Here is a 114,110-nt window from a genome sequence, read left to right as displayed (position 1 = left end):
ATCTCATAAAGGCGGCCGATCGGCTTGCATTAGTGTAAGTGTATGAGTGGGGCTATGTATTTACACGTTTACCAGCTTGTTTTGGTTGGCTTTTTTTGGCTGTTATGTAAGGTGACACGGAGTCCTTCTTACTTTACTCGTCCGTGGTCGTAAAAAGGAGATGGTAGCAATGAAGATAATGAGGTCCGAAAGCAAAACATTACGGACATATGGTCAAAATGATAAATCACACCCGCATTAAGTTGATACCTGGTTTTCTACAACCTCAGACAGCCCTTTTGTGGAATCAATCACCATCTGGAGTTCTCCCGAACCGATACGATTTAGCCTCCTTTAAACTTAGAGCATACTGGGAGTATTTAAAGGCCAGCAACAAATCTATTGACCCGTGGTGTTGCGGATGTCTCAGTTGCCTTGCCGCATGCCATCACGTTGTATATTACCCATTTGCCCATTGTTATATAAAAATATATCATATTAGCATCTTCAGAATACAATTTTACTTATTTTTAAATAAAATATTTAATTTTTTTAAATAATTGATACTTTAATACTGTAATAATGCCCCATGTTCCGAATGGTGGAAATGGAATTCTTATATAAAAAAGGGTATATCAGGAATTGAATACAGCACCTAGAACCGCGAGACATGTTCAATAAGCAAACCCAGGACCTGGAGCTTATAAGATATACACTGGTCATTATTTAACCGATAACTAAAATGAAATGTGGCAAGTGTGAACACTAAAGTATATAATATGTAGTAATACCTTGCTTGATACTATTTTCTTTGATCATATGGGCTCCACGTGAAGCCAAATACAAGGTCATGTTGAAACGAATACAAATATGGAAAATTTTGCGTGGTATGGTGAGTCATCCAGCCTTACTGGAGCGAATAGGTCTGTGGGTACCGGATGGACGCGCTACAAGGCGAAGGCGACAGCAGCTGCTCGTAATTCCGCGAGCGAGAGCCAATCTTATGCGAGATACGCCTTTTACAGTCGCTTTACGAAATTTAAATGAACTTTCGCATAGGATTGACTTGTTTGTTTGCTCACTGAACGAGTTTAAAATTAGAGTAGTTGTTGTATGTTCTAGTAATAGTAATTAGTATAGTAATAATCTAGTATAGTAGGTATAGATTGTTAGTAGTAGCTCTAAGGTTTATGTTTATATTAATTTAAATACTTAAATTTAAGTCAAGCCTCGATCGCAATAGGTCACTCTCTAAGGATAAGTGCTTTATTGGTTAAATAAATAAATCTTTCTTTCTGTTTTCAGATACTTGTCGGAATAGTAACATACCTGATCGCGGTTTTTCAATTGAACTTCAATAAATCTGATGATATTTCGTCAGTCACCCAGGCTTCTACATAAACCTGAATGATTCTACTAAAACCATAATAACAATTTAAAAAAAATAACTTAAGTTTAAGGCTATCGCAACTCAAGAAGATTATACTTATTTGTTTTGTGGTGTTTGTATCACGTTTGACAAATTGTTGCTCAATCGAAAAGTCTTAGTTAAATTATGTCCTTACATAATTATTTGACATTTTGAATGAGAGGAATATAAAGACGATTTTTCTTTGTAAATATATTAAACTTTTGACTACTTGTTTAATTGTTATCTAGTCACTTTTGCCATCTCATAGGTTAATTTTTGTTATGAAAATAAGGGACAAGACGAGCAGGACGTTCAGCTGATGGTAATTGTCCATTACAGTGCAGTGCCGCTCAGGATTCTTGAAAAACCCTTTCTTTGAAAATCCCAAAAATTCTGAGCGGCACTATAACTGCGCTCGTCGCATTGACTCATAAGATCTTAAGTCTCATTTGCCCAGTAATTTCACTAGCTACGGCGCTCTTCACACCGAAACACAGTAATGTTTTCACATTACTGCTTACGGCAGACATAGGCGTCGTTGTGGAACCCATGATCTAGCCGGCTTCCTGTGCAAAGGAGCCTCAAAATAAAATTAAACTGGTAAAATTTTAATCAACTCTCTGAATCCAGTTGTGCTGCCAGTACATTAAAACGCCAGATTCAACGAATTAATAGGTATTAACGGCCGATTTCGATAACCTATCTATTCTTAGTTTAACTTACTAGAGGTAGACAAATCTATCCTTTTACGCTTAGCTAGAGATACGTCATTGAAAACGGCCGTAAGAGGTAAGTGTTGACAGTTGTTTGAGTAACGTGAGTTTTTAAATAAAATAAAGAAAATTATATTATACAAGTAATTTAAAGTGAATTTTTACATTGATTGTTTAACAGATATTAACACGACATGACGAAGGACAAAAGTCCTTCCTGGGAAACATTTTAGACGTGCTGATGTCATGATGATGACAGGAGTCGGGAGTGTAATCATCATCATCAGCCGGAAGACGTCCACTGCTGGACATATTGAGGGAGGCGCAAAGATTTCCGAGACGATCGGTCCTCCGCTGCCCTCATCCAATGAATTCGAGCGATCTTGGACCAGATTGTCGGTCTTTCTTGTGGGGGGCCTACCAACACCGCGTCTTCCGGTACGTGGTCGCCATTCGACGACTTTACTGCCCCAATGGCCACCTACCCGTCGAACTATGTGCCCTGCCCACTGCCACTTCAGTTTCGCAATCATTTGGACTATGTCGGTAACTTTGGTTCTCCTATGGATCTCCTCATTTCTGATTCGATAATGTAATAATGGGAATGTAATAATCACAATTAACTCTCTGCTGACTTTGTTCTGAAGAGCTGTTTCATCTAATTCCAGTTGAATCCCACCTTTGCACCACACAACAGCTTAATTCTCATTATGCATCCTTTGAGTTTTTTTTAATTACTGTTTGGAATGGCTATTCGCAGCGAGTACCATCTCACAAACAATGAACTCTAACGACGAGTGAGTGTTCGTATAAATTCAAATTCAAATATTTTTATTCAAAATAGGATGTGACATCACTTATTGAAAGTCAAAAAACTACCATCCATTCCAAAATGAATGCCTCAGCCCTGAGAAGATTGGGCGCAACAAACTCAACGGGCTTTTTTTTTCATCGAATAAATATGTCTACAAAGTAATATTGTACATTTAAACTTATTATTTAATAGCCTGAGGGCGATCACTCCATTCCCAATCTGTGGTATCATTCAGAAAGCCATTTATGTTATAGTAACCTTTACCACACAAACATTTTTTAATAATTCTTTTGAATAACGTAATACTTTTGTTTTGAACATTTTCTGGGATCTTGTTGTAAAAGCATATACATCGCCCCACAAAAGGCTTACTAACTCGACTTAGCCGAGTAGTAGGCATTATCAGTTTATGTCTGTTCCTGGTGTTAACATCATAATGATTGTTCCTGGCAAATTCACTTATGTGCCTATGAACATACATTACATTATCAAGAATATATTGAGAAGCAAAGGTCAAGATGTTAATTTCTTTGAATTTTGCTCTCAATGATTCTCTAGGACCTAGGTTATAAATAGCGCGAATAGCCCTCTTCTGCAGCACAAATATTGTATTAATATCGGCAGCGTCGCCCCATAGCAATATACCATAGGACATGATACTATGGAAATAACTAAAGTATACTAGTCGCGCCTCAGTCGTGCGTCAGTTAATTGTCTAATCTTTTTAACCGCGTATGCTGCAGAACTAAGTCTGTTCGCCAATCCTTCAATATGGGGGCCCCATTGTAATTTGGAATCTAGAGTTATGCCAAGAAATATAGCAGATTCCACCGGTTCTATCACCTCTCCGTTTGACAAAACATTTGCATTTACATTTTTGACATTTAGTAATGTAAATTTAATTTGCATTTACATTTTTGACATTTGGTACGGTAAATTTAATGTAGGTATTAAGTTTTCTTGCTATTTAACAATAGGTTATTAGCGCTAAACCAGTACACGATGTTAGATAAAATATCGTTCACTTCGTCATACATAGCTTGGTTTCTTTTCACTTTGAAAATTAATGAAGTGTCGTCCGCAAACAATACTACCTTATGTTTTTCTCTATAAGATTAGGAAGATCATTTATAGAGATAAGGAAGAGGAACGGTCCAAGAATAGACCCTTGTGGTACCCCCATACTGAGAGAGGAGAGTCCCAGGAGATCTCCTGCCATTCACGTCGACCCTCTGAATTCTACTGTTTAGATATGAAGTCAGAAGATCGAGCGCAGCTCCTTTTATGCCATAGTGGTATAGCTTCCTGACCAGCGTTGAATGTTGAACACAATCAAAAGCATTAGATAAATCACAGAAGATGCCAAGTGCATTCTGCGATTCCTCCCAGGCATCAAAAATATTCTTGATCAGCTCAACACCTGCATCCGTTGTTGAACGTCCCCTAGTAAAGCCAAATTGTATATATTGTATAGATTTACTTATCACAAATTTTTGAAGTTGTAAAATAGATCCTGTATATGGAACCGCAACATGAGTTGAACAAGATATACCAGTTCGTTCCGTCACTCGGACGGTTGGCTCAATAGGTAAGAGCGCTCGGACGGAATCCGAGAGACGGGGATTCTAGTCCTCTCATTCTCCTTATGAAGTTATTTCGGTTCATGTTTAAAACTAGAAAAATGTAAATGTTGAGTCTATTCACTTTATGAATAAAGTTGTGATATTTTCTTCGATAACGAGTCAGTGGTGTTATAGGTAGAATCTTTGTCACTCTTGAAGAACCCGGTCCATCACGTAACAATGTGTTTTCGGTTATTTAATTCGAAGGTACGTTTAATTGACGGTTTATTTTTTTTTATTTATTTTACTAACAATATTAACAATATGCACATATGTAAAAATATCAGCAAGGAGACTTAAAACTAAAAGACACACACCAAAAATATCAATAACTGGGATACATTAGTTTTGGTCGTGGATCGCTGGTGCCTGTGGTAGGTAATAAAATACCTGTATTACTGGTCACCAGGATACCACTTACACAGTGACTAAAAAGCTTGAAATTCCAAAGGATAGAGGTAATAGTGTGTGTGTGTGTGTGTGTATGTGTATGTGTGTGTGTGATAGAGTGAGAGAGAGAGGGTGTATGTGCAAACATGCGTACGATAGGGTGTTCTCGGTTTATAGGTGTGCTAACTATCCAAGACCTCAAGAAGTCTCTCTGTGTGACAGTAGTCTTGCAAAAGGAGCCATTCGTGTGCAGTTGACCGACATTTGTACATGTTTAGACCATACAAACATAATACCTTGTGTAGCTTATTATAAAGGTACGGTTCCAGAAACAGAAAGAATCTGCGGCTAAATGATGTCCTTACCTTCGTAGATACTGATTTAGAGACATACAGATAATTTCAAGTAGTGTAACAAAAATAATAGTAATTTCTACAATTTAGCTCCTTACGCAGGGAGTCAATGCCATTATGACGAAAGCAGGTTGACGTGGAATTAAATAAATTGAGTTGCTGATTATTTGTAACCAAATATTAATTACCTTTATCTTTTACATTTACCAATAGGAGTCTCCTTTACCAGGATGCCGGCTAGACTATGGGTTCCACAACTGCGCCTATTTTTGCCGTGAAGCAGTAATGTGTAAGCATTATTGTCTTTCAGTTTGAAGGGGGCCGTATCTAGTGAAATTACTTGGCAAATGAAACTTAACATCTTATGTCTCAAGGTGACGAGCGCAATTGTAGTGCCGCTCAGAATTTTTGGGGTTTTCTAGAATCTTGAGCGGCACTGCATTGTAATGAATAGGGCGTATCAAATACCATCAGCTGAATGTCCTGCTCGTCTCGTCCCATATTTTCATTAAAAAAAAACAAGCGTTGCCGCAAGGTGTGCGCTCATTCCGCAGCTGTGGTGTGTATGGAAGAAGGTTCCTTGAAAACCGCAATGTGGAGTGGACATCTATCCACTATGCAGTGTGGTTTTAAAGTCGAAAAAAAATGTCGCGTGTCGTGCGAAGGTGGCATTCGGTGGCAGGAATCGGGTAAGCTTCGGAACACTCCCCGTGATAAATGCGATAGAAGACACATAGTGAAGCGACATCTCTACGCAACGCCAAGCGATCTAACCGTTCACAGAGCACAGGGCCACGAAAATTCGATCAGATTGACTTGATTAACAAAATTAGAAAAATTTCTCCAACTTTTGTTTGTGTTCCACAAGGAAATAATTCAATTTGCTCTTCCAAAACTAACAGAGGTATCAAAAACTTGATATCAAAGCTTACCAACAATGATTTTTACCTGGATCCAGTGGAAAAAGAGATTAATCTTTTCCTATTCGCGAAGATTTGCTGAACTTTTGACTGAAATGCTAGATAAGGGTGTTAAATTTAGAGAATCGCTTGAACATTAGTTTTATGCTAAGCTTAAGTAAGATATATGGATGTCAGGCTGTTGATTGCTTACTCTCTCAAGAGGCGCGACATGCACGGGCGCCTCCGCACTTCCGCCTAAGGCTAGGGTTACTATGGATGCGAGTTCTGACGAAAATTTTTTTCTGACGAGTAGGTCCGAAATCCTCGTCAGAACAAGGCGTTTACACTGTGCGCGTTTTCTGTTATTCTGATAATCAGTTCGTTTCTGCCGTCCAGCGAAGATGGACGAATTTGATGAATATGATTTGACATCGATAAAGAAGATCTTACTTCCGTTGATACTCCCGAGGTGGACATTGAGTCCCTGCACAATGTGCCAGTTTCACGGAGATATAATCACTACGGAAGAAGCGCGAATGAGACTAGAGAAACCTTGAAAAATTATTTTGTTAGTCCAGCAGGTGAAATTCCGTTTAAATACAACCTACTGTAATAATCTATAGCTCTACAAGTCATGTTATTGATAGATAAAATGTAAACATTAATTCTAATTGCTCATGTACCTAATTAATGTAAGCCCCACATCAAAATAAAAAATTGTACTTACTGCTAGTATTGAGTTCTGTAGCAACTTTCTCCCACTTTTGCCGAGAAATATCGCTGTTGTGATAATTTTTGTCTCTCATATCCCACAAACACCTGTTCTCGTACACGAGACTGATCAATTTATCGTTATCCATGGTAGAAACCAAATCACTCGAAATTCGCCGACGCAGGTCGTGCGAAAAAATCAAACTCGTTTGAACGCTCGAGTGGTTCTGACGACGTCGTGCATGTTCTGACGCGTTCGTCGTTGCCAGTGTAAACACTGTCATTGGATACCAGGTGCTTGTTTCTTCTGACGAATCCGTCAGAACTCGTCAGAACAAATTTTCGTCAAAACTCGCAACCCTAGCCTAAAGCCTACCGCCTTCCGTCAAACCTTGAAACGAGAGGCCGCGCTTGGTGGGAACAGCTACATTGTTTATCAAATATCTCGTTTTTTGAAGGAAAGCTCATTCTAGATTAAATTACCTTGAAATTGGTATACTTAAAGTAGTATTCACAGTGAAAATGATGAACTGTCATCTACGTTAGTAGGAGAAAAGTAAAATTATGAGTGAATTAGTAATACTATACCGAGTAGGAGATAGAGCTATCAAGGTAAGAGCAGAGGCTGCACAGTTCGCAGAACCAGAACAATTTCTCAAGTATTTTAGGCCTATTATGACGCTGCCAACAGCAAAATTCGCTTGAGGATTCAGGATTTTGGCCCAGCCTCATCTACTTGCTCCCAGCGCTATTCAGAAGAAAGCGGCAAGAAGCTTAACTATTTCGGCTAGCAATCGCGATAGACGATGACATTGATTTTATAAAAATACGGGACGAGACGAGCAGGACGTTCAGATGATGGTAATGGATAGGCCCTGCCCATTACAATGCAGTGCCTCTCCAGATTCTTGAAAAGCCCAAATAGCCTGAGCGGTAGTGGCGCTCAGAATATTTGGGCTTTTCAAGCGAATTTTTGCGCTTTGGCGATTGCGCTCGTCACATTGAGACATAAGATGTTAAGTCTCATTTGCACAGTAATTTCAATAGCTACGACGAAACAGACAGAAACACAGTCATGTTTACACATTACTGCTTCACTGCAGAAATGTGCTCCATTGTGGTAACCATAATCTAGCCGGCATCCAGTGCATCTTGTTTGCCCACAGGCTTCCCAAAGAGTGTAGAATAAAAAAGACAGGACATCGTTAAAAAAAATTGTTGGTTTTTAATTATAGGTGTAACCGCATTAATCATGTATAAAATCTTAAGCCCTGAAATAATCGTCAAAGTCATATTGCCCAGAAATCTTCTCGTATTAAGTACATGTTCAGACTGCGACCAAATCGGTCACCTAAGTTTCAGGTGTGAAAAACATGCGATAAATAACTGAATTATATAATTAATTTGCAAATCCTTAAAATGTTTATAAATGTTGCATTAAATAAACCAATAGGTACACTACAATTCTGCTTAAGAATATTCAAAAACCTATCATTTAAATTATGAATTACTTTTCTCCCCCTTATTACATGTCGCCAACGTAAAGGACGCAGTGCGGTTTTATGTTTCGGTTTCCATTCAGGAATCATTCTTGTACTCGAAATAAAAATTCACCGCATTCAACAACAGGCTCATAAGTAATGACATAATCAAATTGTAATAAAAACAAATTTCCAGTTTTGTAAATTTATATTAGTAACTTGATATAAAAATGAGATTTACCACACAAAATCATTATAAAACTTAAATAATATCAACATTTAGCCTTATACTTATATTCAAGCAGAATGGCTTAATAATTTTATTTAAACATGAGATATTCAACACACTTTATCACTAAAAAACTTAAATAGTATAATTAAGTTAACCACATACTTGCACGTTGCTTGATAACCAATTGTATTTTCGTATTCAATTTATCAGAATAGAATTATTAACAACAGAATGTAAACACGGAATATATCAAAATATGTTTAAGATATTCCGAATAATATTATTTTGTGTACAAGTTCAATAATTTCAAAAAATATCATATCTGTATTATATTCAAATCTGTTATATGTACGACGGCTAAAGAAAGCTAACGAACGGTACAGAAATAATGTATGTGTAGGTAGGTTCAGTGAGGGCGAGTTAATAAGAGATATTTTATATACAGCGTGGCATTACAACAACGAAATTAAATGTACACAGGGCTAAAGCTACTAAAACTTAACCTTAAAAAAAATATAATTCACATAAATCAATTTTCCATAACATCATATCGGAACACCCTGTAAGTAATCTAGTAGCCGCGAGCTAGCGTAGGCACTGAAACCTACTTCATCCACGCCGCGCCGTAGCTGTCAGATGTCGTAGGTAGGTCGCTCACGTAAGGGTGATTAAAATATTGTTTTTTAAATGTATAATATATTTGTTTGCAATTTTCAAAATTACAATTATTTACTTTAACTTTGAGAAATAATAATAATATTGACACACTTTTACACAAATTATCTTGCCCCAAGCTAGGCATAGCCTGTACTATGGGTCTACAAGAAAACGATATATTTAATACACTTAAACATATATAAAAAGATAGAAACATCCATGACTCGGAAACAAACATCCATATTAGTCATATAAATGATTGCACCTACCAGGATTCGAACCCGGGACCTCTAGCTTAGTAGTCAGGGTTAATAACCATTCGGCTATATGGGTCGTCAATTTTTTTTTTTAATTACGGTAAAGTTACTCTAGGCGTGTGTTCATTTAGTTCGTATTGTAGCGTTATGTTGTATAGACGAGCCCTTATATCCTAAGCCATTACACAGTAGATTACAGGTTTAGAGTCATTTCGTCTAAAAGTGATGATAGATCTGGATTACCACCGAAATTCTTAATCTGAAAAAAAAAAATCAGGTACATTTTGATAGAATTAAGCTCTGTTCAAACTGAGGCGAATAACGCGCGGGACGGAAGTCGCTCGCACCGGTTGTGTCAGCTAACTTGTATGTACGTGTTCAAATTGACGCGAGTAGTCGCTCAAGTTGAAGCGAAACAAGAGCGGGACGCCCGGCGGGATTGTTTGATCTCACAATGCATGGTGTTTCTCCACTGAAGAACCAAAAATGACACGCGGGAAGTCGCGTCAGTTTGAGAGGCTAAGCGAGCGAGCGAATTGCTCTAAAACGCTTCCCGCGTCCCGCGCGTTATTCGCCTCAGTTTGAACAGAGCTTTAAAGAAGGCTTTATTCGAAATGTGTTTTTACTAGAGACTAACACTATTCTAGAGTATAAATAAACAAACAATCGGAGATACAACAAGATAGAAATCGCTCTGTGCTTCCCCGGGTCATAAAAATAATAGGGAAGTCCCAGGCCCAAGCCAAGGGTGTTGTAAGAGGCTACTAAGATTTATTATTGTGTTTCGGTCTGAAGAACTTAAGGTCATAAGCGCAATTATTATTGTAGTGAAAGAACTTTCTTCAAATAAATGTACGACACAGAACAGAAAGAAAAATAATTGTCAAAGATAAATCAAATCAAAATAACTTTATTCGTGTTGATCAAGTAAATGACATTTATAAATGTCAAAAGGATCTTTTATATTTACCGCCACTTCGGAAAGGGTTGATCTTTAATGGGAAGAAGTGGCAAGAAAATCATTGCCAATCTTTTAAATCAACATTTACAACTTCATCTTTTTACAAATCATTTCAGACAATATATTATGTAAAGTGATCCAACAAAAATACTCAACGTCAAATACTCAATGCGTGTTAAAGTAGTTAGCCAAAACAATTACTAAGTGTAAATAAACAAAAGTTATTGAGTACAGTAGATGCATCAATCCACTTACACCGTAAATAAAGAAAAATTTTGCGAGCAATTTAAAGATTTTAAAAAATATAATAAATTTAATTTTAAAAGCTTGAAGCCGAGTTTTTACACGCTTTATATTAGCTTCACTTGTATGTTTGTATGTTTGTAACTTCGACTTCTTTGGGCGCGATTTTGACCCACTTTAAACGGCTAGATTTCGTTCAAACTTTGTAGATTTATCGAGGACCGATAAGATTACACTATTTTGATAAAATTATTCAATTTTTCAGTTGCAAAATATGATTTTTGTTAATTTATATAATTTTTAAATAAATAAATCACTAATAAGCGCCATCTAGTAATTTATTGTAAACTACAAAGGAAACGCGCGACATGTCAAGACAGTTCAAAATTAAAGTATCTAATTCGTTTAGAAGCGAATAAATGGCGGTGAATTTATATTTTCATTATAAATTATTAATGCGTGATTTAACTGAGCTAATTATTATAAGAGCTAGTTCGGGGATCTCGGGCTAGCTGAATTAAGTGATCATTCAATATAACTAAAATATTTTATTCGCAAATATTAAAATCCCTTCATTCAATCTAAAAAAATTAACTAAAAAATGAAAAATAAATAATAGTTTAAAAAAAAACTAAAGAACACGCTTTATATAAAATTCAACTAAAAAATAGAAAATAAATTTAAATTGAAAATAGTGTAAAAAAATATTATATATTTCATTATAAAAAAAGCGTGGGATGTAGAAGACTTATTATTTTAATAATATCTTAAAAAGCACCCCACGCTTTTTTTATAATGAAATATATAATATTTTTTACACTATTTTCAATTTAAATTTATTTTCTATTTTTTAGTTGAATTTTATATAAAGCGTGTTCTTTCGTTTTTTTAAACCATTATTTATTTTTTTAGTAACAGAATCATCCTGTAACTACAAGTAGCGCACGTTCACGAGCATGACGCATGGGCCAGCCATCGCCACCCTCAACCATTTAGAAAAGGGAACAACCGGTCGCAAGTTGACACCACAAGCATTAAGGCCCGCTTTCCACAAAAGCGGAGAGAAAAGGATACCTCTTGTCAGAGGTGATAAGCTGCGAAGCTGTCCGGTTATTTCGACAAATGCGGAGAGAAGATGTGAGCTGTGAGATATCGAAATGAGTCAAGTGATGTCTACGAAAATAAAAGTCAAATAAGGCTTTCGGGTATGCGAAACGCGGGGAGAAGGCAGCGGGCCAAAAAAGTGCCTATACCAACTCCGCTTGATCGCTGGACGCAGCAAAAAATTCTATAAAACAATGAAACATCTCCTCTCCAGTTGATCCATTTCCACCGAAGCTAAGCGAAGATGAGATGTGGAAATAACAAGTTCTGATTGGTTATTAAAATACATCTCCTCTCCTCTCCGCTTTGGTGGATACCGGGCCTTAAGCTAGCACGACTAACGGCCGTTTACAATATTCAGTCTATCTCTTACTTGAGATAAAAATCGTAACTATCGTTGACTTTTCTGTCCCTATAAACTTATCGACGGTAACTCACCTTATCCGTACACGCTTTTTGTCAATGGGACGACGTACAGCTTACCAGCGAAAGAAGTTTGTATGGAAATTGCAATTCACGCGTCCCAATATAAGGCGATAAGAATGACTAGTAATTTATCTCTATCTGTAGATGGTATATTGGGAACGGCCGAATATTGGACATAACTATGGATAGATAAGATCTTGTCATTAAACGGTGACAGCAATGTATCCGTAACTAGAGATACGTTATTGAAAACGGCCGTAAGTCTGTTACGAGATACCGATATATATATATATATAAGATAGATATATAAGCTCGGTAGCTTATATTGTCGCCCAATCACTCATGGCAATTTGAGAAAGACTCGGCTGTTTAATAATATAACCAATGAAAATGTAACATGGTAACACTGCATATATATTATCTATAATCGAGTAATAAAAAAATATACTAATTATTATTATATTCATCCTCACCTGATCTCGTATCCAATTTTCAAGTTCAATAATTTTGTCTCTGGTGTATTTAATGCTACCAAGTTTCTCTAGCAGTGACACGCAGTACTTCTTCAGTTCTGGATCCCTGGTATGTTGCTGGAGAATATCTTAACGAAAAGTTAAGGAATAATTCTATAAAAAATATTATGTGACCCTGTTTATAAAGTAGAGTGTCTCGCCTTCAGGATATACGGTTTGATTTTCTCAGAATTAAATTATAGCTCAAACCACGGACTTGTAAAAAAATAAGGACTCTGTGTCACCTTACATAACAGTGTAGCACCAAAACAAGCCGGTTAACGTGTAAATACATAGCCCCACGCACACACTTACACTACTACAGGCCGATATGCGAATTGTCATCGTCTGTGACAGATCAGTTTGCGTCGCAATTAAATATTTTAAAAATGCCGTCGTGCGATGTGACAAAGTGTAAAAACAATAACATGAAAGTATTTGTAAATATATGATTATTTAAGGGAGAAAAAATTGTGTAACTGGTATATCCCGTAACCGCATACACACTAGCATAAAGGTGCTTCACTTGCTAATAATAATATCAAGGCGCGGAGTCCATCATTTTTTACTAGTCCGTGGTCCAAAAATGTTCAGTAATTCACAATAAATTAATATCTAAAAGAACTGGCTACATGATTCAATCTAGCTTCCGTCCGATATATAACAACTGTTGTGTCGATAAACCCTATAAATAGGAGAGTATGTTGTTCCAACTGTAACTTTTTGAAGCGAAATTTTTATACGGACGTTCGCCGCGCGCCCACTCTATCCTTGCGAACCGTCAGATTTTAGCGTTGCACGAGAACGTCAGATTTAGTACCGTTACATGATATATCTAATATTTAAAATTCTCGTGTCGCAGTGCAAACTCCTCCGAAACGCCTAAACCGATTAATATGATTGATAATAATACTTATGATTGATAATATCAAATATAAAGATATCATATATCAAGTTCGCAGAGTTATTTTCAATGTTTTAATAATTTTCTTTATCTTAAAATTTTTTTATTTTTTAAGTGACAACCCTCACTTCTGTGATGAATAAGTATTGTATGATTTTTCTTGCTAATAAAGTTATTTCTATTCCTTTGAAATATAGTATATAACTAGTTTTAATTCAATTGTTTTATATCAATATTCATCAAAAATCGAATAGGCTGAATATGTGTATGATCCCGTCTCCTTTCGTTGTAAAAAAAATCCAATTGCAAAAACGCGCCATTTTATTTTTTGGTGTTAAATTTATTATTTTTTGTCATAAAAACACAAATTCTACAAAAATAAATCAAACGGAGGAACGTCCGCCGACGTCTCGAGAAGGACCAAAATTCGAAACAAGTCTATCAAAAACCTTGAGAAGAAACTATCAGTGCCGCCGTTACAGAAAACAAAAAAAAAAAAACTGGAAAAACTACGAGTCTATACGATTTGAGCGTTCAACAACTCCTGCACAAAAGGAAAAGTGACCATTAGTATTGGGTCATAAATCTAAAGTGCCGGCCAAAGGAAAAACCATTTGTGTTACTATGACACGAAGATAGTGGACCATACTTTAGCTAATATTAATAACACATTTAAGTCTACATTTAGATATTTAACTAAAAATAGTTTTACAAATGCGAACATTTCTTTTACGTTCAAAATTGTTTTAATTTTATGACAATAAGGAGCAAGACGAGCCGGACGTTCAGCCTAATTTATAAGCCCATTACAATGAAGTGCCTCCCAGGATAAAATCCAAAAATTCTGAGTGGCACTACAATTGCGCTCGTCCCCTTGATACATAAGTTGTTAAATCTCGTTTGCCCAGTAATTTCACTAGCTACGACGCCCTTCCGACCGAAACATATGATTCGTTCAACGCGCACCGTATGCCTTTGAGATATATAGTATACAGTGCGCGAACGGATATCTCATGATATATTCAAGTCAACAATCGTTGTTTGCAGCAGCTCCCTGGTTGATCGTGCCAGTAGTTATATGCTTGTCTCAAAGATTAAGCCACGCATGTCTCAGATCAAGCCGTATTAAGGCGATACCGCGAATGGCTCAATATATCAGTTTTGGTTCCTTAGATCTTACTCAGTTATAATGCTTAGAAAATACTGCTTCACGGCAGAAATAGGCGCTGTTATGTTGCCCATAATCTAGCGGTCATCCTGTACAAAGGTGCAATGGGAAGCCCACTGCTATGTATGAAAATATCCAACCTTCATTTCCTTTATGATATGTGTCGTACTATGAAATATACAGATCGTTGTGGCCAATCATTTGTTATATTATTTTTTACCGGCCGGCACTTTTGTTTTGAGCCCAAGTTAATATGAAATGGGAACGGTCTCCTTTCAATAGTTGCTCGAATTTTACTCTTAATTTTCAGTATTTTTATTGTTAGTATTTTCTATAATATTTTGAAATTCACACATTCCTTGTTTGTTTTTTACATTTTTCCGACAGCAATTTCCCACGTCAAAATGCTAAAAACAATCACCATCAACCACGCGGTTTTCAAGAAATTCCTTGCCTCGCACAGCCACTTTGTGAAATCAATTACCAGCTGCTGTTTTCCCGAACCGATACGACTTAGGGACCTTCAAGAAAAGAGCATAACTAAAAGGCCCGCATTGATCCCTCGTTTTGTGAATGTCCATGGGCGAATGCCTCACGTGAGTGGGTCTACCAGTGGGAGGCTCATTTGCACAGGATGCCGGCTAGAAGTAGTAATGTGTAAGCATTACTGTGTTTCGGTATGAAGGGCGCCGTAGCTAGTAAAATAACTAGGCAAATGAGACTTAACATATTATGTCTCAAGGTGAAGAGCGCAGTTGTAGTGCCATTCAGAATTTATGGGGTTTTTCAAGAAACCCGAGCGGCACTGCATTGTAATGGGCAGGGCGACCTAAGGGCGTATCAATTACTTTCAGCTGAACGTCCTGCTCGTCTTGTCCCTTATTATCATAAAAGAAAAGAGTCTCTTGCCCATTGCCCCCTCTTACATGAAATAACATCTTTTTTCAATATCCTACTTTCCACCCTTGTACCACAATGTACTATTTATTACAAATCTAAAAATATTATTCAATTGTATAAAGGATACTCAGAACAACCTCCCCGCCTTCCTGTTGAGCAGCGTGAATAATTGGCAGAGTGAATTTGCCCTCTGTCAGATCCTCACAGAAATATCGAGGATCCACTTTCTAAAAAAATAAAATAATTATTTGCAATCATGTTCAGCGATGAAGCTATTTTTTAAGCCACTAAAATATGTCTGTATCCTATTTTAGTAAAGATTTGATCATTTATACGACTAGATAGTCTGTGGCGACTTTGAACATGAGTGTCTAAAAATTTTGTGTAAGCCGCGATTTTAAGACGTAACTTGTCACGCACACTAAAGTAATAAGCCTGGCCTGTTTTCATTTCATTCTGACTCTATCTAGATGTATAAATTATCTAAGTTATTTGCAATCATGCTCAACGATTAAGCTTTGATTTAAGCCTTAAACAACCTCTAAAGTATGCCTGAATATGCAGATATCCAATTTATGCAAAGCAATTATACTGTCTTATGTAAAGTTGGTAGGACCGACGATCTGGTCAAGACCGCCGGAATATGTTGGATCAGGGTAGCGTAGGACCGATCATCGTGGAAATCTAGGGGGGAGGCCATTGTCCAGAACTGGACGTCTACCGGCTGATGATAATGATGATGTAAAGTTACGCAAACATTGACAACAAAACACATAATCGTGTAAAACGTATTGAGATGGCTTCTGGATATTTTTTTCTAAACAAAATAGCGTCATTTATACAACGTTAAACCTTGTATGCAGGTACTAATTTTCTCAAATAGGCAAATGCTTTAAGCTGTGCAACTGTGTAGGTTTATTATTTTTTCGCCATCAGAGTGACGAAATAACCTATATAGTAAAAATCACTACATATTACAAAACAAAGACCTCCGCCGCGTCTGTCTGTCTGTCTTTTCGCAATAAACTCAAAAACTACTGCAACAATTATGATGATGTTTCCACCAATGGATAATGTATGGTCAAATTGTATACTTATATATACATATAAATAAAATTGGAGTGTCTGTTTGTAATATTGAAAAAACTGTTTTTTATTACATGTATATGAATATATTTATATGGTACATACACCAAAATAACATTTATTGCCATTTTTGTCTGTCTATCTGTCTGTCTGTTTGTTCCGGCTTATCTCTGAAATGAATAGCCAATTTTGACGGGACTATTATTGACGAGTAGCTCATGTAAAAAAATTAGGCGAGGTTAGGTTTATTTTAGAAAAATTCTTTTATTTTAGAAAAATAAAGTAATGTTGCAATGTCTATGGCATGTATATGGCAAGACAACGTTTGCCGGGTCAGCTAGCCTTAGATATAGTTCTACAGAAAAGTACGCGATGGCATATGTCTATCTCTTAAGGAATCTTTATAAAATTGGCAATTATACAGCGGTAATGTAAAAGCTGTTTACACAAACACGATATCAATCCGTATCATTTTATTACAACATATAAATCAACTTTGATTACACAGTTCCGATAGTTATAGACTGCATTATTCCCAAATTCTTATATAATAAAAAAGAAAATTATTTTTTTTTATTGACAGAATAGGTCGTCAAGTTATAAATAAAAAAATGGGTTCGAATGGATGGAATTTTATTATAATGTATTATATTAATTAACGCTTAATATAACTTGTATAATAATAATAATAATAATATGTTGAGAGAAAAGAAAGAGGAATGGACCAAAATTATAACCGAATGGTACCCTAGACAAAGCACATGAAGCAGAGGAAGACAGACAAAGAGATGGGAAGATGATTTTAAGAGAGCAGCGGGCCCAGAATGGTTACGTATAGCAAAAGATAGAGACATGTGGAAAGCCTTAGACGAGGCCTTTGTCGAAAGACAAGCTGTTGTAAGTGGAGAACAACAGAATGCCAACAATAGATTGATAGTTTAAGTTACTGACTTACGTTCTTACCTCTATTAAAGTTTTTATATGTTTTGTTAATTAAGTTCAAAATAAAAGCAATAAAGAAAAACTTATTTTATTTCATTTTATTTATTTAATATAACTTACCGCACCGTTTCTACTCGCCCCGTCTATTGTATTTTTAATACTTATATTATTTTTATTTGCATCATGCAATTTTTCTAACGTCTGTAACAAAATAGTTTAGTATGAGTCAATAAAAGTATATCTCAGTATCGAAAGTATCATCGAAAATAAATTTATTATACGTCAATACGTTTTGCTTATCGGACAAAAAATTTGCTGAGTGTGATAAGACGCCTATTTCTGCCGTGAAGCAGTAATGTGTAAGCATTACTGTGTCTCCGTCTGAAGTGCGAAGCTATTGAAATTACTGGGCAAATGAGACTTAACATCTTAAGTCTCAAGGTGACGAGCGCCATTGTAGTGCCGCTCAGAATTTTTGGGGTTTTTCAAGAATCCTTAGCGGTGCGCATTGTAATGGGCAGGGCGTATCAATTAGCATCAGCTGTACGTCCTGCTCGACCCGTCCCTTATTTTCATTTAAAAAAAAAGAACTTAAACTTTTGTATTGGGCAGTCTTAGATTCTTAGTCAAATATTATGCTAGACTAAAGGTGCCATTCCACCAGTGTGCGACACTGTGCAGCGCAGTGTACGACACAAATGTCTCTTTCGATGGACTCGCACAAGTTAATATTTACAAAATGTGCGTGTGTTTGCCTGAATGTTCGCGAACTTGTGTTCGCTCACTCGTACAAGCAGTGGAGTCGCGTCAGCAAACGCGCACTGGCTTTTCAAGCACTCAGTCTTGCTTCCGCTATCGCAGCGCTTTAGGTACGATTCCACCAAAATAGTGTGCAGCACATTTGTTTACAAACATTTTGTGCAAAACTCCAGCATTGCACGCACTAAGCTTGTATCGCGTTTAGCTTCTGGCTCCACCGGCAAGACTGTGCGTATTTTTTGTAAACGCACAGTGTGGCACACTTGTGCACGAACATGTTCACTGAGAAGAGTTTTTTGTTTTCAGTTGTTAATATGGACGGGCCAGAAAACGTAGTGCTCTGTGCTGCAGCTTGTGTTTTATTATGTAGTCTGCTTAAAAAGAAGCGAAGAAAGAAACAGCGTTGTTGGTTGAGGCCTTTCCTACAGCGACGAAATCTTCATTCGAATTCAACAAAAAATTCGCGAACATTCTTTAAAAATTTCGAACATTTTGATTTCTTTACGTATTTCATAATGGACTGGACCAATTCTAAAACTATAGTATTCATAAATACGATTGAAACAATTCCAGCATTATATGACACGTATCATATTGATTATCGACTTTTCCCAATATACTACCTATAGATACAGATAAATTACTACCTTCTAGTGTCAATAATCTGAAGCTGTCCCAATATACCCGATAAGTCATTCTTATCGCCTTATATTGGGACGCGTGAATTGCAATAAACTTCTATCGCTGATAAGCTATACTTCGTCCTATTGACATTGACTGCGTGTACGGATAAGTTGAGTTACCGTCGATAAGTTTTTTGGTACCGAAAAACCAACAATATTTACTATTTTTAACTCAAGTAAGAGATAGACTGAATATTGGGAACGGCCGTATAAGAATAGGAATAAAAACCATGTTACATATCATCAGTTGACTACGACTCAAGTTAAATAATCAGAAAATGGAAAATTATTTTGGCTCAATACCGAAGAGAGAGAAAAAGCAAACTCGAAATCTCGAACGCTCTCGAAATGAACATGTTCGTGTACAAAACAAAATGGAGTCTTCTAAGAAAACCTGTTATGAAATTTGGAAAGTTTAAGTAACGACTTACAAATAAAATTTGCATAAAGTTATACCCGAGAATAAACAAAGAATATGCAAAATGTTTATAAATAGACATTTTGCTTATGATTGGTTTATTCGGACGTAGGACTAGGTAACACTGAAATTGTTTATAAAATGAAAAAAAACGACTTAATGTAAAAAGTTGCCAATACTTATATTGTTTTTCGAAGTAATTTCTGTTCCTCTCTACAAATCGTCGCATTCGATGGAAACACTGAGAAAAGCAGTGCGCCCATTCTTCCTTAGGGGTCTCTTTTATGGCATTTTCGTACGCTTTCACCACATCTTCAGGGCTCGTAAAGCGAATACCTCGAATTTTATCTTTAGTTCTTGGGAATAAATGAAAGTCGCAGGGCACCAGGTCAGGACTGTATGGCGGATGACTCATTATGTCGACACGTGCCATAGTCAAATATTCTACAGTCCGTTTTGCGGAGTACGCTGAAGCATTGTCTTGGTGAAGGAGGATCCTGCTTCGAGGGCGCTACTGTCGAATATTTTACAAGACGACAGGCAAACAGCGATTGACATAACAGTCTGCAGTAACTGTCCTTCCATCTTATAGCACAACTGTCGCGAAATGACCTTTCCGACCAAAGAATGAGGCAATCATCTTTTTTCCTTGACTTCTTCCTTTCTTACCCTTAGTTGGCCGATCCTCGAAAGGAAAAACACACTGAGTTGATTGTCTTTTGGTTTCGGGTTCGTAGCAATATATCCAGCTTTCAACATCTGTGACGATGTCAAATACAGCATTTGAGTCACCGCCGTTGAAATTATCTAACATTTGGCGACACCAGTCCATGCGAAGGTGTTTCTGGTCGTCGGTTAAAGTATGGTGAAATACATCTGGTACAAAGCTTCCTGACGCCTACATGTTCGTGTAATATTTTTTGAACTTGACTCATACCAATGCCTAGGCTTGCCCGTATCTGCTGATAGCTCACTCTCTTATCTTCCTCTATCATGCGTCACACAGCACTGATGTTATCTTCAGTAGTCGCTGTTAAAGGACGTTCCTCACGCGGATCATCATTGTTACGTCCACGCTTAAACTTGTCAAACCAATTGTAAATAGTGGCACGAGATGGGGCTTCATTAATAAATGCAAATCGCAGCCTATCATAGCTTTGTTGTTGAGTAAGCCCACAACGAAAGTCATGATAAATTATTGACCGAAAATTTTCTCGCTCATTTTCACATTTAACAAGAGTTTTAGATTTGCCGCTATTTCACAAATACAAACGACAAATGAATGCAATAGGTTACCAAAGAGTTCTTAAATTGAAATTCAAAAAAAGGTTTTCAATACCAATATTTCTAACTGGCCAGTTCTAAACATTTTCAGTGTTACCCACGTATAACGTTTGCTGCGTTTATTTACAAGGCTGATTGACATTTCGAAGACTTCAGAATTATCATTGTATTATTATATATAATTATAGTGTTGTCAGGGATATAGTCAACATTTTTAATATGCTTGATTTATTCGCAGGTATAATATATTTGTATAGTTAGTTATAACAGTTTGTATAGTATCTAATATATAAAATTCTCATGTCGCGGTGTTTGTAGTTAAACTCCTACATGAAATTTTGAGTGCATATTGGTTAAGTCTGAGAATCGGACAACATCTATTTTTCATCCCCCTAAATGTTAAGGGTGGTCCACGGCAATTTTATTTTTTATTTTTTGACATTTTTGTTTAAATTTGTTTGATTATGAGTCAGAATTAAAAAATACATACAACTTCAAATTTTCACCCATTGATCGTAGTTTGTTTAGTTTTTTTAGTATCGCGATTTTAATATCGGCAATACAACGTTTGCTGGGTCAGCTAGACTATATATATTTTTGTCAAGTTTATTTGTAAGGCCATAAAAGATTTCCGATTGCGTCATCTATACTTAAAACTAATGACTTACCGCACCGTTTGTTTTATGCACATTCATTGCATTATTTTTAACACTTGTATTGTGTGTATCTGCACCGGGCAATTCCTCTAACGCCTGTAAGACGATAATTCAATATTTATTCGATATATATAAGAAGAACATAAACAATGTTTCGTTTTATTAAATATATAATAATTATGAAACGCCCCCTTGACCTTTCTATTAGGATGTCTTAGCAAGCACAGCTAAATCTCAGCTGTCAAATGATTATTAATACCAATTCAAAGATTATGCTAAGCTTGAGTTCATCTAAGTTTAACGTAAGTAAAGTCTGAACAAAGTCTAAGGCGTCTTAAGTCTAAGTATCAGCTCGATCCATTTGACCGCGTGCAACGCAGAGCAGCTCGAATTATCGGGGATCCAGTGCTTTGTGAACGGCTGGATCACTTGGCGTTGCGTAGAGACGTCGCTTCATTATGTGTCTTCTACCGCATTTATCACGGTGAGTGTTCCGAAGAGCTGTTTAACCCGATTCCTGCCGCCGAATTCCACCTACGCACGACACGACACGACCTGTTTCTGCCGTGAAGCAGTAATGTGTAAGCATTACTGTGTTTCGGTCCGAAGGGCACCGCAGCTAGTGAAATTACTGTGCAAATGAGATTTGACATCTTACGAGTATGTCTCAAAGTGACGAGCGCAGTTGTAGTGCCGCTAAGAATTTTTGGGTATTTCAAGAATACTGAGTGGCACTGCATTGTAATGGGTAGGGCTTATCAATTACCAGCAGCTGAACGTCCTGCTCGTCTCGACACTTATTTTCATAAAAAACACATATTACCTTTAAAATTATTATATATTTAAATATTAAAGTAAAGTTATTATATAGTAAAGTAATATCTTTCCTACCTCCATGTTCACTAAGTTCCAGTAATCATCACATAGCTGAAAATATAATCCCAAATGTTTGACGAGTTTCGTGTAATCCTTATCATTGTCGCTAAATAACTGCATCACCTTATAGGCAAGATTGAACATGTTGCCAGTCTCTGAAACGAATAATAATTAATAATAATAAATATCGGGGACCCAGTGCTCTGTGAACGGCTGGATGACTCAGCGTTGCGTAGAGACGTCGCTTCAAAGTGTGTCTTCTAACGCATTTATCACAGGGAGTGTCCCAAGAGCTGTTTCACCTGATTCCTGCCGCCGGATTCCACCCTCGCACGACACGCCACAAATAATGATAAAATCATCCCCACAGTGCGGTTTTCAACGAACATTCTTCCACGTAAAACCAAGCTGTGGAGGGGCTTCCTTGTGTAGTGTTTCCAGATGAAAACGAAATGGGTTCCTACAAAAAAATTCTTCCTTCTTTAAAAGCCGGCACCGCTCCAGTGATTCCTCTAGTGTTGCAATAGAGTGTGGGCAGCGGTAATCACTTAACATCAGATGACCCATACGGTAATTTTGTCCCACTTTTCCATACAAAAACATAAAAAATATGTAAAATTTTTCGTAGTTTCGTAAAAAATAATTTTGTAGAGCTTACTTTGCATTAACGTATATTTGTACTGATTTTCACTTGGACATTGGAATCGTTCTCTCCAATATATTTCTTTTCCTTGCCCACGAATAATTTCCAAATAATTTTCACAATACAACTGTCCGATCTAAAAAATTTAATAATTATAGATTAAAATAATGTTCATTGTCATTCAGAGGGCCATGGAGAAGGCTATGCTCGGAGTTTCCCTGCGAGAATGAATCAGAAATAAGGATATTCGTAGGAGAACCACAGTCACCGACATAGTTCAGATGGTTGCGAAACTAAAGTGCAGTTGACATGGCACTTAGCTCGACGGACAGATGGCCGTTGGGGTATTAAAGTCCTCGTATGGCGAACACGTACTGGAAGACGTAGTGTTGGTAGGCCTCCAACAAGACGGGCCGACCGGTCCATATCGCCGGAGTAGTATCGTCCCGGATTGGCATAAAAAAACTATATGTAATAAATAATCAAAAATAGCATGTGTACAAACAAGTAATATCCGGACGAAAGAGCCTTCCTTGGATTCTTAAGAATGTACAAAACTTGAACAACAAAAAACTAATAGAACATCTGGATTCGAACCGGGATCTTCTGCTTTCCGGATCACCCAATGTCCTTGTATATTGTGGCGAAATTTACCTTTGTATTCTTATGTTACTGTAGCTGTTTCTCATTAAAACACGGATAAAACTACATTCTCTTTAATTGAAACCTAGCTAGATCGATTTATCGCCCCCGAAATCCCCTGTATGCTAAACAAATATAAGTATAAGGTGTTGATGTAGTTACTTTAATTGATAGATACAATAACATTAAAAAGATGTAAATAAAGAAGTAAGTGGGTAGGTAATGTTGAATTGTAACGTTATAAATTATTTTAATACAATCAAATCAAAATAACTTTCTTTTTACATTAACTGGCTCCGTCGACTGAACGGCCAACGTCAAGGTGGAGAGATTATTTTTATTTTTATTTAGCTGATTGAAGTATATAAAGAGCTGATTTAAAAGGAAATGATCGGTTGGTATAGCTGTGGTTTTTTTGTGAACTGAAGAATAGGCAACAAGAATTAGTACGGTTAGTAATAAACACCCATAATATTAACTACCTTGTTTGTATCTGTGTGTTCATGTGTATGGAAATGACACTTATCAATGTCAAGATTTTTCTTATTCCTTTAACATTTACCCACTTCGGAAAAGGTTGAGCTTTAATGAGAAGAAGTGGCAAGAAACTCAGTGGGACTCTTTTAAATCAATATCGTTTACAGCTTCATCGCTTTACAATTAATTATTTATATTACTATATGTGTAAAGTGATACAACAAAAAATACTCAAACTTCAAATACTCAATGCCTTGCACGAGAAATTTAAACAAATGTAAATTAAAAAGTAGAAACAAGAATTATTGAGATACTTCAATCCACACACACTGGTTGGTTCAAAATTGATTTAAAAATAAGGATAATTGGACTATTCAATATCCTATGATAACACTTTCCTTATTTGGAAGCAACACCAGTCTCTTTACTCGACCACATCGTGTTTAAGCGAATTGCGATTTCCGAATAACACATAAGGCCAGTTTTACAAATTTAGTTTAAATTTGAAGTTTTACCTAGTTACTACATTTAATAATAGTGCCTTTAAGTTAAATAAATATGAGTATTAAATAAAAAAATAATGATAAATTATTTAGTCAGTTGGTAAGCGTTTTCAAAATAATAAAATTCATAATTGGCGTTCAAAAAAGGTCCACTTAAATTCTCCTTGCAGATATAAAATTCTAGGGTATATATAGGGATTTAAGTTGCCCTTTTGCTCAGCTCCTGGGTAGCCTCAAGGCAGATTATGTCTTCTCGCAATAGCATTTCCAAAATCATTAAGCAACCAAGTCAGAGACCATTGCATTTCTGATTGGTAACGATAAAAAGACAATCTATTAATGCAAACTCGACTCAATAAAGTGACAGAATTATCTCGTATTACTTCTACTGAACTCACCTGAACCTTCAGAAATTTCTTATATTAAATACGTACCATTGGATGTCCAAGAGTTAGCAGTCTTTCCAGGCACAGTGTCATGACGTGTATTGACGCATTGGATGTAAGTGGGACTCCATAGACCAGGTGTGCTGACGGGATAGTTCGGCGAACTAAAGTGTTGTCCTGGATGTCATCCATCCTTACAATAAAAAGAAACATTTTTATGTTTGCAGTATTATTATTTCAAATTTTATCTAAAATCTTAACTTTTCGGCAGAAAATGCGAAACTATAGACCCCACATGAATAAGTCTGGCTCAGGGACTATACGACATTAAAGAAGCTTATCAAATTGCAAGGTATTTAATGCCTTTGTCTTAATCAGGCTCAGGATTACTGGTGTACTGGTGTACCGTACGACTGTGCATTATAATAAGTTAAAAAGCGGCCAAGTGCGAGTCGGTCTCGCCCGCCTCGCAGCAAGTAACATAATAGAAAAGCTATATAAAAAGGAAAATTAAATTAAATAATTTAAATAGAAAAGGCTAAAAATCTTTGCTCAAAATCATACAGTGCAAATGAGCTCTCATCATTTATACGTTTTAAAAAAAATACTTACTAGATAGATCTCGTATAAAATATTTTCAGTCGAAAGTTGCATGGTAAATGTATTTTATTATATTACATCATATATCCTTTTTTAGTTTCATTATTCCCTTATTTTAGAAGTTACAGGGAGGGGGGGGGGGGGTGACATTTTACTTTTACTTTTTTTCTAAACTATTCAGTTTAGAAAAAAATTAAAATTACAACTTTAAACCGAGCTTAATAAAACTCGATTTTACTTAAACTGTCAGTCTCCAAAGATAAGATGAAGATTACATGTCACATACAACTGAATGTATCAAATAGCTGTCAGTACTGTCATCGATAAGTATTGATGACACAATCAAAATCTGACAGCTCTTGAACTTAAAGTAATTTTATTATAAGCGTCCAACGCGTTTAAGCTATAGCTGCGTTTACTTAGTGTTAGTAAAATGCGAATTAAATCTGTTAACTCGTTTATAGGCGTAAACTTAGTTCAAAGTGTTCTAATCTAATTTAAATGGTGCAATCAGCCCAACATACATACAACAATCATGTATATTTTATTTTAGTACTTTCCGACTTCCATTTACCTTTTACGCTGCCGAACCATCATCATTTTTTTACTATGATTCCCCATTTTGTATTTGTTTGCTAAAATCTTACGCAAGGAGAAATGAACACAGTACCACATCCTTGGCAGTGGTCACGGGCGTACTGCTGGTATGAGGCGTCGCGTTTGGTTTATTACGAAAAAAATTGCTATAAAATAATTCACAAAGCGTATAGATAAAACCAACGAAGAAATTTATAAATACTAATAAACTATCCAATAAAATAAGTTTTGTGTAGATAGCTATCATAGTTTTATGATAATATAAAACAATTCAATTACAAAAGCTCATTTTTCACAAAAAAATAAATCTATCGAGATTTTTTTTTCGTAATCGTGTTTTCGAAACTGCCATAATGAAGATAAACATGTTCAAAAGATTGGAACCATTGGATAGTATTCTTAAAAGTATTTTAAGTAGATTTTCAAAAGTTTGTACGACAATAGCGCCTTAATTCTTCAGTAAAGTTGACATTATTTATTAATCTCGACGTTTGTTTCCTTAATTTTACAGTAATTGACTTCACCGGCTAATATCATCCGTTATCTATTAATTCAACAGCATTTAATTCGGATACTATATTAAGTATACTTACAGCAATGAGCCAGTATGTAACATCTGAATAGACTCAACAATGAATTGTGCTTTTTCCTTTGGCAAGCCCATCCAGTGGTTGAAAGACATGGCAAATCTTACACGTATATCTTTGGAAGGCATTTGTAGCATATAGTTGTGAGGCGACAGGAGTTCCTGGGAATTTAATTATTACGATAAACAACGAAACAATTGGCAGCCATCGGCAATAAAGATATTATAGAATTTAAGTAAGAAAAGTCGGTATTAAGACTATTAAAGATAAAATTATATATGTTTTACGTGGTTATATTGAGAGTTTCTTGGACAAGGTATTTATCTTTATCTATTGTTATCTATCTATAGTGCGTGTGGTAGCGCAGAATAACACCACCCCATCTCCTCTTGTGGATGTCGTAAGAGGCGACTAAGGGATACATACAAAGGATGAGGGCAGGCGCAGGACCAATCGTCATGGTGATCTTTCGGCGCCTATTTCTGCCGTAAAGTATAATGTGTAAGCATTATTGTGTTTCAGTGTGAAGGGCGCAAAAGCTAGTGAAAGTACTGGGCAAATGAGACTAAACATCGTATGTCTCAAGGTGACGAGCGCAATTGTAGCGCCGCTCATAACTTTTTGGGTTTTAAAGAACATGAGCGGAACTGCATTGTAATGGGAAGGGCGTATCAATTACAATCAGCTGAAAATGGTATCGAACCTATCGGAGGCCCTTGATAAGCATCATAACGCAGTGCTAGAATGGGCGCATCCGCAAATCTAGTTGCTACCAACAGTGATTGAACGTGAGTGTAGCCGTTTTAAATATATTCAATAGATACTTATAATAATAATAAAAAAAATAGAAGTCGTATTTAGAAAGAATAGAGAAGACTTTGAAAACAGCTTATAACCTTATGCTTATTTTCATCACCAATAGTATTGTTTTTATGAAAATAAGTGTCAAAATGACGTTCAGCTGATGGTAATTGATATGCCCTTCCCATTACAATGCAGTGCCGCTTAGAATTCTTGAAATACCCAAAAATTCTGAGCGGCACTACAACTGTGTTCGTCTCCTTGAGACATAAAATGTCAAGTCTCATTTGCCCAGTAATTTCATTAGCTACGGCGCTCTTCAGACTGAAGCACAATAACGCTTACACATTACTGCTTCAGAACAAGGCAGAAAAATCTCAGATAGCGGTCGAGATGACTTCTACTCTTTACCTACTCTCTGTTGAACTTGCCTGAAGATGTCGTGTTGCAAACCAACTTTAGCACCAATTACGTAATAACTGAGAGAGAATGACCGTTAAGTTGAGACTGAATAAATTGACAGACTTGGAATTATATGGATCTCATAACTTTTACGGTAAAAGAACTGAGTTGCGAGAGTTGGTTTTTGTACAAGTTATGTTTTTGATGGCATAATGCTTACAAATTACTGCTTCACGGCAGAGAAAGGCACCGTTGTGGGCCCCATAATCTAGCCGGCATCCTGTGCAAAGGAGCCTCACACTGGTACATCTACTGAAGTGATTTTGAAAATTCTATTACAAATGGAAAGCCACATTATTTGAGAGCTTCACAGGCTATTTATTAACGCAAAAAATGAAAAGTATATTACGTGATTTTTGAATTTGCAAAGTGTACAAAGCGGTTGAACGAAATCGTTTTTTACGAACGCTGCGTTTACGACTTTAGTATATATGTATGTGGCAGCATCTGAACATCAACTGATATGGTAACACTGATAAATATTGACGAATTCGAGAGTCACAATTAGTATCGCCTATGATGATGAGCAATAGTTCCTGCGGCGGTTTTTTTCTCTTTTTTTTATGGAAGAGGAGGACAAACGAGCGTACGGGTCACCTGGTGTTAAGTGATCACCGTCGCCCACATTCTCTTGCAACACCAGAGGAACCACAGAAGCGTTACCGGCCGTTAAGGAACGTGTCCGCGCTTTTTTTGAAGGTACCCATGTCGTATCGTCCCGGAAACACCGCACAAGGAAGCTCATTCCACTCATTTGTTGTACGTAGAAGAAATTCCTTGAAAAGTGTGGGGGAACGCCACATATCCAGATGATGGGGCGGATATCTTAATATGTGTGACATGTGAAGGTGGAATTCGGTTTCAGGAATCAGTTGAAACAGCTCTTCGGAACACTCCCTGTGATAAATGCGGTAGAAGACACACAATGAAGCGACATATCTACGCAATACCAAGTGATCTAGCCGTTCACAGAGTACTGGGTCCTTTCGTACATCAAAGAAACCTAGTATAATCACATAGCATAAGCAACTTTAAACAGAAATTTAAGCGCGAATGAATGTCATATTTAACTTTTGACGGTAAATTTACATTAGATAATACCCACCTAGATTTGGGAGATTTTTGAACAGCTTTGCTGTTCGGAATATTACTTGAATTTCTGGACAATAATAATACTTACATTGTAATAGTTACGCTTAAGAATAACTTACCAGTGGAACTTTAAAAAATAAAATAGATAATATCAGAATATCAAACAATCTTAACTTACCTTCTCTAAATAAAGTTTACATTCACCTTCGTCTTGTATCATCTTGAAGTATATTATAATTTAACTTTTAATTAAATTTAATGAAACAGAATAAATTAAATAATTTGCTAATAATTGAATCTCTGTGTAAAATCCAATTTAACACAACCGGTTGCACACAAGAAGCTTAGCTTTATGTACAATATTGTTGAAGGTTAGGATCTTGTTTAATTCCAACTACAATAATATGTATTAAAAATTCTCATAAGATAAATACAATTAACTTAATCGAGGTTCATTGACTTTATGATTTAAGTACCTGAGAATCTCAGGAGCAAAGTACTTTAAAGACGTTAAAACTGAAACACGAGGTTAAAACTGAAGGCTTTCATTGATCGATAGATGATAGATGATAGTTGACAGGAGTCGAGAAACTGTCAGTTACTAGACTTCTGTCAATCTCAGACACCATTGAATATGTTGTGCTGGAAAGGCAGCGAAACATATTTATAAATAAATAATTTCAATTATTATGATTAACTAATTAAAGATAGTTAGGACTACCGACTAATGTTTCTAAATTTATTGAAGTGACACTTCTTTAGGCGCGTCTTGGCGGTAACTTGGAAATTATTTCTGACAGATGTAACGCTCAGTAAAAAAGTTAATTGAAACAATTTTTTAAGCCATTATAATTTTATGGTTTAAATAAAAACATTTCAATATGCTCAGTAATATTTTTTGAAAATCTCCAAGTGGATAATTTGCTTATTTATTACTACTTTTGTAATAAATAATATAACATTTATCAGAATTTTTCTGACATTAGCAACATTCGTTAATTTGTTTTTCGTTTCTTCGTCTATTATTAGGATAGGCAAAGGGTTCGAGCCCATACAGCCATATTCGTTAATATTTAATAACATCATCATATTATTATCAATTATTTTATTTAATGAGTAAATATTTTGAAATGTGCGAATGGTATTAATGAATTATAAATAGAATAATAATAATAAAATGGCGGAATCCCAGGTACATTTTACTCTTTTATCAATAAATAAGCATAAAAGAGAAAATCAAGAACCTGATAATGACCTCAGCTTTAAAAAGTTTAAGTGTTTATTTTCTGATGAATAATAATATCCAAATATAACATTAAACCATTCTTTGTAAAATATATAAAATCTCACTGGATTAAATAATATTATTTATTTTAAAGATATTTTTTTATTTTAGGTAGAGTAAATGCCAACTTTGCTCAAAAGATGAAGTTATATCGTTAGCGTTTCCGAGAAAAAAAAAATAGCAAGAAATCTAACAAAGCTACGCATTAATACGTGAGTGCTTATTTGGTAACAACACATAATCAATTCGACATTCTAAGTACGAATATAGATAACATGAATGAAGACAAACCACCTAAACCTGAACCAATATTTATAACCGAAGTTAAACATATTTTTAATTTAAAAGAAATATTGAATAAAGTAACCAAAACTAAAGACTACACTATGACAACACTTAGATCTGGACATGTAGTAAAAGTGATGCCAACAAACATAGACATCTACAAAACTATTAGACAACACTTAATAGCCGAGAATGTCAACCATTTTACTTACCAGCTCAAGAGTGAGAGGGCTTATAGAGTAGTGCTACGAGAACTACACCCATCTGAGGACATTGATTACATTTCAATGGAAATAGAAAAACTAGGTCACAAAGTACGACAAACTATCAACGTACTACATAGAGTAACAAAAGAACCACTGCCGGTGTTCTACGTTGACTTGGAGCCCAAACACAACAACAAATACATATTTAACGTAAAACAACTGAACCATATGAGAGTTACATTCGAAGCACCTTACAAAAAGAAAGAAATTGTCCAATGTAAAAGATGCCAAAGATTTGGGCATTCTAAGAACCAATGCTTTAGGCCGTTTCGCTGCGTTAAGTGCGGCGAAGAACACCCCACTGCTTCCTGCTGCAAATCTCCGCACACAGACGCTACTTGCGCTAATTGTAACGAAAAACACCCGGCTAGCTATAGAGGCTGTATGAAATATAAACAATATAGAGAGCAAATACTAAAGATAAATCACAAACCCAGGGTGTCCCACACTCTCAACAATAATAACAGACAGGATATACAACATCAAAATAACGACGACAGAAGACAACCTCCACAAAGACCTCAAAAATCCCAACAAAACAGAAGAAACTCAGAGCACGTGGCACCCAGACTGCGCGAACAACACTTTCCTACACTGGAACAAAGATTTGATTCGGACATTAAGAATAATTCTATTCCCTCGTTAGAAAGACATAAAACAATATCAGGACAAGGCAAATCCTATGCCGCAATGATCAAAGAAAAAATGGTCGACAGACACGCGACCATAGCCAGCAGCTTACCAGATAAAACTGAACTGGAAGTAATCATGGATAGAATGTTTAACAAATTCCAAATTATTATGGCGGACATGATTGACAAAATGATAGATCAAATATTCCAACTTTTCAGCAGACTGCAAATAAAATGATTAATAATATTAGAATAATGACATGGAATGCCAATGGCCTGACAGAACGTAAACTAGAACTAGAGACATTCCTATTAATAGAGAAAATTGATATAGCTCTAATATCTGAACCTAGATTTACTGCAAAAAGCCATATTGAATTCAAAAATTATAAAATATATACTACAAACCACCCTTCAGGGAACGCTCATGCAGGGGCTGCCGTAATTATCAAAACAAATATAAAACATTACCCCTTAGAACCCTATACCTCAGAAAAAATAGAAGCATCAATAATTAAAATCATCGACACAGTATCAGAAATCACAGTAGCAGCGGTTTACAGTCCTCGAAAGCATACCATAACAGTGAATGATTATAAAGAATTCCTAAATACTCTAGGCAACCGCTTCATCTATGGCGGTGACTGGAACGCCAAACATACACAATGGGGATCTAGTCTGATTAACCCTAAAGGAAGGCAACTTTATTATGCAATGGGTGAGTTGAATCTCGACTATCTTTCTACCGGCAAACCCACATACTGGCCTACTGATAGGGCAAGGAAACCTGACTTAATGGACTACTTTGTAACGAAAAACCTTGCACTCAATAACATGAAAACAGAGCATATAGCAGACCTCTCATCTGACCATACACCAGTCTTACTGAAAATTTTTAGTAATGTTATTCTTCAAGAGGCTCCATCAAAATACACAGCCAATTAACTAGCTGGGGAAAATATCAAAACATCATATCAAATAAGTTAGAACTAAATATACCTTTAAAGAACTCAGAAGACATAGAAAAAGCTATAGAAAAATTTAATAGAGTTGTACACATAGCAGCTTATGAATCGACCCCGAAACATACATCAAGAGTTCCCAAAGAACATATCTATCCAATTTATATAAAAAATAAAATATTAGAGAGACGGGAGCTGAGAAAGGTGTGGCATAAATCCAAATACATCAGAGACAAAGCAGCATTTAACAAGTCCTCAAAAGAACTGAAACGACTAATCAGAGACCTTAATAATAGTAACTAACGGGAATACCTAAGTAACTCAGCCCTGGCAGCGACACAAACTATTCGCTTTGGAAGGCGACGTCAAAACTAAAACGTCCTACAATGCAAATAGTCCCTTTAAGAAATCAAGCTGGAACATGGGTCAGATCGAACTTGGACAAAGCCAACGCATTTACAAAGCACCTAGAGCAAGTATTCCAACCTTTACCTAGCACGAGTAAGGAGTATGACGATGAAATACATAGCTATCTTAAATCAGCTAACCAAATATGCCTACCAATGAAAAGTGTATCACTGAAAGAAGTCTTAAGTGAAATCAGTAAACTTAAACACAAAAAAGCTCCCGGCTACGATCAAATAGATGCAACTCTTTTAAAAAAACTCCCGCAAAAAGGAATAGTCTTTCTGGTCTTAATTTTCAACGCATGCTTAAGACTTTCGTGTTTTCCAAGTCAATGGAACATAGCTCAAATTATTGTGATATTAAAACCTGGAAAACCGGCACAAGAACTTTCCTCCTAAAGGCCTATAAGTCTGCTACCAATAGTAGGTAAATTACTCGAAAAAATCATATTATCCAGATTGACAAATCATCTTGAGAAGGTGTTGCCTCAGCACCAATTTGGCTTCAGAGCCGCTCTTGGCACGATCGAGCAAGTCCAACCGCCTGGTTGAAATAATCAACAGAACTTTGGAGAACAAACAATACTGCTCTTTCATATTTCTAGACATCAGTCAAGCATTTGACAAAGTCTGGCATGATGGTTTTCTTTATAAAATCAAGCGAAATTTTCCTCATTGCTTCTTCCAAATCATCAAATCATACTTGGCAAAAAGATGCTTTGAGGTTAAATACAACGACGAAGTATCACCAATGCATGAGATTAAGTCAGGTGTACCCCAGGGCAGCATTTTGGGACCAGTGATGAAGTTACCACAACAGCTACATATGCAGACGACACAGCGCTCCTATCTGTACATGAAAAATCGCAGACAGCATCTGAAAACCTACAAAGACATCTTTCTTTAGTTCAGGAATGGTTTGATAAATGGCGCATTAAAGCAAACAAGGATAAATCCATGCATGTAACTTATACACTCAGGCGAGAAACATGTCCACCAGTTTTCATCTACAATGAGCCAGTGCCGCAGGCGGATGATGCAAAATATCTAGGGATGCACCTGGATAGACGACTTACGTGGCAGAAACATATCTGGACCAAACGCAAACAGTTAGATACCAAAGTCCGCAATCTATACTGGCTGCTAGGTCGAAAATCCAAACTCACATATGAAGGCAAAATGGCTGTTTACAAAGCCATTCTAAAACCGATTTGGACATTTGGAATTCAGCTCTGGGGATCGGCAAAGACAAGTAACATAGAAATACTGGAGAGGTTCCAAAGCAAAACAATCAGAAACATGCTTAATATTCCTTGGCATGTGAACAACAAGCTGATGTACCCAGACATAAAACTGGAAACCATTAAGGACGCGTTTACGAATCCGACAAAAATAAGATGTTTTTCGGTAGAATTTGTGAGGAAATGAAACTAAGTCTAACAAAACTAAAAATTGTCACAAATAGATTACTTCTTTATCTCCAGTTAGCGGGAAATATTTGCTTTGAAATTTTGACATTTTATGGCGTAAAAACGATTATCCGTTACCTCTTCACACAAAATTGACGAAATGGGGCTTCATTCAGGATCAGTTTTCTGCTACTACTTACACAATTTTGGCTCTTTAAAATTATGTAAGAAAAGCATATATAATATTTTCAAATACACGGGAAATAAATTAATGAATATTTTATAAATAATCTCAGAAAAAAATAAAAATGAATCATCTAAAATTCACAAATTTTTCTGATAAGCATGAGCTTTAAAGTGTGGTATTAAGGGTTATTTTATTTTGTCACTCCGTACGCATTGCACAGAAAGATCTATCGAAGTAACCTCAGTCCGTGCTCGGCCGCCTTCGTGGGTAGACACTGTGTCGGTTGTAAGCAGCAGCTCGTACTCGGAAAGATCGCTGTACGAACATGAATATTTTTATAAGCTATACAATACTGTCTTTGATACTTTACATATTTTGTACGCAGTCAGATTTTCAATAAATTATGTTTCTGTTTTATCTTTGGAGAATTAGTGATTTATAAGTTCATCTCTATTAAATCGAAATCCAAGATGACGCCTATGAAATTGACCAACTTCTCTTCATGGGTGTCATTTTCATGGTTTTCGACAACAACAATAACGAATATCGGGTCATAATCGAAATCCAAGATGGCGCCTATGAAATTTACCGCCTTCTCTTCATGGGTGTCATTTTCATGGTTTTCGGGGTCAACAATAACGAATATCGGGTCAAAATCGAAATCCAAGATGGCGCCTGTGAAATTTACCAACTTTTCTTCATGGGTGTCATTTTCATGGTTTCCGGGGTCAATATTAACGAATATCGGGTCAAAATCGAAATCCAAGATGGCACCTGTGAAATTTACCAACTTTCTTCATGGGTGTCATTTTCATGGTTTTCGGGGTCAACAATAACGAATATCGGGTCAAAATCGAAATCCAAGATGGCGCCTGTGCAATTTACCAACTTCTGTTCATGGGTGTCATTTTGATGGTTTTCGGGGTCTATATTAATGAATATCGGGTCAAAATCGAAATCCAAGATGGCGCCTGTAAAATTTACCAACTTCTCTTCATGGGTGTCATTTTCATGGTTTTCGGGGTCAACAATAACGAATATCGGGTCAAAATCGAAATCAAAGATGGCGCCTGTGCAATTTACCAACTTCTGTTCATGGGTGTCATTTTCATGGTTTTCGGGGTCAATATTAACGAATATCGGGTCAAAATCGAAATCCAAGATGGCGCCTATGCAAATTACCAACTTCTCTTCATGGGTGTCATTTTCATGGTTTTCGGGGTCAACAATATCGAATATCGGGTCAAAATCGAAATCCAAGGTGGCACCTGTGAAATTTGCCAAGTTATCTTCATGGGTGTCATTTTCATGGTTTTTTTATAATAATAATTTATAATTTAAAACTTTATTTGGTTCAAAAATACAGAAATCTTATTACTAATAACAATATTATGGACATTACAAAACCAAAATGGTGTCTAGTCAGCATTATGTTGGGAATTTTACTTCTCAACGCTGGTATTCTCTAGACACCGAGACACAGACTTTGAGAATTAAATATTTATATATTTATAATACCACAAGTCTACTGCTACCATAAACATTGACAATAAAATTATATATGTACCTATATATACAAAAAATCCCCTTCATCCCCTTTTTAACCACAAGAAGCTCCACCCTTCTTATCAATTATTACCACCATATTATCTTAAGAATAGTTATTTCAATAGGTATTGTAAACATAAGGTATAAGCTATTACAAAAATTAAACGTATATCTTCCTTAATCCCGCATTATTTTCAAAAGGCCAAAGGAAATATCATGTATCAAACCTGAATCTATCTTTCAAAGACCTATCCAACCGATACCCCACAAGGTAATTCGTATTTTTTTCAACTCCACTTTCAGGGGAGGTGTCCTTAGGGGGAAGCTACGTCCAAAGCATCAGACAACACAAAAAATGGCGTGTGTACACGTGTCATAAATGAAACTTATTTGTGAAAATCAAATTTTAAATCTCGTTTATATTAATAATTATCCTAATCTGTTCTCTAAACCAATAGATTTTTGTCAATATTAGAAATTATTAGATGTTTTACTAATTATTATTACTCATTAAACCTGCACGATACAAAGCTAATAGAGACGATGTTCTACTTACTAGCGGCCGTGCGCTAAAGCTGCATGATACAACGCTAGTAGTGAAGTTGTTTTACTTCATATCGGTACCGTCTGCTTCAAGCTACATTCGCATTTTCTCAGTCTATCTCAATCAGACTCAATCTCCCTCCCCTCTTCTTGGATAAAAATGTTTGATAAAAACATTTTATTCCGTTTCATCCGTAAAAATTTTACCCTCATGCGGGCAAAGAAGTTTCACTTCAAAAATGATCACAAAATCGTTCTCTGCACCCTCAAGAACCTCGGATACGATACCCATATCGTTGAAATCATAATTTAACGCGGCGGCCATCTTGGATTTCAAAAATGATCCCAAAATCGATCTCTACACCCTCGAGAACCTTGGATACGATACCCATATTGTTGAAATCATAATTTTGCGCGGCGACCATCTTGAATTTAAAAAATTATCCCAAAATCGTTCTCTGCACTCTCAAGAACCTCGGATACCGATATTGTTGAAATCATAATTTAACTCGGCGGCCATCTTGGATTTCAAAAATGATCCCAAAATCGATCTCTGCACCCTCGAGAACCTCGGATACGATACCCATATTGTTGAAATCATAATTTTTCGTGGCGGCCATCTTGGTTAAAAAAAAAACTGCTTTTACACACACGACGTTATGCGACACAATTGCCATCTAAAATTCAGATTGAAAATTGAAAAAAAGACAGATTGCCAAGACGCAGAATACAAATAGAAAAAAAAAATTGGTAACAAGGCATTATTTAATGTAATATATTTATGTATCTCTTAATTATTCCTAAAGTTAATTATTATTAAGATTTACTTCAGTCGCGCGTAAAGATTACATGCACTGTCGCACACATTTTTTTTTGTTATTAAATATTGTTATACTCATTTGAATGCTATTAACTAACTTGCACTAAAAGACTTATAAAGTTTTACAGAGAATTAAGTTTTTTTTTTAATTTAAATTTGAATGACTGTTATAATTACAAGTGATAACTTAAACTTATCTAAGTTGAACTTTTTAATATTGAAATTGTTTTATTTGAGAAAAACTTAGTTACTAATTACTTTAATTTAATGTATTTTAATATGATAATGTAAGGAAAGGTTATCTATCTATAAAAATGAATTGCTGTCCGTTAGTATCGCTAAAACTCGAGAACGGCTGAACCGATTTGGCTAATTTTGGTCTTGAATTATTTGTGGAAGACTAGGGAAGGTTAATAAATAGGAAAATGCTCAGAATGGTTATTTTATTTTGTCACTCCGTACGCATTGCACAGACAGATCTATCGCAACAACGTCAGTCCGCGCTCGGCCGCCGTCGTGGGTAGACACTGTGTCGGTTGTAAGCAGCAGCTCGTACTAGGAAAGATCGCTGTACGAAAATGAATATTTTTTATAAGCTCTACAATACTGTCTTTGATACTTTACATGTTTAGTTTCTGTATTTTTTTAAGAGTTTGTGATTTATAAGTTCATCTCTAAATATAAGGTCTATATTATATCGAAATCCAAGATGGCGCTTATAAAAATGGCAACTTTTCTTCATGGGTTTTCATGGAATTCGGGGTCAACAATAACGAATATCCGGTCAAAATAGAAATCCATGATGGCGCCTATGAAATTTATCAACCTCTCTTCATGGGTGTCATTTTCATGGTTATGGGGTCAAGAATATCGAATATCGAGTCAAAATCGAAATTCAAGATGGCGACTATGAAATTTACCAACTTCTCTTCATGGGTGTCATTTTCAAGGTTTTCGGGGTCAACAATAACGAATTTCGGGTCAAAATCGAATTTCAAGATGGCGCCTATGAAATTCACCAACTTCTCATCATGGGTGTAATTTTCATGGTTTTTGGGGTCACCAATAACGAATATCGGGTCAAAATCGAAATCCATGATGGCGCCTATGAAATCTACAAACTTTTCTTCATGGGTGTCATTTACAGCGTCAAAATTAGAATTCATCCATAAACTTAAATTTTATTTTAAAAGGCCTGTCTAACAATACCCACATACTAAATTAATTCTTCATTCCCTAAATACCTAAATATATAAATATTTACGTTTCGACTTTGCACCCACAATATTTACAAAACACATTTCGTTACTAATCTAATTAAAAAATCTCGAAATTTGATTTTGAAAGACCTACCTAATGATAGCCTACATGCAAAAAAAAAATTTATTCCCTTTTTAACCACAAAAAGCTCTACCCCTCTTATCAATTATTACCACCAAATTATGTCAAGAAGAGTTATTTCAATAGATATTGTAATCATAAGGTATAATCTATTTCATAAATGTAGCGTATATCTTCATTAATCCCGCATTATTTACAAAAGACCAAAGGAAATGTCATGTATCAAACCTGAATCCAACTTTCAAAGACCTATCCAACGATACCCCACAAGGTAAGTCTACAGTATTTTTATCAACTTTACTTTTAGGGGAGGTGTCCTTAGGGGACAAGCTAGGTCCAAAGCACCAGACACCACAAAAAATGGCGTGCGTACAAAGTACACATGTCAGAAGTGAAACTTATTTGTGAAAACCAATTTTTAAATCTCGTTTATGTTTATAATTATCCTAATCTGTTCTCTAAACCAATTGATTTTTGTCAATTTTACAAATTATTAGATTGTCTACAAATTATTATTACTTATTAAACCTGCACGATACAAAGCTAGTAGGGAAGATGTCCTACTTACTCGCGGCCGCGTGCTAAACCTACATGATACAACGCTAGTAGTGAAGTTGTTTTACTTCATAGCGGTACCGTCTGCTACATTAGTCCGTTCTTACTCTATCTCAATCAGACTCAATCTCCCTTCCCTCTTCTTGGATAAAAACGTCCTTAATTTTTGTAACAATTTATTCCGTTTCAACCGTAAAAAATTCACCCTCATGCGCGTAAAGAACTTTCACTTCAAAAATGATCCCAAATTCGTTCTCTGCACCCTCGAGAACCTCGAATACGATATCCATATTGTTGAAATCATAATTTTGCGCGGCAGCCAATTTAGATTTAAAAAATGATCCCAAATTTGTTTTCTGCACTCTCAAGAACCTTGAATACGATATCCATATTGTTGAAGTCATAATTTTGAGCGGCGGCCATCTTGAATTTCAAAAGTGAATCCAATTCGTTCTCTGCGCCCTCGATAATATACCGTATGATAGATATATACATAATGTTGATACCATAATTTTGCGCGGCGGCCATCTTGGAATTCGAAAATGATCCCAAATTCATTCTCTGTACCCTCGAGAATCTCGGATTCGGTATCCATATTGTTGAAATCATAACTTTGCGCGGCGGCCATCTTGTATTTCAAAAGTGACCCCTAATTATTATATCCACTAAAAATAGATGTTGTTAGAATTTAAATTTAAATACCTATAAGAAATTTTAAATATGTGTTTTTATCTTTATCTAATGTTGTAACTCTTTCATAATAGGGTTCTGTATTTACAATTTTTGAGTCAATTGGTGTGCTAGGACCAGCTACTACTGCTTCTATGCTAGGCCCAGCTACTATTTCAATATCTTGTTGGTGGTCTTATTGTACCTCATGGATATTACATATTAATTAATAAAGATTTGCTGAGAACTATACATGCATTTTTTTTACTCTGTTTTACATTACTACCTAATTAAATGAGTGTTATACATACAGTTGCTGGCACTGCATCACTATCATAGTTGTTGACTTCTATGACAAAATCATGAGGTGCCATTGCCATAATCATCAAGTCTTCCTGAGAAGGTGACTTGGGCTTTTCACCACCACCTGTTTGCAAGGTTTGCTGCCTGTGTGTGCTAAGGCGTGCTTTGGCCCTAAGCTTCATCCTCTTCCAGGCCAGTTTAATTTCCCCTTCTCGTCTATTCATTCCCGTCAGTTCATGCATTCTTAGAAATAGAAAATTTTGCATTGAATGAGTATTTTAAAGTTACATATTAACAATACAATACATTTACAACTCATTACAGATCACTATCACTTTAGTAAGAAAATACTTATTAATTATTAATACCTTGTTGCTATTTTTTTCCATTCACTGGCTTTTTTCATGTTGACTGAACTTTTTGTATTTTTGTCCTCAATAATATGCCGCGATTTGGATATTAATTCGCGTAATAATTTCTTAAACATTTAAAATTAAGATGAACACAACACTAATTCCTTATAGTGGGCGAACTATTTCACTTACCGTTTCTTCAGCTGTCCAATTTACTGCACGTCTTTTCTTTTGTTGATCCATATTATACTTTTTTTTGGAACAATTACCAACTTAATTATAACACTTCCAAACTATATACCTACTCATTTTCAAGAAATTTTTGTTGAACTTGCGAGTTTTGTTTATCAAAATGGATTCGAATATCGCGCGGGAAAGTCATTTTGTTTTACGTCAGGAGGGATTTTGATCATCGTGTTAAGGTAACAATTATAAAAAAAAAATGTTATCATCGATCATGCAATTATTAATCTTTGTTCGATTTATATAAATTCCTATTATTTTTTGTCGTCCTAAATATTATCAGTCGCCAATTAAATAAGAAAAGGGTTTTGTTTTCGTTGCATACGGAACGTTAAGATCGAATGAAATCATTGTGAACGAATGACTTATAATATAATCTGTGGTCGTAACTGAGACCATGGTTCAAATCGCGGACTAAGCAGTCCATGGTTTATTTGTAATAAGGACAAGTTTAAGCCACTGTACTAAACATAAACCAAGACTTTAAAGTCTGGGCTTAAACCAGGTCTATCTAAGTTTTTTGTAATAATACGGACTGTATATGCATATAAAATTTGGTAAAAATCAGTAAAGCCGCTTCGGAGGAGTAAGGTAACTAACATTGTGACACGAGAATTTTATATATAAGATTGTGTGAAAAGGTGAGTATTGTGTCGGCTTACTAGATACTAAAGATATTTAGTTAAATATTATATTATCTTCGTAGTAAAATAAATATTGGAAAATCATGATACTAAATCGAAAATACACCTCTGGCTAGATACGCTTTTTCAACTTAGTAACATTAAAAACACCTTTTCTACCTACGGCCGTTTTCAATAACCTATCTATCCTTAGTTTAATTTACTAGACGTAGACAAATGTATCCTTTTACTCTTACTTACATTTCAATAACCAATTGACAGATAACATTGGGCTATATCTGTATTGGACTTAACTATGGAAAGATTGTTTCTACATTCTTTATTGTCAGGCAATACAAACTGTTCTGAATTATTAAGTGCCCTATCGTTTAATGTACCACAATATAGAACACGTCATACAAAACTCCTGGTTGCACCACGTACCAAAACGAACTATTATAAAAACTCGATTATTTGCAGGATTCAAAATAATTACAATAATAACTATGATATTCTAGATATCTTCATGTTAGAAAAGGATAAATTGAAGCGTGAAATTATTAAATTACACAAGTCTAAAGCAGTGCCTTACTCATTTGTTTAAAATATATACATATTATTATATACTAACCACATGCATACGCTTTCACACCCACACACAAACATACACACAGTAAATAAGAAACACAAGAGGCAGTTGTTCTGTAATATATCTTGTTGTAAAACTATTGTAAAATAATATTTTCAATATGAGTAATCTATAATGGCCTTAAGAATTATGTTATATATTATTGTTTATTAACGTTTACTGTAACGCTGTTGATTACCAATAAATAAATAAATAATAAGATAAAATCTTGTTATTAAACGGTGACAGCAATGTATCCGTAAGTTAAACTAAGGGCCGTTTTCAATATATCTTATCCTATCTTAGTTGTTGAAAATGGCCGCTAGTAATATTACGACAATTAACCTAAACCAAAAGACATTTATACCGACGAACCAGCTCTTCAACTTAGTATTATGCCTGATAAACTGATGAGAGAAAATTGTTAATAATATACAGGATGTCCCAAAGTTATGGGACATGAAGGGAAAGTACCTTAAATATCGTAGATAGGGTATTTTACCGAAAGAAGACTTTATGTTATTTATAAAAGTTAGTAATTCTGCATTCAAAGATTTTCTAAAAATTACTTGCCTCGTTTGGGACTCAACCCGACTTAAATGTAAAACAAAATACCCCTACTTTTATGGTGCCAATCGAAAGAATGGCTAAAAACTAATAACTTCTTAAGTAACATAGTATTTTAAAAGAAAGGAGCAACGTAAAATGTTTGAGTCAAATTTCAAGAAAGTTATTTATTGCCGTCGACGACGTTCGAAAAGTAGAGATATTATCATTCCATAGATAGCATTGATTATACGTAAATAAGTACCCACTTCATAATTAAAATATTTAATAAATTTATAGCATAGTTTTTTTAAGTTTAAAAGCGATACGTGAATGTGGGCGAGTTACAAACAGAATTGTGCCATATCATATCGAGTATTCACCATAAAATGATAAAAAAATCAAAAGGCAGCGGAGTCATTAAAAGATTTGCGATTTGTGTAAGACAGGAGGGATCACAATTTTAGCATTTGATTAATTAATTTCCAAAAAAATACCCACTTAAATGACTACTTTCTCATATTTACATATCATAAAAGTAGGGATGTTTTTTTTAAGTACATTTAAGTCGGTTCGATTCCCAGACGAGGCACGTAATTTTTAGAAAATCTTTGAATGCAGAATTACTAACTTTTAAAAATAACTATATGTCTACTTTCAGTAAAATACCCTATCTACGATATTTAATGTACTTTCCCTTCATGTCCCATAACATTGGGACGCCCTGTATAGCCTAGTAAATCAAACCTCCGATCAACTTTTCATTAAAATAATTATAATGAAACAGAAATGTAGTACATGAAATGACATTTATTTTTTTATGAAAAAGGTCCCTAATATTTTTTTGGTTTCCTACATTTCTGGTAAGGTTTTTGTCACAAACTCCTGTGGTAAAACTTAATTTTCTAGTAGAATAATTCTTATCATTTAATTGAGAAGCTTTAACATAAATACTATAAGCTGAATATCCCTTATTGAAACAAATGAGATCACAAAATGAAGTTGTTATTCCTAACATTCAAAGTAACAACCCCATCACAAAGAAACATTGGGCTCGTTATATCACTCTCTATTAGTTAAAATTATTTTATGGTCCAATTGCTATACATAAGCAAACATCATAGCTAATATTAGGTAATTTTAGGAATGGCGAACCACATCAGAATTGATTATTTAAGGAAAAATATCTTAAAAAATATTAACATTTTATTTGAACTACAAATAAAACAAAAGAAGGAAATAATAATAATAGCCTTTATTCGGACTTAAAAAGGATATTTACAAATAACAAACTTACAAGTAACGACTCTGCTGACTCGATGTCGTTGAAAACTTCGTCTGTTTGCCCAACATTGGCAAACAGACGAAGTTTTCACTTCCTCCATTTCTTTACACTCTTCTCAGTTTAGAGCCTTTCTTGTCCATTTTCCTGCTATCGTCTTTATCTTGTCTTCCTCCAAATTTGTCTCCTCTTTCTATTAGGGAATCTAAAACACTATGCTTTTGTTCTTTTTTTGATATACTCTTACTGTAACTCCTGTCCATTGCCATTTTTGTTTCTGTATTATCGTTATAACATTTTATATCTTAGTGCGACTTCTGATGACTTTGCTTCAAACTCTGTCTGATTTTCTTAAATTCACCATGCTACTCTCCATAGCTATCTGGCAGGTTTCAAATTTTGTGCTTTTCGCTTTGGTGAAAGCTCAAAAAAAGAAAATTTTGCAGCATAAAAAATTCAAATATATAACTATCTACAATCTAAAGCTAGAGAGTAACACGTAAATCTGAAAACAATCGTATTCACACTTAGTTAGTAGTATTTAGTTTTAAATCGGTCTTCTTCATGAAGGGTGAGATCAACTCTTTCACTATTAGTATGTACAGTATACCAAAATGGTCTTCTATTGTCTGCTATCTAAAGTATTAGTTGTAGTATGATCATTGCCTTATAAATCACTGCAAGCTCGATGAGAAAAGTTGTGAAGTTTATACGAAGAAAAGCAGTCCTCGAATTGATAAAAATCGTTGAAATTCATCACTTTCTCATTGATGTTCGTTCTTTGCGTACTCGCAGTAAATGAATTCTTGATTTGTCACATGGATATTTAAATTTCTTATTAATATAAATAATTGTAAATCTCTGACATTTGCATGCTTTGTATAGAGCTGAATAGCAAACTGTAAACATTTGTACTATACCATCTTGTAATGAAACCTAATCAATGCAAATAAAGTTTATCTTATCTTATCTTCCACGCAAGCAAGAATATTCGATATTAACATCGCAAGCCTACGAGTGGCTAACTCGTAGGCTTGCGATGTGATGATGATTTTTTTTCAAGTCAAAAGAGAAAAAAATACTTGTCTAAATGAAGAGCTCTTTGACCTGATTTCTACAGCTTAATTCCATCTATGCTCTACACGCCACAATCATCTTCACTATCAGGATGTGTAGCGTTGCGCCACAGAGGAGTAAATTTCGGAGTAAAAAAGAATGGGTGGTGGTATGGTATATGACTTACCACCAGGTGACCCGTAGGTTCGCTTATCCTCCTGTTCCATAAAAAAATCAGAAAATAGATTTACTTGTAATAATGGCAGCAGCAACTTCAGGGTCTCTCAACACCCAGGGACACAGTTCTCTGATATGGCCGTAGTAGATGTCCCCATCAGTTTCCACGGCACATCGCCATAAGCCGATGTCCTGGACCAGAGGGTTTGTAATATTCAGACCGCAAACGTGAGCCTGCATGTCTTATTGATAGCTGAAAGCATTTTTACTCGCAACTGCATGAGGAAAATCCTCTAAATTTAAATTTTAAATCTCTATTGGCATGTATGAATGCTTTGAAATACCTTGCTATATCAGTCATTTTACGACTTCAAACGGCTTCGTGTCATATTAAAGCAGAAAAGCTGGTTTGAGCTTGGTTTTTATCTTTCGAGTTATTATTATTTTACGAAAATGAGTACTTACATAGTTTGTTACAAAATATACAGTAGGTATAAATAAAATTAACCCAGAGAAATACATTTTCTTTAATGTAGTAAATAAGCATGTAAATTTAAAAAAATGTTGATACAAATTTAAAATACCATAGCTTGGTACGGTAATAAGGTATATCTTAGCATGCGCAAACATGACGTAGTCCCTTCTCCGATGTTGAGTTTAGACGCAACTGCGGAATAGATCAAAATAACCAACCACTTAACGCGAGCGAATCAAAATGTATTGAACATTTTGATTCGCTCGCGTTAAGTGACAAATTATTCACCCTGAACCATTTAGATATGTTTTCCAAGGACAGGTTTATTTTATCTAAATTCTGTGAATATCAATCAATAATATAAGCTCATGAAGTCTCTCTGAAAGGAGCAATCTCACATTATTTTGAGGCTCCAAATGGCAAATCATTAATTTCGACTAGGAATAGGAAAGGTCCTAGGATTCAACCCTGAGGCACGCCCATCCACATTGTGGCTCCTGATGAATATTCTTTGTTCTGGGTTCAATTACCTAAGTATAAAGTAATAAGATAAATTGATTTGCTTTTAATACTAAATAATATCATTCGTTTCTTCATATTTAATAATAGTTGCTGTATTTTAAATTTAGTTTATATAAAATTTATTTTTTTTTTGTTTAGAGTTATAAGTTTTTTATATTTTTGTGTAGGCAACTAATTTATAAAGTAATGTAGATAGTAAGTAAACGAGGAAATTGTCAAATGTTTATAATGTTTTTAAGTACTTGTAATTTAATTAAGTAATTAATTTCATGTCGAGTTAGCCCGTAAACAGGGTATACGATGTTAAATAATATAAGTAATTAATGTGTGAATATACTATAAGGTAATACATTGTATACAACGTGGGCTTCCTATTAAATAAATAAAATAAAAAATTGAGCTTACAGATAAGGGTCGAATGGTCTACGCAATGAAATGCTTTTGAAAGATCGCAGAATATTCATATGGTGTTATCTGATTTCTCCCAAGCATTAAATATGTGTCGAATCAACGCCATACCGGCATCAAATGTTGAACGACCTTTCGTAAAATCAAATATTTTAGAATGTAATGTAATGTAGAATTTCCAGAGAAATGGTTTTAAAATTGATTTAATATTATTATCTCAAAAAAGTTACTAATTATATTGTAGGTAGAACAGAAACTGGTCTATAATTGTATCTTCACAAAGTGTTGGTCTGGCCATATATTATGGAGTATTGCTGTCAGTTCTGGTCTGGCGCACCCCAGTTGACCGTTTGCATCGCAGAACAGCTCAAAGCGGGGACCGAGTGCTCTGTGAACGGCTTAATCACTTGGCATTGTGTAGAGACTTCGCTTTATTGTGTGTCTTCTACCTCATTTATTAAAGTGTTCCGAAGAGATGTTTCACCTTTTTCCTGCCGCCGAATTCCAACTTCGCACGCCACGAATTAGGAAATCATCCCCAGCATCTGGATGTTTGGCATTCTTCCACAGTGCGGTTTTCAAGGAACTTTTTTCTACGTACTACAAAGCTGTGGAATGAGCTTCCTTGTGCTGTATTTTCGGGACGATACGACAAGGGAACCTTCAAAAACAGATTGTTATCTCTCTTGTGTACCACTATTTAGTATTTTTTGAGAAAAATCATAATAAATATATCAATCTGTAGTTGCTAGGTTCTAATTTTTTATCCTACTTGGTATAAGAACAACTAAAGACATTTTCTAGGCAATAAAAAAATTACCTTGAGATATATTAAGATTACATCTCGAATAAGACATGAATGAATGCGTAAGTGTATTCCGCATTAATAGAAAATAATTATATTTTCCAAATCACGTAGACTGCACTGAGATAGAATGTATGTATAAATATACTGTTGATATTAAATGAAAAGCAATATTCAAATCCATAACCAAATATATTTTATGTATTTTTGAAAATTATTATAATTACATTTTAATTACCTAATGTAGCCATGAATGAGTCAGCGTTCAGTAAGAACGTTTCACAGAGATTTTTCTTATCAAAAGCATCAAGCAATTCTTTATCAAGGTGATTATTAATTATTGCAGAACATCGAAGGTCTTTAGCGGAGTGTGCCAATGGTGCTTTGAGTTGGTAGACTAAAACAGGCTCTGAAGAATAGTCCTGGATTGATGAATCATTTGTGTTAAGCTGAGCACGCAAAATAATGATACGAGATCTGAGTTTAAGGGGCTTCATTTTATACTTTAATGCAGTGCATATCCGTGCATATGCTGTCTCTATCAGATCTTTGGCATACTGTCCAGAATGCGGTACACGACCTGTTAGCTCTCTTACAGTTAGCACCACTTTTTCTTGCCAAGTCGACGCCTTATTCAGTATAGGGTCTACATCAACATTGCTATCTGCTACAAGAGACACCATGTGCTTTATAATGGTGTCTTGTAAATGTTTCTCACTAAGGTGTCCAAGTTTGGTTTTGAATTCCGTCGAAATTTCATGTGGTGATCCTCCCAAACAGAATACTTTACCGGTTAATCCTGCAAAATAAGAATTATTTAAATATAATATAGTTGCAAATATAAAATAGTACTTTATACTACACCTATGAGGTTTTGCAAATAAATTATATTTCATAAATTTAAAGTACCAATTTGACTTGAATTGAAACAGAGAGAACTATATTTGTAAAAGTTTTGTTGAAAATTGAATATGTAATAATGTACTTAAGAATAATATTAAGGCTATCACTATCTATCACTGAGTTTGTATACCAATTAAAACATAAACATAACGTAAATAATCGTATCGTCCGTAAATAAATCAATAAACAAGTGATGCCCTTTCCACAAAATTGGAAGAATAGAAAAGAATTTAATACACAAGCAAAAAACAAATGAATAACGCGTTAAAATTCAATTCTCATTTATCTATTCCAATCGCAAATATTACTTGTAATAAATAACGCACCTTTAGAGCAATAATTGTCATAATTAAATATTAAAAAGTTACTTTCAGAGATGGTGTATAAAGAATATTTTAATCACATTGCTAAGAATATAATATTATTTATGCGAAATGTTTGTATAAAATTTCAGTTTCGTGTGCGCTTGGTAACTTAGATGCACACTGGAATATATAAAATAAATTCGTAAGTTTTATGTTATGGCCTCGTAGGCTGAATTAAATGATTTATTGTATGTATAATTTATTTATTTTATGTAAATTATGTCTTACCGTGTTGTTCGAGGATGGCTGCCATTTCCAACGCGACCATAATTCCTGACTCATATCCCAATAAATAGAAGTTATTTTGCAACTTTGTCTTCTTCAACAGGATCTAAGAAAGTATTATTACTTTAATATTTTTTCATAGTAAAAAAAATTGTGTAACAATCTGCCATTAAGTCTTTTGTCAGCCTATAAGTTTAGAACTCATCGGTAGTAGGCAAGAAGCTGAATCTGTCTGTATTGTTCTTTCCGATAGGAAATCCTTTATTAAAATGTCAGTGATATTGTAAATACACATAACTACGTAAGTAAATATTGAGAAGTACTGATCTTGATTTGATTTAAACATTACAAATTCAAACAAATTGCTAGCCTGTTAAAATAAACTCACCTCAGTAAACCTTTGGGCCATTTCACTAAAGGTCTCGTATTTTCTGTTAACACTAGGCTGTAACAGAAGCACTGGTAGTTTCAGCCTCTCGCAGAGCAAACGGAAACGACCATGATGTCCTTCGACTCCGGGTACAATACACAAGAATGTTTGGTTCACATCAAATTCATCATCTCGCTAAAATGAATGAAAAACAGTTTATTTCTACAACATTATGAGAATTACTTCAACACGTCAGCATTTCAACGCTGCGTTGAAAGATGTCTTTAAGCTTCTGGACTGGAATGGGCTGGACGGCAACGGCGAATACATCACCCACGTTCGATTTGCAAACGATATCGTAATCATGGCTGAGAGCTTGGAAGTTTAAAGTCATAATGTACTCAATGACTGAGGCCAGCTGGAGGCCAGAGGAAAATTGTATTGAGATACAGCTTTCCAAAGAGTAGATCTCAAAATGAACATTAACAAGGCGACGAGCATATCTAATATATCTAATGTCGTGTTGGGAACTGTATTCTCGAAATTTTTCACGAGTACGTCTACCTTGGACAAAAGATCCAGTTAGGTAGGTCCAATTTCGCGAAAGAGTCCGATCATCACTCGTCGAATCTACAAATCCATTCAGATAGGCGGCGTTCGGGAAACTCCATAAAATTGTCTCGACCCAAATTCCACAGTGTCTGAAGATGCAAATTTTTAACCAGTGATGACATACGGCATGCAAACGTGGTCGATAATTAACGGCCTGATAAGAAAGATCGAATTAGAAATAAGGAGATCCGTTGGAGAACCAAAGTCCCTGCCATAGCTCGAATGGTTATGAAACTGAAGTGGCAGTGGGCAGAGTACAAAGCAGGGTGGACAGATGGCCGTGGGGGCAGTGATGTACTCGAATGGCGACAACGTCTTGAAAGACGCAGTGTTGGTAGTCCCCTAAAGATGGACCGATCATCTGGTCAAGATCACCGAAATAGGTTGGATGAGGGCAGCACAGGACTGATCGTCGTGGAGATCTTTCGGGGAGCCCTTTGTCCAGCAGCGGATGTCTTCCAGCAGATATGATGATGAAGCATTACTCTATGGTTAAATTATTTTGTATTTATAATGTAACGCTACAAAAGTGTATAGTATAATGGTTTCTGTTTCGAGTAGGTCTGATTATGACCATCCAAAATTTTTTTTCTTATTATAATTCATCATATATTCTATATATTAACACCTCAATAATTTATGATATAATGTAAATGGAAATTACCATCGACGACCTAGTAACCAGGGTAGGAGGGAATATCATTTCAGTCGTTGACAAAAGTTCATCAGGATCTACGCAAGAGAAGAACGTTTCAATTCCAGTCGTTTCTTTGTATGAATGCTCTACGTTGAGGCTCTCGATGTCAAGAATGCTGTTGATAAAAATAGAATTAATTTCTAAATAGATAATATGCACTTCTCTATTGTTTTTGTTAATTAAATGTATTACATTACATTGTGAAACGACATTTTAGAAAGAAAGAAAGCTATACACCACTGCGGTTTTTGTCATAATTCTATTAAAACATTGCCAGATTTGTTTGAACAATCTTCTAGCATTTCTAGAGTATATAGTTACTCAAAGGCTGGTATCGCCAGCGTAACTAAACAATTAAATATGAATATACTGTGGCACAAGCTGATAATATAAATTAAATGCTTACTTTTGAATTGTTAATTTCTCCATTTGTACGTCCGCATATGATACATTACATGTATCCCTTATATAATCCTTGACACTGCGCAATTTTATTGAGTCCTTAACTGTATCTGTCAACGGCACATCACTGCTAACATCTTTTGATAAGTCAATACCTGAAGAATATAAGTTACAGCAGAACAAAAAACCTCAAATCCAACAATTACATTAGTATTCATATTGAGACAGCTTCGTCTTACCGGTAATAATTTGCAAGCCTTCTAACACTGAAATTGGTTTGGTTCTATGTTGAACAACAACAGTAGCTTCACGAGTAAGAAGAGCCTGCTCAATACCCTCAATAGCAGTTGCAATATCTACATTACCATCAGTTGAATCTTTAATGTTAGGCTGTAAAATAATAATATTTTATTTTACTAATTGATTTTCTAACAATTTCTGAATAATGATCCATTGCATTATCTTTTGATCTATACAAAAATGTAAACAAAGAAATGTCATTGTCAAAATGACAGTTCGGAGATTATCAACATTTTTCTAGGGTAGTTTAATAATAAACTTATTTTGATTAATAATATGTAAATATATAATATATAAAATATTTAAAAATGTCTTTATTTGATAATGGTTACGAAAGATAAAATAAATAATTTCCATATTAATATTCGCTTTCTGATTCGGGGTCTGAAGAGCTTGATGTTGACGAATCGGAATTGGTGACTTTTATAATAAATTTTATTTTCCGCAGCCAACTCGTCCCCAGAAAAAGTTTTATAATTCGATTTAACTCTTTTTACGATTTCTAGTAACTGAGCTTTTATCATTTTTTCTTCATAATTTATATTTTTGGATATGAGCTATTGAATAATTTGTGCTTTCCGTCGGGCAGTTGTGAGGTTCGATTCTAACCTTCGGGAGTGATAAGGGACATTAAAACAAATGCCGAATTGATTTTTACCGTTGGCAGTATGTCATTTAACCACTTTTCATAATGAGCGAATTTTCAGTTTTTTTTTTTTGGATTCGAACATAAATAATGCTCCATCTACAAAACCGTCCTCGCTGCCTATATGGGATATTATATGACGCCTTCCTTTTCCGGTTCGAGCTTTTAAACCTGTAGTAATGCACTCTAAGATTGCTTATTTAGGAGTTTTAATTTTAGTATGAAACCACATTTTCGATGTTGCGTGATCTGTGGCTGTAGGTAGTATATTAAAAAATTATATATTGTACGACGATTCTCATCGTATGCATTGAAAAATCAGGCAGATTAAGATCGGAGTTAAAAGCTTGAACAATTTAAAATAATAATAAATATTTTAATCACCCATATCAAATAACTTATGATTATAATTACAGATTAAGTTTTACATAAAACTAGCTGACCCAGCAAACTTTGTATTGCCAAATAAAGTAATAAAAAAATGTAATATTTAAAATTTTTGCGGCATAAAAAAAAGATGACGACCGATTCCCAGACTACCGAATATACGATATATTTGAATACATAAAATTTATCCTATTAGAATAATTATTACATTCGGTTGCCATCTTGCAACCCAAATGCTGATCTGTGGATGGAACAGAATAATATAAAAATCGCGATACAAAAATAGATGTTGATCGTAGACGGGTGAAAAATTGAAGTTTTATGTATTTCTTAATGCTGAATCATAATAAAATTAAAATAAAAAAATTGTTAAAAAAATAAGAAATAAATGTTTAGGGTGAACAACCCTTATCACTATTTATTTTTCATACCCCTAGTATGAAAAATAAATAGTAGCCGATTTTCAGACCTACTGAATATACATATAAAATTTGGTAAAAATCAGTAAAGCCGTTTCGGAGGAGTAAGGTAACTAACATTGTGACACGAGAATTTTATATATAAGATTTATACTGTTAACATACTAAACTCATTTTACTGTAGGTATTACTTCTTTAAAAGAAAGCATGCACTTTTCGTCTTAGTGCTAAAAAAGTAATTTCATCAAATTTCTATGGAATATTATTTGTAGGGCTGGTTTTACGAGGTGGTTTAAATTCTTCAGTGGTTTTATTTTCTATTCATCTCGTCCCGTATTTTTATAAAAAAAGACCAAGAATGATGCTAAGGCCAATTTTTGTAGACATGCTGTTATGATAAATAATGCCCATAAGACATTCATCATAATAACCTTTTCAGACACAGAAATTGGAGTGCATTGCGCGCGTTTTCAAAGGTGACAGAATGTCCTATTTGGTCGATTTACCTGGCTCTGCATCCATGCTTCATTATGTTAATGACAACAACGAAATAAAAATAAATTTATAAACAAAATAAAGAAAACTTAACAACAAACAAAATCTTAACAACTACAACGGGAAAGCAAGACGAGCACATTCATTCACAACGAACGTCAGAAACCGAATGAATAAAACAATATGGCGACCAGTCATACCTGTCACTAAGACCAAGATATTTTATAACATTATTTACGTTTTTCTTCTGTAGACGAGCCAAATGTTTAGAGCTTCTATCTTATTGCCTGTGTCAAAGCAAAGTGTGCACAATAAATTTACATTTTAATTTTTGGCTGTATTTTATGCTATATTACAAAGAGAAAACGTTGTGAAATATTTAATTATATATATTAAGACTCCACTTATAATTTTAAAATGATATTTTAGTATATTTTAACATGCACAATGGAAAAGGTGTTGTTGGCAACATTATTGATCTCGAATTATAATTCCGAGTATAGTTATTTAATAATGGATAGTTTGTTAATAAACAGATACGTTATTATTAACTTCTTCGAGGTTTCCTGGAATCAAATCTATTTCGTTTGCGAAAATTGTAAGATAATATGGTATTTATTGTAAAAGAAGAAACTTTTTCCACCTATTCAGAAATGCAAGGGCTTCTAAAATATGATCAAAGGTCGCTGCGGTAATATAACTAATATAAAAAAAATTACCAAGAAGTCTCTTAGAAAATGATCCTCATTTAAAAGTATTCGAAAACATTAAATATCTTAATATATATAAATTACGTGTCACGTTGTTTGTCCGCGATGGACTCCTAAACTAATGAACGGATTTTAATGGGGTAAAAATTACTTCATGGAGTGCAGTTGTGTCCAACTTGAGAGATAGGATTGTTTCTATTTCGATTTGGGACCCATAAATATGCTTATTTCCAATATTTGTTTTGTAAGGACACATTTTCAGTGAGAGAATTAATTGACGCATGGTTTGGCAGTTCTGCTGTGAAATAATTTCATTATAACAACAACGAGCATATGTTACGAAATAATTCTTGATATTTCATACGATAACTTCAGGGAGAGATCTTGGGATAAATAATATGCACGAGTGCTCAGTATTTACTAATTTGGTTTCTCATTGTGGATTCGAATTTTTTATTTCGTTTTGGCCCCTCTATGTCATTTATTTACTTTTTTTTATGGAATAGGAGGACAAACGAGCGTACGGGTCACATGGTGTTAAGTGATCACCGCCGCCCACACTCTTGCAACACCAGAGGAATCACAAGAGGATTGCCGGCCTTTAAGGAAGGTGTACGCGTTTTTTTTGAAAGTACCCATGTCGTATCGTCCCGTAAACACCACACAAGGAAGCTCATTCCACAGCTTCGTAGTACGAGAGAAAGCTCCTTGAAAACCGCACTGTGGAGGACCGCCACACATCCAGATGGTGGGGATGATCCTAACTTGTGGCGTGTCGTGCGAAGGTGGAATTCGGCGAATCAGGTTAAACAACTCTTCGGAACACTCCCCGTGATAAATGTGGTAGACACACAATAAGCGACGTCTCTACACAACGCCAAGTGATCCAGCCGTTCACAGAGCACTGGGTCCTCGATAATTCGAGCTGCTCTGCGTTGCACGCGGTCAAATGGATGGAGCTGATACTGGGGTGCGCCAGACCAGAGATGACAGCAATACTCCATGTGTGGCCGGACCTGCGCTTTGTAGAGCGCTAGAATGTGGGCCGGCTTGAAGTATTGCCGTGCTCTATTGATGACGCCCAGTTTTTTCGAAGCCAATTTGGCTTTGCCCTCCAGATGGCCACGGAATTGGCAATCGCTCGAGATTTCGAGACCTAGTATTCCGATACTAGGCGAGGCTTTGAGGGAAGTGTTATCGAAGAGCGGTGATACGACAAATGGGGTTTTTTTAGTGGTATACGCGCAAACTTGAGCCTTCTGGGAAGGTTCAATTTAAGGACAAGGTTCAATTTACCCCATTCCGCGACCTTCTCGAGAGAGGACTCGATAAAAGACACAAGTTTCTCCCGGCACTGGTCGACGTTTTCCCAAGAGAGACCTGCATGGCCCGTGTATACGGCATCACTAGTGCTGTCGTCTGCATAGCAATATATCATAGCAGCATATCATTGATATGCAGAAGAAACAGCGTGGGAGATAGCACACAGCCTTGGGGCACTCCAGCGTTCACGGGCTTAGGATTCGGCCTCCGGTCCTCGACACTAACCTATGCGAAACATAGCGGCAATAGGCCGCTACTTCATGCCGGTATTCTGTGGAAGTGTGGTAAGTTACCCGGACGAGTCTGGCCCGATTGTGCTGACGTCAAAAGTTGGTAGCGTGACTCTCCCACTTTCATTAAGCCCGTAGTCGCCTCTTACGACACCCTTGGGCCTGGGAATACCCTATTCTTTTAACGGCCCGGGGAAGCACAGGGCAAACTTACTTGAATCTCTTCAGCAATAGTATAAAGTGTAAATATTTTTGTTTTGGGATAGTATTAATTTTAATATGAAACTAGTTTCAGAAGAAGGTAGCCGCACACAGAATACAAAACATACGTCATGTTGATTACTAATATGTCCGTTTGTATTACGTATAAACTTTTCACACTCAGTACATGGTCAGTACTCCTTTGAGTCAACTGTATATTACCTTAGAATTATAACTTTTTCTTTATCTCCCTGCTGATATAATGCATTGAATTTAAGATTGCAAAATATGAATAAGCCAAGATGGAATATTTTTTGCAACACTTTGTTATCTTATGCTCGATAAAATACAAATTCGTTTGTTAAATCAGCTAGGTAAATATAATATCACGAACCAGATAAATTGTAGGTAGAGTTATAAACTTGAACCCTTCCTCGGGCACCAAAGGCGACTGTTTCCTTTCAGGGTTGTTAACTTCTATGACAGCTAGGTTCCTGAAAAGAAAAAATTTCCAAAGATTAACTATTTAAAGCTTTCCTCACTCTTTCTCCATGTTTGATATTTTAGTTTTATTTTACCAAAACTCACTCCAGACTTTTAGACACCACATTACTTTTACAGCTTTATTTTCTTTCAGCACCATTGTTTTAAATTACTCCAAAAATTAAGTGAATACTATAATATAGTAACTGAAACCTATTTTCTATGTATTTTATGGGAATGGGTGGCAGAGCGAGCACATGTGCTATAATAACCTACTGTATTACACCCACACTTTGAGACCCGCATAACTGCACGGTCATAATGCGTCAGAAATACATTTATGGTGACCGTATTGCCTTTGACAGGCTACTGTATTGTAATAAATATTATATAATAATATTTAGGCTAGCTGATGAAAACTAAAAATTGTTTAATAATACAATAAGTGTTGCGTTTTTTTCTTTACCTCAAAGAAGGACATGCTTTCTTCACCAAGCCTTGTATGCGGTCCAAAAGTAATCCAAGTCGAACATTATTTTTCGATACAACTGTGTACGCAGTTTGAATTGCTCCCAGATTAACACTACATTGGAGAGCGTTCACAATAGCAGCTTCATTATAATTGTCTACAAATTTTAACTCAATTTGCAGTCCGTTCTTCCTTCCCAATCTAAAAAAGTGTATTAATTATATTATTAACTTGATATAATAATAGTAAAAGTAGTTGAAATTTGTATTAATTCCAAATATTCACAAAACCAACTATTGTTAACTTGTAAAGCCGGCCTTTGTGTGCTATTTTGCTTTTTTACTTCGTTAACGGTAGTGAACCTGATTCAATGATTGTTGAATTTATAATGGACTGTAAGTTGCGGAATTATTAGTTGAATCATTACTACTATAACTTCATACGATCACTAGTAAATGCGGGATGCGGTTAACTAAACACGCAATTGGTGATCCACGCGGTCGAGTTGATTTGCGGTTCGCGTTGAGCGAGCGATCTGCAGTTTACGAAATACGCCTGCGTATATAACGACGAACGGCAGGTAACTGGTATTAAATGAATTATTCACTCAGACAGTCAATGACGCGTCGACGGCTCGCGTATCTTCAGTCCCTTGCGAAGCACTTCAATCGGATGCGAGCGAAGTCGGTACATAATGTAGTGCGCTTGCGGAAAAGAGAGGGAAGATGAATTAGGATTATGAATATTAGTTAATTGGCCCGAACACAATAACTGCCGTAATTTTGCTCATTTTCAAAAAATTGTTAATTCTGGCTTTGAGCATCCGTAGATTTCTTTATTCCGCGTAAAACTAAATTTATATGCGAGACAGACTACTTAAAATTTTATTGCAATTTATTAATTAAACTAGGATGAAACATACACAAATCGACAACAGAGACTTCGGAGAAATCACTTCTAATACACACAATTTACTTTGTAAATCATTAAATATTCAAAATATATAAAACATAGAGGATGGCCCATGTAGATTTATTTACTAAGAGATACTAACATTTGATTACATTGATGTACTGAATATTATAACTATACAGACAATTTTTATTGTACCAATTAATGTAACAAACAATTCAACACACAAACACTAAATAGAAATCATGAAATGACGCAGTACAATACCCATTGTGAATAGTTGTTGTTGAATGTTGCTATTTTCGTAAAAATTTTCCTATTTACCAATTTGAATAAATAAACTATGACGATGATTCAATTATCGATTAAATATATCTTGCAATTTAGTGTAAAATCAGCAGCCATGTAATCCATATTTTAGCAAAGATTTACTCGATGGTCAGTGTTTGTTAAGATGTTATTATACGACAGTAAGAACTGATATTTACCAGTCGAAAAGGATTGATCAGTTTTGTAATCGGCAGGCCTGTATTAGGAGAAATATTAAATTATACTTACTCAACTTTGTAACGGATGCTGTTGCCCAAGTCAGAAGTGACTATCAGCAGTTTGTTTGCACCACGGTTCGCAAGACGTTCAGCAAGCTGCATACCAAGTATGTTGGTGTCAGTGATGATAGCATGACAGCAGTCTTCTGATAATTGTAACCTGGAATTTTAAACTTTGTTTTTGTCTGCAGTTGATTCGGACTAGCATGCAGTCCAATTGATTGCCATAATAATACCAAAGATTGGGAAAGGAGCTATTCGCAACAAGAGGGTTTTATCTCAATAGAATGTTTAAATAGGGAGAGAGAGTTGTCATACTGAAACATGCAGGGCAAGCCTGTGTTGGTATAGCAACATCCCATTTTGCACGGTCGCGCACCAAGAAAAGGAAGATATTAGTAGGATTGTATCAATATATTTATGAAAAAAAAGAAGAAGCTCGTCGAGTTGCTTGCGCCCATTCTTCTTAGGTCTGAGGCATTCATTTCTGAAAGTTTTTGACTTTCAATTAGTGATTTCATGTCATTTAATAAAAAAAAAATGATTTTGAATTTAGTTACAAGTGTTTTATACTCAAACATTGTAATATTATGCTGATTAAGTTTATTTTTAACTTAAAGTAACGATTTACCATCACTCACAACTGTGAACGGTCGTTTTTTGTATTTATTTAACCAAGGGATCAAACCAATTACCAACGGGCTTATTACTGTGAACCTTTCGCGGCATTTCTGAAGAAAACCTTAGAATTGCTCGTAAAATGTTTCAAATAAAAACAACTTAGGTACTTATTTATCTACGCAAGTGTTCAAATTTTATGTTTTGGGAATTGACTTCATTACCTATCGAAATGTGGTCTAGTTTGACAGTATTTCTCATTATGACTTTGCTTAGTAGTATCTGATTTTATTGGCCAAAACAGGCAAAAAATCTACTTAAACGGCCATATACACGCCTAAGCCACTCTCGGAATCAGTCAGGTCAGCTGAATCGATAAGCAATTAAAAAGAACAATTTATATTTTTATGCAAAACGTGGCTTTGCCTGTCAAATTTTTGATTATATATATCATATTTATCCCAGAACACACAAAGACAGAATATCTAAAGATAAGATTGCTATCTTTCTGTATCCTGTGGTATTTGTAATAATTTTGTGCTAAAGGCATAAATGTTAAACTATATTTCACTGGTTGTTTTATAGGAATCTTTGTCGATGGGTACTAATGGAAGACGACAAAATTGTCAACTTTCGAGAGTTAAATCAATGTATTGCAGCACATATATAAATATCAAACATAGAGTAAAGTGGTTACGGAGAATTTTCTTCATAAAAGTATCAAATGTTCAAATGGCTTATCAACATACTCAAAATTAATTGCAATTTCTTGGCCGTTGATTAAATCTTTTATGTCTAACCGTACCAAATTAGTTATTTTAACAATTATTGTGCTGTCCCGTGATACTCGGCTAGCCACTTATTCCCAAGCAAGTTAAAATGAACACCGTTAGTGAATAGATAAATATTTTTTTTCATTTCTCATACTCGGAAAGTAATGTTGGTTTGATCTGACTATTGGTTGGAAAATGCTGCTTCCCTCCATAGAGAGGGAAAATCTCATACAAATTACTTCCCACCTAAGGGCCGGAATGAACTTTAAAAATAGAACTGCTGTCAGCTGTGAAGAGTTTTATGTAAAAAAAAACTAATTAAAAAATCGCTGCGGCCATGTGACTTTCTAAACAGCCAGTGTGAACTTAGCGCAAACTTCTTTGAGCGGAATAAGCCGCAACAATTACGCGGTGAGTTCTTTATTTAAAATTTTAAAAGTTGACATAAATTGTCCTAATTTGACAAATAATTTTAAATAGGTACTACTAATATTATCATATATTAGCAATAAATAGTTTAGATAAACATCTAGTTTTCCTCATCTTCGAAATCTCCTCCCCTCGCTGCGCTCGGGCGTCTAAATCCCTCGGGAATTGATTGTTTCGAACCTCGGTTAACAATCTACTATTTCATTACCACAGTGGTTACAATAAAAATTACCTGAGTTTTTGAACGGAAATAGCATTTTGCATGTTGATGAGCACCTTCCCTCGATTCTGTGCTACTAAGAGCAGTTTGAAGGCTCTTGTGACGTCACTCGGCGCGTATGTCACACGTGTCAGAGGCCGAACGATACCTTTAGCTATTCCCTCGCTTAACAGATTTTGGAGAAGCTGTTGAAATAATATAGATTTAAATGATAAAATAGCAGATAATATAGCCAGTTGCTTAGGAATATGTCGACGGAACCATTGTCTTTCATCGGGCACTTATTATTAGAAATTTTTGATAATATTATTTATTTAATCAAAACAAATCTTATAACTATATTTACAATACTACGACTACATAAAATGAAAACTATCATTACGTGGAAGCGTACCAAGAATACTGGCAGCATTACCGCGTTGGATAGCAAGGCTGATCCGTTGACCGAAATAGCTGCCAGCACTTGGATATCCAGTAGCCTTATTGAGGCGCGAAGATAGTATTTTGAACATTCTCCGCGCCTCTGGGCCCCATGGGCCAAGTGTCTTGATAATAAAATTGATTTGATAATAAATAAATAAAAATAATTTAATAAATTTGATGATTAAATCTTATTATGACTTATTCTTCCAATACAATGAATAGATCCTTTCATAAATTGAGACGAATTAATAACTTACTCTAGGAAGACTTATATTAACAGTAAACACAATTAAATTGAATCTAAATAGCTTCATCATCATCAGCCGGAAGAGGTCCAATAATGGACAAAGGCCTCCCCCAAAGATTCCACAACGATTGGCACTACGCTGCCCTCATCCAACGTATTCCAGCGATCTTGACCAGATCGTCGGTCAAACTTGTGGGGCCGCCTACCAACACTGCGTCTTCCGGTACGTGGTCACCATTCGAGGACTTTTCTGCCCTTTCTAAACAGCTTAGGCATAATTTAGTCTTACGTGCGTTGCTTACAGTTTGTATTTTTTTTTGACGGATTCACAGCTGTTACAGTCTATTTAGACGTAACAGCTGTTTTTAATTATCTGTAATATAATTTTATATTTAATTAATTATAAATATTTAAGCAATTTTCATGTCAAATAAACTTTACACAATTGGGCTTAAGCTAAGCGCTTTTGAATCGTCACTATAAATGTTTCTTTTAAATTAATGAATCTACCATGTGTTCGGAAAAAGTAGACCTCGTGAGAAGAACATACAAGAAACTCGACGGCCTCGCTTTTCAATCAAATAGAGTATTTTACAATAGCTGTAATAAGTAATCATAACAAATAGTTGTAAGGGGCTGCATCCAATATATGTATTGTATTTAAATAATATCAAATAATTCATAAGAAGTAATAAAGAATAAACTGTATAAATATAAATTATCGTATATTGCATGCGTCAACTTTTAGAGCTTGAATTCTTTGTTTGTTTAAAGATGTTTCGAGAACATGATGATCGTAGTTATGACAATGTGTAACGCATCCATCAAATACAATGATTTATTAAGTATAACCCGTCGACATGGCACCACAAGCAGCCTCTCACGAGTTGGATTAAAGTGCACTCCATGAAGTAATCCTCATTAAAATTCGTTCATTGGCGTAGAAGTTCACTGGAAACAAACGTCAGGACACTGGATATATATATATTAAGATAATAAAACTTACAGCCTTATTGTTGTAGCCGTTTTGATTGAAAATGGTGTCTAAAATTATCGGCACATATGATCTATCCAAATTCATCGAATTCATGCCATAATCAAAGTTTTCTTGCATCTGTAATAATGCTGTATCTATGTATGTACCAGCAATTGAGGTGACTGATAAGGAGCACTGAAACATAAAAATATGTACAATGAAACAAGAGTGGAAAGTAGGTTATTGCAGATGAGCTGCCACTAATGAGCCGAAGGCGAGGATTTTTAATGTCACGAATTTGAAATATCCCACAAATCACACGACGTTTTCAATACAGTTGTAGGAAATAGCAAAAACAAATCAATGTATTAAATATTTTTATTTCAACATTATTTCGTAAAATGGCGCGATTTTGCAATTGGTCCTTTTTTAATAATTATTTATGCAACTGTTGTGTAATATAATTGTTGATGACTAGGTATTAAAAAACTAACGTGATAATAGTATGAGTACATGAGGTGATTTAATACCTAATTATCAACAGTTGCATACAAGACTTTATCTACACCCATAATATGGATCTCTATAAAAGATTCTGAAACAGTTAGCTTAAACTTAAGATTTAACACAAAATTTTAACTCTTACTTCAATTTACATCCTAGAAGCATGTAAATTTGTTAAAAAAATATTCGGACTTATAACTCAACACTACCAAATAACAAGCGAAATAATAGAAATTTAAACAAATTAAAAATTCCCCAAACAAGTATGTCATTAGTGTCATCGAGCCCTCACCACATGGCAATAAAAATTTATAGTGACATCCCAAACGAAATTAAAAATAAAGAGAAGCCTTCTCTATTTAAAAGACATCTTAAAAATTTTTTAGTTTCAAAATGCTTCTACGATTTACCCGAATTTTTTAATTACACTAAGTGTGAGAATTAGTTACAATATAGTATAAGAATGTATAAAATGTATGAGACTTATTTATTTTATGTATAACGTTGCTGTGCCCTTGCAGGGCGTCACATATTGTCTACCCATTAATGTACCAACCATCCTACTGTAAAATGTGACTTGCAATAAAATATTTTGATTTGATTTGATTTGAAAGCTAACTGTTTTAGAATATAGCTAATATTAAAACAGCCAGTCTTAGTAACCATTACGTCATCCAAACGAGTGTTGTAATATTGTACCAAATTTCATTACAACACTCGTTTGGATAGTGTAATGGTTAATAGGACATTGGGTGTTTTACTGTTGGCAATAAGCTAACTGTTTTAGAATCTTTAACAGAGGATTTAAAGCATGGGTGTAGATAAAAGTAATGATCGATCCCGTAAAAGTTAGTCACAAACGCGTTAAAAAGATGCCCATTATAAAGATTTAATTTTCGAATCCTAGTTCGACTCTTAAAGTACGACAATTTTAACAACCATAATAATGTATTTAATAATGTAATTTAATACTTACATTTTTAAGCCAACCTCTGGTACCACCAATCACAATTTTACATCCCTTACCATTTGTGACGGATAATATTTTATCTTTGAAGAATGCATCCCGGGAATTGGCAATATGATCATCTGAAAAGATTAAATAATATATTTATTATAAAGTATAGGAGCATCTTTTATTAGTACAATAATATAATCTTTATTGTTTTTACTGGATTCAGTGTTTTAAGCATATGTTCTTAAAAATTGTTTGATAGATTTGATTTATCGGTTATTTATAAAAAAAAAATTAAGTCAAGTTTTTTTAACAATTTAACGTAAAAACAATATATTAACGAATATTTTCGAATGACAAAACAAATGAGAAGATTTTTCTGAACGTAGGTATATTAAATTTTCGTAAAAACCTTAAACGAACAGTAATTATATTTTCTTCTTTAAAAATTAGTCTAGCAAGGTGGCTACAACCAAGCTGGTTTATAAAGGGGCAGATTTGAATCACACTTTCATAAAAAATATATATTCCTAAATGATATTTGTATTTTTATGGTATTGGAGTTAAATGACCATCGTCGCTATCATTCTCCTATAGCAGTAGAGGAATGACAGAAGCTTTGCCAACCTTTGAGAAAAGTGTACGTGTTTTGTTTAATTATTAAGTTTTGCCTTATAGTTCAAATTTCTATTTATTTTACTATGACTGATTTCCCTTTTGCATAACGCATACATCGTCCACGTATCTGACACACATGTATCTGAAAAACAGGCGTATCAAAATTGGGTTGCGGCGCTGGACTCAAAGGGTCACGGAACAGCAAAGTTCTAAAGAGGAAATATAAACGTGCCTCCAGATTATTTAAGCGGCAAATCGCCCGTGCAAAGTCGAAGCACGTTGTCAAAATCGGCAGCTTTCCAGTTACCCGACTGGAACACACAAAAATGTCGTTTTCGAAAGCTGCTCTTGGTAACTTCAACCAGCCGTCCATGCCGCGTTGCACATGAGGAATGACACACTGGCCCATACGGCAAAAGAGACAGCCGATCAAACTGTGCACTTTTTTTGTCTCCAACTCGACTCTTGACGACAACGGAAAAACACCGCCGACCATCCCGCGGTGTCAGAGCTCAATGCCTGAAGTACAGTTCAGACAGAAAACTGTTCGGCGAGCTCTGTTTTCGTTGGATATCAGGAAGTCGAGCGGGCCGGATGGCATTTCTCCAATCACGCTTAGAACGTGTGCCCCTGAGTTGACGCCGGTGCTAACGTTTGTTTATTCCGGCACTCTTATTCAAAAGGCGTAGTCCCTGACTCATGGAAGTCAGCCCTTGTCAATCCGATCCAAAAAAAAGAAGACAGCTCGGATCCGGCAAACTACAGGCCTGTTGCTATTACCCCCCATTTTGGTATCCAAAATCATGGAGAGCATAATTAGCCGCCAGCTCTTGGCATACCTAGAGGGTCAACGACCGACGGTACGGCTTTCGCCATGGCCATGGTCAGTCGGCAGGTGATCAAAGTCAAGTGAAAGTCAAAAAATCTTTATTCACTGTAAAATTTTATAAGTTATTTAGTGCAAGTCAGGATGTAGTACAAAAGTTACAATAGCATTCAAATGAGTATAAAATACTATCTTCGCGCCTCAATAAGGCTACTGGAAACCCAAGCGCTGGCAGCTATTTCGGTCAACGGATCAGCCTTGCTATCCAACGGGGTAATGCTGCCAGTATTCTTGGTACGCTTCCACGTAATGATAGTTTTAATTTTATGTAGTCGTAGTATTGTAAATATAGTTATAAGATTTGTTTTGATTAAATAAACATATTTAATGAGTATAAAAATATTTATTAACAAAATTTAGAACTTTAATTCCAACTAAAGATAGTTGAAATAATCTTTCACATTATAATAGGCCTTAGATGTTAATTTATTTATTACGATACATTTAAATTTTTTAATAGGTAATATATTAATTTCATTTGGGAGTTTATTATATAGTTTAACATAATCCACTTTAAAAGATTTAGCAATTTTACGGAGCCTAGTAGATGGAATTGCGAGTTTATGTTTGTTTCGAGTATTGACACTGCGTACATCACTATTCTTTTTAAATTGGCTAATATTTTTTTGAGCGTATAGGAGGTTCTCGTATATGTACTGGCAGTGTACTGTCATAATATTTATTTCACTAAGCTTTTCTCTCAATGAATCCCTTGAACGCACTTTATAGACTGCTCGAATTGCTCTTTTCTGCAGCACAAATATGCTGTCAATATCGGCAGCCCTACCCCACAATATAATTCCGTAAGACATGACACTATGAAAGTAGCTGGATCCTCTGGTATACACTAACACATAGATGGGCGGCGGCTATTGAAAGCAAGGGGGAAGGCCTGGCAGTTAGCCTGAATATAGCGAAGGCTTTTGATCGTGTATGGCATAAGGCGCTCCTCTCAAAACTTCCATCATTTGGGCTTCCTGCAAGTGGACCTCCACCTTTCTCACTGGGGCAGCATACAGGTCTTTGTCGACGGATATTGCTCGAACCTTCGGGCCCGTGAACGCTGGAGTGCCCCAAGGCTGTGTGCTATAAACGTGCCTCCAGAGCGAGCCTATCTCCCACGCTGTTTCTTCTGCATATCAATGATATGTTGGACACCTCCAACATACATTGCTATGCAGACGACAGCACTGGTGATGCCGTATACACCGGCCATGCAGGCCTCTCTCGGGAAATCGTTGACCAGTGCCGGGAGAAACTTGTGTCTTCTATATTCTCTATCCAGTCCTCTCATGAGAAGGTCGCGGAATAACACTTCCAACAACAACGGGACAACACTTCCCTTAAAGCCTCGCCTAGTATCAGAATACTGGGTCTCGTAATCTCGAGCGATTGCCAGTTCCGTGGTCATCTGGAGGGCAATCTGGGCATCATAAATAGAGCACAGCAACACTTCAAGCCAGCCCACATTCTAGCGCTCTACAAAGCGCAGGTCTGGCCACACATGGAGTATTGCTGTCATTTTTGGTCTGGCGCACCCCAGTATCAGCTCGATCCATTTGACCGCGTGCAACGTAGAGCAGCTCGAATTATCGGGGGCTCGAAGTGCTCTGTGAACGGCTAGATCACTTACCGTTGCGTAGAGATGTCGCTTCATTGTGTGTCATCTACCGCATTTATCACGGGTAGTGTTCCGAAGAGCTGTTTAACTTGATTCCTGCCGCCGAATTCCACCTTCGCACGTCACACCACAAGTTAGGATATCATCCCACCAGCTGGATGTGTGGCGGTTGTCCACATTGATGTTTTCAAGGAGCTTTCTTCTACGTACTACAAAGCTGTGGAATGAGCTTCCTTGTGCGGTGTGTCCGGGACGATACGACATAGGTACTTACGCATACTTAAAAGACGGCAACGCTCCTGTGATTCGTTTGGAGTTGCAAGAGATTGTGGGCGGCAGTGATCACTTAACAACAGGTAACCCGTACGCTCGTTTGACTTCCTATTCCATAAAAAAAACATTCACAATATGTCAAGCACGCGCTCTATCTACAGTAATCATGTCATGTTCAGAACCAATCAAGTAAGCCACGTTGGGCGCATAACAAAGTAACTAACAATGCAATCCTTATATAGACCTAGATTCAATAGATAGTTTACTGTTCTATCTTCGTGACACTCTTGGCAGAGCGGTCGTGGTCATCACGAAGTGACATCTTTTGGGGCGGATCACATCTGCCCCAAGAGCATTCGCCACTTTTCCCTGCTGGCAGACAGTCTGGTGCACTCGTCCAATGGGCCGCCCACAGCAGACTTAATTTGGTCGGTCTATTGCACGGGCGACCTTCCTCGCCCTCTGGTCTACTTTGCCCTGCACGACAAGGCGTTCAATTCACTCATTCTCGCACCGGTAGACGTGTCCAAAGAACTAAAGAATGCGACTCTGTACTAACACCGAAAGTTCTTGGGGAATGGAGACGTTGGTACTACACTCGGTCCATGAAACTCCCAGCATTCTCCTCCAACACCACATCTCCAGAGTTTACTGTATTGTGACTTAATTGTGTGAATTTTTGGAGCTAATAATCAACGATTGATAGTATGATAATAGGTACTGCTTTCGTGTTTTATATGCGTTCACTGTATTGAGAATTGTAGATTTTTATAACAAAATATAGGTATTTTCCTAAATAGTATCGTGGTATCTGAAAGGTTTTAGCCCTTTATGAGGCGTCTATGCGTTATGAGATTGAATGATGGCGAGGTTTTTTCTAACTAGGACAGTATTCATAAAAATGAGTAATTTTACGGATTTTTAAGAGAAACTCACTAAATAGTAGAAAAATTATATAAATACATAGAAGTATCACTGTGTCCTCTAGTACTAATTGTATTACACTCTATCATTTTAATTATATAGATAATTAACGACACATTTAGCAATGTGATAGTAGCAATAGGATGAATATATGGATGTTTTGTTCCGAGTTTATGTATATGTTATATGTTATTCATACGATATGTCTTGTACCCCTTGTACAGGGCCTAGTTTGGGGCAAAGTAGTTCGTTTAAAAGTGTGTTACTATTATTAATTATTTAATTATAATATTACCATCAATACTGGGGAATAGCTCTTGTATGAATTGTTTCTTCTTAGTGTCGCTGACTGTAGTAAAAACTTCACAGTTGTAGGCCAAGGCGACAGATATCAATGCTTGTCCAAGAGCCCCACTGCCATAGTGGACTAACACACTGTCTCCAGGATGCAGAGTAGTCTTCATAGCCTGTTAAATTTTAAATCAGTTTAGATGTTTCCTATTTAGTGATTAAACAAATGTCAGTAGTAAAAACCTTACGAGTATAAGCTATAAAGTCCTACTTTTAAAGAAAAATAAAAGATATTTGTAACAGAACTTATCACCAAATATATCTAATATGAATGTCTCTGTAAACGTCAGAGGGCCTACCATCAACCCTTAATTAGCGATGCGATTCCGATGCAGTTCAATTTAGGTACCTAAACTGAATCTCTAGAATTCGTACCATGAAGTGCCTTTTACTGAATGTCGTTTGGATCGCTTATGAAGATTGAACGAAATAAATTTGTCTGTGGTACGCGGTGTGAGAAAGAGATGACGCTCTACAGTCGTTGCATAAGTTTGTCTCTCTTACTCGAACCATATGCGTTGCCTTTCGAAACCTAAAATAATATGATTTTAGCGGTTTTTTGCGTAGAAAATATTACATATACATTTTTTTTAATTGCGAACAGGCTCGGCCCAACCCGGCCCAGGACCAATCTGCCTCGACTTTAGTATTTTCATTTTCGGTATTTATTTTCAGTATTTTGTTTTACAAAAAGGTCCAATAAAGTATTCTCATCTCATCTTTCATCAATAACATTTTCCTTTTCTGTATGTTTTCAATATTTTATAAAAGTTATTAATGACACGATTCACTTTCCTCTAAGAAAGAAGCAACTTCTTTCGAATCGCTTCAAAGTGAGCGCACATAAGCTATCCAGTTTTGGTTGAAAGATTAGTTCATTGTACGAATGATTGAACGAACTAAAACAGTTTCCGATTCACTTTCCGACTTGATTTGACGTCAACCTAAATAAGATGGTAGAGCAGTATCATCATCACGTCGTGGGACGAAATAGCAAAGCAGTTCAATTTAGGTTGTCAATTGAATCGCAATAAGAGTTCATGGTAGGCCCACAGTACTTTCATATTAATCATAATAATATTATGATTAAGGATATAGAACTATTCCGTTACTCACAAGACAGTAATAGGCGAGGCAGTACGCGAGTGGAACCGTAGCTGCATCTTCCAAGGTCCACTGTTCTGGCACCGGCCACAAAAGAGCCTTATCAACTCGAACCCTCGTACTGAGGGCTCGCTGTGGCACCAGTCCCATTACACGTGTTCCGCTGAAACGAACATGAAATGTATTATTTCTTAAATATTCATCCATGTTACTTTTTAGTGCAAAATATCAAAACCAGCAAAGTCACACATCGCAGTATAAAATATTAGTTAATTAACAATTTCAAGCCAATCACGATAACTTACTTATTAGTATGTCCACTGATGTCCATTCCGAAGGCAATTTCATTTTTAAACGGCACAGTACCGGTAAGTCTCTGCAAATCCATATTGTTCAAACCAGCATAAGCAACCTGACAAATATAAAAAACGTAAAGACCTCTTCACAGTAAAAATACCGACCTCACAGATCTCGATAACTAAATCTCACAGTATTTTTCTTTGAATCCAGCGAGTGTTACACATATTTTAAATAAAACAATTTTCAAAGAATGGTAACGTGTTTTGATGTTAAATTGTAACTTTATTTCTACAAAAGGTTTTGCCGATAGCATCGTAAAAGTTACATCACTACATATTATTAAACAAAGCTTTCTGCCGCGTGACTGACGCGATAAACATAATAACTACTGCACCGATTTTAATAAAGTTTTCACCAACGGATAGCGTGGTTCTCGAGGAAGGTTAAAGTATATTATTGGTTAGGTTTTGTATGCATTAACAATATTTTCGGAGGTGTCGAAAAAAATAAGCTGTCTCGGAGATTTCAACGAAAACCCTATGTTAACAAAACCTTAGAGATATAACAAAACAATGTATGGTGAAATTGTGTCTCTTTTCTTTGTGTATCTTAAATAAAATAAATAAGCCATTTATTTCTTGCTTTTACAAAGTTTTTTTAAATTATTTTAAGTAAATTAATAATTTTAACTAAATTCCACAAAACAAACCACGCGTCTCTATCCTGTGGTACCTCCAGTTAGGGCGTTAATGTGTATGTTATGAAGGTCTATAGAAAAGTCCGCGATGCCATATGTCGATCTCGCGATCAAGCGGTAATGTAAAAGCTGTTTACGCAAATACGAGAGTAATCCTTTTTATCTTTTATTACTTCATCTTTTAAAATATGTCAGAAATACATTTTTGCTTTATTTTTAAGTCATTAACTTTGATTAGGTACACATTACTGATGGTTTTAGACTAAATATTTTTTTATGAAAATAAGGGACGAGACGAGCAGGACGTTCAGCTGATGATGATGCACCCTTCCCATTACAATGCAGTGCCGCTCAGGATTCTTGTAAAACCCCAAAAATTATGAGCGGCACTACAACTGCGCTCGTCACCTTGACACGTAAGATGTTAAGTCTCATTTGCCCAGTAATTTCACTAGCTACGGCACCTTCAGACCGAACCACAGTAAGGTTTACACATTACTGCTTCACGGCAGAAATAGGCGCCGTTGTGGTACCCATAATCTAGCCGGCATCCTGTGCAAAGGAGTCTCCCACTGGTGAATTTTTTTTTCTATTGTAGAACAGTGTCTGTCGAGTAAGCTAGTTTTTTTTATTTACTAGCTGCCCGGACAGACTTCGTTCTGTCAAAAGTTAATAGTAAAATTGTTAAATGCTCAATGTTTTTTAGGTACTTAATTGTATTTCTCGTAAAAAAAGTAATAAATGGTTATTGTAAGGTAGCCCTAAGAGATAGAGATAGATATATATATGAGTATACCATCGCGGACTTTTTTGTCGAATTTTTTAAAGTGAACAATACTTTATTACAATAATAAATAATAAATTATGGCGACATTATAGTACAGTAAACAATGCTTTTTAGGCCATAGAGTATAGACTTTTTCAAAGACTCAATAAAATAAAAAGGCATTTATTTTCTCAAAATTGATTCCTTTAGAATTCTTTTTGATGTTATTTCTGATAACTACTAGATACTACTACCGCTTCGGAAACAAATGCCGCTCTGAGAGAGAAGAAGCGGCGCAAGAAACTCTCCCAGCATTTTTTTTTTGCGTTCTTTTCAATAAAAATATACAATATTTTACAGTCATTTCTATCGCTATAAAATAATCACCATCTAGTCCCAGGCTGTCCGATCATTAAGATATTCAGCAGTGGAGTAATAGGATTTACGATAGAGCCATTTTTTATAAAACATTGAAATTTATTTATAGATAATGCCTGAACAGTGGCTGGGACTTTATTATAGAAGTGTATACATTTACCCTTAAAGCTATTATGTATCTTATGAAGCCTACTAGAATTAGCTACAAGCAGTCCCTTATTTCTAGTGTTATAATAATGAAAATCGCTATTAAGAGCAAAAAGGTGACGATTTTTGTGAACGTATATTAAATTTTCATAAATGTACTGACAATGAACAGTCATTTTTATTTTTATTTAATAATAATATTGATTTATTTTTATATTTCTTTGAGAGACTGTCTATAACCAAGCTAATATATAGCACGAACAGCTCTCTTTTGCAGAGCAAACACTATATCAATGTCAGCAGCATGACCCCATAGTAAAATACGTCATATATCACAATATGAACTTATATAACTGATCGTGGCTTTTAAAATGACAGAGAAAGGTAGAACAGAAAAACTGTTTAAAAGAAAAATATATGAATTATTAAACGATTAATCAAACCACGATTAAGCATTATTAATCCAATCATTTGGTTGCACGGAAATAAGAGCATAGTTTTAATTGCTATATTAGTTACTCCTTTGACGCACCTTGACCTCGATCCCAGTTTCAGTCAACTCTGGTTGTTCCACCCACTGCAAGGACTCCAGATTACCAATCTGACCACAAGATAACGTAGCTCCTCGTAAAGAAGGCTTTGATTCTCTTACGACCTTTAAGTTATCTGCCGTTAATGCCTGTAAATATAGATACAATGGTTAAGTTAAATAGAGAAAAATCACTAGCTATAAAAATATAGACGAATTGAGAAACTCTTCACTTATACAGAAAGTTGAAAAAATGTGTTAAAAATATATATACAAGTAATTATTTGCCATCTTAAACAATATTGCTGTTTAGACGCAACATAATAAAAATTAAAATAAATGTAAATACTTATTTATTTGCCAATCGTATATATTTACTGGTAGATTTTACAATAACTGAATTTACCGTAAAATTAAAGTACACTGGCTTAAACTAAGTTTAACATGCGCAGTCACCATGCAACTTACTTGAACTGGGTTCTTCAGACCCAATAGCGACAACTCTCTATGTGGGGAGAAGGTTACGTTTTGGAACTTAAAAGATTCCATAAGTACACCACCACATCTGTACAAAAAAAAATATTTATTTTAATGTAATTATTAACATAATCAATATATTATTATAAAATATATACGAATAATAGCTACTAAACTATCAAAATAAAATTATTTTTTATCTATTACTTATTTTATTTTACTAGCTACTGAACGGGGGTACCTCAGATACAAAAATTCATAAAAATCAAAATTTTAAATATTTTTTATTAAATACAAAATTTTTAGTACTTCAATCACTACAATAATTATTTCATATTTCCAATGACGTTCTGTATTTCCCTATTCTTGTAAGGAAACAATGTCACAGCAGAACTGTCAAAATGCGCGTCATAAATTTAGTCATAACTATTCACACTGAAATAAAATTCGAAATTAAAAATTATCACGATTCGAAATAAAAACAATCCTACCTTTCAAGTTGGCCTGCATACAATGTGCACAATTTAAATCGGTTCAGTAGCTTTGGAGATTATCGCGGAAAAACAAGGTGTCACGATATTCTCACACATTAGGTCTAGATAAGGATGTAATATCGCGATCGGTATCAGAATACTAAAGCCTTCTTAATTATTTTTTCGCTCAATACTATTAATATACTACCTCATATCTTTATATTCAATACATGGCAACAAAAGGATTGATATTCCTAATACGGTTTTACGGTATTTCACTTAAGACCATCACGACGTTTACCGGCTGCCATAATCCGGCAGGGTCATGAATATTAGAAATATCGCCGTATTCTGACGAATATATAATATACAATACTATATACCAGTGATAAATGTGCTACTGATGTTTTTATTTTATAAAATCAGTGTATCCAGGGTAAGAGTTTGCTAATGTTACTATTTGTGGGTGTAAATTCTTTTAAATTCAGGGGGCCTATTCCTAAAATCGATAATCGATAAATCGTGGCATTAGTCGTGTCGAATCCTACGTTGCATCGTAATAAATGTCGAAACGACTATTGAACGAACGAAACATTATTCGATATTCTCGGTCCTAACCCTACTCTTAGTTGAAAATGTCAGAGACGAATATTCGAATTTCTCAAATAATGAAACGTCACTTTTACGATAATCTCAACGACACCTTCTAGGCTGTCGATGCTATTATCGTTTCATGTTGTATAGATTTATTTGCCATATAATATACATACATCATAAATATTGTTGAAATAATTATAATATGTGATTTACTATTCAACAGGATCTTTTTACTACTACATTTAAGTCATTTTGTTGATCGTTTATGCGTAGAAATAATGCAAATGGCCGCCTGAGAAATAGGAAGTCGACGAGAAGAGTTACTTTTTTTTACATTTTATTATCCGCAAGTTTTATTCAATTTTAAATGGTCATATTATATTCATTACATATTTTTTTAACATTTACATTATGTGTAAATAATACCAAATTGGTGGTGCAGAGTCTGGCATGGTCCTTAGCGCCTAAACTATATTTTGACTTTTGACACTTAACAGCGACATAGCACAGACAATGTTTAGGTTTTAACATATTATTTCATTCACCCTAACATCGTAAAAAATCAAAATATTAGTCAATGGTAACGATAAACGATAAGGAATTCGAACATTTGTTAGAGTAGGATAGTTGCGATATATTCGGAGTATTATCGTATCGTTCCGAATGTATCATTGTCGATTTTGCAAGTAGACCTCCAAAGCCTCAGATATCTTAAAAAAAAATATTAAGTGAAATCTTGTTTTGATAAGTAACTTCAGTAGTTTTTTCGCTATCACTAGCTCCATCTATAATTTATGTAAAATAATAGCCATCGTGATGAAATTGTAGCGTACCTAATAGAATAAATGGTAGCACTCTCGATGCAATTTTTTTTCATGTGCCATTGTAGGGAAGTTACACCCCCCTGTTCTGACATACGCTGCGTGAATTAAATAAATTACATCCCTTACACAGCATACTATGTGGAATAAGCTACCTCGCGAGGTATGCCTAGCTGATACGACTAAGGATTATCGATATATCGAAGACCATCAATGCACTTGTAAACTCTGCGTATTGATGTCAAATGTGTGGAAAAAAAATGTTTCCTTCAGGTGAGGCACTCTCGAGTATACCCTCATATAAAAATCATCGGAGAATAAATATATCATTTACCTTATCAAATGCGAGTTGTCAAAGACATTAGCAACAATAGAGTCTGTTTTAAATTGTGCTTGCTCATTAACATCAATGAGAATCCTCCTTATGAAATTCGGAAAGGCTATAGCTTCATTCTGACGTTTCACAATTTGCAGTTGCAACATCGCATCTAAGAATGTCACCCAATTGTTTTTCCACTGTATCTCAGCTTCGGTAATTGAAGTATTTGCATTTAGTATGCTTCTGAATTCGTTTCTGAAAGATTTAACATATAAAATTACAGAGGAAACATTTATTTAGTTTGTAGACAAAGCAGGTAAGCACTATAACATATAATATGATATGATGTGAATGCTGAAATAATAGCTATTAGCTTTTCGTAGTTCGTTGTCCCAACGTCCGCACGTGTGCATTATGTTCATGCGTTACAACTTAGACCATTCTATCACTAACATTAATCAGATGGGCCAAAAGCTGGGACCGTTATTCTCATTAGATCAATAAACAATAAACCCTTATTGTTTATTGATTGAATTTATACCCATAAGCAGGAAAATGCTGTATAGGCGTACTGATTACTTTGTGTTTAAATCAAAACGCCTTGATGCGATATTACAAAATGAAACTTATTCATATCACAGCATTTATTTATTAAAATCGTTTATACTCAAGATTAATCGATGTTGCTACTGACTAGTTTCATTAAACATAAGATTCTTTGACTGTCAACTGTTTTGATCATCCACGATAAAAAGTAAAGATATATAAAAATAAGAGTATTTGTTGTTGAACTGGCGTGGAGCTAATGCAGTAGAAACAGAGACGCTCGCGTTACGCTTGCCTTAACAAGTTCAACCGGCACAGAAATAAAGGGATTTCAGGGCATGTGGTGAAAAGTGGATTTTATTAGATGATAACGGCCTAATATTGCCCATTAAAGCGAAGTCGAAGAAATGTTTGGTGATCGCTACATGATGTTATTCACCAAAACTTTCTCAGATCCGATCAATCAAACACAGCAGAACATAATACATATTGCACTGCACTCGACAAAGATTGCGAAACTCGCAGTGACGGTCCCGACTCGTCAACTGATCCTCACTCTTATTGCGCCATCAAATTCAAAAACTATAATAAATAAATATTTTAACTCAAAATAGGATGTGACATCACTTATTGAAAGTCAAAAACTACCACCCAACCCAAAAAGAATGCCTCAGACCTGAGAAGAATGGGCGCAACAAACTCAGCGGGCTATAATTTTACATCAAAAAATATATTTACAAAGTAATATTGTACAATTAGCAAGTTTATGTTTGTACCTCGCGTTAACATTATGAATGTCACAGATTCTAGCAAATTTCTCAATGTGCTAATGAACATATTGAATATTATCAAGAACTCCTTTTTTCTGAAGCACAAAGATGGTATTTATATCGGTTGCCTTGTCCCAAAACAATATACCATAGTACATATTACTATGAAAATAACTAAAGTTCATTAGTCGCGCCGTATCAACTGTCTAATTTTTTTAACCACATAAGCTGCAGAACTAAGCCTATTCGCCAGATGGGGGGATGGGATGACTATGTATGTTACTAGAATATTTATCATCAATACCCGGACATGACATAAAAATTACACGTTTAATGCGTGTTCTTCTAAAAACAGGCGATTTGCAAGAAAGTGCTTGATACGCATAGCCACTTTGTGAATAATCAACTGATATGGCCTAAGGACCTCGAAACTTGGAGCGTACTTCCAAAGCTGGCAACGCAGATGCGTTGCAGGAAGATTCCTTACCTTGTGTTCCTTAATTTCCATCAGGTAATTGGAGGTAGTTACTAAAAAAATGTTCCAAGCCACAAACATCACGTTTTAAGGAATTCGTGTTTAAAGTTTAATTAATATTAGTGTGTTTTTAGTAGTCCTGTAGTCCAATCCATGTGGGTTGGACTACAGGACTACTAAAGTCGAAACTGCACTGACAGTTCTTATTTTTGGTTTTCATAGTTTATTAATAATCATGGTCAATGTTGTATAGTTTTCATAGTGCATTAAATTAATAATATGTACTCACTTATAGCTACAACCCTTTGTGTACAATAGTTCGTAAATATCATTCGAGTTCAATATTCTTGTACTCGTTTCTTCAGAATGTCTACTGAATGCTCTGTCCTTATCATCTTGGTATCCACTTATGAATCCTGTAGCAACTTGCGTGTCTTCATAAGTCACCTAGAGAGTTCAAATAATATTAAGTCCTTCATTTCTTTTCTTAAATTTATGTTTAATTTTCAGCAAGACTGAAAGTGACATGAATCAATTGTCGATTATAGGGCTGGGTACTCACTCATACAGAGACTTAACATGAAATGTGTCCGTATCAATTGATTGAATTGAATACTAAGAGGGGCAAGCGATTGTGGTCGTTTATCCCGAACTGTAGAACTAACTACAATATTCCTACAGTGCAGTACTGCCATCACACTTATTTCTACCGCTAGACAATTGTACAGTTGCGCACATCTACTATTGTGTTCCAAGTTAAGTTGTGTGGGTGACGGTGTAGTTGCAGACACATAAGACACTTCATCTTAAGTCCCAGGTTGACTTGCATGAAGTGATGTGTTGAGATTTAACAATGAGGTTTTTACCATGGACTACATTTAAATTTGACTTTAATACTGATATTTATTTCTATTACTTTTCAATACCGCGAGATTGTCGTATCTACAATACTAGCATGATTAACATGTTACACATCCAATTGAATGAGTTCCAAGCTTTATAAAGTCATTATAAAATTTAGTTTTATATTTATTTATTTTATATATTTAATGAACAAAAATTATCTTAATATATACATTAAATAAAGACATACTCGCAAAACTCTATGGTTTAATGATTATTTTCATTTAATGCTTAATTACAAATATTGGTAATATTCAATGACGTTCTATATGTATAGAAAGTCATTGGTAATATTACACTAAACTTCATAGGTATTATTCTTAACTGTTTATTAGCTTGTATGTTGTATTTTTGTAGCATTACTTTGAAGTTTTTCTTTCTAGATATATATCTATTACTGACTATAGATGATAGACTGGGATGTACCATACAGGATTCGGCGTTTTTTCGTAATACTGACAATTATTAACTTATTTGGTTTATGAGTATATTTTTTTATAATTTTAGGTATAATTTCTCGTTCTTTTATATTTAATACCTCAAAACGTCCATGCCCTCTGTGAAACGACGTTACTAGTTTGAGCTGCTTTTGATCATGAATAATTGGTTGCGCTAAAAGTTGAACATTGGTGAATTCCACTGATGTAGACCTTCGGTCATCACCCGATAACATAGCTAATGTGTCCCATACAGATACCAATATTGCTGAGTAGGGGATAACAGTTTTTCCTGAAAACAATTGTACATACATTATTATGTTATATCTCAAAGGGCTTAGACAGCGTTTTCATGACGGCCTCTTTTTTTCTGACATCTTCAACAAATATCGTAAATACATAAAATATGTCTACAAAAACTTTACAAATATAGGTATATATACCATCCTCGACAAACACGCTATGTGTTGGTGAAAACAGCTTGAAAATCGATGCAGTAGTTTTTGAGTTTATCGCGAACAGACAGACAGACAGACGCGGCGGAGGACAGTGTTTTATAAACAGTGACTTATGTCTGACTGTCACAGCAATTTTAGAAACTACCGAAACAATTTTCATGCGGCAAATACACTAATAGACAAAGTTTTCACCAGAAAGGTTTAGTATAACATAATTTTGATGTATAATCCAAATAAACAGCCTGAGAAACGAACTAGGCTTGAAATTTAAGCGTTTGACAGTTTTAATCAAAGATACATTTTTTACTTTGCTCATCAGCTGTATTTGGGTCATAGAATTACACCATCCTACCAAATTTCACTTTATTTGGTCCAGTAGATTCGCAACTGTGACAGTCGAATGGAGAGACAAACACATCTACGAGTTATATTATGTTATTTATATATATTACCCTAGAAATGACAGCGTATAATCAAATAGTGTGAAAACAAATACCTACCAATAATAATAATAAGAAAAGTAACTGAATTCATAATTTATTTTTATATGAAAACGAAATAATGCGAAAATATTGTTGTAGAAGAAAAAACCTCCAAGCCAAATGGTATCAGTGCGGCTACATGTGACTAAAAAAGTCCCTCAAAATATGTATGTTATATATTTTAAAAAAAATTATTGGAAGTACTTTGCGGAAATCCACAATTATTCAAATTTTTTGAGCTTTAGTCTCGAGAAAGAGTTTGGCGAGTCAACATCTCCTGAGGATGTGAGAGAGACGTGTAGAGGCGAAACACGTGTCGAATTGTTTGAAGACGGAATTAACTAATTAACACTAAGAAAACATTTGGATATTATATTTAGTAAAAAACTACATTAATAATTTTTTTTTTCTTACCTTGTATAACATGGCCTGACAAGTATTTATGCTCATCATCGAATAGAGATATGATGCTTTTGTAACACGCTGTGGTCTGTCTACGTGCAGAGATATACAATGGTACAAGCCTAAAAATATTAAATACATGAAACTTACCATAACTCTAATCAACAAAACAATTATGGGCACATTTGTTATGAATGATGGCTAACCAAAGAGTGTTCCTTCAAATCAAATCAAATCAAATCAAAAAGTCATTGCCACTCTTTTAAATCCACATTTACACTTTTATCGTTTTACAAATCATTTCAGTTTCAATATATTATGTAAAGTGATACAAAAAAAATACTCTAACGTCAAATAGTCAATGCCTTACACGAGTAAGTCAAATAAAAAATTAACAGCTTCGTTAAGGTTAGTCAACGAGCTATAGTCGAATATTGCGACTCTTTTTGGCGTAAGGGGCTGAGCTTCTGCCATAGGATACGGTAGGTGCAAGCATTTATATGATGAATATGGATGTTTGTTTCCGAGTCATGGATGTTTAAATGTATTTATGTATGTTTATATGAATTTATGTATGTTTAAGTAAGTATATTGTATTAAAATATATCATTGTCTTGTAACCCATAACACAGGCTATATATATGCTTATCTTGGGGCAAGATAATTTGTGTAAAAAGTGTGTCAATATTAAGTATATTATTATTATCTAATACGATGTCGTGTTTAGCTTTCGGCAAGATTTGATTTCTAACAACCTTTAAATTTTTATGCACTTTTGTGTTTGTAATAAACCATGGAGCATAATGGTGTGCAGCATGGAGGTAATTTATTAAAAAGAAACTATTTTCTTCTGCAAACTTTGAATATTGTTAACGTTCCAAACACATGCTTCATAGTTTGGTTGCAGGCATCTGTTTTGTCCCAAATGTGACAGTAGTTTAGAGAACTATCTGTGCTGAGAACTGGATTTCTACCAAACATTCAGTGCGACGTTATGTTCATGTTCAACTGGTCTCTTGCCTAGCATTTGTGGTTCGTTGCATGTTTATTCCATTTCATTTGACAATGTAACTGTGTGTGGTCAACTCTCGATTTTTTTCTCTTTTGTTATTTAGTTCTCTAACAATAACCGCCTTAATAATTTTGAACCAAATTTTTCTCATCAGCCATTTTTTGACTCTAGTTTGATATTATTGAGAAGAACATAAACATTGATGTGGTTATTTAAATTCATTAAATGCTACAATTTATTAAATTTAGCTTTCTTAAAGTTTCCATATTTTGTTAAGACTTTCAGTACCCCTTGCCCGACTATATTCTTACAAAAAGAAGTTAAATTTTCACTTTTCGTATCAGATTTGATGAACCTTTAACTTAATATTTATAGTTTATTCACATCTCTCAATTAATTATGTAGAAAATTATAACATACCATGTCTCGGCGTGAGCCCATTCTACCAGATGTCCCAACATTGGTGTCCCAACTGAAACTGGGAACTCTACCTTGGGATATAAAGCTTTTATTTTCGGATTGTATCCCTCCATATACAACCTGTGAAAATAAAAATCTATAGCATTTTCAAATGTTCATACGTTTTCATAATTTTATTCAACAAATTGAGTTTACACAAGCAAATGTTAATAATATATTTTTTTAATTATTCAAACTTACTTTCCAATAGCTTCCAATACATGAATTGCATTATCACTATGACCCCTTCGCGTCAAGGGTATATTCTTACAAGAATCAGGCAGAGATCGTTTGAGAATAGCCTGCAGTAAGCCATGAGGAGCAATCTCTACACAGACAGCGTCACGCGGAATCAAACGCGATGTTTCTTCAAAAAGTACAGGATTCTAAAATATTGAATAAAAGAGATGTATAAGTTAAATACTGTACAATATTAAATAATATTTTATACAACACTTTTTAAATATAATGATCCAACAATTTAACTACAAAATCTACCTCTAAATAGGTTAATTCAGCGAAAAGGCGTATTAACGAGTTTACACACCAAGCTTTATACTACTTTATAATATCATTGGTCTGCAAACGAAAATTTTAATAAGATTTGTCATCCACGTTTTTCAATACTACAATGGAGTACCAACCCAATATTTTCGGTCGAATCGCATCAAAAACGTTTTAAAATACTTACAAGCAGATTATTGGTATGATATTCTGCAGATGAATATTTTGCTGCATCTGTATTCCATTTATCTTCAGGCACGGAAGTAGACACCCATTTTTCACTGCGAGCCTTGGGTTCCTTAATAACTTCTTTCAAGTATTTCAGTAAGCCAGGACCTAATCCAAAAGCATACCCGTAAATATTATGGTTGTGTTATCGACATATGACATAAAATAGTTACAAAGTTTGTGTTTATAATAATTTAATGCTGCAAGATGAGGTAAACTACTGAATCGTTGAAACAGAATGATTTTTTATGAGTGAGCACATGGCCATTACCTGCTTCGGCAATGTAGCGAGAATGATAAGCAATGTTTGATGACGGCACTTCTTTTGCAAATATGCCGTCTGCGGTCAACTTGGAAACAAATGCACGCATTTCATCAGCTGGACCTGAGATTGTACTGGAGTCAGCACTATTGTGACAAGCTACCTCAATCTCCGGTGGACACATCTTTGATACCTGAAAAATATTTTTTAAAGGAACTTCAAGATCAGACTTTACAACAACTATATAATAGTAATAGTATAGTAATAATATATATATAGTCTATGTCATCTAATAAAGCAGACGCCATCCACTTCTTTATTAATTCAGAGGTCTTATTTTTTTATTAATACATGGGGCATACTAAAAGTCTTGCACTTCTAGCTAATCGGAACTATTTGAATTTCAAATGTTGTTTCTTCAAAATTTTTTGAAACATCGCAACCTTAAAAAAACAATTGGCGGGAAATCATTTGTCAATTGTTTTTTATCACACTTCAAAGTTATACGGACGCAACGAAAATGGAGTTAAGTCGAAAAGATTTTAGAGCGATGATTTTTCTGATTTTAAAAGTTCTCTCTCTCCGCAAGACTGTGCCACTTGTCTTCAAAATACTTTTGTGAGAAAAGGACCTTGCTTGAGTACCGTGAGGCGATGGTTTGCTGAATTTCAGAGGGGTCGGGATTCTGTACATGATGAATTTCGTTAAGGGCGGGCTTCAACTGCCGTCAACGAAAATAATGTGGCTACTGTTAACCGGCCAATTGAAGGAAATCCGCGGATTACCTATGCGACAAATTTAGGACTATTGTGGATTGGTATGAGCCAAATTCAATTTTTTCCAAATTTTACACTAGGAATTGAAAGTTCGGAAACTATGTTGTCGTTGGATCCCTCATAAACTGACAGCGGAGCAGAATCAGGCTCTCGTGGAATGATGCTCACAGATGCTAATGAAGTACGGCCACAGATATTATAAATAGGATTTAAAATGTAAATTATTGAAAGTCAAAAACTACTACCACAGAGTAATAACTTATTATAATAATGCTCTCCTTACATTCCGTAGAATGAAAAAACATGTTTTAAACTTACTTTTTCATATCCCACACCAACCGCAGCCATGGAACCGCGAATAAAAGGTGTTTGTACAGAAACCAGACCACGGCTGTAAGCCGACAGAATCATCTCTTCAGCGGTGAAACAGCCATCGGCATATGCACAGCCCAGTTCACCCACACTGTGTCCTAGAAAAAAAATATGATCATTGGACCTAGCATTTTACTTTAAATCAGTCCTTAATTCAGCCCCAAATACTTATCCGAAAATATCGCATATTTTCAACTGTGGATGCCAATAACAGGCAATGTTAAAGTTAAGCATATACCCAATTTAAAGGTCAGTAACGCATATATGGACCCCTGGTGTTACCGATGTCCATGGATGGTTGCTTTAGAACTTCCCACCAACTGAGCCTCTTGCTCTCGCATAAAAAAAACTATTATTGGCTTTACTTATATAAACAACAACATTACAGCACATTTCCGAGTAGTTTTTGAAGATTTTCATATCTGATATAACTATAATATAAATAGGTTTGTAACTGTGACAGTCAACGATCACAATGCTGTAAGGCTGTGTACTAATAGTTCATTGTTTTGTCAGAGCGCTCCATAATCAGCAAAGTTTATCAATAATATATGTATAGCAAATTTGATATATCTGATAGGATATATTACCAATTATTTTATCCGGTACAAATCCTACTGCAGTTAGTATATCAGTGAGTCCAATTTGAATGGCAGCAATACCGACGAACGAGTGCAGAATATTATCGAACATAGTCTTGTCTTGAGATGTTATTATATGAACAATATCAATTCCTTTAGGTTTCAAGACTTTATCACACCTGCGAAAAAAAATTGCAAATTTTCAACAGGATTGTTCAAAATTATTTTATATTGCCATACACAAAATTCTTGACACATTTACACCAGCATAGGACGGATCGAGCTTAAGTATTTAGAAAAGTCAATCTTTAAGGCTTACATCAAAGTCATCTGATCAGTTACATGTAGAAATATTAACTAATTTTGTTACTAAATTAAAATTGTGGGTAATATCTGGTTAAGGAAGTTGCATTGTCACGTGATGAAAACTGGATATCCTTAGCCAAAGCAACAAAGTTACCCTGGCCTGGATACCGGGGCACAAAGACATAATAGGCAGTGAGATAGCTGACCGGTTAGCTAAGGATGGAGCCTCATCACCCTTCATAGGCCTAGAACCCTTCTGTGGAGCCAGTGAATCTTTTATCCACAATGCCCTAAGGAATCAAGAAATGATGGAAGCAGCTGGTCCTCGTTACCAGGCCATCAACAGGCTAAGCTGCTTCTAGGCAACTATTAAAGTAAGCGTGGCAAACAATGCATAAGCTTGGACAGGAGACAACTGAGAGCCCTCACGGGTATCCTCTCGGGCCACTGCAAGCTGAACGTGCACCTAGCCAGAATGTTTCTCAGTGAATCAAATCTGTGCATATTCTGCTGCAAATCCGCCGCAGCCGCCGCCATACACATCCTTCTGGAATGCGAGGTCAGTGCCAGAATCAGGCTAGGGTCTTAAAGCACCCTCACTCAAAGCAGAGGACGTGCCCAGCCTGGACCCTCTGAGGATCCTACGCTTCTTAAAAAGAATAGGTCTGCTCTTTGCTGGAATGAAAATATTATATTCTGTGTAGCCTAAAGTGGCTAAACTTATAATGTGGTAATATAATCTACAAAGTGATTCTATTAATTTACTATATTAAATGCTGCTGTAGCTGACGACAAGCTACATGTAACTGAACAGCAACTTAGAGAAATCATAAAATAAGAGCTGATCTTGCCTTGAAGTAACATTAAAAGAATTACATTACTAATGACAGACATACTAATCATAACGCATGTAGCGAAAATTAACAGCAACAACAACAGACCAAGGGCTATCATTGACAAACTTATAAGCCAGCGAGTTGAGTTAAACGGTGCAGGTATGCATCAACAGCCTGACGCAACAAAAGTAAGCCCAATGACAGACTTTCTAACCACCTGGGCGGAAGTGGTCCTCGTTCACTCATTTTTAACTTTTAACATCTATCTCCTGTGAATAATAATCTACACGCTGCGCGCTGCGGAGGAGTCACGTGAAGAGGTTTGAGTTGAAGTACAAAATTAATAAATGAATCTACAACCCTAAGAGGGTGAATTCGAGGTTCAAATTTTATATGGACACTTTCGATAATTTGAAGGAATCAGCACAAGTGAAGGAAGGGCCCGGTTAGCCAATAGATCATAATGAGATTGTATAAAGAGGAGTCGTTGAGATTTTCATTGGAAGCTGAAGTTTTTAACTGATATTATTTAAATAATCTAGCAGTATTTTGTTAATATATCAAAAATAATGGTTAAAAAGCAGCTAAATTACTAGTATGCCTATACTGATGATGTATTTTTATCTGAATAGTATTTTTCTAATTTTTCTTTATTATTACGAAATTATTTACAAAACCTTTCAATGGCTGCAGCGAAGATTGGTATACGCATGAGATGGGCTCCCATTCCAACCCACTGGGAGCCCATACCGCTATACACAAACCACAAAGGTTTCTTAGCATCGTCGAAGTAATCTGACTTCTGCACCAAGCATACTGTCTCTTGATCCTCATTTGTGTCTAAAAGCGCAAGTAAATAAAAAGTTAATTAACTTTCTAAAATTTAAAACGTAAAGTCACTGCACGAATATTAAACGGTAATTCAAAGATCTTATGTATTAAACTCTTTGTGATATAAACTTGTAATACTGACTACAAACACGAGTACAGTTTAAATCAAGGTAACTCAAATGATAAAAATGGCTTTAAAACATATTAATTCCAAATCACTAGTTATTTCAACTTTCAATTCTTGATTTTTAAATCAACGACACTATGATCTGAAATTGAATCATGTTAATAGAACACTTCAATATACCCGAGCATTGCGAGCTGTGCATTAAATTTTTTTCTGCTACATTATGAAGTTTTTAGTAATAATAAGTGAAACAATAAACATAAACAATACACACAACTTAATAACCTACTTTTTTTTGCAGCTGATCGTTGTTATATACTGCCAAATTACAGCAAGAAGTAATAATTCAGATGCAATATAATCGTGCATTTATAACTAAAATATAGTAGGTAACACGAGTAAAATAATCAATTCATTACCTAAAATTGCAAATCCTCTACCCAGATGTCCGCTTATATGATTCTCATGGATATTATAGAATAAAGCCAATTCTTCTGGATCGACCGGACGACTTTTCAAGTCCTTAAAAATACTGTCTACCGCTGACTGTTGTCTGGCAGATATTGTGACCAATCGTGGTATGCTAGTCTGGTACCGAGACAGATCCTGCAAAGTATTCATAATAATATTTAAATGCCAACTCGCAAAGTTTATGCTAATAGGCGCTTTGTAAAATGAAAACCTGTTTGAAAATTCTGTACTCAACATACGAGTACGTAAGGAGTATGGTTGATTATGCATCAAGTATTCGGTCATCTCAGTATGCAATACATATATACAGATTAGAGTCTACACAGAAAAAAATTGTTAGATTCTTCAAGGATTACTCTCATTTCGAAATCTATGTATTTGTACGCTTTAGAATAGAACCTTCATATGTAATGGAATAACCTGATAGATTGTTCGGACCATAGAATTCGTCACACAACCTAGTTTTACGTCTATCATGTGACTATGAATTGTAAATATTTTAAAATGTAGCATACTTGAGAGTTAGTGAGTACACAGGTGTAGATATTTTCGCGATATCAACGCTTTTTACGCGAAATATCAATATTTAGTACATAGAAAAATATAGTTGTAGAACATGAACACGAAAACACTCAATTACCCACACCCTCACTCACCTAAACCTATAAATACACACACACACACACACCTCTTAATTAATAATATTATCGTACATATTTGTATTATTAATTTATAATGTAATGGTGATGTAATATAATGTTGTTGGATTATTGGTAAATAGTTAAATAACATCTATATTGAAGAGTCACTTACTGAATCTTAATACACATCAATTAAATACGTACTTACCAGTTGAATATTTACACAAATATTAAGAGTTAGTTATCAATTAATATTGGTTACCTTGGGTTTGTAGACTCTGTTCAAAAGTACATGCGCGTTGATACCGGTGATAGATATTCCGTTAACAGCGGCGTATCCTCCGTTGAACTTTTTGTGGTCAGTGACTACCTGAATGCGTTTATCACGAAGTGCATCTATATCGTCACGAACATTTTCGCAATGCAGATTTCCGGCTAAGAGTCCATTACGATACGCCAGAAGAACCTAAATTTAAAAAAAATATGAGTTTTATTGCATGTGATTCGTAATAATAAGTATAATATAATATACCACTCTTATACCTATAATATATAATATATTATTAATTAAATTACTTACAAATGAATACTACAGATTTTTCAATTACTTCATATATTATAAAAGGGAGGATTAATGCCAACTCTATGTCTTTGTAAGACGGAGTTCTGTTTTATTTCGATCTTAACATTTCCAACAAGCCTGACTTTAAACTACGTGCAGTCCAATATTTTGCATTTCGCGCTGTGAATATTATTAACTATAGGAAGTTCAACTAACTAACGTGAAAAACAGATACGGCTTTTTATGCCTACGTATAACTTGACACTCTCAAGGAATCAAAACTTATAGGGTATTTTCCGTTGACATAGAAATGTGAAATTTAGAATATGTAATACCGTAGTATACTACAAGTATAGGGAAAAGTCTGAAAACTATAATTTTGTAATTAAATTAAAAAAAACAGTATCTTTATGCAAATTTTGAATTGAGTTAATAATGTCATGTGGGATATTTTATGAAAGGGCTTCATTGGCACAAGCTTAAACAGATTTAGTTATTTTTATGAATTATAGTTTCGATTTATAACGAAGAATGAAGAAAGCCTTTATCCTTTTTTATAATTATACGTAGGTATCTACTAATATGTGCCGAACCAAGTCCGACTCGCACTTGTCCAGTTTCTTAGTTGGACTTGCTTTAAATAAAATATTTTGAGAGATACCGTTCAGCTCATATAAGATGAGTTTATATAATCTAAAAATATATTCTTATAATCTCATAACTTACCTTAAGGATAGAACAGATACCCGAAGCAGCAGCAGTATAACCAATATTAGAAGTAACACTTCCAACAAGCAATGGTTCTTCACGTCTTTGTGTACAATACACATTGTTAAATGTTTCAAGCTCAACTTTGTCTACTTCGTCTGTTGCTGTAAATGTATAAAAGTTGTCTCAGCTTTAGATCATCATGTGGCTTTGTCAATTTTCAGAACTTTTGGTATGTATTTAAGTCAAAAAAGTCCTTTAATGAACACTAAGATCAAGGAATAATACCAGAATATGAAAACTCCAGATTTCCTGAGAGTTCTTTTAATGTCAATAAAATATCTGAGAAAGATATGAGTTTTCTTTTTCGCTCTAATACTATCATCATTTAAATAATCTTGTTCATAAATAATTGCTAAAGATTAACAAATCTAATCCCAGGATACTCTGTCATTCACAGTTAAGAAATGAGATTTAAAGCAGCGACATTTGTTAGTAAAACGTTAAATTTAGTCATAACGTGTAACATATATTGGAACTTTAACTATTATACTATGCTGAATGAACTCATGAGACACTGGTGATACTTTTACATGTTTATTATATCATACACTTACCAGAACCCACAGCTTCAACGTATTTAACGTCTGCAGGATCTACATTAGCTTCCTTATAAAATTGTTTTATGAAATAAGTCATGTCACCAACGTCGCGATAAAATCCATATTTTGGGCCGGTTTCAGTTTTGACTATTTCTGTATATTCATTTTTAACGTGAAGCACTTCAGCATAAATACTAAAAATAAATTCAAATTAGTATGAACACGACAACATCGCTTCTATTATGATAATTTTATGTATGAGCAATTATATTTTTTTTATAATGTAAGTATGAGTTAGAAAATTTGCTAAGTCATCCAAATACAAAACTGATTTGGCATCAAGAGTTGTTTTGGATAGTTTGAATAGGACCAGCATATTATCGAAAAGTAAAGAAAAAATTAAGAAAAGTACAAGGTGGATACATGATACAATTCAGAGTTAAAAGTGAATACGAACATAGTGTGTTTCCTTTACTTAGCATTGTATTACCCACCACGGCACCACGGTGAAAAAATATGATACAATGATGTCATCTATACCAATATTATAGAGAGGTAAAGTTTGTGAGGTTGTAGAGGCCAATCTCTAGATCTACTGAAACGTTTTTGAAATTCTCTGGGCGATGTTATAACGCGAAGATAAAAAAGTATTTTTGTGTTATTCGGATTTGCAAAGTAAGTCAGAGCAAAAACGATCAAACGAAAATGTTTAAATGCGAACATTGTCTCAACAATGAATTGTATAAATGCTTGTAGGAGCATTCGAATACCAACTAATAGGGTTACATGTGGATGTTGTCGCGGGTCACAGCTATTTAATAACAAGTTTACATACCGTTTAGCGTCTTTGGCTTTTTGTATGAAAAGTACGCTAATAGATTCCGATAGAGCACAGCCATCAGCATTCTTGTCAAACGACTTTGTTTTACCATCGGGACATAAATCTATAACCCTGAAATTTAAAGTAAATTTATAAATTTAATTAGTAACCCAAATCTATTAGTCATTTTTCGAAATGTAATGCAATTACAATTTAATTGTAACGAATTTTTTTTTGAAATAAACTAACGTTTCGCTCAGTTTCCTGCTCCCGTTCTTCTTAGGTCAGAGTGATAGGTATATGCTTTATCTTTTCCAACGGAAGGTAGATTTTTAAGGTCAATAAGTTAATAATAAGCCTCTTAATTAATTTAAATTTTTGAATTGTGATATTGGCTAGATTCCCGAGATAGTTGATCCTTTAGATTGAATCGCCAGTATTTGGGCTTCAGGTTGCGTAGATAGGACCCACAGGTCAGGTGTTTAGTCACTTAACGGTACGAACATGTACATCTTACTGAGATATACATTTTTATACCCATTCTTGGCAGCCCAGCATGAACTGAAGTAACTTGATTATAAGAATGCAGACTATCGACGGAAGTCACATTCTACATCTGCGACCGCTCCAGACTCCTGAGTCCAATTAACATCTTCACATCACGACTAGCAATACCAATATTGATATTTAATTGTTCTAGAGTAACAATACTCATAAAACGAACCTTGAAGTATGAATTGATTGTTGAGGATGGAGACAAAGACTTGCACCACCTATAACAGCTGCTTCGCAATCACCGCGACGAATAGCCTCATATGCCAACTGTAAAGCAACCGATGAGCTGCAGCAAGCTTGATCTACAGACATTGAGGGTCCTTTGACATTTAACCAGTAAGAAATACGATTAGCAAACATGGCTTTGCTGCACCTGAAAATATAATAAGGAATTGTATGATATTATTTGTGCAAACGTTATAGAAAACAGCAGACTCGAGATTTGAGTATGGCTCCGTAGCGAGTGTACAATAGACTTTATTATAGTTATTATTATTACGAGTATTCACGATATAAATATTTTATTTACTTGAAGCAGATATTTCGTTCAATTGCATGAATTGTCACGGCGGAACTGCGGAAGCGGCGAGAAACTCTTGACATATTGACACTAAATAGTACATCAATCTGCCCATGTGGCGTCTTCTTTTCGGTTTTTGGTTCTCTAAGTCACGAAACACACTACTAACGACGTCCATAAAATTGGATCTTTGTGTTAATTAATTGTATTGCAGAATAAGACCGCAGGATTCCATGCTTGTGGTAGTCTTAAACAATCCTCCCTATTAAAATCCATAGGTTGTTTTTTAATTTCGATAGGTTCTCTTACAAGCCATAGGTTGTATTGGCGTTTAGAAAAAAATACCCGTGGTTTATGCAACCCAATCCAATGGTTCTTAAAAAAATATTTATCGGGAGTACCCATCATAAAAAAAACCATGTAAAAGTTCCGCGTAAAAGTTTAAAAAGTGTTTATTATATTCGCGAAATGATTTAAAATAGGTGCCGCATTTTGCACTGTTAATATTTCACTTGTTATTTACATAATTTGTATTTATATAAATAGAAAATATAGTTATCTCTTTCAATTTATCTCTTAGCAACACATGTATCCATTCCATATAGGCACTAAAAATGCGTTTGGGAAAACGTCAGTATATTTGTGATACAATGAGAAAAAACCATTTTCAGATTAATTCCTTTAGGTGGTTTCAACTTGCTCCTCACAGATTTTTATGTCACTGGGTCAACAGCTGGTGTTGAATCAACTACGAAGTATTACAATATAATTCGTAAATATTTGATTAGAACATCAGGATTATTTCATAAACATAAATTCAACATCTTATTGTAACTTTCGGGTTCATGACAGACAGATAGACAAAGGAATAACTAAGTGAATCTGATATTTTTCTTTTCTTTATGAGGGACGGAAACATAAAATATAACAAGTGTAAATGACTTATAATTTACCCAGCAATGCCAAAACCAGTTTTAGCATTTGCAACATAGAAGCAGGCTTTCTCCGATTCTGACATACATGTGCCAATGTAGACACCGACCTTTTTCCCACTGAGCTGTTCAGGACATATACCTGAAAAGTAAATTCAACAAATAAGAGGCTTAATTTAATATTTATCTAAACTGGCTGCTATAAAAATAACTAAAGTAAACGAAACATGCGGTTTTCTCTTCTATTATGTGGCGATTTTTTTTCATATGCTACATAACTATGTCTGTCCGAATACTTGCTTTTTTGCGGTCCCATTTGAAGTTTATAAAGTTATATTATACCTAGAATATCTCTGGCCACTTTTAGATTTTCATTTTTAATTGTAGTCATTTGATTATTTCCCACAAGGTAATATTGATAAAAACAGAAATGGCCCTAATATTGAGGGTGCCCCATGGTAGTAACGCAAAGACTTTGCTCCTTGAGCTTATTGCACGGTTAAACGGCTCCCAATGCTCCTGTTATTTACTCTCCTCATAGCAACACGCCGTAAATGAACAATCGTTTTTTCTTTTACTGGTAGAAAGATAAAGGGCCTCTGTGCGTCACATAAATATTGGTACGGCAACCGAATTTTGTCCACCAGATATCAAAATATCAAAATGGGAGATTTAACCTGCACCCACCCAACGCTTCCTAACCATGCGTAACTACTACTATAGCTAGAGTACCCATATTTAAGAACCAATGCGACTTAAAGCTGAAAGTATACATAATACTGTTTTTTTGCTCTGTACTTCCCCGGGACGTAAAAAGAATAGGAGAGTCCCAGGCCCAAGGGTGTCGTTAAGGGCTTTTTAGGAGTGGGAGAGTGACGCAGCCGTCTTATGACGCCAGCACAATCAAGCCAGACTCGTCCGGATTAATTACCACACTGGCACCGGACAATACCGGCGTGAAGTAGCGGCCTAGTGCCGCTATGTTTCGCATAGGTTAATTTCGAGGACCGGAGGCCATTCGGACGACACGCCACAAGTTAAGATATCATCCCCACCATCTGGAGGTGTGGCGGTCCTCCACAGTGCGGTTTTCAAGGAGCTTTTTTTCCACGTACTACAAAACTGTGGAATGAACTTCCTTGTGCGGTGTTTCCGGGACGATACGACATGGGTACCTTCAAAAAAAGCGCGTACACCTTAAAGGCCGGCAACGCTCCTGTGATTCCTCTGGTGTTGCAGGAGAATGTCGGCAGCGGTGATCACTTAACACCAGATGACCCGTACGCTCGTTTGTCCTACTTTTCCGTTAAAAAAAAATAACATAATTTATTTATTCCGACGAGTTACAATGTTTCAATCATTGTGGCTAGTTTTTCAAAAGAATTTGAAATCGAAATAAGGGAGAACCCCTTTTTTACTCCCATGGCAAAAGCTGTACTGTAGGTCATATAGCTGTACTGCAGCGATATTTTTGAAATACCTAGAGCTGGCGGGAAGTGATGATAGGCGAACTCGATTATTCACCTCTTTTTGAATCGGATGCATTGCCGCCTGCCTGACTCATTACCGTGCAAAGACAACAAAGCAGTTTTCTGCCCATAGTACAGTTGCAGGCTTATATTTCTCACACCGAAGTAAGCTATAGGTGGCTGCTACTTCATCCCATGGCCAAGGTTATCCATGTGAGGATGGTACTTTAATCTGTATCTGTGTCTGAGTCTGACTCTGAATGATGTGCCATGCACGTAATTGTAATGCAGACTTGAAACGGTAGAGTGGCTCTCCTACATCAATTGTTCAACCAATTTATATATTACGACAACCATAGGCCTGTTACGTTCCAATTTTTTCCCCTTGCCGGGGTTTAGCAGGCAGATACATAATCCTATCAAGTTAAATAATATTTGTATATATTTAAATTTCTTGTATAAACATTTCTTAAACATCATACCTAAGAAATACTAGAACAACATTACAAACACCCTAATAGAAGAAGAATTATAAGGAAGGGCTCGAATTAACGGTCTTATAAATTGGAAAGCAAAACTCATGATATTAATATGTGCACAAATCGTATAATAGTTAACATTTGTAAGACTAACTGTGTGATTGAGGAATGATTTTGAATCCTATTTTTATTACTTCTTTACCTGCATCGTATATTGCCTCATATGTATGTTCAAGAATTCTCCTAGACATTGGGTCCATAGAGTTTCCTAGTCGGTAATGCACTTTGAAGAACTGAGCATCGAAATGCTTCAAATCAGGAGCTTGGCCGGTGTAATTTGCGATCTCTGGGTGGTTATATTCCCACCTCGGTTCTTTCGACACCACTGGATTTACCTACAAAAACGATATCGAATTTAGTTTTAGCTAGTTGAAATATCGAGTTAATGAGCAGAAGCAATCATCATCAGTCAGAAGACGTCCACTGCTGGATAAAGGTTTCCACGACGATCGGTCCTGCGCTGCCCTCATCCAACGTATTCCGGCGATTTTAACCAGATCGTCGGTCCATCTTGCAATACAATACCAAAGTATTTAACTGACATTTGGATGACGGTTTTGGATTGCATTATACAGTGGATTTGTTTGTATTGGCGAGTTCACGGGATTACACGAAAAACATTTTCAGAAAATTACTGGGATTTTCTTGCATTTCCATTGTAAGAAACTATCGTAAATCATAAGTACCTGTCTTTAGTTTTTTAGGCTTTCGTTTCCATTATGTTGGGCATTTTCGTATTTCTGGCGGGGTAAATCTACCAATTGTTTGTCTTCTATGCTAAAACTTGATATTTTTAAAATAATTGCTTACCACACAGCAACAAACGCGACACAAACAAAATATGAAAATTATGAGAAATGGTGCTCAAGTTCATTTCAAGTGATTGATTATCATATAGGAATATTTATATATTATTAGATATATTCAAACAAAACAAATCTTATTTACATTTTATAACTATATTTACAATACTATGATTACATAAAATTAAAACTATCACTACACTACTACTATAACGGGGAAGCGACCATATTTAATAACAAATTATAGTGAATTATAAATATTCTGATAAGAATAAAAGTGTTTTCGTCTTAATTAGGGATACATTTATATATTCCAAAAATGTAAAGGGATTATCAGTGGCATATAACCTCTTTGTTGTTACAAAAAAGAACTGTATTACCCGTTTAAATTGAAATGTCTTGATTACTTTCAAATAATTTGCAGTTACTAACCTTACTTTGTAGGGATAATACAATTATGCACCAGTGAGTAATATTATTATGCACGTGTGTGTTATACTTCGAATTATGGCCCTAAGAACGATGTAAAGAGACTCACTTTACGATCAAGTGTTATATGTGTTGACTTTTTAGCACATTCTTAAGTTTATTCCTTTTACATTTCCGTAGGTCCTACAAATACATATTCTTACAACAAGTAAATTAGATATTATGCGGTGACTTAAGACGTAATGTTTTACCTTCTTGTAAAGTATTTCCTCAAGCTGCTTAACATTATAGCTGTCAGGGAAAGACCCCGCCATCCCGGTGATGACCACACGGTTTCCTGCATCAGCATCACCTAGGGACTCCGGTTGGACTAACGTTTCTTGCTGCGGTTTTGGCGACATGATGATTGTGGCTTATCCTATAAAAATATAATTAATATACTTTTTTTTATAAGAAGCTACGAAATTAGTAAGATGTTCAGCTTGTAGTAAAGGAAACGCTCTGTATTGTAATACAGGCCGGCTACGATTGAGTGGAAAAGTAAAATTCAACGCTTACCTTGAGGGACTTAAGATTAATTGGCCAATAATTTTACTACCTGCACTACAGTAAGTGATACGACCTGCATTGAATGCAATTGGGTATTATGTAACATCCAAATTCGGAGTACTGAAGTAATTGCTATCGTCGCCAGACTAATTAGAAATTCCCCGTTGATCAGTAAATACACAAAAAACTGCGCCCTTTAAATCACAACACAAGTAGTTCTTGCAAACTCCTGCCATGCCCTGTACTTTCCCCGGGGCATAAAAAAATAGGGGAGTCCCAGGCCCATGGGTGTCGTAAGAGGCGACTAAGGGCTTTTTAGAAGTGGGAGAGTCACGCAGCCGTCTTTTGACGTCAGCACAATCGGGCCAGACTCGTCCGGGTTAATTACCACACTTGCACCGGACAATACCGGCGTGAAGTAGCGGCCTAGTGCCGCTATGTTTCGCATAGGTCGACGCCCCTCTCAGAACGTCCGACCATTGCCTGGTCAGGAGTGTAGTGCCTATCCGACGCCCACGTCGCAGACCACCAGCGACCCGCCGCGTTTGGCACTACAAGTCAGCAGATTGGGATAGGATGCGTTCCTTTTTTGCATCCTACCCTTGGAGCAGGGTTTGTTTCCCTTCGGATGATCTTAGTACCTGCGCCGTTGCAGTAGCCGATGTGATACTACAGGGCATGGATATTTTTATACCAAGCTCTGTAGTACCGATCGGTGGCAGATCACAGCCCTGGTTCGATGCGTCAGTTAAAGCAGCATCTGACTGCAAAAAACAAGCGTATCGAACTTGGGTTGCGGCGCTGGGCACAAAGGATCCGAACTGCATAGTTCTTAAGAGGAAATACAACCGTGCTTCCAGATTTTTTAAGCGGCAAATCGCCCGTGCAAAGTCACAACACGTCGTCAAAATCGGCGAGCAGCTTTCCAGTAACCCGACCGGAACACGCAAGTTCTGGTCGTTGTCGAAAGCTGCTCTTGGTAACTTCAGCCAGCCGTCCATGCCGCCGTTGCACATGAGGAATGACACCCTGGCCCATACGGCAAAAGAGAAAGCCGATCTCCTGTGCGCTCTTTTCGCCTCCAACTCGACTCTTGACGACAACGGAAAAACACCGCCGACCATCCCGCGGTGTCAGAGCTCTATGCCTGAAGTACAGTTCAGACAGAAAACTGTTAGGCGAGCTCTGTTTTCGTTGGACGTCAGGAAGTCGAGCGGGCCGGATGGCATTTCTCCAATCGTGCTTAGAACGTGTGCCCCTGAGTTGACGCCGGTGCTAACGCGTTTATTCCGGCACTCTTATTCCAAAGGCGTAGTCCCTGACTCATGGAAGTCAGCCCTTGTCCATCCGATCCAAAAAAAAGGAGACAGTTCGGATCCGGCAAAACTACAGGCCTATTGCTATAACCTCGTTGCTCTCCAAAATCATGGAGAGCATAATTAGCCGTCAGCTCTTGGTATATCTAGAGGGTCACTAGTTGATCAACGACCGACAATACGGCTTTCGCCATGGTCGGTCGGCAGGTGATCTTCTGGTATACCTAACACATAGATGGGCTGCGGCTATTGAAAGCAAGGGGGAAGGCCTGGCAGTTAGCCTGGATGTAGCGAAGGCCTTTGATTGTGTATGGCACAAGGCGCTCCTCTCTAAACTTCCATCATTTGGGCTTCCCGAGAGCTTGTGCAAGTGGACCTCCAGCTTCCTCACTGGGCACAGCATACAGGTCGTTGTCGACGGACATTGCTCGAACCCGAAGCCCGTGAATGCTGGAGTGCCCCAAGGCTGTGTGCTATCTCCTACGCTGTTTCTTCTGCATATCAATGATATGTTGGATGCCATGCACGTCTCTCTCGGGAAATCGTCGACCAGTGCCGGGAGAAACTTGTGTCTTCTATCGAGTCCTCTCTTGAGAAGGTCGCGGAATGGGGTAAATTGAACCTTGTCCAATTTAACCCCCGGAAGACTCAAGTTTGCGCGTTTACCACTAAAAAAACCCCATTTATCGCATCACCGCTCTTCGACAACACTTCCCTAAAAGCCTCGCCTAGGATCGGAATACTGGGTCTTGAAATCTCGAGCGATTGCCAATTCCGTGGCCATCTGGAGGGCAAAGCCAAATTGGCTTCAAAGAAACTGGGCGTCATTAATAGAGCACGGCAATACTTCAAGTCGGCCCACATTCTAGCGCTGTACAAAGCGCAGGTCCGGCCACACATGGAGTATTGCTGTCATCTCTGGTCTGGCGCACCCCAGTATCAGCTCGATCCATTTGACCGCGTGCAACGCAGAGCAGCTCGAATTTTCGGGGACCCAGTACTCTGTGAACGGCTGGATCACTTGGCGTTGCGTAGAGACGTCGCTTCATTGTGTGTCTTCTACCGCATTTATCACGGGGAGTGTTCCGAAGAGCTGTTTTACCTAATTCCTGCCGCCGAATTCCACCTTCACACGACACGCCACAAGTTAGGATATCATCCTCACCATCTGGATGTGTGGCGGTCCTCCACAGTGCGGTTTACAAAGAGCGTTCTGCCACGTACTACAAAGCTGTGGAATGAACTTCCTTGTGTGGTGTTTCCGGGACGATACGACATGGGTACCTTCAAAAAAAGCGCGTACACCTTCCTTAAAGGCCGGCAACGCTCCTGTGATTCCTCTGGTGTTGCAAGAGAGTGTGGGCGGCGGTGATCACTTAACAACAGGTGACCCGTACGCTCGTTTGTCCTCCTATTCCATAAAAAAAAAAAAACTCCTGCCAACAAGACAGAAAAATGTGCTGCTGTGTATCCTGTAGAAACAGCTTCCAGCCCGAGAAGGAATAAAGCTGTAATTATGTATTTCGTCGGTATGTACTGTCGAAAATTAAATTGTATTTCATTATAATAATTGACGTTTACATGGCTTCAAACTACGCGCAAAGGAACTGTGCATTGTGGTTGCTTTTCGCATAGTTACTTTCCATGATGAATTATGCAACAAGCCAAAAATCTAACAATACAGATATTATAAAAATACAATTAAATTCCAGCGAACTTCGAAAAACAATTGTGTAGGTATTATAAAGTACTGGCAAGAAAATATAATGTTCCAAATTTGAAAATTTCAAAGCTTGTTAAAAATATTCGTTTCGATTTGATTTACCCGCAGTTAGTGTTTAGATATTGTGCTATAAATAAATATATAAAAAAGTGGTCTTATTTAATTTTGTTGATGTAAAATTGTATTGGTTTTTCGTGACAAATTTTGTGTCGTAATATGGCAGACAACGATCGCTGGTAATATACTTTTCTTCAAGAAGACTGTACTCATTATTATGTGTCGGAACCGTTTGGTGTCAGTCGTTCAGACGACATGAACTAGGTTTAAAGAAACCGGTTCCTTGAAAAGAAGACCGGGATCAGAAAGAAAACGATGTACTGAACCCAGGGACGATCGATATATTGTGAGCTAGACTACGATTTCAGAAGTCTACCTACAATAACATCAAAAACAATCTTGCATTTTTTATGAATGTGACTGAAAGCGTCAGGAAGAGACTTCTAGAAGTCAATTTACACAGTCGAGGAAATCGAAATTGTCCTAGATTACTCCGTGGGCACCATTTTGCAACGTTAAAATTTTCCCAAAATGGTGCAACATTTACAGATGTAGAATTAATTCTACCTTGCTTCAGCAAGGTTTTATTTTATGATGAAGCCAGTATCTTTTTATTTGGTACCGACGCCGAAAAATGCTATAAAGACCAGGAGAGTGTTATGCAGAGGTATGTTTTGGACGGTGAGATTAAGAAATTACGACATGCAGCCCACTGTATGTCGTAATTTCTGCCCACACTCTGTCATGTTTTGGGCTGTCATAGCTTCTGAAGGTCTACGGAATTAAGATTCGTAGAAAATGGCTCTCTAAATGCACAAAGCTATATCAAGAAACTCTTATTTCCTCATGTACAATCAGCTTTAGCTGTTACAGGAAGTGCTTCTGTTTTTATTGACGACAATGATGCAGCACACCGAGCGGGTGACGTAGATGCTTACTTAAGTGAAGTCGGAATCCACGGTTTAGATTGTCCAGCAAGAAGTACCGACCTCAATCCCTTTCAGAATCTAAAACGACGTGCTAGAGCTCTACACCCAGCCCCACAGAACATCCGAGATAAGCTCTCGGATGTTCTGATGAAGGACCACCGAATGGTCCGAAACTAAACCGCGAGTAAAGCCGTTTTAATGAATAATTTATTGATGAATGTTCTTTAGATTATAATCTGTATAGTTATTTCTTATAAAGGGTTTCATCTGGTGTATGTTCACTGTTTTTTTTCCACTTTACTTACTTTGTGAATATTTATATTCAAACAAGAAAGATAATCGATATAATATAGATATGTATTGTTATATTCTCACGGCTCACATAATATTATATAGTAAATAAAATATTTTTTCTCTACAAGTGAATATTGTAATATTCCTCTTTCAGTTCTTAAATCGTAAATAAGAGAAAGTCAATCGTTGTATCTTATTTTTTTATCAAAATGAGTAATTTCCTAAAAATCAAAATAAAACAAACAAAGATTGACTTAATTACAACATCAGGGTTTTTACCTCAGTAAGGCTTCTTAGAATCAGAATAAAAAAATACGTCAACCAAAATTTGACAAATTTTGGTCCTAAACTAACCTAACCTAACCGTATGATAGACGTTTCTTTCATAAGAAATATAAAATTTTAAGAGAATGCCAAGAGAAATTTTTCAATTATTACTCTCGGATGTCGTCAGCAGTAGCTTCGGTGAAATTTTGCACAATGTGCGTCCATCCATCACTTTCATGAATACGTACTTAGTTAGGATTCTGGAAAAACTCGTTTGACGACAGAATTTCAATGACCCGACAACACGACAATCCTTCACGACGGTCGGCCGAATACTGGCCAAAAAACCACCCGCGGTGAACGTATAGTGAATTAATATCCACTAAATTCTATAAATAAAAAATTTTGCCGTGATATTTTTACGCGACAATTTTGTAACATTTCACGGTTTTAAAATCAGTCGAGGGAAGAAACCGCAAGTGCGGCCGCTTGTCTTCGTTTGCTTGTTTCATAAACTGCGGCTTAACCGTAGTGCGGCCTAGGCCTGAATAATATTGTTTGATTATTTATTTTGTTGCATCAAATCCCTATTACAAACTGTTAATACGAAAAGTACTCAAATAAATCAAAAGTGCCCGTTTTTTGCTAAGGAGCTTATTTAAGTGAATTGGCCTTTCATCTTTGTTGTATGCAGTTGATGAAATTACAGCTATTCAAATCACTTTAAATATGAATAGACATATTTCGCTGGTTCAAAACTGCCAAATAAATTTTAATTGAAGTCCGTAAGTTAAAGACAACTCCCTCTACTCTTGCAAAACTCCAATTTGAAAGTCCCAAGCAGAATCCCCCGACAAGCAATCGGTTTTTACACCAAACCGTAGCCAGAAGACAAACCTGAAGCTATTTTCCTGCTTTAACAAGGCTAACAAAAATTTATAATTCTAGTAGCAAAGAGGTTGACATATTTCATGATACATTACCCAAAAAAAAACATGCATTAAGATTGTTAAGGCCTTAAATTGTAATAACTATGCACTAATAATATAGATGTACCTAAACATATATTCATAGTTTACCTACTTATGTTAAATCTGAAGTATTTTTTTTTTAATTTTGAATATTGCAATTTTTTTATACTCCTTTTTAATTTTTTTGGAAAATGATGTGACTCGATAACTTTAAATAAGTTGAACATCCAATAATGTGTAATTCAGTAAGTAATGATTTAAGTATTTTTTTGATGTAACAAATTTTGGTAGTTCTAATAAAAACATACTTTCACAGAAATAAAAAACACAAACTTCAATAAAAGAAGACAAAAATTAATAGAGTTTTAATAGGTAAAAAACAATAAAAGAAAAGGAACACAATGATACTAAATGACTTAAATTGTGTAACAAAAAAAAATAAAAAATAATAGTAAATTGATTAGTTTCATTTGATTTTGTTTTTTTTTTTCTTTAAAATTAAATTCCGATTGTAAAAGAAGACACAACTTACCCCGACAAAAAGTAACAAGTAATTAACACACAATAGACGCCCTTCGTAAGTGAAATATGTTTAAATACCTGTGATCGAAATATAAAGCAGTGGTCACACTGAAACATGTTTAAAATAATTCTTCAAGATTAAATAAAACTGCAGAATAAACGTATTTTCGCAATATTTCCAGAACTATACTATGATATTGGGTTCTTGAAAATACCAAAAGGGCTGACAACACTCTTTCTCTGAAATCGCAAGAGATCGGCAGTGATGATTATATTATATATAATACTAGCTGACCAGACAGACGTTGTTCTGTACATAATAAATAAAATACCGTTTTTGATGAATTTGTCAATAATTTTTCATTGTAACATAATAATATGTTCCTTGTTGTTATAATGAAATTGTTTCACAGCAGAACTGTCAAACCGCGCGTCAAAAATACTCTCACAGAAAATATGTCCAAACAAAACAAATATTGGAAATAAAAATAATTATGGGTCCCAAATCGAAATAAAAACTATCCTATCTCTTAAGTTTGACTAAACTGCACTCCATGAAGTAATCCCCATTGAAATCCGTTCATTAGTTTAGGAGTCCATTGAGGACAAACATTGTGACACAAGATTTATATATATTAAGATTGACATGAAGGCTCGTGTCATTTTAAAATAAAACTTGTAAAATCACTTGAATCTCAAGTGGGAGATGTCAAGCACTAACTTCTTAGAATTGTAAATGTAAATGTTGTGAGTTTTCTAACCATTAATCTTTATTTATGTTCATTTTTATATGCTTTAATTCTATCCTTAAGTACTGTCGCAGGATTTATCTGTCTAAATTTAAATGTTGTATCTACCTATAAATGGAATTCTATATAAACTTAGTACCTAAGACTTAAATAATTCTGTTGGTGGTTCGAATAAAATTAAAAATGGACCACGATCATTCGTTTCGATGGAGGAACTCTTAGCCAAAGTCGTACTAATTCGAGAGAAAGACTTTATGGAAGATATCGGGACCAGCGCGAAAATTGCAAAACATCTTTCGTAAACCACGAAATAGAAGCGTTGATATTATGTAATAGAATGATAGTGAGGTGTTGCATGAGTCAAGGGCTATAATATATAACCACCTCAGGTAGAGATAAAGCGATATGGAGAGGATTAGTTGAGAACGCTTTGATATAAAGGATTGTTCAACGAAAACATGAAGTAACTAAGAGTTTAATGTGGATTGATACTAAATTTGTATACTTTTGCAATACCGTACTATGGTCAGGTGGTCTACTCTCTTTCTCCGAAATTAAACTTCGTAAACGAACGAAATTTAAACGATGTTTCGATAGCGATAGACCCGACTCTATTTTGTTTTCGGACACATCGACGAAGTTTGGAACCATAGTCAATATTCGGAAGGGTGAACGATTGAATTGAACGTTACTTTTAATCCAACTAATTTGGAGAGTTCTATTTCATCCTAGCGATGGGCAGTAACTAATACCAACCAAAATCATCTGTATTAAACACGTAATGTAAACATGTCAAATTAGAACTTACGATTTTTTGTTGGGATTCTGTAAGAAGTTTTCTTAAAAGAGTTCTCAATTATGGTGCTATAATTTTTTTATCATATTTTAAAGTGCTTTTTAGCACACCTCGCAATCGCTATACTTACTCATTTCATCAAAAAGGTTTAAGTGCATATCAGTTATATACTTACTTATTTGTTTTTTTTCACTAAAAATATTGCCTATACTTAATACCATTATTTTATAGGTACATCTTTTCAAATGGCTGCACATACGATGATGAAGCTATAATATATAAAATTTATTAATTTTTATGGCCGAGTACTCTTTGTTAGCTGTAAGTAAATATTTATGTAATGATAAAATTAATAAAAAAATAAATGTTAAAAATAATGTAATTTTACATTGAAATTAACAAAATACAAAATAATTACTGATGATATACGATCTCAGTGTCTTTCTTATTTCTTGTAGTATTTTTTTTACAAAGTTTTATTACGCAACCCGGCATTTTAGCACAGCGGAGACCAATCTTTTATATACCTATTGAGTTATTTCTTCTTTACTTCTTCTTAAAATGAAAATAAAATCTAGTTATTTGTAGCCTTATAATCTTAATGAAAATTTAAATTACTTTAGTTGATCTCATAACGATTATTCTTACCTATTTAGTTATATGTTTTTGGATTTAAATTTTACTATTAATTAACCAAACAGAGTGATGTGTCCTTCTATTATAATCATGTGTCTCAGTGTTTGTTCCTATAAAAAGTAAAATTCATTGATTGTTAAATACAACATGATGTTGGTGTTCCGTAAAAATGAAGAAATAAATCTAAGGCTAAATACATATAAATGTGAAATATAATATTAAGTAATGTGTTACAGTGTACTAGTTACTTTAGTTAGAATTGATCAATTAATATTGATAATGGTATGAAACAATTATGTTTAAAATTCGTTGGGTATAGGTTAAAGAGGTCTAGGTTAACACGAAACTAATATTCATGCAAGAACGTTGACGTCTATATGTCGTAGTCAGGTATAGAATTTGTCATTTCATGATGTGGCCGATTTATAACACCGACAAAAACAATTTAAATAATAATCCAAATGTTTTGAGTTTTCTTTAGTGTTAATTCCGCCAATATTTGTCTTTTAGTCAATCTGCACTTAAACAGACACATGTTTCGACACACGAGGAATCCTCAGGACATGTTGACTTGCCAAAATCTGGCACGAGACTCTCACATACGTGTCGAATTGTTTAAAAGACAAATATTGGCGGAATTAACACTAAAGAAAACTCAAAATATTTTGATAATTATGGATTTCTGAAAGTAACGCCTACTTCAATAAATAATTTAAATAATTCAAAATCATGTACATTTTGTGGATTAAGAATATTTTCCATGAGGATGATCACATTACTAAGATCAAGATTATGACGTGTGAAGTTTCATGGTGATATTTCAATTTGCAGTAAGCTTTTTTTAACTAACAAGAAAATCAATTAAGGATTTTTTCTATAATTGGAATTTTTTACCGACTTCAAAAAGGAGGAGGTTCTCAATTCCATTGTTATATTTTTTCCCCCTTATTTATAATAGTCCGTTAACTTTAAACAGCCGTTAAGGAGCTTTTTTTCTCATTCTGACTTAGGTCAATAGAAGAAGACTGAGTGATAATTAGCAATGCTTTAAGTTAGCAGACTATTAAGAATAAGGGGTTTGATGTATACTGATTACGTTGAGATTTATGATTTAATTTACGTGATTCTTTGATGCTGAATAGTTGCAATTTGGCCACATAAAAATTTTACATAGTTTGACCCAGTAGTTGTCATTTTATGGTCATTTTTTATGAACATTTTTGTTTACGTGGTCGATGTAACTATAGTTTGTGTACGGATTTTTTAGGAGTTTTCATTAAGGTTGATTATTTAATATTATTAACCCTGAGTCTTAGGCTACATGTCATTCAAAGCTAACACATGTTCTTCACGTTATTTCACTCTCTCACAAGAACGTGAAATAGAGTTACAAAGAACATTTTTTTAGAATTGATTGCTTTTTAACCGGCTTCAGAAATGTGGAGGTTCTTAGTTCCGTTGGTATTTTTTATGTATGTTTTTCGTTCCCATTTCTTGGGATCTGAAATCCTTAAGGCAAGCGGTACCTTTTTTTGGCCTGCCTAGCAAGGCATAGCTACTTAAAAAAATGACTATTTAATATATTATGACTATAAAAAGCAAAGAATATTGTAGACTCAATTTTTTCAATCTACCTTTTACATTAATAGCTAAATATTTATTTTATTATTTCAATTTTTGATTAATAATTTTCAAATAACTGTCAAATATCATTTATATCTCGAACATTTCAAATTTTATTCTATACACATTAAAATATCGATCTACAATGTTAAAATGATGATTTTAATACATGCCTTGAATAACTTCTAGTCTTTTAACACATTACTGGTTGCATAGAGTACCTATTAGGTACAATATTAATTATATTTTAAACCTAAACCTTTTACATTTGTCGTACATTGCACATGATGTCGATTCATAGACATTGCCAGTAACATACACACTGAAAATTTAAAAATAAAATTAATACTTACCTCTGATATATTTTTTGTATTAATTGTAGTATTTTGTTGGAAAGTATAAACAATTTTCACCGACTATAGTGGGAGGCTCCTTAGCACAGGATGCCAGCTAGATTATGGGTACCACAACGGCGCCTATTTCTGCCGTGAAGCAGTAATGTGTAAGCATTACTGTTTTTCGGTCTGAAGGCTAGCTAGTGAAATTACTGGGCAAATGAGACTTAACATCTTATGTCTCAAGGTGACGAGCGCAGTTGTAGTGCCGCTCAGAATTTTTGGGGTTCCTGCACTGTATTGTAATGGGCAAGGCGCATCAATTACCATCAGCTGAACGTCCTTCTCATCTCTTCCCTTATTTTCATAAAAAAGACTGCAAAATCAACCAAATCCTAAGAGGTTTTTAGACTAGAAATTTTTCATGAAGTGTTCGAATCAATAAATCTAATCTTAAATCATTTCATTCAAAAAACGACACAAATAAATAATTAATATTACCATTTACCACTATTTCATTAAAGTTGAATTATAATGAAAACATGTGACAAGAAAGAAATTCTCTTAAATCAATATTTACAGCTTCACTCTTTTCCCAAATATTTGTACGATGAAGAACAAAAACACAAGCTTTTCGACTTTATGACTAAGTTTTAATACATATAAAAAAAGTTAAAGATAAAAACTTAGAACATAAAATATATTTTTAACTAAACAATCCAGAACGAATAATGGTTAACGCCATTATGAGAGACTGATCTGTCCAAAACATTCTAAATGTTTTAATATGACCGTTGGAACATAAAAAGAAAATTAAAGGGCTCCTCGATGGTGGAATGATTTTTTTTTGCAAAAGTCCGAATGACGTATCGCAAACTTTCCCAATCTGTTGACTTGTAGTGCCATACTTGCCTCTGACATGACCATTTAATAAGCATGGCCATAGGCATTCCTGATCTGATCGTATGTTTCAAGAAGGGAGTCGACGGAGACCTGGCATCACGAGTGACCGTATTTTGCTAGGGGTTGTGCTGCTGATATCAATTTTGTTTCTTGCACTACAAAAGACGACCGACATAGCCCAAATGATTGCGAAACTGAAGCGGCAGTGGGCAGGGCACATAGTTCGACAGACAGATGGCCGTTGAGGCAGTAAAGTCCTCGAATGGAGACCATGTACCGGAATTCGTAGTGTTGGTAGACAAGGTGGACCGACGATCTGGTCAAGATCACCGGAACACGTTGGATGAGGGCAGCGCAGGACCGATCGTCGTGGAAATCTTTGGGGAGGCCTTTGTCCACCAGTCGACGTCTTCCGGCTGATGATGACTACAAAAGAGAGATTTTTGTCCTCCATATCAGCTTGGCTATAGAAGGTCACTTAAAAAATGAAAACGAATATAATTATTGTTGATAGTATATTTATAAAAAAATTATATACGTTCATAAAATCACTAACACTAGAAATATTAGCTATTTGAATACCGGTATTTGGTCTGGATATAGCGAAGGCCTTTGATCGTGTATGGCACAAGGCGCTCCTCGCAAAACTTCCATCATTTGGGCTTCCCGAGAGCTTATGCAAGTGGACCTCCAGCTTCCTTACTGGGCGCAGCATACAGGTCGTTATCGACGGTTATTGCTCGAATCCCAAGCCCGTGAACGCTGGAGTGCCCCAAGGCTGTGTGCTATCTCCCACGCTGTTTCTTCTGCATATCAATGATATGTTGGACACCGCCAACATGCATTGCTATGCAGACGACAGCACTGGTGATGCCGTATACACGGGCCATGCAGGTCTCTCTTGGGAAATCGTCGACCAGTGCCGGGAGAAACTTGTGTGTTCTATCGAGTCCTCTCTTGAGAAGGTCGCGGAATGGGGAAAATTGAACCTTGTCCAATTTAACCCCCAGAAGACTCAAGTTTGCGCGTTTACCACTAAAAAAACCCCATTTGCCGTATCACCGCTCTTCGAGAACACTTCCCTTAAAGCCTCGCCTAGTATCGGAATACTGGGTCTCGAAATCTCGAGCAATTGCCAATTCCGAGGCCATCTGGAGGGCAAAGCCAAACTGGCTTCAAAGAAACTGGGCGTCATAAATTGAGCACGGCAATACTTCAAGCCGGCCCACATTCTAGCGCTCTACAAAGCGCAGGTCCGGCCTCACATGGAGTATTGCTGTCATCTCTGGTCTGGCGCACCCCAGTATCAGCTCGATCCATTTGACCGCGTGCAACGCAGAGCAGCTCGAATTGTCGGGGACCCAGTACTCTGTGAATGGCTGGATCACTTGGCGTTGCGTAGAGACGTCGCTTCATTGTGTGTCTTCTACCGCATTTATCACGGGGAGTGTTCCGAAGTGCTATTCAACCTGATTCCTGCCGCCGAATTTCTTCTTCGCACGACACGCCACAAGTTACGATATCATCCCCACCATCTGGATGTGTGGCGGTCCTCCACAGTGCGGTTTTCAAGGAGCTTTCTTCCTCGTACCACGAAGCTGTGGAATGAGCTTCCTTGTGCGGTGTTTCCGGGACGATACGACATGGGTACCTTCAAGAAAAGCGCGTACACCTTCCTTAAAGGCCGGCAACGCTCTTGTGATTCCTCTGGTGTTGCAGGAGAGTGTGGGCGGCGGTGATCACTTAACACCAGGTGACCCGTACGCTCGTTTGTCCTCCTATTCCATAAAAAAAAAAAATATTACGAAAAATTAGAATTATTCTAATAAGCTTCATAAAATAAAAATAGCTTTAAAGTGAATGTTTGCTTTTAGTTTTCACGAATGATTTTTAAGCATAAAATAATATAATTATACATCACTATAAAAATAAAGTCACAGGCGTTCAGGCGTTTTATTTAAAAAAGTCCCTCCTGCTCTATCTTGCTATTCAACAGCGAAACATCTAAAAATCATACAAGCTGGGCTAGATTATTGTTATGGTTATTGAATAGCAATATAAATTACACAGTACAACACTGTATTAACTGAACTTTTTTTAAATCAGCACGTTGGTAGTGCTTTAATTTGCATCATAAATAATGTTAATGTAATCTTTTTTCAGAAAGCAAATGCCTTTTAAATTATAATTAATTTTAAATTATTAATAATGTTAAGAAACCCGACCTGTCTTGGATTCAGCAAACCATCGCCTCATGGTGCTCAAGCAAGGTGCTTCTCTCCCAAAAGCATTTTGAATTCGGCACACTCTTGATTTTAAAAGTTCTCTCTCTCCGCAAGAGTGAGAAATCATCAGCTCTAAAATATTTTCGACCTAATTCCATTTTCGTTGCGTACGTAGAACTTTGATGTGTGTTAAATAACAATTGACAAATGATTTCCCGCCAATTGTTTTTTATTATTACTAAGAAGGTTGCAACGTTTCAAAAAATATACTATTCGAAATTCAAATAGTTCTGATTAGCTATTTCCACAGTTATTACAGTATTCTGCTCTGGGATACGGCGACCGATATTGATAGCATCTTCGATTTTTCAGTTCGCGCTATGTCCGGTCTTGGAAGTCGAGGCTCTATACCAAATTTGTTTAAAGAAATATCAAAATATATCTATCTAAATATTATATATGTTAGGAAAAATATGTATAAATATAATAGAAAGTGTGAACTGCACAACTTTAACACTAGACACAAACATAAAATTGCCATACCAAGGTTTAGAACCACTTAGGCAAAATATAAGACAGTTTTGGGAAATTCTGTTAGGATCTATAATAAACTCCCCAAAATCATAACGGAATGACCAAATGCCTGACAAAACATTCAAGGCGTATGTAAAAACTGTTTTAGTGGCAAAAACAAACTTGAGAGATTAGGCATTCGAGGAATTCCATTGCAATTCTTTCAGGATTACTTGACAAATCGAAGATGGCTTGTTAAAATTTATGACAGTCTAAGCCAAGAAGAAATTATAACTTACGGTGTGCCTCAAGGTAGTGTTATGGGTCCCACATTATTCTTAATTTATATTAATGACCTCTGTAACTTGCAAATGACAAAAGGCCAAATAATAACATTTGCTGATGATACCGTTTTACTGTTCAGCTCAAATACTTGGAAAGAAGTTAGTGATGCAGCGAATGAAGCTTTTGCTGCATTAACTTCATGGCTGGATAATCACCTACTGACACGTAATATCGAAAAAACCTCAACCCTCTTCGAATCCCGTAATTATTAAAGCACACACATGTAGCAACTTGAATACTTGTCATTGCGAACCAATCACTAGAAGTAATTCTACAAAGTATCTCAGTGTAATAGTAGATCAAAACCTTAACTGGAAAGAACATATCTCCAACCTAACTAATCGCGTAAGAAAATTGATTTACATATTTAAGACAATTAGCAACGCATGTGATGTAAAATGTCTAGTAAATGTCTACTTCGCACTATGCCAGTCTATATTACAATACGGTCCTAAGGCCTGGGGAGGTATCTCAAAGGGCACCATGTTAATAGTTGAAAGAGCTCAACGTATGATTCCAAAAGTTATGACACGTAAAAAATATACATATCCAACAAGCTTGCTATACTCGGAATTGGGAGTGCTTACGGTACGGAAATTATTTATTAAATGGGAGATCCTGGCACAACACAGAGTTAAACCTTACTTCACTACGAGACGTAGAACAGATGCAGTCTATAAAATACTAAAATTTAGAACATCCTTTGCTCAAAGATATCATGGTTATCTTGGTCCCTACCTTTACAACAAACTAAATAAAATTTAAAAAATTAAATATCTTAATCATAGATTATGCAAAACCACAATTGATAAATATCCTAATAACCTTATTTGACCAGTAGGCACAAAGGCATTTCTTCCCCTCGGGTACATAAATACAGTACACACATTACCCTTCACACATACACACATCCCTACACATTCATCATACACACATAACAGTCATAACGTAAATATAATATAACACTTGATCGATTTTGAACACCATCAAATACCTAGTTTGTTTAAGTTTGCTAATTTCAAGTACACGCACCTAAGTATCGCTGATCTAAAGACGATGAATACTATCCTTTCGTGATACAGTGTTTTCTAGTACGAAACGATAGGGTTAATCAGTTTAATGACAGCCACTAAGTTACCTATAATAAGGAAAGTTAACTTTGAATAATAATTAGTTCTATTGTGTTTAGTTAATTGTATAGATTAAGAAGCTGTATAATGGTTGTTTTCATATTTTAATAAAAGATTATTATTATTATAATGACGCTCTATACATATTATACAGTGTGTTTTTTTTAAGTAGGACAGTATGGGGAAATCCTAAAGTATAAGAGATACAGGGAAACTGTTTTAGGAAACATTAGGTACTTTTTTGTGATAAAAAAATTGGTATAGTCAAAATTTTGGTCAAGTGTGAATTGTCCCTAAAAATGATTAATTTTGATGAAATTTTTTTTGACGCACATCTACTCAGTTTCATGAGGGGATCATTTTATTGTATAGGACGAATAAAATCGGGACAGCAGAAGTTAGGTAAATTTAATAAAATAATTTTACATTAAAGTAAATGTTCACAGTGGCCTCCCTCTTGTCGAATGCAGGCACGAGCGCGTTTCAGAACACCTCTGGTAGCTTTCGACAAGGCGTTGTGATGTATGTTGTTCAAATGATAATGCACTGCGTCGTTTAACTCTTGTACCGAGTTGTATCTGCATAAATTCGACCTTTAAGGTACCTCCAAATGAAAAAATCCAACGGTGTGAAATCGGGTGAACGTGGTGGCCATTTAATAGGGCCATTTGTGCCCATCCAGCGATCAAGAAAATGTTCATTTAAAAATTGTTTAGTAGCGATACTATTGTGGGCAGGGGCGCTGTCTTGTTGGTAGATGATATTATTCAAATTATTTAATGGAATTGCCATATCTACTAAATCCACAGCCATGTTTAATATTTCCTGATATTTTTGACTATTCAATGTTCCATGGTAAATTTTAATGGCAAAGATTTTATTATCGAATATTGCACACCAACAATTAAAGGAAAAGCGGACCTGGTTATGGGTTGCCGTAGTTCGGAAGGGGTTTGTACGTGCCCAAAAATGATTATTTTTTCTATTGTACATGCCATTGTTTGAAAAATTGCATTCATCTGTCCAAATAATCCGGCTTGGAAAAGACGGGTTTCTAATCGAGCATGCTACAAACCACTGGCAAAATGCTAATCTCCGGTCAGTGTCTCCTGGAAGCATTGCTTGTACAAGATGACCTTCTATGTAACACTTGTACTTGTAAGCCTTCAATACCTTTCGTACTGTAGATCTATGCACACCGATATTGTTAGCAGCTTCCCTCAATGAGGCTTTTGGGTAGGCTTCAAAATATCCTAAGATTGCGATAGTTGTAAATTCATTTATTACTGAGGCTCGTCTCTTCCGTTTCAGTGTAAAACAGCCTCCCTTTCTTAAATTTTTTACCAGTTTGTCAAAAATTTTGCGGTTCGGTTGATCGCGGTCCGGATAACGTTCCCGATACCACTGTAACGCATTCACAGAGCTACGATAATTTACAAAATACGATTCAATTCAATTTACTTTATGCGAGTTTGATAATTCCATGACGAAAACTTAACATAATGTTAACTTCAAACAATGAAATATCAAGTAAAATACTGTTGGTTTCAAGAAGTTCCAAATTTAAAATTTGTTTTTTTTTTTTAATTAGATCTGTAAGGTAAGGTGCTCGCGTAAGAATACCTTAAAGTATTTTAATCCTTTTTAAACCAAATAAAGTGTTCCAAATTCAAATGTAAAACTGGAATAGGCACTATTTTTTTTAATAAAAACCTTGCAGTGGGAAGTGGTAGGCAATTTACACGGGTTGTAATAATGAAAACGATTTTCTTAAATTTGACTAACTTCTGCTGTCCCGATTTTTTTCTTCCGATACAATAAAATGATCCCCTCATGAAACTGAGTAGATGTGCGTCAAAAAAAAATTTCATCAAAATTAATCATTTTTAGGGACAACTCACACTTGACCAAAATTTTGACCATACCAGTTTTTTTTATCACAAAAAAGTACCTAATGTTTCCTAAGACAGTTTCCCTGTATCTCTTATACTTCAGGGTTTCCCCATACTGTTCCACTTAAAAAAAACACACTGTATAGTGAATGCTCGTCATACAAAATCAAAGCCGAAATATGGCACATGCCACAAATGACACCATCATAAGTTTCAACTGCTATGTCTATACTTTTTTTTTTCTGCTTTTACTCCAATTCCTAAAATATTATTGGTCAATAGGCAGCAATGTAAACACTTTTCCAATTTAAGCTGCGTATTTTCAATTAAAAACCCGATTTGGACAGTAACATCTGTGGAGTTGCAGTTAGGTATTTTTTAAATCCCGACGAAAAAGAGGGTTGCTATAAGTTTTACGTTTGTCAGTCTGTCCCTATTTTCTGATCAAGATCTGTAGAGTCGGAGGTTTTTAACGTTTTTAATCAAAAATCACACTCATATTATAAAGGTAAAAGTTTGTATGATTTCAAACGTATACGACTTCTAACCTATCAAAAGGTAGTATTTTATTAATATTGGGTTTGCATATGACGTGTAATAAATTCAATCTTTATTAAGTAATTCTTTGGAACGAAGTTTCTTATGGGACGATGCGGAGGGGTACCCTAACCAGGAAAAAACGTCCGGAACGTAACTCTCTTCATGTACGTCGAAGCGTTGGTTGCTAGGCGACAATATCTTGCTGATTATTATTTATATATAAATAATTGACAAGTAACAATTATTGACATTTGACACATTTCTGACAAATTACATTGATTGTTTATAAAGCTATTGCATAGCTTCTATCGCGGGCCTTGAGCGTGGAGACCGAATCCAGAAATTCCGTAACAAAAATAACCTAAGACCCCACTTACTAGATGTATATAGATATTTCGCTACGGTCATTACAGTTGCCGTGGAACAGCGGTTATCACGTATGCTTTTTGCGCAGAAGGTCCCAGTTTCGAGCCTGATTCTTTTTGATTTCTTAATTTTTATTATTACGTTTTTTTAATATTCATTTTATTATTATTTACATTTCTCCGAATCCAAAATTAGACGAGGTAGAGCATTTTATTCATCGCACTTTCCTGGAGTACACTGAAGAAGGGTCGAAAATACTTAATACAAATGGTAATAAATTTCCACTTATTTTGGCTGGCGATTTCAACATCAACTTCGCTGATAAAAAATCAGAGCGGTTGACAACTTTTCTTTCGAAAATATTGAATTTGAAAATGAATAATGATCCACAAGAATCCACAACAAAATACGGAACCACCATAATTGACGCGGTATTTTCCTGATATTTAGAAGATATCACGTCTGAAACTTATGTTTCTTATTCTAGTTACCATAAACCTATAGTTTCAATAATAAATATTCCTGAATAACCTACATGTATTGTAAGATAATAAAAATATTTTGAACAAAATTAACTTCTCATTTATTTAATAAAAGAAAAAAAAATTGTTTTCTTATCGGTCACCACGCTCAAAAAGTGTATCTTGAATTAATATCAAAGAAAAAAAACAAAGGAAAATACTGCATAAATAAAAAAGATAAATAATTATAATTGTATAAGTTGATAAAAAATGCTATGCAATAGCTTTACCGCGGCAGTCCCCGAGTGCCACACGTTTTTTTTTTATTTATATAAAGCATTGTTAAGAAGGCCAAACCAAACCTCAATACAATAAACGAATATTTAAATCATATTTAAATAGGTTTATAACTACAAAATTACACTGACATAAAAGCAAAACATGTATTTGTATACTTTTTGAT

The 114,110-nt window shown here is 35.4% G+C and overlaps 2 protein-coding genes across 2 annotated transcripts; both read right to left on the bottom strand.

Annotated features, from left to right (window-relative positions):
• Positions 1–8,602: 8,602 nt before the first annotated feature.
• On the bottom strand, positions 8,603–29,548 carry LOC126979958 (geranylgeranyl pyrophosphate synthase-like). The gene is made up of 10 exons (XM_050829550.1): positions 29,413–29,548; positions 26,886–27,040; positions 25,144–25,288; positions 23,103–23,223; positions 22,460–22,599; positions 21,581–21,664; positions 17,889–17,969; positions 15,868–15,967; positions 12,730–12,857; positions 8,603–9,781 (listed from the first exon to the last, which is right to left on the bottom strand). The coding sequence occupies exons 1-10, from the start codon at positions 29,452–29,454 to the stop codon at positions 9,716–9,718; spliced, it is 1,062 nt and encodes a 353-aa protein (XP_050685507.1). The 5' UTR covers positions 29,455–29,548; the 3' UTR covers positions 8,603–9,715.
• An 18,189-nt stretch (positions 29,549–47,737) lies between these two features.
• On the bottom strand, positions 47,738–101,170 carry LOC126979615 (fatty acid synthase-like). Its single transcript, XM_050829047.1, has 38 exons — positions 101,144–101,170; positions 94,757–94,923; positions 93,416–93,608; positions 91,287–91,407; positions 89,983–90,186; positions 89,274–89,390; positions 88,454–88,632; positions 87,855–88,000; positions 86,829–87,032; positions 85,874–86,060; positions 85,174–85,336; positions 83,364–83,533; positions 82,720–82,871; positions 81,635–81,818; positions 81,323–81,471; positions 80,833–81,017; positions 80,593–80,712; positions 79,173–79,282; positions 77,920–78,110; positions 76,768–76,925; positions 74,703–74,942; positions 72,469–72,565; positions 72,004–72,150; positions 69,489–69,595; positions 69,196–69,346; positions 68,024–68,195; positions 63,428–63,540; positions 61,978–62,142; positions 60,314–60,486; positions 58,272–58,421; positions 56,799–57,002; positions 56,244–56,343; positions 51,378–51,528; positions 51,143–51,293; positions 50,704–50,851; positions 49,446–49,622; positions 49,061–49,163; positions 47,738–48,363 (listed from the first exon to the last, which is right to left on the bottom strand). Exons 2-38 carry the CDS (start codon positions 94,904–94,906, stop codon positions 47,795–47,797), a joined length of 6,201 nt encoding a protein of 2,066 aa, XP_050685004.1. The 5' UTR covers positions 94,907–94,923; positions 101,144–101,170; the 3' UTR covers positions 47,738–47,794.
• Between the last annotated feature and the right edge of the window lie 12,940 nt (positions 101,171–114,110).

The sequence above is a fragment of the Leptidea sinapis genome, chromosome 1 (genome assembly GCF_905404315.1).
Source record: "Leptidea sinapis chromosome 1, ilLepSina1.1, whole genome shotgun sequence".
In the NCBI taxonomy this organism is placed as follows: Eukaryota; Metazoa; Arthropoda; class Insecta; order Lepidoptera; family Pieridae; genus Leptidea; species Leptidea sinapis.
This window is presented reverse-complemented; position numbering and strand designations above follow the sequence as displayed.

Coding starts and splice junctions, on each gene's coding strand:
- LOC126979615 (XM_050829047.1), bottom strand. CDS start 94,906: ATGTCGCCAAAACCGCAGCAAGAAACGTTAGTCCAACCGGAGTCCCTA. Junction 69,347..69,488: donor ATCAGTGGACATACTAATAA/GTAAGTTATCGT, acceptor TGTTCGTTTCAG/CGGAACACGTGTAATGGGAC. Junction 63,541..68,023: donor GCTATTCCCCAGTATTGATG/GTAATATTATAA, acceptor TAATCTTTTCAG/ATGATCATATTGCCAATTCC.
- LOC126979958 (XM_050829550.1), bottom strand. CDS start 29,454: ATGATACAAGACGAAGGTGAATGTAAACTTTATTTAGAGAAG. Junction 22,600..23,102: donor CAAATATACGTTAATGCAAA/GTAAGCTCTACA, acceptor TATTCGTTTCAG/AGACTGGCAACATGTTCAAT. Junction 12,858..15,867: donor AGGCGGGGAGGTTGTTCTGA/GTATCCTTTATA, acceptor CTTTTCGTTAAG/ATATTCTCCAGCAACATACC.